The sequence below is a fragment of the Lissotriton vulgaris genome, unplaced genomic scaffold, assembly GCF_964263255.1.
Source record: "Lissotriton vulgaris unplaced genomic scaffold, aLisVul1.2 SCAFFOLD_1028, whole genome shotgun sequence".
NCBI lineage: Eukaryota > Metazoa > Chordata > Amphibia > Caudata > Salamandridae > Lissotriton > Lissotriton vulgaris.
The window spans coordinates 30,225-174,403 of NW_028245109.1; the positions used below are offsets into that span (position 1 = coordinate 30,225).

Sequence of the window (144,179 nt, forward strand, 5' to 3'; positions counted from 1 at the left end):
CCCTGACCTCTTGCGGACCCAGGAGCAAGACGGCTCCGTGGATGGGGTCCGACTCTCGGAGACCCTCACCCAGGAACAACGCCAAGAGTGCCAAGCCCTCCTATCACGATTTGCCAGCCTGTTCTCCCTCACCCCAGGTGTCACCTCCTGGTGTGTGCACGATGTGGACACCGGAGACAGCCCTCCTATCCGCCACCGGGCCTACCGCGTACCGCGTACCGGATCGGGTACGGGCCTGCATCCAGGCGGAAGTAGCTAAGATGCTCACGCTCGGGGTCATCGAGCCCTCCGACAGTCCATGGGCCAGCCCGGTCGTACTGGTCCCCAAAGCAGCCGCCCCCGGAACCACACCCGAACTCCGGTTCTGTGTCGACTACCGAGGCCTGAATGAAGTCACCAGAACGGACGCACACCCCATCCCCCGGGCAGATGAACTGGTCGACCGAATGGGCGCTGCCCGCTACCTCAGCATCTTCGACCTAACGGCAGGCTATTGGCAGATCGGCCTCACACCCCGAGCACAAGAACGTTCTGCCTTCTCCACCCCCGATGGCCACTATCATTTCACGGTCATGCCCTTCGGCATGAAAAATGCCCCAGCGACTTTCCAACGGCTCGTCAATCAGGTCCTGGCGGGGCTCGAAGAGTTCAGCGCCGCCTACCTGGACGACATCGCTGTGTACAGCCACCATTGGACCGAGCACCTCCACCACCTCCAAGCAGTGTTGCAAGCCCTTCAGCGAGCTGGCCTCACGATCAAGGCCAGCAAATGTCAAGTTGGACAAGGGTCAGTGACCTACCTCGGACACCAGGTGGGAAGCGGTCTAGTGGCCCCTCTACAACTGAAAATTGCCGCCATCCAGAACTGGCAGCCCCCTATCACACAAACCGAGGTGCGAGCCTTCCTGGGCCTCACGGGCTACTACCGAAGGTTCGTGAAGGACTATGGTACCATCGTGGGGCCTCTCACCGAGCTCACGTCAAAAAATCAGCCCAAGAAGGTGAACTGGACCCCAGAGTGCCAAGCGGCCTTCGAACAGCTAAAGGCCGCCATGTGTTCCGCTCCTGTGCTCCAGGCCCCAGACTACAGCCGGGAGTTCGTCGTCCAGACGGACGCCTCCGACCAGGGCATTGGGGCGGTCCTGTCCCAGGTGAACACCGAAGGCCTGGATCAACCGGTGGCCTTCATCAGCCGGAGACTCCTGCCACGGGAACAACGCTGGAGCACCATAGAGAGGGAAGCCTTCGCTGTGGTATGGGCCCTCAAGAAGCTCCGACCCTACCTTTTTGGCACCCACTTCCGGGTGCAGACTGACCACCGACCCCTGCAGTGGTTGATGCATATGCGGGGGGAAAACCCAAAACTGCTACGCTGGTCCATCTCCTTGCAAGGTATGGACTTTACCGTTGAACACCGGCCTGGGTCCGACCACGCCAACGCGGATGGCCTGTCCCGGTTTTTCCGCCTCGACGAAGAGAGTCCCCAAGAGGATGGGTAACTCTCCCCGCCTTCAGCTGGGGGGGACGCATGTTGGACAGGCCACATGACGGGCCGCTCTCCCCCCGGCTCGACCAGGCCCGAGCCAGTCACGCAAGCACCACACACCACCATTGCATGTCCTACGTCCCCTCAGGGACACCTGCCCTCGAGCATGATAACCTCGTGGGTCCGATCCACTGCCGGCCCATGCGCCCAACCGGGGCCGCCATCTTGGACACTTCGCCACGAGGCCGCCTGGCCCCCGATCGACCTCAACCCTGGGCCTAGCCCGGCCTCAGACATTCCGGCACCACCCTCCACCCAGGAGGTGAGCGAGCTACTTGGCCAGTCAATGGGAGAAAGAGGTGTCGATGGTTCTCCCCCGGCCAGTGCCGCTCGCCCATCGCCTCCCCGGGCGCTGGCTCCACCCCCCTGCTGGGTGTCTGGACTCCCTCATCCCGGACCTCCCGACCTCCAAGTGCGAGGGTCCGGACATCAAAGCACACCAGCCCTATAACTGGGGCAGCTCCAGAGCAGGAAGGCAGTTGTATCTTGGAGTCGAGAGACGAAAGAAGAACTCATCCTGGACGGACTACTGGCGCTGCCGTAGCTCTGTCCTGTGCACCATCATCCTGCCTGTTGGCGCTGCCTTAGCCGTCGTAACCTTCATCCTTCACCGTCGTCCGGATCTGCTGGCGAGGCCGCGGACCGTTGTAACCGTCATCTGCATCGGGACCTGCTTGGCTTCTCCACGGCCCGTCGACCATCCTTCATCCATCTCGGGACCTGCTTGGCTTCTCCACGGCCCGTCGACCATCCTTCATCCATCTCGGGACCGGCTTGGCTCCTCCACGGCCCGATCAGCAAACACGCCGAGCTCGAGGATTGAGAGCTATTGAACTCATTGGTAACTAAGACTGTCCCGCTACCCTTTTCCTCAACCAGAGATCAGAACCGAGGGGACCCCTGAGTCCAGACCTCCTTGTATTATATCAACGTAACCTGAGAATTGCATATAAAGTCTCGTTAACCTTCAATCTTGTGTGGTGTCCGTCTGTGGGGGGGAAGTTACTTATCTGTACAGTCGTTGGAGACTGCTCTCCCTGGAGACCTCTCCCCGTAAACTCGGCCGACCCTCCCGGTCCGTCTAACAATCACCCTTTGAAGCCCCCCCCCCCCCACCTCCAAAATAGAGTACAGTAATCTAGACTGGATACCAACAGGGCTTGGATTACTTTCTTCATGGTTGACTCCGTTAGGAGCCTCAGGATCTTTTGGAACATCTTTAGTACTCCAAAACCGGTGCAGATAGTGGCAGAAATCTGACTGTCCAAGGATAGAGAAGAGTCAAACGTGAAACCCAGATTTTTAACTTTAGGTTTGGGAACCTAAGTGGGACCCAGTGTGCTAGGCCACCAAGCAGAGTACCATTTCGAGGGCTGTTTCTCAATCACTGTTGGACAGGCCACATGACGGGCCGCTCTCCCCTGGCTCGACCAGGCCCGAGCCCAGTCACGCAAGCACCACACACCACCATTGCACGTTCTACGTCCCCTCAGGGACCCTTGCCCTCGAACATGATAACCTCGTGGGTCCGATCCACTGCCGGCCCATGCGCCCAGCCCGGGCCGCCATCTTGGACACTTCGCCACGAGGCCGCCTGGCCCCCGATCGACCTCAACCCTGGGCCTAGCCCGGCCTCAGACAGTCCGGCACCACCCTCCACCCAGGAGGTGAGCGGGCTACTTGGCAAGTCAATGGGAGAAAGAGGTGCCGATGGCTCTCCCCCGCCCAGGGCCGCTCGCCCATCGCCTCCCCGGGCGCTGGCTCCACCCCCCTGCTGGGTGTCTGGACTCCCTCATCCCGGACCTCCCGACCTCCAAGTGCGAGGGTCCGGACATCAAAGCACGACAGCCCTATAACTGGGGCAGCTCCAGAGCAGGAAGGCAGTTGTATCTTGGAGTCGAGAGACGTAAAGAAGAACTCATCCTGGACGGACTACTGGCGCTGCCGTAGCTCTGTCCTGTGCACCATCGTCCTGCCTGTTGGCGCTGCCACAGCCGTCGTAACCTTCATCCTTCATCGTCGTCGGGATCTGCTGGCGTGGCCGCGGACCGTTGTAACCGTCATCTTTCACCGGGACCTGCAGGCTCCGCCGCGGACCGTCGCCCTTCATCCATATCGGGACCTGCTTGGCTCCTCCACGGCCCGACCATCTAAGAACGCCGAGCTCGAGGATTGTGAGCTATTTTGACCTCATTGACAATTAAGACTGTCCCGCTACCCTTTTCCGCAACCAGAGATCAGAACCGAGGGGACCCCTGAGTCCAGACCTCCTTGTATCATACCATCGTAACCTAAGAATTGCATATAAAGTCTCGTTAACCTTCAACCTTGTGTGGTGTCCGTCTGTGGGGGGGAAGTTACTTATCTGTACAGTCGTTGGAGACGGCTCTCCCTGGAGACCTCTCCCCGTACTCTCGGCCGACCCTCCCGGTCCGTCTAACAATCACCAAAACTTCTGTTTATCCTGCATTTAGTCTCCGGCAGCTGGAGTCCATCCAAGCCTTGAGGTCCAATAAACGAGTTGTCAAATTTGCTGCGGCACTACCATCTTGCGCCAGTGTGATGATCAGCTGAGTATCATCTGCATAGGACACAATTCTCACACAGTGGAGTTCGATCACGTCCGCAGATACAGGTTAGGGGGAGGGGGCACCCTGCACAGGATCCTGCACATCTGCGATTGAACCTCTTGAGTAAGATTACCCTGTGCAAGATCTTGCCCCCTCCATCCCCTCACTGCGGACCACACTGGGACCAAGTTGGGTCATATCTGCGGTGGTCTGACATCTCACTGTAAGTGCCCCCTAAGATTAGCAAAAATGGGCACCCCAAATAACTACCCTTGCACTAGCCAGAGCACGTTTGCCTTTTTTTGAGACCTTCTTTTGGCCGTGGGGATGCCATTGTCCACGCACAAATCCCCCACTAGCTATCTCCACCCAGCCAAACTCTCTATAGATGGTCTCTAACTGTACACACACGCACACCTTTCAGCGTTACACCCACCCCCGTTACAAAATGTATGCTGCTTGTCCTTACTCTATCCTTGCTGTCCATGTAACAAGCCATAGTCCTGTACCGTCAGATACCATGTTTGAAAGTGCAGAATAAAAACCAGTGTAAATTGGATTAATAGAATTGGAAAGCCTGGAGAATGGGAAATAGCCTTTTAAAAGTCAAAGTTGACAAACCTGTGGCAATAGGTGCTCCCTTAGTCCCTGTAGGAGGTAACCATGATTTATACGGACCTCTGTAACGACAGGATAATGGTTCAAATGTGTGCATGTTAATAAATGCTCATGGGTAACCTAAAAATCCAAGCCCAGCATCGGGTGTCTTTTTTGTGCAAAACAAGACTTTGGCTTAGCTCTACAAGTTTTTTTCACATCCATGGGTGACAAAAGTGAACTTATTGAAAGTGAACTTACTTTCAATGCACCAATGCTGGAATGTGAAAGAGGTTATTGTAGCCCCGCAGAGCCACACTCAATACATAGTTGAAGTGACGTCAATGCTTTGGGTTACAAACCGTCCCTAACACAGGGATCCAGGGATGCCATGGGGATTTGAAACAAACCTTTGTTCTCCTTAAAACCACATACACAAACTGCACTAAGAAATACTCTTAACTAAAAATATTTTGTTTCAGCAGTCTCATTCTGTTGATTAGTACATCTAAAATAGCCATACAAAATATGAATGTTGCAAACAAGAAAAGGAATTTTTATTATAGTTAAAGTATCTAAAAAAACTAACACCTTAAAACCTCCTTATATACATAAGCTCTACTAGGAGAGCATGGAGTAGTAGAACTTGCACTTACTTTCTTAGGAAGAATCTGCATACCGGTTTATAGCACAGAGCTGTAATTATCAGAGGTTGAGAAGGCAGTGGTCTCAGTGAAAGGCAAACCTAGCGCAACAGCTTCTCTCCTCCCATGCTTGGCTCAGTATCCGCTTTCAGTAGAAAGTGCGATGCTGCAGTGTCTGTGCCAGTCAAGATATCTCTCAGTAACTTGTTCAAGAATCTGGGACAAAGGACTTCTCCTAACCAGTGGGAGTCTTTTTATACTAGATCTTATTTAACATGGGAATTTCCAACATTACTTTAGTAATGTCAGACATCGCCTATGTACATCAAGGTGATGACACTCCTGGGTTGGGACGGCCACCTGGAAGATCAGAGACCGCTGCTCTCCGGTAGAGTCACAACTCCACATAACCTATCTGGAGGTGAGGGTCATTTGCTTGGTGGGGAAAGTCTTCCTTCGTCCATTAAGGGGAAGCGGGTGCGGGTGCAGGTGCTTACAGACACCACCATGTTATAAAGCAACAAATATGGCTGGGTGGTGTCGTGGACACTGTTGCATGAGACCTTGTGCCTCTGGAAATGACTGGACCGTCATTACCTTTTCCTGGTGGCCAGCCTCCTGGCAGGATCCTTGAATGCCAGGGTAGATTAAGCCTTTGACGTCTAGCGAATCACAAATGGCAGTTGCATCCAGTGGTGGCGCAAGGTTTCTTCCGCGATTGAGGAGAGCGTTAGTTCAATCTATTTGTCAACACTGAGAATGTGCAATGTTTGCAGTTCTGTGCATTAGAGTTTCTAGGGGGCCGATCACGATGTTAGGAAAGCATTCCCACAGAATCTGTTTAGGAATACCTTCCGAGCAATTTGTATTCTGGGAGTTCTACTGATAGATTACGATGTGTTTGGATGCTTGCGGACTCTGTTCAGTCGGACTCCAATTGACTTCAATGGGAGCCTGTGTGCCGAATGGGTACTGTAGGTAGTTGATGTCATCTTGCTAGCCATGTGTCCCTAGACAAAAACTGCATACACTTATCGTTAGCACCCATTTCTCACTTGGTGTACACCACACAGAGGATGGACCCACTTGGCGCCAAGTTATCTAATATTTTGTTTAGTCCCTCCCCTGGCAGTGCTTTGGGCACAGTTAAAGGGTATCTTTCAGCTTTTTGGGGGTGCTAGATCAGCCCTCCAAATGTAAGTTGCCGGCTGTGGTGCATTTATTGAAAGGCCTACATTTGTTTCTTCCTCCTCCCTTTTTTCATGCCACAGTGGGACCATAACCTACTTGGTCCTCATATAATTGATCATGATTACTTTTCAGCTGCATCACAGCTGTCCCTTGCAGCTTTTTACTCTCAAGACCATGTTTCCTGTTGCCATAAAATCAGTGTATATGTGAGCTTCACACTGTGAACTTCATATACACCACCTTCGCAGACCACTTGGTTTTGAGGACATAAGCATCCTTCTTGCTGAAATTTGTGACGCCTGCCATCCCATGTCTGTCAAACCATCACCCTGCAGTAGTAGGCGGCGGCGAGACACCCCATTGCTTGGACCCCAAGAGCATTGAGCTTTTACATAGATACTACCTGAGAACACCAGGTGGATGATCAGCTATTTGTCAGATTCGCTGTAACGAGTGAAAGCAAGTCCATGCTTTAGTAGCCCATCTCCTGCTGAATCATGTTCTGCATTAACAACTGCTACACACTCTGGAAGGACTGCAGGCTCATTCCACCAGGGCCAAAGCTGCCACCATTGCGTTGGCATGTGGAGTTGTTGCCTGGGACATGTACCAGGCATCTTCATGAGCATCACTCATGTTCATGAAGTACTGCTTTCTAGACAGCCAGGCTCGCCAAGAGGGACACTTAGCCAACTCGGTCCTACAGGACTTTATGGTTAGAGTCAGTTAACGCACACCTTTAAATTTGTATGCTTTTGGTAAGTATTCAAAAGTTGGGAATCTGAGGGTAGAAGTCTTTATCGGAAGAATAATTTATTAACTTTGATAACTGTTCCTTGTAGAGACTATCTAACCGCAGATTCCTCCCTGACCCTCTCAACCTCCCCATTCTTTGAATAGGACTCTATCCATTAATTAGATCCCAGGGCTAGGAAGCTGCACACTGGTCACCACCACTTTGCTTTGGAACCTCTGTCTGTGTTGCACATCCTTAGCATTTACCTGAGGTTTTGTCTGCACTGTTGTCTGTCTAGATACCTTAAATGTGCAGTGTGGATGCATGAAGCAAATCTCGGATGGTTATATGTTGACTTCTTGTGTCTAGGCATCTGACCTAAAACCAGTAAAAAGCATTGTAAAACTGATTGCGACGTTCATGATGGATGGTCATGACTGGGCGTTTTTTTATTTTCTAATTTTTTTATTAGGGACATGCCAGTTTTCACACCTGGTGTTAAATAACATGGTAGCTCTCTGCGGACTTGGCTTTTTTCCATCTCGTTTGGCCTGGTTTGCAAAATATAAACTTCTTTGTACCCAAGAAGGTACTGAACTTTGTAGCCTATGCTGTACTTGATAATATTTCCACTTTGTATTTTTTTTTCTCTTGTACGATTTCTTGCCACAAAATGGTGGTCAGCCAAAGGTGGTCAGCCAAAGGTTGTCAAAGAGCTGGCTACAAATCCATATTTTATCCAAATGGCAAAAGCTACTTTTTCATGTTTGGCATAGAATGCTCCGAGTGGCATCTCAGCAGGGGAAGCGACCGGCCGATCTTGTGCTTAGCCTATGTCTAGATGTGAATATGTAAGTTTAAGAAAATAAGGGGGTTGGGGGCGGGGGGGGGGGGATCGAATTGCACTTGTCTAATCTACTTTATATTGCACTCCCTTAAAGAATCTGAAGAGTTTTTTCACTTTGCAAAAGCCATAACCTGATCTACTCTTACTACTTGTATTCGCTGAATTCAGTGCTTTGAAATTATTTAATGCATGATTTGGTTTAAGGAATGTTTAGCCTTTATTTGTAAAAAATGGCTCATTGTCTGCTTTAGCGTCACACTGAATCCATTCCCAAAGTACATCAAACCTATCATGTCAATGTAAGATGACTTGTAATGGGGGAAAGGGTTAGCTGTAAATCCAGATGCAATCTCGGTCCGTTTTTTAAAAATTTGTTGGCTTATTGTGCAAACTTTGGATAAAAAGGACCATGTGATTGTTGTAAACTCTTTTTTTTTTTTTTTCTTTTATTTCAGACTGCGGTAGATGTATTTGCCTTGGATCCCTTACAGGTGACCCACACTGGGAATTGTGCACCTTCACCAACTATTAGTCTTACTATGAAGCAAACTGTTCTTTCTTTGACATTTGAGAAGGTAGGTTTTTTAATTAAATGCCTAATGTTGCAAACCCATGTTTAGTATTAAACGGTAGTACTTGTGAATTCATGATGTTTGCTACCACTTAATTAACATCAGTTTTTTTCTGCTGTACAAAAGGGGGTGGTGATGGACGGAGCATCTGAACCAATTAAACACTCACACCCAGTCAACAGATCTAGGTTTAATCCATCACCGTTCTTTAGTCCACTCTGCCACCTCAGTTCAGACATGGCCATATGCAAATCAGTCTGACCCTGTGCCTCATGGGAATAGTACAGCCCGAACTGCAAAGCCAGGCCTTCCCTGGACCGGAAACAAGCTTCCGAGGACCGGTTTCTGGCATTCCAGCCATCTTCAGCCAGGCTTGCTTGAATCCCGTGGCAAATTGAGCAAGTTTTTTTCTGCTGGTCGTCTCAAGTTTATGTATAGTCCATCTGAAGGTTTTTTAGGATAGTTTGTTGAGGGAGATCCGAATGAGAAGTGTTTATTGTGCAATTGGGGAGGGCGGGCTGCAGTTATGCTCCAAATTGGGACAAATGCAGACCTTCAATGAATGCAGTATTTTCATTGACCGACAGACTACCTAACATTGTATATTGTTCAGACAACAGCAGGCAGACCATAGCTTGATAGTTGTTCGCATGTAAACCCTCATTTGTGGCCATTTAGTAGATATCCCCACCCAGAGCCTGCCTTTGCAGCACCCTGAGTGAATCCAATTTGGCACCCTTCTTGCTCATCCCGTTTTCACTCCTGTTTCCCCCAAAGTGTTCCCTTTACCCATTTCTAGGTGCTATATAAAATGAGAAGTTCGAGGCATATGGGCTGCTGAATTCATATCTGTGTATAGATCGCCGCCTAGTGTTGGGTCCGGATGATTGCACATTGTTGCCCTGGAAGAGTCTTCGAAGTATCACGAGATAGGTGGCTCCTCCCCTGGACTACAGTGCGCATGGGCATCCTCTCCCTCCTCAGATTGTTTTTTTCCGCCATTGGGTACGGGTGTAATTTCGTAACTCTGAGTTTGGAATCTATTTAAAACTTTCTAAAAGGCCAAAAGGCCTTCGGGGTCGTCGGTATTGTTATTCGATCGGTGCCGACAACTTTATTCCTGTTTTCTACTCAGGACGTCGAATCGGGCAACATGGCCTTTTCGACACCAAGGGACCGATCGTCAATGGAACGAAGTCCATTCAAAAGATGCCCCAACTGTAACTCGAAATATCCACATATAGATAAACACCCAGTGTGTAACAAGTGTTTATCTCCAGAACACAATGAAGCCGACTGCTTAGTTTGTGCACAATTTTGAATGAAGAAAACACTTCGGGTTCGATGAGCAGCGAGGCAGACTATGCAGAAGCCAGCGCCTGACCCGGAGAATATCTTTGAAGACGACTAAGAGGTAGTCTAAGCTGAAGACTGAGATCAGCAGTCAGAGCAGGGGTCAGAACATGACTTCAACTACTACGTCGACTAAGAAGATATCGTCGAGGTAGGGGACGACGATCCAGGTATAGGAGCCGTCGAGGACGACTCCGGCGAGGACACTGGGCCAACCGGGAGTACGGAGCCCAGTACATTTACTGATACACTTCCAGAGGCTCAGGTCGAGGCATCGCCGGAAGGCCTTAGCCAAGATCATGACATCGATTCTATAGCCCGGTAATTCAGCCCGGCTAAGAATATAAGAAAAGAGCCATCGGTGCAACATTACCATAGCTTAGTAAAATCGAAACTGAAAGTGATAGAACCAAAACAGAAACCGAAACTGATACTTTACAGTCTTTGGACCGAGAGGTGTGGATCCATCGGACCCGACCAAAAACAAAATGGTCGTCGATCCGGCTGGGTCGCATATAAAGGTTGTCGAGCCGAGAGCCAGTACACCCATGTCCATGCCTAAGCTAAAGGCCGTCGAACCGACGAGATCGATGTCGACACCAAGCAACACAAACAAGGGACTCGAAGAGAAGACGATTGTCGAACCGCAACAGAAAGTCGACAAACCAAGGCCAGTGCACACAAAGACACTCAAGTCGAAGGCAAGGATCGAACCGAAGGGGTCCGTCGAGCCGAGGAGGCAAAAACATCGCTCCAAAGCAGCAAGCTCCGAAGACGACACAAGGCCAAAAAGTGGTTATCGAACAGATGAGAACGGTCGGATCGATAACAATTACGGCTCCGAAGAAGTTCATACAGACTAAAAAGACTGTTGAAGCACAGAAGTCCCTCGGACCGATAAAATTCGGACTTCCAACACACGTGAAGCCGAGAGCAGCCGAACCAACATCCGGATTCGAACAGACTCAAACAAAAAAGGCGATAACGGGGAAAAGAGCTAAAGCACCTGAAGAGCAAGAGCCATCAACAGATGAACAGTCAAAACTGTATGTTGACCCCGATACTGGCAAACTTACCCTACTTAAGAGGAAATTCAGACCAGACACTTATGCTGAGACCTATAAAATACCACTCAAAAAGAAAAGAGACACTTATACATCTCCAGTTCTCTTTGAGCCTATCAGACCACATGTGCAAGAGACTTATACATATTCTCCCACACGCACAGAGGATGTGGACTATGAGGATAATGAACAGTACAATTATACGGTGGACAATGACCAGGACAACCAGAATCAACCATGGTCTGACCCTGTAGATCCTGGAGACTCTCAGCCCATTCCAGACAATACTGCATACCCTGTTAAGACTTCTCCTACAGAGGACACAGCCGCTTTCAATGCATTGATAGAAAGAGCAGCATACAATCACCACGTGGAGATGCATGCAGACCCCATTGAGGATGACTTCCTCTTTGACACTTCCAACACTTCTGAAAGATCAGTTAAAACATTGCCAATGTTAAAAGGGGTGCTTAAACACGCAGGGGACATATTTAAGGAAACAACCAGGGCACGGGTCATTAACCCCAGAAAAGAGAGGAAATATAGGCCAGCACCAGAGGACCCTACATACATTAAGGGGCAGCTGCCTTTAGACTCTTTGGTAGTATCCAATGCACGTAAACGTGCTAATTCGCAGACTGCTGGCGAGGCTCCACCTCCAGACAAGGAGTCTAAGATTCTGGAGGCTTCAGGCAAAAGGGTAGCTGCTCAAGCAGCTAACAAATGGAGAATTTCAAACACACAAGCCCTCTTAGCCAGGTATGACAGGGCACACTATGACACACTAGAGCAAATTCTCCAGCATCTACCTGATCTTTATAAGGAACAGGCAGAGTTCCTAATACAAGAGGGAAAGCTAATATCTAACGCCTCCATCAAATGTGCGCTAGATGCTGCAGACACAGCAGCCAGGGCTATCATTACCAGTGTCGTGCTCAGAAGACATGCGTGGCTCAGCATCTCTGGGTTTAAGAATGAGGTTCAAAGCACTTTACTCAATCAACCTGTAAACCCTGATTATTTATTTGGTCCTGATGTGGACACAATATTAGACAAGATGAAGAAGGATACCGAGACAGCCAAGTCTATGGGAGCCTTGCAGTCACAACAATACAGAGGCGGCTCCTTTCGTCGCTCAGACAACAGAGGAGCTGCAAGAGGAGGCTCAACACAGCAAACCTCATACAACAAAGGGAACACGCAAAACACCTACAACAAAAATAGTAGAGGTGGATACTGTGGCAATAACAAAGGTAGAGGACGAGGGAATAACACCACCAGATCCTCTACCAATACCAAACAGTGACTTGTCACTATACCCCAGACCATGTAACACCGGTCGGGGGAAGATTACAGCAGTTTCTGCCAGTCTGGGAAAACATAACTATAGACAGGTGGGTGAGGCAAATTATCCAGCATGGCTATTGCCTAGAATTAACCTCCACACCACCCAACATACCTCCAAGACACCGTCCTATGTCCGCAGAACACCTACACTTATTGCAGCAAGAAGTCATCAGCATGCTACAACAAGCATTTGCAATGCAATAGGTCTCGCATTAGGAAAGTTTGAGCTATTGGTATTGTCAATGGCAAAGTTTTTATTTATGTTTTTTTTTTTAAAATACCTAAATTAGTAGCTTTGTCATTTACAATGCCAATAGTTATAACTTTCGCAAATGTGATACCTATAGCATTTGCAATGCAATATGTTTTGTATTTACATGACTTAGATGTATTGATATTACAAATAACGATGGCATCCACGTCAGCTTTTCACATCATCATTATATAAATCTCGACACAACGATTGTAAATGGATCTCTTTTTACCTGGCCAAAGGTTACTCAAATTCTAACGCTTACAGCAGATCAGTAAAGCAGCAAGTTCTTGGGGATCGTTCTAATGAAAGTCAAGAAGAATCATGGAGTGATGGGAAAGTGATGGTGAGGGGTTAAAGGGGAGGGTTGAAGCATCGGCAGGGATTATGGAAAGTAAATTAGATTTTGTGAATCCTTAGTAATGAGTGGTTTTGTCCTGGGCCCATGGGATTACATTTTAGGTCTTTGGAGCTCCTAAGCAGGCCACAACGAGACATTTCCTCCCTCAGCAGAAATCAGCAGGCTCTGGAAATAATTAATTCCACTGACAGCTTTCAACAAACCTTAAAGTGTTGAGTCTATGCAATATTCCCAATAGTACATCACCTGCATCTTATCTAGGAAGAGATCGAAAAAAATTAGGCTAGTAATTATATGCAGATTAGACCAAGCAGTCGAGAGAGTACTGAGAAAATAAACAAGGGCTGGGGTCTAACGCGCCGGAAGGGGGTTTAGTTCAAATTTGAATATTGAACAATATAAGTTAACCGACCTCCACTAGGCGCTATTATAACATATTTTTGTCCCTTTTAAAAACAAGGCTGGGACTTACATACGGGGCAGAGGTCCAAGCTGCAGTTCTGGTTTGAAATTAAATTGTATATATTGAATAGCATTAGAAAACCAACCTCCTTCGGGCGCTGTAGGAAAATGTTTCCTGTGAGACTCTGACATACATACGGGGCTGCGGGGGATGTTGGGGGGGACGCTCCGGTTCTGGGATTTAACTATAAAACATATTCAATAATATAAGCACAGCAGCGTCTGTAAGGCGCTATACCAATATTTTGGGCTTTAGTAAACACAATCTTCGGACATACACACGGGGCGACGGGTCTAGCGCTGAAAGGCTGGAATATAATTACAATTAAAATATTCTGTAACACGTGCAGGCTAGCCTCGACCAGGCGCTATTAAATACAGTTTTTGTGCCTAATAAACGCGGAGCTGGGGTCTCACGCTGCAATTCTGCTATGACATTATTATGTATATATTTTCAGTAATATAACTACACCAATCGCCGAACGGTACTAGGAAAAAAAACGTAAACAGAAGGTTAGAACGCAAACACAAAAGGCCGGGATCTAACCTTTCTGTTTTGGGAAGTAATTATAACTTAAATATTCAATAATGTAAGAACACCGACCTTCAGAAGGCGCTAAAATATTACACGTTTTGGGGCTCTTGATAACTCAAGGCGCACAGAGACATACACACAGGGCTGTGGGTCAAAGCACTAGTTCTGATATTAAACAACAAATGAATAATCTAAGCACATCTGCCGCCTTAAGGCGCTATTAAAAACATGTTTTTGGACTCTTGTATATATCAGTTTCAAACATACACACCGGGAGGGGGCCCAGCCCTTCGGTTCGGAAATGAATGATAACTTAAATATGTAGTAATAGAAGCGCTCCAACACCCCTCGGGCGCTACAAAAACACAGCCCACAGACACAAATACAGTAATATAAGCACACACACAAGGCGCTATGAAAAACATTCATATTTCTGGCTTCTTGTGCACATGGGCGTTACATATAGATACAGAACTGGGGTGAATTTAGTAAACATTCAGTAATATAAGCACACCACTTTCATAAAGCGCTATAAAACATGTTTCTTCGCTCTGGTAACACAAGCATCGGAAGGATACAAACGGGCCCAGGGGTCCAGATTTTCGATTCTTAGATGAAGTTACAATTTAAATATTCAGTAATAGCGCTCCCTACAGCGCTATAAAACCATGTTTTTTGGGCTCTGGTAACCCAAGAATCAGACAGATACGCGGGCCCAGGGTCCAATGCTCCGGTTCTGGGATGAAATCCGAGGCCGGGAGGGTGCGGGGACGGAAGGATGCTCAGCTGGAGGAAGACGGACAGGCGGACGAGTGAAAAAGCAGAAAAAACAGAAAGCCAGAAGCGGTGAGAGAGTGAGCGTCATTGCTGAACAAAAGCTCACAGAACCAGTCGCACAACTAACATGGCAACCAACCCCAGATTCAAACGAGCGCAGGCGGGCCCATGTACCTTGTACTTCCATGGCCCTGGTCTGCCCGCTGTCCTCTGGCTCGGTCAGGCGCAGCTGATATTAGACCCGGGTCTCTCTTTCCGCAGCGGGCGCGCGCTCACTCAGTGCGTAGGAGCTTTCGCAGCTGTATAGGAGGCCGAGAGGGGGCACGCGCAGGCAGTCAGTCAGACAGACTGACGGACCGAGCGCCATGGAGCCGCCGCTGCTGCTCACCGCCTGCCTCCTGCTGCTCGGCGGGGCCCGCGCCGACCTCTCCGGTGAGTGTGAGGAAAGAGGGGGGGGGACGACATCTCACCCCTGGGCGGGTGGGGGTGGCGGCAGGCAGGCGGGCGGTATGTGTGCGTGTGTGTGTGTCTGCGTGCATGTGCGCTCGTGTGTCTCTGTGTGTGTGTGCTCGTGTGTGTGTGTGTGCGTGCTTGTGCGAAAAGCTGTGGCTGTGTGTGTATGCGAGAAGTGCATGAGGCACAAACTGTAGAGGGTCGCGTGTAAAACTGAAACTGTCACAGTTGACGCGCGCGACCTAATCCCAGTCAAGGAGCTGCGCGTTCACATTGCTTGTCCGCTGTCTGTTCCCCTTGAGCCCTTGAAAGATGAAATGATCACAATAAGTCTCGCAGCGACGGATCGCTTTCGCGATCCGGTTCGCAGTGCGAGACCTAAAAAGGGGCCATAGAACTAGTACCCTTAGAACACCAGGGTAAAGGGGTGTACTCGCTATACTTCCTAATCCCCCAAGGAGGACGGGTCTCTCAGACCAATTTTGGACCTCAGGCCCCTAAACCAATACATCATATCAGAGCATTTCCACATGCTCACTCTACAGCAGGTATTACCACTGTTGTGTCAAGGAGACTTCCTCGCAACACTAGACCTTAAAGACTCATATTTCCATATACCAATACACCCGGCACACAGGAAATATCTCCGGTTTACAATACAAAATCAGCACTACCAATTCAAAGTCCTTCCTTTTGGGGTGACAACAGCCCCGAGGGTGTTCACCAAGCTCGCGACAGTAGCTGCACATCTGAGAAGACAACATATTCATGTTTATCCATATCTGGACGACTGGCTAATACAAGCACAGTCAGCCCAGCAATGTGCCAGCCACTTGTCGCACACTATTCACCTCATGCACAGTTTAGGTTTCTTGCTTAGCTACCAAAAGTCCCATCTTCAACCTGCCCACGTACAACAGTACCTGGGAGCGACAATAAACACTCTGGCAGTAAAAGCACAGCCAAATTCTGCAAGAATAAGCAGCATTCAGACGCTGATCCAAAGGTTCAGGGCCCAACAATCGCTCCCAGCCCGAGTGTTTATGCAACTGATAGGCATGATGGCCTCATGCATTTTCATAGTCCCTCACGCGAGACTACACATGCGTCCGCTGCAGGAGTGCCTAGCACGTCAGTGGAACCAGGCTCCAGGACAATTGAACGACCTAGTGTTGGTGACCAGTCGTGCATACAACTCTCTGCATTGGTGGAATCCACAAAACCTTTGCAAGGGACGACTGTTCCAAGAGCCTGTACCACAAATAGTGTTGACAACGGACGCATCCCTGATAGGGTGGGGAGCCCATGTCCTCCACCACACAGTGCAGGGCTTATGGACCATGCAGCAAAAGAAAATGCACATCAACCTACTGGAGCTGATGGCAATTTTTATGGCAATGAAAGCGTTCAAAGTACATCTGTGCGACAAGACCGTGTTGATCCGGACGGACAACATGACTGCAATGTACTACCTGCAGAAACAGGGAGGAACAAACACACTCTCCACAGCTGTCACATCTAGCTCAGAGCGTGTGGAAGTGGGCCATTCAAAGAAACATTTTTCTCATGGCGGAACACCTCCCAGGCAAGGACAATCCAATAGCGGACCTGCTCAGCAGACACAGCCAACAGGTGCACGAGTGGGAGATTCATCCCACAGTGCTACAACCATACTTCCAACAGTGGGGACAACCAGAAATAGACCTGTTTGCCGCAAAACGCGAAATGCCAGTACTTCGCCGCAAGGTTCCCACACCCGCAGTCTCAGGGCAATGCGATATGGATGAATTGGTCAGGTAAATTTGCCTACGCTTTTCCACCAGCACCGTTAATACCGCTAGTGGCACGCGAACTGCGCCAGCATTCCATGACGCTAATCTTAATTGCTCCAACATGGACGAGGCAACCGTGTTACACCACTTCCTAGAACTTTCCGTGGTGATTATCAAAGACTACGACCAACACCCAGTCTCAACGCAGAGCCATGGAGACATTCAGCACCCAGATCCGCAGCAGCTGAACCTTGCAATCTGGCTCCTGAGTCCTAGAGTTTGGCTACCTAAACTTACCTCCTGACTGCATGAACATTATCAAGGAGGCAAGCAGACCTACAACAAGAGCATGCTATGCGGCAAAGTGGAAACGTTTTGTCATTTATTGTAACAATGACATAAACCCACTAGACGCATCAACTCAAAATATCATATGCTATCTTTTGCACCTGCACTGCTGCAATCTAGCCTATACATCCATAAGGATACACTTAGCTGCCATAGCAGCTTATCTTCAGAACAGGCAGCACCTTTCGCTATTCAGAGTGCCTGCAATTAAAGCATTCATGGAGGGGCTCAAACGAGTAATCCCCCCCCCCCCCCCCCCCCCAAGACACCCACCGTCACCTGTCTGGAACCTAAACGTTGTTTTAACCAGACTAATGGGACCACCGTTTGAACCTTTACACTCGTGTGAAATACAATGTTTTTTTTTTTTTGTTTTTTTTTAAACCTTTATTATGTAAAAAAGGAGACAGTTACAGACCTACAACCACGGAGGCTGGCCAGTCAAACACAACATCAACATCAAAATACACAGCTCTTCAGCCGACAACCCGGGGGTCCGGCAGCGATAGTTCGTGATCATGTAGAAGCAGGTGGTAGAACTAGGATCAGTGAAAGGTTTCACATTTGATCTTTTATATAAAGAAAATCACAAACAAAACACAAGAAAGAGCGAGGCATGACTGTGTAGAAACTGGCTGTCCCTCATGGCAGTGGGAGGCGGGTGAAAGACGTGTTACAGTATAAGAGAGGAGAGATATCGGGGAGGGTAGGGGGGGGGTTTCGGGGGCCGGGATGAAATACAATTTTTAACGTGGAAGGTTGCTTTTCTCGTAGCGATTACTTCTCTTAGAAGAGTTAGCGAGCTGCAAGCCCTAACTATTCAAGAACCGTTCATCCAAATTCACGCAAATAGGGTCGTGCTTAGGACAAACCCTAAATTCATGCCGGTAGTGGTATCCCACTTCCACATCAAACAATAGAACTGCCAGTGTTCTTCCCAAATCCACAGTCCGTACCTGAAAGAGCTCTACACACACTAGATTTTAAGAGGGCTCTCCTATATTACATAGACAGGACAGAAGATTTCAGGAAGACAAAACAGTTGTTTGTTGCCTTTTCACCACATCACAAAGGCAACCCCATTTCCAAAAATGGTTAGCTAGATGGATAGTTAAGTGCATCCAAATGTTACATTAAAGCTAAACGCACTTAAACAGTTCCCCCAAGAGCGCATTCCACACGCAAAATGGGGACATCCATGGCTTTCCTAGGAAACATTCCCCTAGAGGAGATATGTAGAGCAGCCACATGGTCTACCATACATACATTTACAAAACACTACTGTGTAGATATACACTCCAAGCAGCTGTAGGACAGGCTGTTCTCAAAACTCTTTTTCAGACTGCTGCAGCTGGCACAGGCAACCACTGCTAGGGGAGAGACTGCTATACATTCTATGCACAGATATGAATTCAGCAGCCCACATGCCTCGAACGGAATATGCTACTTACCAGTATGCATCTGTTCTTGGCATGTAGGGCTGCTGACATTCATATCGCCCACCCTCCTCCCCGGTGCCTGTCGCAGCTGTAGTATTCACTATTACTTTCTAGCATGGACATCACTTACTGTATCATACTCCATCTCTGCCACAATGGCGAAAAACAATCTGAGGATTGAGAGGATGCCCATGCGCACTGTAGTCAAGGGGAGGAGCCACCTATCTCGTGATACTTCGAAGACTCTTCCAGGACAACAATGTGCAATCATCCGGACCCAACACTAGGCGGTGATCTATGCACAGATGTGAATGTCAGCAGCCCTACATGCCAAGCACAGATGCATACTGGTAAGTAGCATATTCCTTACTATTGGGCCTGGTGTTGAATTTTGTTTTGAAAGGGGCAATTGCCCTTTTCTAAGGAGACCATGGCCCACTTTAATTACTGATGGGGCCCACTTGTGCTACTGGGGAATCATTGTAATTCCCACGGTCTTCAGTGCTACCACCAGCCCTGCTTGGAAGCAATAATAACTGGTAAACGTTCTACATAGTTTCTGGCAGAGGTTTAACCCTGCCCCCCGCCCCACCCCTCCAAAAAGGGAGGAGATTACTGTGGGAGAATGTTGCACACTGGAAAGTATGTTTGAAAGGGTAAAATGGTGCACATGGGTACAGTAGGGATTACTAAAGGGAGAAGGGAAAGACAGGACTGCAGTTCTTGAATGGGAATGAGGTACAGGAAAGTGTTGCAAGCTGGTTAGAATGGATCACAGATATGGCTTCTTGACCACATTTTATGGAAACTGGGCCAAATAATACTATCTTGTGCCATTTTTCAATGTATTCTTGGGGAAGGTGAAACCCCAAAACTACTACGGGTGAAGCTTGCCTGGCACACAACACATGTTTGTATGATTCATTGGCAACCTGTGCATTTTAAAGTTCACCAATCTCCCTGCCTCTTACCTTTTTGTGTGGATTCTACCCATCTTACATTGTTGTCTTTTGCATGCAATGCCCTTTACCTCATCTCCTCAGCTCTCTAACAGCCTGTTTGCATTGATTATGCTCATATCATCCATCACATCTTTTCCACTTCTCCATTTCCACCTCACAATTTCCACCAACCTAGGGCTTTAAGAGGGCTGAAAAAAATGGGTGGATCTCTAAAACAGGTGTGGTCTATGTAATTAAGGGCGTAGCTTAAACACACATTCTAAATTTCTGTGATTCCCATAGAGTTCCATCTGACTGGTACTTGGTTCATCTCTGTGCTTTCAGTGATTGAATCGAGAAAAATAACACAACTTACACACCTACAATCAGCCAGGAGTATTTGTTTTGTCAACTGTTAGCTATTTAAGATAAATGCGCAACAAGAATACATTATTTTACATTCACCTTGTCACTGTTTTGACCAGTGAGTAACTTCTTCCCACACATTTGCGCAGAATCACAACTGGAAACGGAATACGGGACCGTTGCTCTGTGTGCTCTGCAGAGAGGCCATGTATGGACTAATCCTGTATTCTGAACACCTTTTTGACTCCCAGACGAGCACATTGAGAAAGTTCCACTCTAAAGCATGTTATAAACACCTGGAGGCGACTCAGTACAAAGTGTGCATCATGCAAGAGTAATATGTTGTGAAATGAAATAGAGAAATGCACATCCTAGTGGGGGGACCTTTGTGATAATAGGTCGGGCCCCTCACCTGAATACCCTATTTGCATGCTAATTTATCATTTAGAGGCCCTAGGAAGGGGGAATTAAGGAGATAGTTGGTGAAAATGACGGAAACTTGGGGTGGTGAACAAGATAGTTTATTCAGTGCCCGAAGATAATGAATTGGCGCAGGCGGCTTCAGAATAAAATATCTGAAAGCAGGTATCTGCAAGAGAAAGTTATAGATTCCTTACCTTTAAATTACCCCCAGGCGTCAGACTGGATCTTGAGAATTTTTTTGTTAGCAGTACCTCAGAGTTGGTAGGGGGCGTCAGTCGACTCCATGTTAGTCATCGTGGTCGCCAGTTGTTCTAGGGCTTGGAGGTACTTTGTCTTTTGGAATGCGGACATTTTGATGTCCCTCACTACTGTGAAGTTTTATCACAACCTTTTCATTGAAATAAGAGGCTGGTTGGCAGCTCAGCAATCCGATCAGCAGCATATTCACAATGTCCATGTAATGCAAATGGGGCAGGTCACAGGCAACCTTACTGAAAGTGCAAGACTTTCTCCTCAGCACACGCTGAACTTTAAGATTTGTCCAGCAACAGAATCTGTATATTGAGGTTGACACACATTACTTGCATCCTTTTCCATGTCTTCTGTGATTTCCCAGTTTAGAAAGCCTTTGATATTCAAAACGTGTAGAGGCAGGATGACTTGGCAGCCACGACCTTCTGTGGCACAGGACATTGACAGTGGTTGATTATTTTGCAAGACTGTGCATATGTGAGGTTTCACATGCAATTTTAGTGCGAGTATGAGATGAAAAGCATTGCAATAAAATTTACATAATTAGGTGGTACTCTGATTCGTACAATGGCTTGAATAGCTGACCTTTTGCTGCACACTCTTTGCTTTTTAAATTGTTTTCAGAAAAACTGATATGTAACTGTTTTTTCCTCTTTCCAGAATTCGTCTTCCAATGTGTTTTACCTTGGGTCTGTTTCTGTGAACACATCTTTACCTGATGATGCACAAGGTAAACTTCACATTGTGAAAGTAGATACTGTAGCCAGGATTTAAAAATCATTGCACATTTTTACCTTTTACCTTTTTATACTGCTATAGCCATTTTTGTTAAACTGAAAATGCCCTAGGTCTAAATCTGCATCTATAGTTCTCAACCTGTTTCTTGTGCTTCTAATGTTCAGATTGGCAGCGTTTAAAGGCTGGCAGAATGTGTTTTGCAAATGCACAAGCTAGGTACTCTCCTATCTAATGTTGTCCTTACAATATTGCTCATTTTCTTTTCAAAGCGGTTTGATTTTGGTTTCAGGTGTGGGTTGGATGACTCGTGACCATGTTCCCCAAAATCCACAATGTACAGGACGAGATGCTTCTCCTGAGATCATTTTTTTTGTACTACTTGGTTTGGGGGTTTTCACAGGTGTTAAAAAAAGAAACTGTGCACCATTGGAAAAACGTTGTAGCTGAAAAGGACCTGTGTTGAAGAATGCTGGAGATGCGGAAAATATTGCTTTTGGCGCCTCATAGCTCTAAACAGACTCTTGAAAGTAAACCAGAGAATAGTTCTGGAAAGCGGACCAATCTCAGTAAGTGGGTCGGCTTCCAAAGGAAATTTTAACTCTGTAGTAGAATTAGGTTTTAAAACAGGCTGGAGCTCTGCACAAGTACATTGGAAAGGCTTAGGCTTCATATGAGGATCAACCTTAAAAAGATTGATCTCAAACACAGGTTACCTTTTGGACCAGTCAGTGGTTTTGACAGTGTCTCATTCCATCCTCATTAAACAGCTGGATGAAGGGGGAGCTATAGCTAGACAATTGCTGAAATCTTTTGTTTGACAGACAAAGAACTTTCTTCCTCCCTCCTTATTCCTCTTCCTATGGGGAGCTGACAGTGTCCCTTAGAGTTCTGCCTTGAGCCCGACCCTATTCAATATCTAATTGTTGCCCCAGTATTGGAACTTTCATAGATTCCCATGCTTTTTTATCATTCCCCGTCGTCGGAATGGGAGTCTCGGTAACAAAAATATCATAGCAGTAGGTACAAAAGAGAAAGAAAAATGCCTAGGCCTCATTCCCTTTTGTAGCATATCACCCTCTTTTTGTAAAAGAGACCAAACTCTAGGCCTCATACAATCAGACGTGCCTCACCCCTTAGAACCCTCCAGAAGGATTTTCTACCGCACGTTGTGCTAGGGAGTCTCCATTGAGCTCTGCTCTATTCAACTCTTTAAAAAGGATTTCTACAGTTTTTTCTCTTCAGAATTTCTTCAGGATCTCTTAATACCTTGGATGCTAAGGGGTTTTCCCGTCCGGTGCTGATTGATTGAGAATCCCATTATACATGACGAGTTGACCTTGTCATCAGCACAGCTCAGCCAGTGCATCATGACGAGTTCACCTTGTCATTAGCATTGAAGAGGTTAAATTTGACTTCAGGATGGCTGACAAGGAGAAGAAGCCCCTTTTCAAACCCTGTTCGACCTGTGGCAGGAAAAGGTTGTTTGTTAAAGACAAACACAAGGACTGCATCTACTGCTTATACCCAGATCATAGGGCAGAAGACTGCAAGATTTGCCGCACGTTTTCTACTCAGACCTTCCGGGATCGTGCTGGTAGGCGGTTGATCTGGCTGCAGAGGCAAAAGGAAAGGAAGCATGGAGTTTCCAGTGACAGTGAGGAGTCTTAATCAGCTGTTTCCTCCAAAAGGTCAGTTAAAAGGGGTAGAGGTTCTCCATCTTACTCTGTGGAACACCCCTCTAAGGCTTCTAAAAAGACCCCTATAGAGTCTAAGAGCTAAGTCCCGAAAAAACTCCTCACCTCGGTGTACAGGAGAAGGCAGGACTAACTACGGCTTTTAAGGGTGAGAAGACAGACCCAGCCTTCAAAAAACCCTCTTCACAATCTTCAGAGAAGAGTTCTAAATCCTCTACGACGAAGACGTCGTCGACGGGGGTCCCGTCGACGAAGAAAATGAAAACTGAATTGAAATTGGTCCCGTCGACTATGTCGTCAAAGAAAAAAGCGTTGACGGAACACTCTTCAGCGTCGACGGGAGGTATGCCGACGACATCGTCGACGAAGGCTTCGTCGACAGGTACATAAACATCGTCGACGAGGAAGACATCACCATCGACAATGGTGACGACGACTATTTCGACGACGGCAGGCTCGACGACTGTTTCATCGTTGTCGACATCAACCACACCAATCTCGTCGACGAGAGTATTACCAGCGTCGAAGGAGCCGTCGACTGTGATTGCTACGGAGAGAAGAGTGACAGTCTCACTTACAAGGATAACGCCAGAGATGACATCTCCGGGGAGAGTGACTTCTTTACCCTTAACTTTACTGTTCGAACAGGGGGAGTCAGATGAAGAGGGACAGGACTTTTTTGGATATGCCAATAGTCCATCCCAGCTTCTGGTCAAGTGTCAGGACACAGATTCAGAGGGGGCAAATGTCCAGGGCGAAGAAGAGTATCAAGGGTCCCACTCACAGAAGGTTACAGAGCAGGAGATGGTTTCAGTACCAACCTCATTCCTGCAGGACCTCCATAAAATGTTGCTGGACTACAAATCCAAGGCAGCTAAGCCAGTTCAGCGTCCATTGACACCTACGGATCCTTCCTCTGCGGCTATTCCGGCAATACCGGTTCAAGCATCCCCACAGCAGCAGCCTACAGTTTCACAAGCTCTTTCAAGACCGGCAAATAACCAGGATGATGAGGAATCCTCGGATGAGGATCAAGAGTCTGACCATAACACTGATGAATATAATGACTACGTCATTTCGGACCCAGCATCTTCAGTTGCGGGGCCGGTGGACTCCCCTCCTGCAGACATAGGGGGTTTTCACCAGCTGATGGAGAGGGCAGCAGGAAGATTCAAGTTGGCAATGCCTGTGGAAACAACAGAGTGTTTCCTTTATGATTTTAAAGAAACTCACCGGAAAACGACAAGGTCTATACCAATTGTTGACCATTTATGGGATGAAGGCGTTAAGACTATGAAGAATCCAGCGACGGTGGTCCCTGTGCTACCGCGTCTGCATAAAAAGTACAAAGCACCGGATGACGGACCAGCTGCCTTGACGGGCCACCCGAAACCAGATTCTGTCATTTCGCAGGCAGCACAGAGGAAATCACGAATTCCCTCTGCTCCATTGATGGCTCCTCTGGATAATGATTGACGGAGACTGGATAACGCTGGCGAATGGTTCTCGTCAATGGCTAGCCTTTTGGTGCGAGCTGCCAATGCTCTGGCAATATTAGGGAGATACGACCGCCAGCTCTGCTGTGATGTAGCCCCGTTCCTGGAACAGCTTCCTCCGGAATCCACTGCGGAGGCAAAGAATCTTGCAGGAAGGGAGGCAACTTCCATGGAAATAATAGACTGCGCCATGGACATCGTGACAACGGCTTTTCGTACTTCGGCTGGAGCGGCAGTCCTACGTCGCCAGGGGTGGTTGAAGGCTACCTGGTTTCGACCAGAAATACAGAACAAGGTCCTGGATCTTCCCTTCGATGGAGAGGCGTTGTTTGGTAAACTAATAGATGACACTCTCCAGGAGATTAAAAAGGACACTGAGACCGCCACGTCCTTGGGCACTCTCCAGTACCGCAAGTTCCCCTTTAAGGGTTCAAGAGGCAGAGGAAATAGTTACAGGGGAGCTTACCAGCAACAACGCTATTCCTCTAATGGATCAGGTTATCAGCAGAACCGCCAGTCTTACCAACAAAGACAAGGCCAGTCTTCAAATTATTCTAGACCCTACAACAAGGGCAAGCAGGCTCGCCGAGGACGGGATACGTCCAAACGCCAATAGCGGCCTCCTGGCTCTGCCTACTGTTCCCTCCTCCAGGAAATCATCAGTTGGAGGCAGGGTAACCAAATACCTTCGAAATTGGTCCAAAATTACATCGGACCGTTGGGTGATAAACATCATAAAACGAGGACATACTTTGGAGTTTACGGAAGTCCCACCACCCAGGCCCCCGGCAGCCATTCCGTCAAAAAAGCTGCGTCTCCTGAGGCTCAACAGATGCTACGGAAGGGAGCAATAGAGCCGTTCCCCGCCAATCAAAAGGGACAAGGATTTTATTCCAGGTTTTTCCTGGTAAAGAAGACGCTGGAAACATGGCGCCCCATTTTAGATCTCAGGGAGCGAAACTCCTATCTCATCTCCCTGTCCTTCCGGATGGTATCCCTTCAGGACATATTACGGATGATCAGTCCGGGGGATTTTATGGCCACGCTCGATCTGGAGGATGCGTACTTTCATGTCCCGATCCACCCAGTGCACAGAAGGTTTCTGCGATAAACAGTAGCCAAGAGCCACTTTCAATTCAGGGTGCTACCCTTCGGTCTTCACTCTGCGCCAAGAATTTTCACAAAGGTGCTGGCGCCGGTGGCAGCATTTCTGCGAAGAAACCATTACCAAGTTTTCCCCTACCTGGACGACTGGTTACTGAAGGCCCCGTCCAAAGGAACAGCGCAGGACGCTGTTCGGGCTTGCACCAATTTGTTTCAGAATCTGGGTCTCACTCTGAACAAAGAAAAGTCCTCTCTGGTTCCCTCCAGGAGGGCTCGGTTCCTAGGGGCTGTTTTGGATTCAAAGTTCTCAAAAGCTTTTCCTACCCGGGAAAGGAAGGAGAAACTGGAAAGACTAGCTCGGAACTTTCAAGGAAAAAGGTGTCTTTCTGTACCCCACTACAAATCTCTGCTGGGGGTAATGTCATTTTGTATTCCCCTGATTCCTCACTGCAGGCTCCGGATGCGTCCTCTGCAGGAACAGCTAGACCTCCAATGGAAGCAAGTTCACGGATCCTTCGAGGACAAGGTGACAGTCACTCCAAGGATGGAAGAAGCAGTATTATGGTGGACACATCAAAACAACTTGTCCCAAGATCTATCCTTCGCAAACGTTCCATCTCCTCAAATGGTAACGACGGATGCATCATTGGAGGGTTGGGGAGCAGTGATGCAAGATCTGCATGTCAGCGGCCATTGGTCTCCGCGCGAGCAGAAGTTCCATATCAACCTTTTGGAGCGAAGAGCGATCAGGCTAGCTCTGCAAGCCTTCCTTCCGCGACTTCAAGGTTCACAAGTGCTGATCAGGACGGACAACACCACGGCCATGCATTATGTGAACAAGGAAGGAGGAACCAGATCTCTTCTGTTATCGCAGGAAGCGCAGCAGGTCTTGGAATGGTCAATTCATCACAATCTCATTGAAAGCAGAGCACTTACCAGGAGTGCTGAACGAAGACGTAGACCAGCTGAGCAGGTCATCTTCAGTAAGCCACGAGTGGGAGTTGAACCAGCAGGTTCTGGAACAGCTCTTCAACAAATGGGGCAAACCGGAAGTAGATCTCTTTGCCACACCGACCAACAAGAAATGCCGGTCTTACGCCAGCAGATGTCACCACCAGGGGTCGTTAGGGAATGCCCTTTCGATAGCCTGGTCAGGGACATTTGTTTACGCTTTTCCTCCCATTCCCCTGATTCCGCGCTTCATCAGGAAAATGAAGATAGAGCCATGCAAAATGATCTTGGAAGCCCCGGCTTGGCCGAGACAATTCTTGTAAACAGAAATCCATCTGATGTCGCTAGTTCCTCCGTTGCCACTGGAGGATATTCCGGATCTTCTCACAATGTCCGAAGGACAGGTTTGGCATCCAGATCCACACTCGTTACACCTGACAGCATGGCTCCTGAGCAGCAAGAGTTCATGAATCTTCCTCTTTCCAGTGAGATCAGAGATGTTCTCTCCCAGGCAAGAGCCCCTTCGACAAACAAAACTTACAGATAGAAATGGAAAAGGTTTTGTGTTTGGTGTAGGAAGGAAAAGATAGACCCTTTTACTTCAAAGCCTCATCAAGTTCTGCCTTATCTGTTGTCACTGGCTAAATCAAATCTGGCCCATTCATCAATTAAAGTTCATTTAGCGGCCATTTCGAGGTACAGGAGGTCTGGATCTGGACCTTCATTATGGTTGTCCAGGATAATCAAGCAATTTCTTAAATGCTTGTTCAGAATCTACCCACCAGTGAGGCCTCCTCCACCGACTTGGCATTTAAATTTAGTCCTGTCTCAGCTCATGAAAGCTCCATTTGAGCCGATTCATCGTTCTGACTTGAAATATCTATCTTGGAAGTTGGCTCGCCTCTTGGCCCTCACATCAGCTAGGAGAGTTGGAGAGTTACAGGCCCTCACCACCCAGGAGCCGTTCCTACAATTCAAGAAAAATACTGAAATCTTTAGAATGAACCCGAAATTCATTCCCAAAGTACCATCGGACTTTCACTTAAACGAGCCGGTGATTCTGAAAACGTTTTTTCCTAACCCAGTTACTCCGGCGGAGAAAACACTTCACACTCGATGTGCAACGGTGCTCAAAATTCTACTTGGATCGCACTAAGGGATTTAGGAGGTCTTCAGTTGTTGGTTGCCTTTGGTGGTCCAGGCAAGGGTCTTCCACTGTCTAAACGGGGGATCGCAAGATGGATCACAAGTGCCATTCTTCATTGCCACACTGCAGCAGGGAAACCTCTGGCTGGCAGGATTCGTGCTCATTCAACAAGAACAGTGGCATCTTCAATGGTCCTCTTTGCAGGGCTGCTACCTGGAGCAGCGTGCACACCTTTACTAAGCATTACTGCTTGTAGTCTTTGCAACAAGACGATGCGGCTGTGGGCCAGGCTGTCCTAAGGAACCTCTTCCAGTGATGGGTGAGCTTTTCCTTCTATCCCACCTTCCGTTGATTGCACAGTTGTATTTCTTATGTCGTATTGACTGTTGCAGTGTATTATACAAAATGTATTTCTGGGTACTAACTGCTTGCTATTCCGATACAAAAGCATGGGAATCTATGAAAGTTCCAATACTGGGGCAAGAAAACAAGTTACTTACCTGTAACTTTGGTTCCCCAGTATTGGTAACTTTCATAGAGTCCCATACGCCCACCCACCTCCCCAAGGAAAGCTCAGCCTTTAGCAGATATGGTGTCGGATATACAACGGCTACGAAAATCTGAGGCTCTGAGGTTCCTTTTGGAGGGTTCTAAGGGGTGAGGCACGTCTGATTGGCTGAGGCCTAGAGTTTGGTCTCTTTTACAAAAAGAGGGTGATATGCTACAAAAGGGAATGAGGCCTAGGCCTTTTTCTTTCTCTCTTGTACCTACTGCTAAGATATTTTTGTTACCGAGACTCCCATTCCGACGACTGGGAATGATACAAAAGCATGGGAATCTATGAAAGTTACCAATACTGGGGAACCAAAGATACAGGTAAGTAACTTGTTTTCTTCGCGCTGACATAAGTGGTAGAACCTTTAGGATTCAACGGTGTCACTCAGATGACACTTAACGGCTGCTAGCATTCAATAAGTACACCAAACCATCACAGATAGATTCTAGTTTTGTTTGAGCATGGTTACTAAGTAGATGCAGAACATCTGCTTGAAGCTCAAAACTGAGATTCTGTTCTTTGTGAATTCCACTCCACTGGAAATACAGAATTAGGTAAACCATGATTCCTACCTTCCCGGATAGAAATCTGACCTTGAAACTGGATGAAGAGCTATGTTTCATGATTCAAAATTAAGCTGTCTCGGATACCAGCTTTCGACTTAGGAGAGTACTAAAAGTCTGAACAAAATAATTTGCAGTCCACACTTGGACGACAATTGTACATGCCCTGGTAACCTTCAGATTAGACTATGCAAACTCCCTTTAACTGGAAACCTGGGCTGGCCTCATTTGTTGGCTTCGGAAAGCAAAGAAAGCGGCTACTAGGTTGACTGCAAACCTACCCAAAAGACACTTTTCAGCCAGAATCCAAAATCTCTACACTGGTTGCCTGTGCAAAAAAGAATTCACCACAAAGCACCAATGACTACCTTCAGAACCGTAAACAAAAATGTCCTGCCTTACTCTGATAGATTTAGAGACTGTCTCTTGCTAGAACACTTTGTTCATAAAATCAGGGCTGGTTAAAAATCCCCAGAATAAGAAAAGCCAGGAGGGGAGGTTGCTCCTTTACTTATCAGGCAGAAAAAATGGGGAATGCTCTGCCAGCCAGCCTAAAACTCCAGCTCTGATACTCTTTTCAGGAAAGACTTAAAACCTTTATTTTTAGGGATTATAGCAGACGGTCTAGTTTGGTTGCTGTGATTTCACATGCTGATAGTGCTGATAAGCTCCCCTTGAAGCAACTATTCATGCTGTACAAATAGGAATTCTTCCATTCGTGTAATCAGGACTTCTCGGCACCACAGGGTTGTACCTTGAAAACCATAGGAAAATACAGGCCTAGGAGTGGAACCGCGTATGTGAACTCGACAAGTCACACACTTTTCCACATAGGCCAGTTGTTCATATCTAACCTAATGCTGATCACATTGTAGTAAATCTATTCAGCACAGGCTATTCTTCTCCTGTAAAGAAGGGTCAGGAACAAAATAAAAGTTCACATTTGCTGAAGCAATTGAAACTGTTTTGCACCTTTGCTCCAAATTGAAACCATTCCTGAAGAGTCCTTTCCTGCCCCCAGACCCAAATTCCTGCATTCCCCTATAGCCTCACATCACTGTGTAAGGCAGAGGATTTAGGGGAAGTAAGAGGGGTGCCTATCCCATTAAGGCGTAAACACACCAGGCTCTTTAGAGATACCAATACCTAGAGGGTTTGAAAAATACTCCAATTGACCACGTGGTGGTCAGAGGTGCTAGTGAACTAGCTGTGCCTGAGGTGGGGGGATAAGGAAGGGGGGGGGGGAAGCTCTCTAGTATACGGTTGTACCTAACCATGAATTTTGTGGAAAAAACTATTTTTGTTTTAATTACCCTCACACACCCTAGTGGTGTCATGCTTCATCATCGGGTCACCCTGATCCCTAAAAGTCGGGGTGGGCTCAACCAGTGTTGGGAGTTCTTTGAGTAATGAAATACAAGGGGGTTTAAAGATAAAATAGCTCAGGCAGATCCCAGATTTCCCTTTTTTCTTGGGTCTGTCTGGGTAATTTAAAAAAAAAAAAATAAAAATGGGTCTTTTATTGGAATATTATGGTCCTAAGACCCTAGTACCGACATGTTTCAGTCCGAAGCGGCCATGAAGGTCCTGGACTTTATTCAGGGCAAGGTTGACCTCCTATGTGAGGGAACTGAAAGGATGGGGAGCCCCTATCCTATCAGTAAGGTGAGGGCAGAGTAGCTGCTCCTTGTGGTATGTTAAAAGTTTGTGTATATCATCTGTAGAATCCTTCTACATGGAGCCATCATGACAGAATATCTCCGGGGGGGATGCAGCACCAACAGGCTTGTTGGTCACAAATGCTCCCAGGATATTCCTGGATGACCCCCAATTTAAAAAGGAATGGTCATTGATTGCATGGCACTGTTCAAGGGATTGGCTAATCCTCATAATCAATACGGCCAAGCGCCTTTCTGATGCAATACTAATAAAAATTAAAACCAGCGAAGACCATCTACTCACAGAAATCAAGCTGACACTCAATAAAAAAAACTTAAAGATGTAAACAAGGAGGCCACAGAACATAGACTACCTTATGCAAAACAAAATCTCCAAACTACAAAAATACCTCAAATTCAGCCATGAGAAAATATATCCCTATATAAAGGACGACTACAAAGGGCAAGAGAACTCTGATACAGGATCCCTGCGAAGTTGCCAGTCCGGATCATCAGACTCGGAGAAAGACTCCTGATCCAGAGATGGTTCTTACAGAAGTTGGCATAACAAACCAAGAAGACCACGACGTGGTGGCTTTAACCAGAGATATGGACAGCCACAAATGTACCCATGGCCAGGCCCATTTGGCCCGATCCCGTACAATCTGCCGGAGGTATTTTATCTTTAAACCCCGTTGTCTTTCATTACTCAAAGAACTCCCAACACTGTGGGTGAGCCCACCCCGACTTTTAGGGGTCTGGGTGACCCGATGATGAAGCAGGAAACCACTAGGGTGTGTGAGGGTAATTAAAACAAATTATTTCCCTACATTCATGGTTGAGTTGGGTATAACCTTTCACTAGAGAGCTTTTTTCCCCACCTTTCCTTATCGCCCCCACCTCGGGCACAGATAGTTCACTAGCACCTCTGACCACCACGTGGTCAATTGGAGTATTTTTTGTGATTTTATATCGCATTAAGGCTTCAACACATTTTGGAAAGGTGTGTGCTGGAAATGCTGTCTAAAATGCCTCAGTGCAGGTCATGGATAGGTCTTCCTTATAGTAACATATCTGAATGCAGTGTCTTATGGCCTATTTGCAGCTGACATCCCTGTAGGAAGATTAATAGAATTGTTCGAGGCATGTGAGCTGTAGATCACATGCTGTGCATAGCTCGCCATCTAGTGTTGGGTTCGGATGTTTGCACTGGTTTTTCTACCAAGAAGTCTTTCCAGTCACGAGGTAGGTGACTATGCCGTTCGATGATGATGCGCATGGGCATTGACTTCATGGTTAGTTTTTTTCCGCCATCTGTTTCGAATGTCTATCGCTGCACACCGGTTCGACACCGTTCCTTCGGTTTCCCTCAGTGCACAAGATACTCACACTCAACAGTATTGTTTTCAATCGGGTTTCCCTTTTTCCTTACTAAATCTAATCTTTCAATCAGAAAGCTTGTGGAAGGCCGTCAGGCCTACCAGTGTCGGGCCGAACTGCAGTCAATTGAACAAACTCCCTTTAAATGTTGCCCTCTGTCACGCAAAATAAACGTGTGCCAGGCTTTCTGCTCTTAATAAACACTTCGTGACCGTTTGGCTCGATGTCCCGACATGCAGAGCCAGCACACCAGCTCCATTCCGGACATCTTTGGACAACAATCGGACGGAAAGGCCATGGGAATGGAGGAACAGGAGTGGATCGCCATCCCAGAGCTCCACTCCGACCAAGAGGACGACATCCCACATGGACAACTTACTAGGAGTACAGCTCCCCCCTCGTTCAAAAACTCAACTTCACAAAAGAAGGCTCCGGTCTAACCCATGCCCTCTGGTTCCGGTCGGCACGGAGATCATGCTTCCGACACCCCGCCTTCGGGCTCAGCACCAAAGCTTACCAAAAAGCCTTCCGGTTCCGCCAAGACTCCCTCCAAATCAAGTTCGGAGCCGAAAACTTCAGGGTCGAAACAAGTTCAGCGCCAACCCCACCCGTTCAGCAGCAAAACCTTCTGCGCCGTAACAGTCAGATCTACCCAAATCACCCAAAAAGACTGTTTTGACGCACCAATCGACAAAGCAGATCCGAAACAAAAAACACTGTATATTCATCCTCAAACTGGACATATCGTCACTAAAGTGACTTTAAAAAGGACTGATCCAGAGCAAAAATACTACATTCCTTAAAAGAGAATGGTTGGAACTAACCCTTTCCCTCCTCATCCACTTTCTTCGCCTCCTTCACCTCCGTTTCAGCCTACTTCACCTGAACATTCACCTCCGCATACATCTGAAAACCAGGGATGATCATGGGGATGATGATCATCCAATGCAAGACCCCTGGGTTGATTACAATACCAATTCTCTCACGGGCAATGATCCTGTTTAGTGTAGGCTAGAATGAGTTACTGGGTAGAGCTGCCAACTACCATGGAGTGCAGCTACATAAGGAATCCCTAGAAGAGGATTTCCTCTTTGAAACCCTCAGTACCACACATAGGTCATCACATACACTACCTGTGCTTAAAGGGATGATCAGGCATGTAGATGACATTTTTAACGACCCGGTAAGAGCTTGTATTTTTACCCCCAGGGTAGGCCAAAAATACAAGCCAGCACTATCGGATCCAGTACATTTTAAAGGTCAGGTGCCAACTAGACTCCCTGGTTGTGTCCAATGCAAAGAAAAAGACCAACTCCCAGACAGCAGGAGATGCTCCACCCCAGATAAGGAATCCAAACTTACTGATGCTTCCAGGAAAAGTGTAACCTCAGGCGGCCAATTTCTGGCATGTCCAACACCCAAGCATTGCTAGCACAATATGACTGTGCCCACTGGGACGAGATGGAGCAATTAATACAATTTTATCCCCAGGAAAATAGATCTAAGACACAAGACCTGGTGTGTGAAGGGCAACTTATTTCCAATATTGCTATAAGATGTTCAGTGGGTGCTTCAGACACTGCTGCTAGAGCAATAAACACTAGTGTCCTTTTGAGAAGACCCGCTTGGCTTCGCATATCTGGCTTTAAACCAGAGGTGAAAACCTCCATTTTAAACACTCCCTTTGATCAAGAGCATCGATTTGGCCCATTGGTTGATTTGTCACTAGAGAAAATGAAAAAGGACACTGAAGTGTGAGCCCTTCAGTTGTAGTGCTAACACCAGCATCTTGCTGTGTCTGCATGCTTGGTTGTACATGTTGCTGCTCAAGCTAGAAGTACAACAGTACCTCCAACATCTTCCAAAGAGGAACATTTATTCTGTCCCTAGGTGGCTAACCTGGTGGAAAAGCTAAAGGAGGGCACAGCGATAGCAAATTTCTACTGGTGCGCCCAGCAATCTGCCACAACAAGGGAAACCTATTGCAAGCGTCTAGGCCGGGGCAGGAGAAAGATCACCACCCCCTCCCCTGCCCAGGCCACCTCTGCTTGCAGGCCTTTCATGAGGTGGGGGGTGGGGGAGTTGGACAACTGAGGAAGTAAGATTTCTACCCCTGCTGGGACGAAATAATCTTAGACGAATGGGTTTTAGCTGTAGTTAATCGGGGCAATTCCTTCGAATTCCCTTCACCCCCGCCCCCCCCCCCCCCCCCCCCCCTCCCCCTCACACTTTCCACTCCTCCACACCAATGACGCACCAAAAGTCTACTCTTTTTACTTACTCATCCCAAAGAACTACAGTTCCCTCCAGCCCATCCTAGACCTAAGGCCACTAAACCAGTACATCTTGTCGGAGCACTTTAATGCGAACACCTTGCAGGAGTGTTCGTGCTGCTGAGCCAAGGGGTCTTGATGACAGTGCTGTACTTAAAGTAAATCTACTTCCATATTCCCATCCACCCTCCCCTTCACCAGTACCTTCGGTCAGTGGTAAGTAAACAACACTCCCAATTCTAAGTTTTACTTGGCAGAATCCCTATGGCCCTCAGTGTTCAAGAAATGCTGGACCGTGGTGGTTGCACATCTGTACAAAGTTGGGTTCATGTCTTCCCATACCTTGACAATGGACTGATAAAGAGCAGCACCAGTCAGCAATGCTTTTCATGCTTTCAAACAGCTGTGACTCTACTTCACTGCCTAGGGTTCACTATAAACTTGAGCTCAGTGTTTTACACTGGCGCAGGTAAAGCATATCCCAACCAGCGGAGAGTCATAGCATTTTGCTATCTGCCTCTTTTTCAGTCTTTTCATCCCTGTACTGTAAGGAAGCTCCTGGCTCTGGTGGATTTTTGCATAGCTTTTGTGCCACACCAGATTACAGATGCACCTGCTGCAAAAGTGTCATGAGGCAGTGGCCACAGGCGGAGTGTCTTTGGGAAGATCTAGTGTTGATAATGGCCAGAACTCCATACTTTCTTCAGTGTTGAAATGGCAACAATCTGTTGCTTGGTAGGTGTTTTCAAGACCCACTTCCACAGATGGCCATCACCACTGACTCATTACTCACTGATTGTGGAGCATGTCTTTGCAACATGACTGTGCAAGGTACTTGGTACCCTCAGCAGGAAGGTAAACCAATCGGCCACCTAGTACAGCTGGCCATCCGCCTATCCCCCAAAGCAGTTTTCATGCTTGTCCAGGGCAAAGTGGTCCTCATAAAAATGGACAGCATGACCGCTTTGTATTGGATAAAGTATCGGGAAGTACTTACTTGCATCTGTCTGCATTAGCAGAGGAGGTAGGGCACTTGGCAGTCTGCAACATAATTCACTTGTTAGCAGAGCACCTACCACTTAAAAAAAACTCACTAACAAGTCCAATGGTGAGCACTCCGCCCGCAGTCCTACACATGAATTTTAAATGGAGAAAACAGTCTAAGCTTTTGTAATGATTAAATGTCCACAAGAGATTATGTAGTTTAGAGCTGCTTTATTCCAAGATGTATAGAGAGACCGCACCAGGAGCATCCAGCATGGTGCTCAGCCCAGCCAACTGTAACCTGTCAGGCATATCACCAATATTCTGATAGATGCATCACATGAACATTCCAATAGAGGTAGAGAAGGATAGCATAAAGAATACCAAGATACCACATTATCCTCTCTTCTTAAACAGAAAATAAAAAGCTAAAAACAGCAACGGAGAACAGGAGGAAATGAAAGCAAGTAAATTGAGCAACAGCGGAAAAAGGAACTACAAACAAACAAATGGGACTACAACCCATCGCAAATACATAGGAATTTGGCAAGTAGGACTAAAACCCACTGCAAGCAAATGGGACTATGACCCATCGCAAAGAACATTCTAATGACACAGGTGGGACTCAAACCCACTGTAAGCAAATGGGACTGACCCATTACAAATTAAAAAGGTAGGACTGAAACCCACAGCAAATGTAGCACGTGAAAAAGTGACAATGGGACTTAAAACCCAGAGGATCACATTATGCCAACTGGCATACTGGGGTGATGGGATATAAAACCAAACCCCCACAAAAACCTGTTTCTAAAGAAAATGGGACTTTAGACCCACCCCTATGCTAACCACAGCTAAAAAGATATAATGGAAATTTAGCATACTGTAAAAATACACAAAAAGCATCTACTCATAAACCAGTTAAATAAAACCTAATACTATGAAAAATTACATATGACCGTGAAGGAAAAACAATCTCTTAACCCCCATTTCTTTGTAAAAATTTGTAAAAACAGAATGACAGTGGTGTGCCTGTCACCGGAATGAGGTAGACAAGCAAGATTTATTTACCACAAAAGACTATATTTTTAATGTCACTGGTGTGCCGGTCACCGTGTAAAAGTGGAGGCAACGTGGAGGGAACACCGGAGCTCGATCCTTGCCCCTGAGAAAAAAAATATCCATATTGTAATGAAAAACGGAGTGCGATTTCGCTTCCGATTTTCCAGCATTAACATAAACAGTACCTTCGATTTAACACTGCGTTCAGTCTGCTGCATTACAAAGACTAAACGAGTGAAAGGGAAACTCTAAATGGCACTTGTCTCGCTGACTGATGAATCGTAAATAACGTTGAGTACACAGCGCCCGGAAAGGCTCCAAAAACAACCATGGCAGCACGCACAGTGACGCATAGCAGGGTGGCTCACAGCGCTACTGTACACAAATACATCAGGAGATCTGGGAGAGATGACTGCACGTCAGAGAAGCTCCGATGAAGACAGCAGGTGAGAGCGTGCACACACGCGCTGCATTTTTAAATCTCAAAGTAGCCGTTAAACTGACTATGGTTTTTGTCAGAAAATGAATGAAATGTCACACAAAGAAAACTGCGATATTGATATACCGCAGGCTGAGGTTTCTTGTAAAAGTCAAAGAACTCGACAAAAACTTGAACAGAGCGGGCATTGTTGGCTCCTCGCCTCAGCATAACGTGACACACAAGAAAACAAAACAAATGTACTTGTAGTAGGCTCCTCATAAGGTGCTCCATTTTAAAGAAAAGATACATGTCTTAAGTGATATTTCTTCCCCAAACAGCGAGATGAAAATCATGTGATGGCATAGCACAGGATGAGCAAGGAGCAGAACAGATTCTGGTTTAACCCATTAAGGGGCACAGCTTCAATAGAGGGCACAGCTCCAACACAGCATAAACTAGACTCTCCTTGTAAATAAGACAAAATGCAAAGTTGCCCAATAAAATGCTTACCCTCATGTGAGGATACAGCGTGAGTCCCAAAGTCAAAACAGACAGGCTTACCCAGCGTCGGGGCACAGCTCCAACTTAAAATTTGTAGACTCACTGGTAGACAGGACAACTGCCAGACTGCTGTGGGCGACCAATTATAGGTCACTGGTGGGGTCATGCTGGCAGTCGGGGTAGCTTTTCTTGTTGCAGGAGGTCCTTTCATAATTTGTAGTCTTCTTTCTTAATATCTTGTAGTTTGAAGTACTTCTAGACTTGACAGATGTAGGTTCTTCCTTAAGATCGTCGCCAATATGTAATGATGAAATGTCCACGAGAGATGTAGTTTAGAGATGCTTTATTCCAAGATGTATAGAGACCCCACCAGGAGCATCCAGCATGGTGCTCAGCCCAGCCAACTGTAACCTGTCAGGCAGATCACCAACATTCTGATAGATGCATCACATGAACATTCCAATAGAGGTAGGGAAGGATAGCATATAGATTACCAAGATACCACAGCTTTGTCTCAAAGTACCCACATCCACAGCCCATGGGTAATGCAGTATGGGTGAAGTGGTCAGAGATGTTTGCCTACACTGTGCCTGCTCTCCCACTCATTCGTATGTGGTGAGAAAGATTAGGCGAGTGTCCATGTTCGTAATCTTAGAGGCTAAGACTTGGTTACTTACTACGAGATTAGTTAACTGCTGCATCTTGAAGCAACTAGACCCCATCAAAGCCAAGGTCTAAGACTTTATCTGCTACTTTTTATGCCTTCAGAAGGCAGGTCTTGCTTATGCCACAATAAATCTTCATCTAGACGCTCTTGCGGCATACATGCAAAACCGGAAATACTAATTCTGCTTCAAAATACCTGTGGTTAAGCTGTTCATGGAGGGACTTAAAATGGTAATACCCACAAGAATACCTTTTTGCCCCTGTGTCGAACCTTCACATAGTTCTCACAAGGCTTATAGGTCAATCTTTTCAACCCATCCACTCTTGCAGCCTAAAGTTTCTATCCTAGAAAGTGACTTTTCCAGTAGCCGTAACATCGCTCAGACACATCAGCGAGTTACACGCACTCACCATTTGAGAACCATTAATTCAAGCGCACAAGAAAAGGATGATCCTTGGAAATACTACCTTGGGTAGGAGCATTGTATCCGCTTTCCACGTCAACCGGACTATTGGGCTGCAGATATGGAGATTATTCTACAACCAGATTCTGTAGTAAAAAGGCTGTTGAACACATTAAAAGTCAAGTGGGTGCTCACGTTCTGTATTGACCGAACATCATCCAAACATCTGCATCTTCTACCCACTACCAACTGTTAAATAAAGTGCCGTACAGTCTGTGGCAGAACATGTGTATCTACAGCCACACATGCTCTGAAAAGTGTTACTCTGTAAACATCTTTTCATTAAGTGTAACTCTGTAGATTCACTTCATTCCCAAGAAGCGCACAAGGATGACATACTTTTCTCATACTTTACTTTTCTACTAATTTACAGTGTGCATGCCACTTCAGAGAAGTATTATTCTGCATTCAGTTTTCACCCCTCACCCGCTGAATGGAAAACAGTCCACGGTGTAGTTGGTACACATGCACATTCTGGAATAAGGGTGGAATGTAATGTAATGTAATGTAATGTATAGGCATTTATATAGCGCACTACTTACCCGGAGGGTCCCAAGGCGCTTCGACCGCTGCGAAACCCTTCCTGGCTTCCCTGAGAGATGGTCCCTTAATGGGTATCTCCAGGGTGAGACCAGGCATCCCCGGCGGTCTGGTGGGGCCGTTAGTGAAGATGAGGCAAGCTAATGCCCAGAGTTGCCGAGTGTGATCGCTGATCAGAGTGGGCACCGAGGCGAGAGAATTATCGAGTCCGCTGACCCTGGTCCAGAAACCTGCCGCGCCGGGAATCGAACCCTGGTCCCGGGCCGTCCTCTGCTCTCGGGTCTGCCGCCTCTAACCAGCCACATCACCTCCGATAATTTTAATCGCCTTCAAAAAATAAAAAATTTCTAATGTCACAGAGCCCCATACTAAAGGGCAGGAGTATGCAAATCATCTGATTCTACACCACTACATGTTATGAACAGAAGCTTAGTTCATACAACCAGCGTTTTCTGCCAGAAAGTGATGCAGGACTGCACATTATTGCATTAAAAATGAACGTTGTTACCACACTTAAGGAAAAAATCTAACCTGTGATAATGGAGAAAACCTTTTACTGTGTGTTCATGGTATTCAGCTATTTGGGTGCGTTACCGATTGTCTAAAAAATGTCATTCACTCAAAATCTCGCCATCTGAGAGATTTAGATTGTTGACCCTTATTAAATGCATCCCACCTTTAGTACAGCTGGGCACTGTACAAAAAGAGTAACGGGTATGAGTATATAAATATCAAAGAGAAATATAAAGGAAACAAATTGCAACAATCAGTTGGCAGATTAATCGGCAGACCGTTTAAGAGAGCCAGTCTTGAAATCCCACCAAATGGCCACAAGATTCAGGGTGAGGCTAATATTTAGTGCACGAGAACGCCAATTGTGACCGCTCAAATGGATGATAGTTTTAAGTAAACTGTACCACAAAACCTAGGAACGGCGATTGATGCCACTTTGCTCATTTTCTAATGAGAGGCCCCTGAGAGTTCAACCTGTCAGCAATTTAGAGATGCCAACCCACACTAAGGCTTTTTAATACTGTAAAGCAAAGTGTGAAATCGCACTGGTTACCTTTTCACTTTACAATAGACTGAAAATACCAGGGATAGTGATCACGTTTTCTAGTGCCAGAAATCAAACGAGAAGTAGTGTGCAAAATTGAATTAAAGTGGGAGAGTTCAAGGGGCGTGGCTAGCGCAGAGCAAAATGGCTGCTGCTTAGAAAAGCTCCGGAGAAGCAGTAGCCTTCCGTGACAATCCGCTACATTATCTGTCGCAAAATTATGCCCCAAGGACTCTCGCTGGTGCCTGGGAGCAAGCAGCGTCTACAGGAACAACTCCGACCCGAGTCTGCAGCTGGAAACACGTGTCAACAAAGTTCGGACTATGGAGGCATATGGACCTCTCTGAAGCCGGGGAGTCAATTTGCAGAAACGCCAACTGGAGGAAGCAGAGGCGACAGGGGTGCGAGGGCTGGCGGTGAACGGCCCTGAGAGCGAAGATGCCGGAGAAGCTCCCCAGACCAAAGCGCTGGTAGTGATACTGGGTAATACCTCCGCTCCCCCCTGGTCGACCCCCCCCCCCCCCCCCCCCCCTCCCCCTGGAGGTTAAGCACCGACGCCTCCGGGTGCTGTGGATTTGTACGATGCCAAGAGGGCCCGATATAGGAGGTTCCTCTGCGGGTGACGGGACTGGGATGAGTAGTGGAACAGACGACCTGCAAGGAAAGGCAGCATAGTCGGGAGTCGGCGCACAGGTTTTGCGCCCCACGAAGAACGCACACAAGGTGATGCCTATCCACAGGGGCACAGCCGGGTCCTTAATCGTACTGAAGGCCTGATCACCGGACAGACCTAAAGGAGGGCCCTCACCATTAGAAAATCGCCAACCAGTGGAGAGAGCACAGAGAAGTGGCTACTGCAGTTGAAGGGCCCAGTACGGACACCCCCCCCCCCCCCCCCCCCCATAGCTGACTAGGATCTTAGCTGGAAGAAAGATGCGGTGACACCTAGCTCTACGCGCCCAGTTGCTGTGCACTGGCGCCGCCATATTGGCCTGCAGTAAGAATCAGTGATATACCGAGGACACCGAGCTGAGGTGGCGAGGGGCCACAAAGGCACTGGCAGTCTTTTGGGGGAAAGGGAAGGACTACGCCCGTCCTTGGACTTTTTACCCCCCTTCACGCAAGTACTTTTTTGGGGTTGGGATCGAGCACTCTGCTAAGTTGAGGAGGCTGGCAGTTATGAGGCGGGGAGGGGGGAATGGGTCGGTACGTATGGTTTTCTTGGTTTTAGTTTACAAAGGCAGTTACAGGTTAGCATCATTCCCACAACCTGAACTACATGCACAGTATGCGAACAAATTAATGTCTGCTTCACAAAGCTATCGCATATATGGCAACACAAGTCCTAGCTGAACACAATGCAGAGTTGCTCCCTAGAACTCTGGTTACCCCCTGACGTTACTCACATGGAATGTGCATGGGCTGGGGGATAAGATCAAGAGGGGCCTGGTACTGCAGGCTCTAAAGCGTTGCGCCCCAACGCTAGCTCTACTGCAGGAAACCCACCTCACTGGAACTGCATGTAAGGCACTGGACAGGTGGGGATATAAGATGGTGGTCCATTCGGAGTTTTCGTTGGGTTCCAGAGGCGTAGGCATACTGATGCGGAAGCAATCCACTTTCATAGTACATCAAACTAAAAAGGATGATCAGGGTAGATTTGCGGCCCTCCTTGATCAATGGGAAGGTAGGCCTGTTAATGTGGTACCCGTGTACATCCCCACCCCCCCGCCCCGCATGCAATAGCGCTCCCAGCGCTTAGTGAGTTTTCATTGACTCTGCCGGAGATGGAAATTCTGATAGGGGGGGATTTTAATGCCACTATAGATAATGTCCTAGACAGGTATCCAGTGAAGCCGCGGGTATCTGGCGTCTCTTGCCTGCAGAGTTTTATGGAGGCGCTTGGACTTGCTGACATCTGGAGGTACCGCCACCCCGTGGCACGACAATATACTTTCCACTCAGGAGCCCATAACAGTTTATCTAGAATAGACTACTTCCTGGCACCAGTGGATAGTCTGCAGAGAATTGATGAGGTAATATTAAAGCCCAGGGGCATTTCAGATCACTAACCGATATTGTTAACTTTCTCATATCGTCGCGAGACCCGCAGGCGGTTCTATCCTATCTACCTCGGGTACTTGCAGGTACCAAAAGTCAGGAAAGAGATCGTCTAAGCGATGAAACACTACTTTGCAGAAAATACACCATCAGTTGGCTCTCCATCTGTTTTGTGAGAGGGTTTCAAGACCGTCCTTAGAGGGCAAGCGATCGTTTCTATTGTTGGGCATAAGCAAGAGAAACCGAAAGAAATACATGACTTCGAGCTAGAATTACATGCAGCTGAGACACGACGCTCTACTGACCCCACGCCAACATCGCCTCATGCACTTCACCTTAAGCAACGACAATACAGAGAACACCTGAGGGAAGAGACTAAATCAAAGCTCGCTGCCACTAGGCATAGAATATGACCTGGGCGACAAAGCTGGAAAACTCCTGGCATGGCTAGACAAAAGGGAACAGAGCTCTAAGGGGATAGCACAGATACAGACGAGGAGGGACAGATGACAGCAGATCCACGGGTAATAGTCCGTACGTTGGCCGGACATTTTCAGAAGGTATACACCTCAGCATCTGCGATGACCGAGTAGGAGGCCCTGGCCTCCATTAAAGACATAGCAATGCCCAAGCTTACCCCGGAGAATGCCCTCGAGCTAGAGGCGGATCTTGCGGTAGAGGAACTGCAAACCGCAATCTGGTCATTACAATCAGGCAAGGCAATGGTGCCGAATGGGGTGCCGATTGAACTCTACAAGAAAACGGCAGGAATCATTAGCCCGCACTTACTACGAATGTACACTGACAGCCTGGAGAAAGGGGAATTGCCGCTTGACCAACGGTTGGCTACCATAGTAGCCATCCCTAAACCCGGGAAACCTACGACAGACTGCACCTCATACCGCCCAATATCATTGATCAATGTGGAAACCAAAATACTTGCGAATGTCCTGGCGATTCAGCTGGCACCAAACCTCAGGAATCTAATCCATCCAGATCAGTCTGGCTTTATGCCGGGCATAAACCCTGCACTAAATCTCAGTCGCTTACACTGGGTAATGGCTAGAATTCCATCCCTGCAGGAACCAGCAGTCGTGATCTCCATAGACGCGAGGATGGCATTTGACATGGTAGAGTGGAACTTCCTGTTCGCGGTCCTTGGGCACCTGGGTTTCGGCCCCAAGTTTGGTCCGTGGGTTCGCCTTCTGCACACCAAACCTCTGGCATATGTCACAGCTAACAGGCACATCTCTGACACTATCACATTGGCAAGGGGGACACGCCAGGGTTGTCCCATGTCACCTGTACTTTTCGCTCTGGCGTTGGAGCCTTTGGCAGCATGGATCAGATGGGAACCAATGATACGGGGCCTTCAGTGGACAGACTGGTGGGAGGAACGCATCTCCCTTTACGCGGACGATATATTAGTATACTTAACTGCCCCTAGATGCTCCCTGCTGGTCCTCCTTAATGTCTGTGAAAACTTTAAGATGTCCGGGTACACAATCAATTGGTCTAAATTGGTTATGTACATACTACATGGCCCCACACTGCAGCTCCCCGCTGGATGCCCACTCATAATCGCACATCACTCGTTTAAGTATTTGGTCATAAATGTCACAACTAGCCCAGATGCGTTCTTTTCTAAAAACCTGGCGCCCCCAATGGAGCATCGTAAGAGAGATGTGGCACACTGAGAATCGCTTCCTTTAACTTTGTTGGGGAAGGCGGCACTGTATAAAATGATGGCGCTGCCCAGGTTTCTATTTGCTCTGTAGAACACACTATTCCCTGTACCTCAAATATTTTAAGCAAATTGCGGCTCAGGTGTCCACACTACTATGGGGCTGCAAACCGGCATGTATAGCGCAGGTGAAGCTGAACAGAGGATGGTACGATGGTTGAATAGCACTCCCTAATATCCAACTGTATTATTGGGCAGCTCAACGAAGTCATTAATCAGTGGATACATGCCTCTCAGGCTGACCCAGCATACAAAGCGCACAGGTTTCTGCTGGGAACAGAAAATGTGCTGACTGCACTTTATAATAAAGGGCATATCTCAAAGCTAATAGGACCCACGAAACACAGTGACAATATGGCATACAGCACAGGCACGGTTGGGGTGGCAGGGAGTCATTACCCAGCTCACGCCACTCTGGGGCACTAAACAACTGGGAAACCTTAGAAATAGCAAGGGCTTTGAGCAATGGGATACTATAGGCATCTCCACAGTGGGGGATCTAGGGGACAAGGGGAAAGTGATCCCGTTTGGACAGCTTCGGCAACAGTACGAGCTTGCACCAACCGAAATTTTCCGATGCACACAGATTCAACACGCGCTGCTTGCAGTTTTGACAGAAGGCACGGAGGTGCCTGAGGCCGCCCCGCTGGAGGACCGGCTGCTAACGGACTATATGCAAAAGCGAGCCACACCGTTCACATATCATAAGTTAATTAATAATCTACCAGACCCCACAGTCTCTCTCGGGGATAAATGGGCGCACAATGTAGGGGACCTAGATGAAACTGAGTGGCAAGAGGCGTTGGCCTCACGGAAAGAGATGGGTATACCCTAGCGGTTCAGACTGGTACAGCTCAAAATACTGCACCGCACATACCACATTAGATACACTCTATGCAAGATTGGCAGAGCACAGTATCCATATTGCCTTAGAGGGTGTGGGGAAGAAGGGACATTCTATCATACAGTGTGGCAATGATCTAAGATAGCTGACTACATTTAAGATAATGAGAACGGTGTCACAGACGGAGGGAGTGTCACTAATTCCAGAACCGCGAAGGTGCCTGCTAAATGTTTGGGAACCGAATGACCTTACGCATAAGGCGCAGACATAGGCAACGATGGGACTAATGGTGGCTAAACAAAATATAGTGCAGACATGGGGGTGGCAGGGGTGCCGTCTTTGGCAGCATGGTGTACAGAACTGGACAAGGCCATGATGGCTGAAAGGACTGTATTTGTCAATCGGGGTTGCCCCCTAGAAATGGAGCGTGATATGGGGCGCGTGGAATAGGTTCCGGGGAGATATATGAGAGCCGCCCCCGGACCGTGACGAAGAGAGCTGAGGGGTAGCAATAAAGTATGTGTCAGGATAAACCTAAACGAACTATCTGGATTAGCACATGACATTAGGATATGTAAAGACGTCAGACATAGTTTATTACGGGAATGTATATTGATTGTGAAATGTGATTATGTGCAACCTGAATTTTATGCCGCAGTTTACTATGAAAACAAGACAGATTTTCAAAAAAAGTGGGAGAGTTCACAATTTGGTAACCTAACAAGCTGTTTCCACCATCCAGCCATAAAAGAACAACAATCTAGATGATGATTATGAAATCTGAAGGGGCTAAGAAGCATTTGATATTTTTTTTTAGCAAATCTAGTTGATAGAAACCTGAATTCGAGATATTACCAGTGTAGCTTAATAAAAGCCCTAGAAATGTCACAGTAGGAACAAATGTTGTGAAGTGCAGTATGCCAAATTTGAACAGGGTATTGGCCATCAAAGAGCAACAGTGTATTGAGTTCCCCAGCCAAGATGGTCCTGCAGACAGCAACCATCCTCCGCAGAAGGCATCCTACAAAAGCAGAAGGATATCCACAGCTACCTTCAGTTCAGGATAACTAACATTGTAAATTCTTCAATGCTGTTGCAGGTCTTGAGTAATTCTTTTAAAAAGTTAATTGTTTTGTGAAGCTCGCAATGGTTACCCTACATGCTTTTAGTAAGCAGTGATGTTTGTATGTTAATTGGTCGGGGGTTCATGGACGCTTTAGGCTCATGGTATTTTGTTTTATACCAGTGGTTCTTCACCTTTTGATTTCTGTGGGCCCTCACTTAATCATTACCGAAATCCGGTGACCCCATTCATTAATTTTTAGAATCTGGGAACCTCCACTGAGCTATTGGAACCTGAAAAATCTAGTCCATGCAATTTCGATGATTAGAAACACAAAAGAATGCACACAGAAAAGCAATACTCAATCGATTACACAAATTATGTAGTCTTTTTTTTAATGCTCAATTTTTTTAAAAAATCTAAATTGGTATTTTAATGGGAAAGTTGGAGCTTTCCTAAACAGTTTAGTACACACATCGTCCCTACTATAGTCTATCTAATGCACATCCGCTTCTCCCACAGATCAATCTAAGGATACCAACTTAAGTGTAGCCTCCTTTTTCAAATTCCGTCACATTTACAAAGCATTTTAACATCTTCAATGTTAAATATTGCTTATTTATTTAAATACCCTTTATTAATCTATTAATATTTCTTTTTCTAAGCAGTAGTGGACCCCCAGAGGTCCCTGGAATACAGCTTAAGAACTGCTGTTTCATACCACCCCACTACCACCCGATTGGTTTCCTGCTCCATTTTTACATGTTGGTAGGGATGTGTTGGCTTGGCAAAACTAATCTCTGCTTGTAATCCTTAACCTCTGAGATTCACAATGGTTCAGCTATAACTGTGATGCAGTCCCGGATATATTTTATTGATCAGCATTTTCAGAACTACTATGGGAGGTAAATAAGAGCACCATACCTGCTGATTTTATGTAACCATTCATATGTGTTTGTAGCTTTTCTTTCCTACACATCTGGCTAAGTTGACCGCCTTGAAATGATCTGTTGGCCAAGACCAAATAGCATTCTGTTGAGCTCTTTGCCACATATATCTTCTATTTTGAATACTGTAAGAGACTAAAATCTCTAGACTGCCTTCCTCACCTGTGCCGGGGTAAAAGTCTGTTTGCAGCTCCTTACATTCTGTTTGGACCTTTCTAGTTCTTTAATGCCAGTCACTAGACGGCATCCTTCTGCAGGCTGCTGTGATGGGTGACCTACTCGACAAACTGCCCCTGACCCGTATCTCAGATTAGCCTAAAGAATTTTCAGTTTTTTTATGTATTAAAAAAAACATGGCCATGACTAGTTTGCATTCTTTATGGAAAGTACTTTTAGGAGGGTTTAAGTTTTTATGATCAAGAGTAATGTTAATTTTTTTGTCGCTTGTATGGTGTACTTGTGCTTAACTGACAATAAGGTAGCAATAGCTGTTTCTATGACCGATCAAGTTAAAATGAAAAATGAATTGGCATAAAATATCTCCCACCCTACCAGGGATGAGTAATGGGCTGTGCTGTTGCAGAACCTCTGCCTCGGCATACATGACTTGAATGTGAAAAGGAAATCTGAGTAATTTATGTATCCCTATGTGAACACATCAATTTTCCTGGGATCGGATTGATACCAGCTTTACATGTGGATTTCTGTCTTGGTAATGCATCCTTTTCACACCAGAAATTGGTTGGGCAGCATTAGTCTTTTATTATGGATGACCTACCCGTTTCTCATTAAGGGGCCAAAAGTTAATCTTTTGCCCTTGTACAGTAGTATTCATCAACATTGCTAGAAACAGCATAAGTTTAGGAATGTACATTCAACAGAGTAACCATGTCGTACAGTGTAAAAATTCACTGGGTCACCGTAAGGCAAATTGTGCCACTATCTTTTCTTGTTCTAAGTACATTTATCGCTTGTTGAATAATCACAACATTTTAATTGTGGTCTTGCTTCATAAAGCAATGATAGTCATATTTTTAATTCACTCAATAACTCAAGTATACTTTATTTTAAAAACGTCTTATTTTGAAGGAGCTATTTTTTCTAAAAACATTAAAATACTGTTACTTTGGAATAACTGTGAAGCCCTAGAATGGGTTTGCTTCTCTGAGGTGGTTCATTGTGAGAGGAGTATTTGTTTTTCTGTTTTGATCTTTAAAATTGTCTATAGTTTGTACTGAGTGCAGCATAAGCCTGGTTCTAGACTCTATTTCTGCTCGGTTTTGTGGACAGGAGCAAGAATTGCGCTTGGATTAAATTTTTATAGTAATGTATGAAGCACTTTCTCAAAAAACACTGTTTGTACCTATGCTGTAGTTGAGCAGTCTGAATACTGTGCTGTAATTGGTGGGCTCATGCCAAAGGGGAAGGGTACCATAAAGGAGTGCACCAAGGAAAGTACTATTCCAACTACATCACACTCTAATGCTCATTATAATAAACTGATAGAGATCAACAAATCCAGATTTGCAGTTCTGTGGAAATATTAAAGGCTAGGACAAACCAAAATGAAAATGCTCCCACGCAACTTAAGACTGGGAAGTTCTGTCCTCGAAATCAACCTGATGCCTCTGTTGGTATAAGGTTTCAAGATTTAACTGAGTTTTCACAAGAGGAAAAACTGAACATCCTCATCGACATTAAAAGGTAAGTAAACTCTGGCCTCTCGGAAGCTCAAAAATGTTGCTGTTATATAAGCACATTCAGCTACTGGAAGTAATAGGTTCTGCGGACCTAAAGCTAATCTTTTTTTGGAAACTTTTTAAGTGATAGGAAAGTAGCTGAAGTCTCCTTTTATTTTGTTAAATTGCTGATTTGGAAAAAATTGAAATCCTTGTTGGATCTTGGACTAACAAGTCCACTAAGGCGAGGGTATTGTACACCAAGAATCAACCCATGACCTCATTCTCAGGATTATTATTAAAACTATGCACTTTCATTGTAGAACCCTAAATAGCTTAGTCAGTGAAAAATCTCCTTTAACCCCTTCTACATTCAATAAAAAGAGTAAACCTAGGGGTAACAATATCCATTATAGACTTGAAATGCTTTTCTATGTATGTGAATTTCTGTGCTGCCTGGTCTTATGGCTTCATAAATCCAACTGATGCAGCATTTTCAAGTTATGTTTCATGATATAGGGGGGGCACTGTGACCCAGGTCTCGCAGTTTCAATATTTATGGTTTAAACATGTTAGAGTGGGTTATTGGAAGACCTATTTCCAGAAATATATATATTCTAATTCTTAAAGGTACTTGGGTTAGAGTGCCTAGATATTAAAGGCTATGCATCTTTTTCAAACGTATTCTGCCTAAAAAATACAGTAAAAAGAGTGGAAAGTTTGACAACGGATTATGTTTGGATTTTGGCTTATCTATTGTATCTGCTCCCTCATGGATTGGTCTTATCCACTTTGGATTCTGATGAATGTTTTTGGCAGTATTGTGGTTCTCTTCCAGGGGATCCTCATCAATAGTCATAAGCATTAGAATATTCCCGCCCATGCGCGGGACCCCGGAAACAATATATTATATGTGCCCCACATATACATATACATATACATATATATATAAATATATATATATATAAAAATAAGCAATTGCAGCCAAATAAAACAGAGCTGGAATATGCTGTGAAGAATTTCCACCATACATTTGTATTAGCATTAGAAACATGAGAAACAACACCAATGCTTGTAAGCATATACAGCTCCCAGGCTGCATTGCAAATACCCAGTCTAAAAAGACTGAAAAGCTAACCTGTAGCTGCATGTACTAGAACTGACGCTGTGCCTTTAAGGCACCTCTGCCCCTAGCTTCCCATCATGCCTCAGGGGTTACAGTTAGGTCAGTTGTTCTTTTCGGAGACTGAAAACCAAACCATGGTAATAACAGGTTAAAACATCTCCTACTTAATAAACAAAGTCCTTTGCCCGAGGAGGCGGGAGGGTTGCTTATGACTTTGATGAGGATACCCCTGGAAGAGAACTAGGATTACAGGTAAGTAACTAATCCTTCTCTTCCAGGGGATCCTCATCAATAGTCATAAGCATTAGAATAGAGTAGCGAGCCTCACCTCATCCCTGCGGGCAAAGGAATCAACAGATAACATTCATAGTCATAGGCCCAAAAGTAGGCCATATTCTACCCAAATAGGTTTCTCAAGGAGGCTTGCCCTACTTGAGAATCCGCTCTGGAATCAGACTCTAGGCAATAATGCCTTGTAAAGGTATGGACTGGTTTCCATGTAGCAGCCTTGCATATTTCTGACATAGGAATGTCATGCAAAAACGCTATTGTGGCCGCTTTCCCTCTAGTGGAGTGAGCTTTTGGTGTATGTAACAAAGGTTTGCCAGCCAGCTGGTATGCTAGTTTGATACAGGAGACAATCCATCTGGAGATGGACCTTTTGGCTGCTGCAAACCCGGTCCTCATTGAACCATAATTGACAAAGAGTTGGTCTGTCTTTCTGGTGTCCTTCGTTCTTTCCAGGTAAAACTTTAGCACCCGTTTAAGATCCAACGAGTGCAACGACCTCTCAGCTGGGGTCGATGGGTTAGGAAAAAACGAAGGAAGGGTAATCGTTTGATTTATATGAAAATCCGATACCACTTTTGGAAGGAAAGATGGGTGAGCCCTCATTACCACTCTGTTGTGGTGAAACACAGTGTAAGGTTCCTTGGTGCAGGGTGCTTGTATCTCGCTAACCCTGTGTGCAGAGGTTATTGCCACCAAGAAGGCCGCCTTCCAAGTAAGATGCTGCAAGGAGGCCTTGTGTATAGGCTCAAACGGTGTAGACATCAGCCTGGAGAGAACCAGGTTCAACTCCCAGGGAGGAGAAGGATTTCTCACAGGGGGATAGACCTTCTTTAATCCCTGAAGGAAATCCTTAACCACTGGGACCTGAAAAAACGATGTTTGTGTAGGTGATTTTCTGTACGCTACTATGGCGGATAGGTGAACCCTAATAGAAGCGTATTTCAACCCTGATGTAGCTAAGTAAAGGAGGTATGGAAGGACTACCTCTTCTTGCCCTTTGGTGGGATCAAAGCCATGGTCCTTACACCAAATGAAAAATCTTTTCCACTTGAACGCATAAGACGCCCTTGTGGAAGGTCTCTTTGCCTCTCTTAAAATATTCATACATTCTGGAGGCAGATTTAAGTGTCCATATTGCAAGACCTCAGGAGCCATGCAGTCAGGTTCAGCGACGGGAGGTTGGGATGCAGGATCCTCCCGTTCATTTTGCTCAACAGGTCTGGCCTGCACGGCAGGCGTCTGTGTGGACACAGCGACAGATGTAACAGGTCTGGATACCACCATTGTCGCGGCCAATCCGGAGCAATTCGGATCATGTCCATGCTCGATCTGATGAGCTTGGCCACCACCTTCGGAATCAGTGCCAGAGGAGGAAACGCATACGCGAACATTCCTGTCCACTCCAGCAGGAGAGCGTTCCCTTGCGTCCCTGGCCGGTGGAACCTGGACGCGAAGGCGTGGCATTTGGCGTTTTCGTCGTCCGCAAATAAGTCTATGTCTGGACGACCCCAGCAACGGAAAAGTTCTTGGACTACTTCGTCGTTTAGCACCCAGTCTGGCTGATCTTCGAAGTGCCTGCTGAGTGCGTCCGCTTTTGTGTTTAGCTCGCCTGGAAGGTGTACTGCCACCACCGACAGTCCCCGAGCCAGAAGTCAGTGCCAGATTGTCTGGGCCTCCAGAGACAGGGGGCGAGATCGAGTTCCTCCCTGCTTGTTCAGATAGAACATAGTTGTAGTGTTGTCCGTCTGAACCAGGATTTTGTCCGTTGTTATTGCTGGAAGGAACGCTTTGAGCGCCAGCTGAACTGCTCGAAGTTCCAGCATGTTGATGTGGTATGTCTGAAGGTTGGTCGACCAGCGACCCTGAATCTGAAGATGACCCATGTGAGCACCCCAGCCTTCTAGAGATGCGTCCGTTACCACAGACAGCGAAGGAAGAGGTTGCTGAAAAGGGACTCCCTGCAAGACATTCCGAGGGCGAGTCCACCACTGTATTGAGGTCAGTGCTGCTTGAGATAGGATGATTCGATCCTCCCAATCTCCAGTCGCTTGGTCCCACTGATCTTCCACAGACTCTTGTAGAGGTCGCATTCTCAACCTGGCGTTCGGTATTAGGAAGATGCAGGACGCCATGGAGCCCAGTAGGGACCGGCGTCGATGAGGAAATCGTCGTCGAAAAGAAGTTCACCGACGTCAAAGAAAGCTCCGCCATCGTCAACTAGGCGACGATCGGCGTCGAGAAGCCACGAGATCGCCGTCGACGAGATCGGCGTCAAGACGTAAGTCAACTCCGCCGCCGTCAACCAGGCGACGGTCGGTGTCGAGACAGATCACACTCGCCGTCGTCTCAAGGTCGACAGGCTTCGAAGAGTGTGACGCCGACGTCTCCACGGAGGCGCTCGGCGTCGAGGAACAAGAGCCCCCTCGGACGATCGTCGTCGAGGAAGGGATCATCGTCGAAGGCGCGTCGGCGCTCGACGTCGAGGATGTCCGATCCTCCGCCGTCGCCACATGCCAGGTCGACATCGAGGGCATCGTCGACGACAGGACACCGTCGATTGCCATCTCCGTCGCCGACAGACCAACGTCTGTCGACGTCGAGAGCTCCGTCGACGGCAGGGCAACGCCGTTCGACGTCGAGACCCCCGTCGACGGCAGGGCAACGCCGTTCGACGTCGAGACCCCCGTCGACGGCAGGGCAACGCCGTTCGACGTCGAGACCTCCGTCGAAGGCGGGGGAACGCCGTTCGACGTCGAGACCCCCGTCGACGGCAGGGCAACGCCGTTCGACGTCGAGACCTCCGTCGAAGGCGGGGGAACGCCGTTCGACGTCGAGGGAGATGACTCCGTCATCGGCTCGACATCGCCGGTCGACGTCGAGAGACCACGGGTCATCGTCGAGGCGTTCGACGTCGAAGGTTATCACTCCGACTCCGCAGAGGCGTTCGACGCCGAGGGAAAGACTTTTGAGACGTCTTCCAACACCGGTGAGACAAAACTCCTTCAGTGCCTTCAACTATTCTAGTGACGCAATCGGCTTCTCACCATTCCTCCTCAAGTACCTCTAGCTCATCGAGGTCATCTTCCAGGAGTAGAAGTCCGTTGCCCCAGCGAAAGACAACACTCTCGCCAAGATGGAATGCTCCGTTGAGCAAGTGGAAGGATTCTGGAGCGACGGAGAGGCTGCGAAGATATGTAAGCCCACTCCACAGGTCACCTCTTCAGAGGCTGATAGAAGAGGCAGACAGACAGAGTCCTATCAGGCACCGATCACGCTCTCGGGAAAGGAGTGCGGAAAGGTCGCATACCCCCAGGGTCTCCCGATCACCACGGAGGGAGCAGCCCAGGTCTCGAACACCGAGAAGGGAGGTACGGACTGAGAGATCGAGATCTCCACGAAGGGAGCATCAGAGAGAATCACGTTCTCCTCGAAGGGAAGAACGACCGAGAAGATCGCCAGTGAGGAAGGAGAAATCTCACCACAGGAGAAGGAGAACGCCATCATCCTCCTCCTCATCTTCTTCTAGATCTTCTAAAGGGGATTACTCTCCAACGCTGGCAGACAGCCCTCGCTCCAGAGCTTCCCCGCTTGACGACGTCAACACATACCTGGACGTTTTACAAAGGGGGGCTCACAAACTTCATATAGAAATGGCTGTTCCAGAAGTTTCCACTACTGTGATTTTTGAGACCCTTCGTCACAAATCATATTCACGGCCTTTGCTCCCATTGGTTCCAGGGATAATGGACCCAATCAAAGAGGTTTTCCTCACGCCAGCAACGATCAGGGCGGTACCGGCACGTATCCAGAAAAAGTATAGGCCGGCCGACTCAGATCCAATCTTTGTTAAAGGAGAGCCTGCGGCGGACTCAGTTATAGTAGCCTCAGCTAAGAAGAATCACACAGTCGCTCCTTCTTCAGTTCCTCCTGACAAAGACAGCAAGACCCAAGATTCTTGGGGACGCAGGGTGTGCAGCACAGCAGCTTCATCCCTGAAAGTCTCTAGTGCATCAGCACTTCTCGGCAGGTACGATAGAGCTCTATGGGACTCCATGGAACGATTCAAAGAGAAATTGCCCAAGGAGGACCAGAAGGACTTTGAGGAAACCGTGACGGAGGGCTGTTTGGTGGCGAACCAAATGATTAGTTCATCTGCAGATAACGCCCTTCTAGCAGGACATGCCTACTCACATGGGGTATGTGCGAGGAGATCTTCTTGGCTGCGTTTAACTGGTCTCAAACCAGATGCCCAGCAACGCATCCTCAATCTGCCCTTTTCAGGATCTTCACTCTTCGGGGAGCATGCCGATCAGGAAATGACCCGCATGAAAACAGAATTGGACACAGTGAAGGCGGTTGGTCTGGAGAAAAAGAAAGCCGTTCAAGCGACGCTTCAAGACCAACAAGAACCGGGGAGGCCAACAGAGGGTTCAAACCCCTCAATGGTCTCAAAACAAGCCACAAGGGAAGGCGCAATACAGAGGAGGAAAATCGGGCAGAGGCGGACATCATCAGTCCTCTACCACGCCTAGAGGAGGCAAGGCCTGAGCAGTGGCTTCCTCTGGCGCCGTTACCCACTCCAGTGGGAGGAAGTGCTTCGCAACACCTGGCAGAGTGGGTCAGCATCACAAAAGATCAGTGGGTGCTGAATATACTGCGCAATGGATATGCGCTACGTTTCCGGAAGAGACCACAACCGATTCCTCCAAAAAAGACTCGCTCGCACCATCTAAAACTCCTCAAAAGGGAGGTGAGCGTCCTCTTAAAGAAAAACGCAATCGAAGAGGTACCCCCATCCCAAAGGGGGAGAGGAGTGTACTCAAGGTATTTTCTAGTCCCCAAAAGAGACCAAGAGGACGAGTTCAGACCGATTTTGGATCTTCGAACCCTCAACAAGGTGGTGGTCAAAGAGAAGTTTCGCATGCTGGCACTTCATCAGATATGTCCTCATCTACAAATTGGAGATTGGATGTGTTCGGTGGATTTACAGGACGCGTACTTCCACATTCCTATAACACCAAGTCATCGGAAGTACTTGAGATTTCTGGTAGCGAACAAGCATTACCAGTACAAAGTGCTTCCCTTCGGACTAAAATCCGCACCAAGGGTATTCACCAAGTGCATGGCGGTGGTAGCGGCATGTCTGCACAAAAAAGGTCTCTTTGTGTACCCATATCTAGACGACTGGCTCCTGAAGAGTCCGTCCCCTCGTCAAGCCACCAAAGACTGTTACCTGTGTCTTCAACAACTACACACGCTCGGCCTCCACGTGAACACAGAAAAGTCGGTCCTGCATCCCACGCAAACTATCCACTATCTGGGAGCAGTCCTAGACACAAATTTAGGAAGAGCGTTTCCTTTGCAGGAGATACTATCTTCCATGGGGCAGAAACGCAGAAAGTTACTTCAGTTTCCTCGTCCAAAGGTGCGAGAAGTAGCGTCTCTACTGGGCTCCATGGCGTCCTGCATCTTCCTAATACCGAACGCCAGGTTGAGAATGCGACCTCTACAAGAGTCTGTGGAAGATCAGTGGGACCAAGCGACTGGAGATTGGGAGGATCGAATCATCCTATCTCAAGCAGCACTGACCTCAATACAGTGGTGGACTCGCCCTCGGAATGTCTTGCAGGGAGTCCCTTTTCAGCAACCTCTTCCTTCGCTGTCTGTGGTAACGGACGCATCTCTAGAAGGCTGGGGTGCTCACATGGGTCATCTTCAGATTCAGGGTCGCTGGTCGACCAACCTTCAGACATACCACATCAACATGCTGGAACTTCGAGCAGTTCAGCTGGCGCTCAAAGCGTTCCTTCCAGCAATAACAACGGACAAAATCCTGGTTCAGACGGACAACACTACAACTATGTTCTATCTGAACAAGCAGGGAGGAACTCGATCTCGCCCCCTGTCTCTGGAGGCCCAGACAATCTGGCACTGACTTCTGGCTCGGGGACTGTCGGTGGTGGCAGTACACCTTCCAGGCGAGCTAAACACAAAAGCGGACGCACTCAGCAGGCACTTCGAAGATCAGCCAGACTGGGTGCTAAACGACGAAGTAGTCGAAGAACTTTTCCGTTGCTGGGGTCGTCCAGACATAGACTTATTTGCGGACGACGAAAACGCCAAATGCCACGCCTTCGCGTCCAGGTTCCACCGGCCAGGGACGCAAGGGAACGCTCTCCTGCTGGAGTGGACAGGAATGTTCGCGTATGCGTTTCCTCCTCTGGCACTGATTCCGAAGGTGGTGGCCAAGCTCATCAGATCGAGCATGGACATGATCCGAATTGCTCCGGATTGGCCGCGACAATGGTGGTATCCAGACCTGTTACATCTGTCGCTGTGTCCACACAGACGCCTGCCGTGCAGGCCAGACCTGTTGAGCAAAATGAACGGGAGGATCCTGCATCCCAACCTCCCGTCGCTGAACCTGACTGCATGGCTCCTGAGGTCTTGCAATATGGACACTTAAATCTGCCTCCAGAATGTATGAATATTTTAAGAGAGGCAAAGAGACCTTCCACAAGGGCGTCTTATGCGTTCAAGTGGAAAAGATTTTTCATTTGGTGTAAGGACCATGGCTTTGATCCCACCAAAGGGCAAGAAGAGGTAGTCCTTCCATACCTCCTTTACTTAGCTACATCAGGGTTGAAATACGCTTCTATTAGGGTTCACCTATCCGCCATAGTAGCGTACAGAAAATCACCTACACAAACATCGTTTTTTCAGGTCCCAGTGGTTAAGGATTTCCTTCAGGGATTAAAGAAGGTCTATCCCCCTGTGAGAAATCCTTCTCCTCCCTGGGAGTTAACCCTGGTTCTCTCCAGGCTGATGTCTACACCGTTTGAGCCTATACACAAGGCCTCCTTGCAGCATCTTACTTGGAAGGCGGCCTTCTTGGTGGCAATAACCTCTGCGCGCAGGGTTAGCGAGATACAAGCACCCTGCACCAAGGAACCTTACACTGTGTTTCACCACAACAGAGTGGTAATGAGGCCTCACCCATCTTTCCTTCCAAAAGTGGTATCGGATTTTCATATAAATCAAACGATTACCCTTCCTTCGTTTTTTCCTAACCCATCGACCCCAGCTGAGAGGTCGTTGCACTCGTTGGATCTTAAACGGGTGCTAAAGTTTTACCTGGAAAGAACGAAGGACACCAGAAAGACAGACCAACTCTTTGTCAATTATGGTTCAATGAGGACCGGGTTTGCAGCAGCCAAAAGGCCCATCTCCAGATGGATTGTCGCCTGTATCAAACTAGCATACCAGCTGGCTGGCAAACCTTTGTTACATACACCCAAAGCTCACTCCACTAGAGGGAAAGCGGCCACAATAGCGTTTTTGCATGACATTCCTATGTCAGAAATATGCAAGGCTGCTACATGGAAACCAGTCCATACCTTTACAAGGCATTATTGCCTAGAGTCTGATTCCATAGCGGATTCTCAAGTAGGGCAAGCCTCCTTGAGAAACCTATTTGGGTAGAATATGGCCTACTTTTGGGCCTATGACTATGAATGTTATCTGTTGATTCCTTTGCCCGCAGGGATGAGGTGAGGCTCGCTACTCTATTCTAATGCTTATGACTATTGATGAGGATCCCCTGGAAGAGAAGGATTAGTTACTTACCTGTATTCCTAGTTCTCTTCCAGGGGTATCCTCATCAAAGTCATAAGCAACCCTCCCGCCTCCCCGGGCAAAGGACTTTGTTTATTAAGTAGGAGATGTTTTAACCTGTTATTACCATGGTTTGGTTTTCAGTCTCCGAAAAGAACTGACCTAACTGTAACCCCTGAGGCATGATGGGAAGCTAGGGGCAGAGGTGCCTTAAAGGCACAGCGTCAGTTCTAGTACATGCAGCTACAGGTTAGCTTTTCAGTCTTTTTAGACTGGGTATTTGCAATGCAGCCTGGGAGCTGTATATGCTTACAGTGCGTTATAAGAATTTCTGCTGCTTTCTAAGCATTAAAACAGTTTCTAAACAAGCATTGGTGTTGTTTCTCATGTTTCTAATGCTAATACAAATGTATGGTGGAAATTCTTCACAGCATATTCCAGCTCTACTGTTTTATTTGGCTGCAATTGCTTATTTTTATATATATATATATGTATATGTGGGGCACATATAATATATTGTTTCCCGGGTCCCGCGCATGGGCGGGAATATTCTAATGCTTATGACTTTGATGAGGATACCCCTGGAAGAGAACTAGGATTACAGGTAAGTAACTAATCCATACTGTCCCTGCGACCCATGTTAAAGGGCACCTCCTCGACCCCATATTTTCTAATTTGGAGGATTTGACGGGGAAAGAACCCACTCCTCTCCACAGGTAGGATAATTTTTTGATCCCCTTCTTTTGGACCCCTATAAACTTTGCCCTACAAACTCTACAGACATGAGTTTTATCTCGTCTCTGGTCCAAACTCCCCTTAGATAAATGGGTCCTGGAACTTAAAAAGGCCAAGCCAACCCCTGACACCAATCCAGGTGTTGCTAATGAAAGATTCTACAACTGGATAGAGGGCTCACTTGACCAGGTTCTTCCGAAAAAAATGATCCAGAAGAAAGTAGGTCCCAGTAAGTATGCCTGGTTTTCCCCTAAACTCCGGGAATTAAAACCGACGTGCAAAACAATTGAAAGGGTTTGGAGAAAATATTTCTCCCCCAGCAAGAAACTGAATTATATGTAGGCCATTAGTACATATAAGGCAGACATCAAAAGGGCCCAGGCCTCCTACTATGATGAAAGGATCTCCCTAGCCACCAACTCCCCAAGAGAAACTTTTCACATCGAGAAGAAATTACTCGTAGCCTCCCCTTCTTCCAGATTTACCTGATATATCAGGTCGCCGCTGCAAAGAACATGCAGATTATTTCTTCAATAAAATCCCAAACATTTACCTATTTTTTTTTCCCCTCAGATGGCAGCGATATTAAACTCCAGCACAAGGATATTGGCCCGTTAAAAAGAGATTACTCCCTGAAGGCCTTCCCCCAGATGACCCAGGAATAGTTTCAAGCCATCTTGACACTTCTTGTAAGTGGGTTGCCAAAAGACCCAGCTCCACCCAATATTTTGAAGCTGGCAGCGGAGACCGTTGCCCCTACCATCATTGACTTGATCAATGCCTCTCTCTCAATGGGCACGGTTCCTCCCATGTGGAAAAGAGCAATGGTTAAATCCATGCTGAAAAAAACCTAACCGTGACCCGGCAGTCCTGGGCAACTCCCGCCCTATCTCGCTCCTCCCCAGGATCAGTAAGATCGCAGAGAAACCTATTAATTTTACACACTCTTCGTTCCTGAAATCTCATGACCTTCAACACCCCTCTCAAACTGGTTTTCGCCGTGGCCAAGGTACTGAAATTACGTTGTTAGCGGTTGTCGAAGATTCTAGAAAGATTCTTGAGGCAGTAGGGTTGTCCGCTTTAATCCACCTGGATCTTAGTGCAGCCTTTGATACGGTTAACCACCGAATTCTAGTCACCATCTTATCGCTGCAATCCTTTCTGGAGCAAATATTTTTCCAGGTGTTTGAGGGCCAGGCCATTTCAAAATCTGTCCCCTTATACTGTGGAGTTGAATGAATGTATAGAAGTCCTTGAGCCCCACTCTTTTTAATGATTATATGGCTCTGCTGGGAGATATTGTATCCCACTTTGGGGTTCACATAGTGACATACACAGATGATACTCAACTGGTCTTGGCACTAAATCACTCTGACCAGGCACCCAACGGCCTTCGTCCCTGCCTTGAGGAAGTGGCCAAGTGGATGAATCTGTTGTATTTAAAATTAAATTGAGACCAGACTGAGCTTATGGTTCTTGGCAATCCTCTGTGTTTTAAAGCAGACACAATGTGGCCAGCTTGCATGGGCCCTGCCCCCGCCCCTAAGACGGAGTTAAAAAGCCTGAGTATCTGGCTGGATCAGGACCTCAGCTTTAAAGTTCAGGCCAGGAAGGTTGCTGCCTCTGCGAAGCATCCTACGGATGCCATAACAAAAGTGCTCCCTCTTCTTCGCTTCAGGCCAAAAAGCTGATGATCCAGGCACTTATCCTATCTAGGATAGATTATGGCAATGCCCTATACCTAGGCGCGCCGATCTCCCCAATTGCCAAACTTCAGATTGTTCAAAATTGTGCAGCAAGGATGCTTATGGGGATCCCGAATAGACACCCTGCAAAGCCCGCTCTGCATTCCCTCCACTGGCTCCCTATTCAGGAGAGAGTCCATTTTAAGGCTTTATATCACCCAGAAGTCGCTGGAAGGGAATGTCTCACCATTCGATAATGCTATGATTCAGCCCTATCGGGCGAACAGGCAGCTGCACTCAGATGAGCTTCGCCTGGCAGTTGTACCCAGGATTAAGAAGGCCAAAAGTGGCAGCCGGCTGTTTTCGTATAAAGCTGCCAGACTTTGGAACTCCCTTCCACTGTATTTACGAAAGGAACCTAATCATCTGGCCTTCCAGAAACAGTTAGACGTGGATCTTCGCCTAGGTTTATGCTTCTGCCCCAGTTACTTGCTTCAGCGATGGATGCCTCTGGGTAGCCATGCGTTATAGAAGTGCTGTTTCATTCATTCATTCATAGATGGCAATGGGACTGTAGTAATTAATGCTTTAATCATTATTGCAGGTTATTTTAGGCTGAAGTTAATCCCCACATCAGCTGATTATTCGGTAAGTAAACTAATACAAAAGCATAATGTTCGAGGCATGTGGGCTGCTGAATTCATATCTGTACATAGATCGCCGCCTAGTGTTGGGTCCGGATGATTGCACATTGTTGTCCTGGAAGAGTCTTCGAAGTATCACGAGATAGGTGGCTCTTCCCTTGGACTACAGTGCGTATGGGCATCCTCTCCATGCTCAGATTGTTTTTTCCGCCATTGGGTTCGGATGTACTTTCCAGCACTCCAAGTTCGGAATAAAGAAACTTTTCAAAAGGCCGCAAGGCCTTCGGTTTTCGTCGGTATTGTTCGCAATCGGTACCGATAACCTTCTTCAACATTAGTTTGCACTCAGGTTGTTGAATCGGACCGCTAGGCCTTCTCAACGCCACGTGTACCGACGGTCGATTGAACGAAGCCCTTTCAAATACTGCCCGCAGTGCAACTCTAAGTTCCCGCACACAGATAAACATCCAGTGTGCAACAAATGCTTGTCTCCAGATCATAATGAAGACAATTGCCTAGCTTGTGCCCAGTTCCGGTCCAAAAAGACGATCCGGAATCGACGGGCGGCAAGGCAAGGAATGCAGAGGTCTTCACCGGAGCCTGAGAATTTCTTCGAAGAACTGGTCGACGCCGAAGACTCAGATCAAGAGGGAGATCAATTCTCCGAGCACGACTCTGAATATTATATCGACGACGAAAAACAGATTGATGTCTAATACGAACAAGATATCGTAGCTGTCGAAGACGACTCAGATGACGAGGGGCGAACCATGAGTACACCGCCCCATACAGACACTACACCAATATCCGAGACTCAGGTCGAGGCATCGCCAGCAGGCCTTAGCCAAGATCAAGATACTAGTTCTACAGCCCCGCCATACTGCCCGGCTAAGAACATACAAAAAGAGCCTTCTGATACACGTAATCCAAGGCCGGTTCCATAATCCAAGGCCGGTTCCATCGAAACCGAAACTCATTGACACAACAGTCTTCGGACCGAACGTAGTCGAACCGAAGGTGATCAAACCAAAGGGCACCGACCCCAAGGCCATCGTTCCCTTAACACCTTCGAAGCCAAAAGCCGTCGAATCGACCTCGAAGCCAAAGCCCGTCGACTCGAGCAAATCGGGTTCGAGTGGCAAAAAAGGAAAGAAGCCTGTCGACGAAGGCAAAAGGGCTACGCCCAAGGTGGTCGTCGAACCGAAGCCTAAAGTAGACCACACCAAATCGGTCGAGCCGAAGCCCATCGATCCAAACGGGGGCATCGAGCCAAAGACGCAGGCTCCTAAAACACCTCTACCACCTAAACAGGTTTCTGAGCCGACAAAACCGCTCGGTCCAAAAACAGTGGTGAAACCTGTAAAACACTTCGGACCGACAACCTGTCGCCAAGCCTCAAAAACCGATCCAGGCACCAAAAGCGGTCTAACCAAGTAAAGGCATCGAACCGAAAAAGTTCAAACTTAAAAACCACGGTGCCAAGGCAAAAGACTGTGGAAGAGGAGATCATCCATCCAGACCCATCCACAGAAGATCAGTCAAAACTATATATTGACCCAAATACTGGGAAAGTGACTGTTTATAAAAGGAAGAAAAGACCAGTACCTGGTGAAGACTTTTCTAAAATTCCACTCAAAAAGAGACTGTGCTACCTCTCCTATTCTTTTCCAACTCATCTCTCCAGCTATGCCTGCTACTCCATACACACCATACTCACCTGCACACTGACTATAACCAAGATCAAGATCAGGATGCATATGTGGGTTTTGGAGATATACAAAACCCATATGTAGACCCCAAAACACAACCATGGGCGGGATGGAGGTGAGCCAGACAATTAGGGGCCTCTACCCATTACAGACCCTAGTGTATACCCAGCTAAGCCATCACCCACAGAAGACACAGTGGCTTTTAACTCCTTAACAGACAGAGCTGCAAGCTACCATAATGTAGACATGTATTCTGATGCTATAGAAGAGGACTTTCTATTTGATACGCTGGCAGCATCAGAAAAGTGTCAAAACTCTCCCCATGTTAAAGGGTGTCCTAAAGCACGCAAATGACATCTTCAAAGACACTGCTAGGGTACGTGTCATCAACCCTAGAATAGAGAAGAAGTATAGGGCTGCACCAGTAGACCCTACATACATCAGGGGACAACTGCCTTTAGACTCATTGGTGGTATCCAACGCACGAAAGCGTGCGAATTCACAAACCACTGGAGAGGCTCCTCCTCTTGACAAGGAGTCTAAGATGTTAGAAACATCATACAAAAGATTAGCAGCTCAAGCAGCAAACTCATGAATAGCCAATACACAGGTCTTGCTGGCCAGATATGACAGAGCACACTATACTTTAGAAGGACTTCTCCAATACTTACCCGAGCCTTACAAAGAGCAGGCAGATGAACTTATACAAGAGGGAAAGCTCATCACCAATACCTCCATGAAGTGTGCTCTAGACGCGGCAGATACAGCTGCCAGATCTATTAACACAAGCGTACTGCTTAGAAGGCACGCATGGCTTCGCATATCTGGATTCAAAAATGAAGTACAGGCCACAATTCTTAACCAGCCTATAAATCCAGATTTCTTGTTTGGTCCAGCAGTTGACTTGATTCTGAACAAAATGAAAAAGGACACCGAAACGGCAAAGTCCATGGGAGCCCTTCAGTCCCAACAACACAGAGGCTCCTTTCGTCGCTTAAGTTTTAGAGGAGAAGCGCGAGGTAACACATCGCAGCAATCCTCCACTTTCAAAACTAATACGCAATCCACATACAATAAAAACACAAACAGGGGTGGATACAGAGGAAATGACACTAATGGCAGGGGTCGTGGAGGCAATGCCAATAGATCCTCCACTAACACCAGACAGTGACTTCTTGGCACTACCACCAGACCATATAACACCAGTCGGGGGAAGACTACAACAATTCCTGCCAGTCTGGTTAAACATCACTACAGACAGGTGGGTAAGGCAAATTATCCAACATAGCTATTGCCTAGAACTCACGTCAACACCACCCAACATACCACCCGTGCACAGTCTCATGTCGCAGGAACATATAACATTACTGCAGCAAGAGGTCATCAGTATGCTACAAAAGGGGGGCCATAGAACCAGTCCCACTACAACACCAAGGAACGGGAGTATACTCGCTATACTTCCTCATTCCGAAAAAGGACAGTTCACTCAGACCAATATAAGACCTCAGGCCCCTTAACCTGTACAATCTGTCGGAGCACTTTCATATGCTCACTCTCCAACAAGTCTTACCACTGCTTCGCCAGGGAGACTTCCTAGCAACTCTAGACCTCAGAAGCATACTTTCATATACCAATACACCCTGCTCACAGAAAGTATCTAAGGTTTACTATTCAAGAACAGCACTACCAGTTCAAAGCCCTACCATTCGGTGTAACCGCTCCACGGGTGTTCACCAAATGCCTATCAACGGTGGCGGCACATCTCAGGAGACAACATTCATGTGTACCCATATCTGGAAGATTGGCTGATGCAAGCGCCATCAGTCCATCTATGTGCCAGCCACATGTCAAAGACCATTCATCTCCTGCACAAACTAGGCTTCTCGCTAAACTACCCGAAGTCGCACCTGCAACCCTCCCACGTCCAACAGTACCTGGGAGCAACAATAGATACACTAGCAGCAAAGGCCTATCCAAACGCAGCACGGATAAACTGAATGCAAATGTTAATCCAAAGGTTCAGACCCCAACACTAGTTACCAGCTCGAGTGTTTATGCAACTCATAGGCATGATGGCCTCGTGCATATACATAGTCCCTCATGCCAATATGGAGTGGTGTGGCTCACTGGTTAGAGGCGGCAGACCCTGAAGCAGAGGATGGCCCGGGACCAGGGTTCAATTCCCGACGCGGCAGGGTCGTGGACCAGGGTCAGCGGACTCTATCATTCTCGCCTTGTTGCCTAATCTAACCCGGGATCACACTCTGCAACTCTGGGCATTAGCTTGCCTTATCTCCACAACAGCCCCCCACCTACGCTGGGGATGCCTGGTTTCACCTTGGAGATACCCAGTAGGGACCATCTCACAGGGAAAGCCAGGACGGGTTCCCCAGCGGTCTACAGCGCGGAGATACCCCATGTGGGGTGATTCATGCGCTTTACAAGACATCATTACATTACATTACTGTTCCCATGAGGCACAGGGTCAGACTGATTTGCGTATAGCCATGTCTGAACTGGGGTGGCAGAGTGGGCTAAAGAACGGTGGTGGATTAAACCCAGATCTTTTGACTGGGTGTGAGTGTTTGATTGGTTCAGATGCTCCGTCCATTACCACCCCCTTTTGTACTGCTTTTGGCCGCCATAAGTGTGGCAGGGTATGCTCAGATGTGAGTCCCTTGCTCACTTTGCCACTGGATTCAAGCAAGCCGGGCTTAGGACGGCTGGAATGCCAGAAACCAGTCCTCGGAAGCTTGTTTCCGGTCCAGGGAAGGCATGGCTTGGCAGTTCGGGCTGGACTGTTCCCATGAGGCACAGGGTCAGACTGATTTGCATATAGCCATGTCTTAACTGGGGGTGGCTGAGTGGGCTAAAGAACGGTGATGGATTAAACCCAGATCAGTTGACTGGGGGTGAGTGTTTGATTGGTTCAGATGCTCCGTCCATTACCACCCCCTTTTGTACCGCAGCAGGCACAGTCAGCAGATGCACAAATGGGAGATCCACCCCAATGTGCTCCAACCATTCTTCCGGCAGGGGGGACAACCAGAGATAGATCTGTGAAAGCTCAAAATGCCAGTACTTTGCCGCCATGTTCCCACATCCGCAGTCTCAAGGCAATGCGATATGGATGAACTGGTTCGGCAAATTTGCGCACGCTTTTCCCCAGCTCCATTAATACACGCAAAATGCGCCAACATTCGCTGACGCTAATCCTAGTTGCTCCCACATGGGGGAGGCAACCATGGTACACGACGTTCCTAGAACTGTCAGTGGTGCCTCATCAAAGACTGCGACTAACACCCAGTCTTGTAACTCAGAACCATGGCGAAATCCAACACCCAGACCCGCAACAGCTGAACCTGGCGATCTGGCTCCTGAAATCCTAGAGTTTGGATGCCTAAACTTGCCTCCAGACTGCATGAATATTATCAAAGAGGCAAGAAGACCCACTACCAGAGCATGTTATGCAGCTAAGTGGAAACGCTTTGTCTTTTACTGCAGTAACGACATAAACCCATTAGGCGCTTCAACACAAAACATCATTTGCTATCTCTTGCACCTACAACGTTGCAATTTAGCCTACTCATCCATCAGGATACATCTAGCTGCATTAGCAGCATATCTCCAAAACAGGCAACACCTTTCCCTATTTAGAGTGCCAGCAATTAAAGCATTTATAGAGGGACTTGAACGAGTAATTCCCCCAAGGCACCCACCTTCACCAGTCTGGAATCTAAACATCGTTTTAACCAGACTTATGGGACCACCTTTTGAACCACTACTCATGCGAACTACAATTTCTTACTTGGAAGGTGGCTTTCCTTATTGTCATTACTTCACTTAGAAGAGTTAGTGAGCTGCAAGCCCTAACTATTCAATAGCAATTCATTCAAGTACATGCAAATCGAGTAGTTCTCAGAACAAACCCTAAATTCATGCCAAAAGTGGTATCCCATTTTCATATAAATCAAACCATAGACCTGCCAGTGTTCTTTCAAAACCCAGACAGTTGCTGAAAGGGCCTTGCATACTCTAGATGTCAAAAGAGCTCTGCTTTACTATATAGATTGAACTAAGGCATTTCGAAAGACAAAACAGTTGTTTGTTGCTTTCTCACCACAACACAAAGGCATTCTACACGCAAACTAGGGGCATCCATGGCTTTCCTAGGAAATATTCCTTTACACGAAATTTGTAGAGCAGCCACATGGAGAACCATACATACATTTACAAAACACTACTGTGTAGATGTACATTCCAAACAGCAAGCTGCTGTAGGACAGGCTGTTCTCAAAACTCTTTTTCAGACTGCTGCAGCTGGCACACGCAGCCACCGCTAGGGGAGATACTGCTATACATTCTATGCACAGATATGAATTCAGCAGCCCACATGCCTCGAACGGAATATGCTACTTACCAGTATGAATCTGTTCTTGGCATGTAGGGCTGCTGACATTCATATCGTCCCACCCGCCTCCCCGGTGCCTGTCGCAGCTGTAGCATTCACTCTTTGCATGGACATCTTACTGTACTATACTCCATCTCTGCCACAATGGCAAAAAATCTGAGCATGGAGAGGATGTCCATGCGCACTGTAGTCCAAGGGAGGAGCCACCTATCTCGTGATACTTCGAAGACTCTTCCAGGACAACAATGTGCAATCATCCGGACTCCACACGGACTCCACACTAGGCGGCGATCTATGCACAGATATGAATGTCAGCAGCCCTACATGCCAAGAACAGATGCATACTGGTAAGTAGCATATGCCATTTGGTTTATAGGGTTTTCTAGATGCTGTAGCTCTAAACGGTTGTGTGATGTAGATTCCAAGGGCCAGTCATGGTACAATTTGTCTTATAGTTTTTACCATTCTGCAGTTTCACAATGCTTTAAAAAAGTTGACATTTTGGCCTATAAAGGTATTGATGATTGGCCACTATAGACAAAGTTTTAACTGTACAGTTGACTCCGGCTGACAGCTGGGTTTTCTCCATATGGGTAGAGTAACCATGAAACTCTTCCACCTCATTAGATGCAGATCACTTGGAACAGTTTGGCTAATTTTTGTGACTTGTTTGCTTGAGTAGACAATTTTTCTCAAATTAAGGATAAGCCTACTTGGTATCTATCAATGATCAAGCAAGTGGCTGCATGTGTAGAAGCAAATGTAATTAGTTGTAGATATGTTGACAGCTCAAGCTGCTTCTGATTGTCTATAGGTCTGTAATGGCTTAAGACAGTTGTGCTCTTGCCCCCTCTTTGTGGCCTACGTCTTAAAGACTTCACCTTGGAATGTAATGTGACCAATTCAATCTCCCTTAAAATAAGGGAGTTTCATGTGTCATACTATTAAATGCAAACAATCTGATGGCAATGGAATAAATCCAGATTGGTCTCTAAAAGAAATTAGAAATATTACGTAACTATACCTTACTAAAAGTTGACATGTTTTGTCAAAATGCTTGGTTTGTTCCTCTAGTTCTCTCCAACTCTATGGAAAGAGTAGACCAGTTCAGATGTTTAGTTCTAACTACATGTGCACAGAATTGAGGCATACATCTCTTCAAGGGTATTAGTGAAGTTTAATTTCAAATCTGGTATCATATCAATGTCGCCTCTTTTATGGTGCTTAACTGTTGGCTTGTTTCCTGGGAAAACCTCAAGAGATGCAGTCTGAAACATATATTAAATCCTGAAAATAATATATTACTTCCAGCTGTAAGGTGTGAATTAGGTTTGACGTTTTAGATGCATAAGGGAAAAAATACACCTCTTGAAGATATTTTGTCAACCTGTAGAGATCAAACAAATATGTTCGAGGCATGTGAGCTGTAGATCACATGTTTTTGCATACTCCTAACATCTAGTGTTCGGTCTGGATGTTTGCAATTTGTGTTGATTCACAAGGTAAGGTGACTCCTCCTTTCGGTGATAGTGCACATGATAGACTCCATAGTTAGATTGGTTTTTTTCCGCCATCTGGTTCGGACGTATGTGTTGCTGCACTCTGGTCCGAAACACTTGATGCGCAACCCTCTCTACCACAACAGTATTTTTCTTGTATGAGTTTCCCACTTCTCTGCCTATCATTTCAGTTACCGAAAACTAGTTTCGGAAAGCTTTGTGGACGGCCTTCGGGCCTAGCTGAATCAGATTAGCTCTGTCGATGGAACGGACACATTCAAATTTTGCCCTCCGTGCCACGCGACGTATCTGCGCACTGATTCACACAAAGTATGTGACTTGTGCTTGTCTCAGGCACACAAAGAGGAAGACTGTGACGCCTGCAAATCATTTAGATCGAAGAATACTCTTCGTGATCGTCTGGCCCGATGTTGAGAAATGCAGCGTCAAAGCATCGGAGATACACCAGACTCTTTGGTGAACATTCCGATCAAAAAGATGTGGGTGCATCTGCGGCGGAGGAAGACTATCTTCTCCGGCCAGGACTCCGCATCAGACTTAAGATAGACCTAGACGTCTAGCAGTTGCAGCAAGGAGGGGGTCACATGAGTACCGAAGACCCCCCTGCCAGCCAACTTCCCCAGAAAAAAGATAATGCTTCAGCACCACCTCTGCCATCTGGCCAAGGTCATATAACACAAATTGCCCGAACCACAAAATCTCCACAAGCTTATTAGGAGGGAAAAGATCAATTTATTGTGATCCCCCTCGACATCCTACTTAGTGTCAATGTTTATTATCTTTTTCAAGTTATGACAAGCTCTGACAGAAAACAACAATACATTAAATATTTACACACCTATATATACTTTGTACATACATGAAAAAGATTCTTTACACAGTACAAAAATAATTTCTTGCATCAAACATTACAAAAAACTAAGAATACATCACAAACAATTTTTAGAACAAACGTTACAATCAAAAAATGATAAAAATAGGAAAAATTAATCAAGGGGGAATTATAAGCAAATGTCTCTTAAACAAATCAATACTGGCCCAGCCGGCCCTAGTATTGTAGAGATGACATTTTATTCCACCCTATGAAAGTGCCGACTCGTTTCGAGATCTGGCACAGTGTAGCTGATCTCTCATCAGGGCTGTTTTATTTTTTGTATCAAACTTGGTTGTAAGTAGAGCAGGGCATTAAGGCGTAAAGGATTTCAAACCAAATATTTCTTAACGTGGCCAGGCAGGAAAACCTTGCTATTGTCGACTGCCGCCAACCGGCGTTCTTCTATATAATCCACCGCTGGTGTGATCAAAGTTTTCTCACTGTTTTGGTGAGAACTTTGATCACACCAGCGGCGTGCTGTTATTTTCGAGCAGGACGCCTGGCCACGTTTAGAAATATTTGGTTTGAAATCCTTTACGCCTTATAGGTGTGTAAATATTTAATGTATTGTTGTTTTCTGTCATAGAGCTTGTCATAACTTGAAAAAGATAATAAACATTGACATTAAGTAGGATGTCGAGGGGGATCACAGTAAATTGATCTTGTCCCTCCTAATAAGCTTGTAGAGATGTTGTGGTTCGGGCAATTTGTGTTATATATTCCATAAAGGGTCTAGCCCCCACCACGTGTTCATGGACCTATCCCCTTTTGTTCTTGGAATCTGGCCAAGGTCAGCACCGAGACCACGTTTCAGACGCCCAGCCTCCGGGCTCGGCTCCGAAACACATTGTCAAGCCTTCCGGTACGGTACCTATTCACCAAAAGCCCTCTTCGGATCCAAAACCATCCATATCGAAGCAAAAATCTGGGTTGTCGAAACTTTCCATACCGAAAGAGACTTCCTTCGGTACCGAAATCTTCCGCATCTAAAGAGCTTCACATGTCTGCACCGTAAACTCCAGCGCCAAAAAGCAAACATGCCTCGTCTGATCCAAATTTAGACATTCTCCCACCAAAAACGAATCTGAAATAAAAAAAACTCTATTAACCCTGATACAGGTCATATACAGACTAAACTACCTCAAACACACAAACCTCCAGATGAGGACACTCATTACAGATTTCCTTAAAAGAGCATCTGTGGCCACTAGTACTTTTCATATACCACCACCGCCATCCACTCCACCACCGCCACCCTCTCCTCCTTCTGATCCTTTACAGATTACACCACTGGATTCTGGATTCTCTGCAATCTCATCATGATAATGATTACATTGATGATGACAGTACCCATTTGCCAATAGACCCATGGTCTAACTACATCATTGATCCACCAACAGTTAACGACCCGGAGCTTTACCCTGCCAAGCCATCGCCTCCAGATGACAATGTAGCCACTAAGAATATATTGCCATGGCAGCACAGTATCATGGAGCGGTACTACATAGAGGCATTAGAGGAAGATTTTTTGTTTGAAACCTTAAGGGTCAACACACAGGTCATCGCAAACACTTCCAATGCAGATGACCTTTTTAAGGATCCTGTGTGTGCTTGTATATTAACTCCTAGAGTTGATAAATAAGGCCGCCTCCACTGATCCAGTATTTATAAAGGGGAAATTACAATTCGATTCACTAGTTGTAACTAATGCTTGCAAAATGGCTAATTCCCAAATATCTGGAGATGCTCCTCCACCGGATAAAGAGTCCAAATTTATTCATGCTTCTGGCAAACACGTAGCGGCACAAGCGGCCAATCACTGGCACATTGCAAATACGCAAGGCGTTTTCGCTAGATACTCCGGTGCCCACTGAGATGAAATGGAGCAGCTGCCTCAGTATCTTCCAGATAAGCATAAAACCAGAACCCCGGACTTGGTAAACGAAGGTGAACTAATTTCCAATTCGTCAATAAGGTGTGTTGAATGGGGCCAATACCGCACTAGAGTTCAACACCAGCATTCTTCTAATAAGACGTGCTTGGTTAAGGATCTCTGGTTTTAAGCTCGAGGTCCAACAATTTTAATCTGAACACACCCTTTGACAAAAAACATCATTTTGGATCTAATGTTGATCAGGCCTTTTAAAAAATGAAAAAGAAGACTGAGGTCGCCAAATCTATGGGAGCTCTACAGTTACCTCCCAATAGAGGTTCCTTTCGTCGGTCCTTACCGAGCAGGATCTAAGAACCTCCTCAGACCAAAATACATCCACCTATAAGGGTAGCAACCAGTCGTCCCCTTCAAGAGGATTCTTTAAGGGAGGTTGAAGAGGGAACAATTCTAAGGGTAGAGGAAAAGGCAGCACGCCCCACAATTCCCCTTCCCCAATAAACAGTGACTTCCCCTGAAGGAAGCATGAGAACTAACCCTATGATTATGCTGTCACGTCTCTAAGAGCCCGGTGGAGAATCCGGATGTTCGAGGCATGTGGGCTGCTAAATTCATATCTTTGCATTAGATCGCCACCTAGTGTTGGGTCCGGATGATCGCACATTGTTGTCCTGGAAGAGTCTTCGAAGTATCCTGAGATGGGTGGCTCCTCCCCTGGACTACAGTGCGCATGGGCATCGGCTCCATCCCCAGATTGTTTTTTTCCGCCATTGGGTTCGGATGCGGTCTCGACGTCTCTCCGTCGGAACCGAATAAACATCATTTTTTACGGCCAAAAGGCTTTGGGTTCTTCACGTCGGTATTGTTTGCGTACGGTCTCGAGTTTCTTCCGTCTCTCGGAGCCGGAATCACCGGAGTTTCTTACAACTCTTCGGACATCGAGGCCTTCTCATCGCGACTCGACACTAAGTTCCCAACATGGAGCGGAGTCCGTTTAAACTCTGTCCGCTCTGTGGGTCCAAATACCCACATATAGATGTACACCCGGTATGTAATAAGTGCCTTTCGCCAGACCATGACGAAGGAAGTTGCCGGGCCTGTGCGAAGTTCAGGTCGAAGAAAACTCTCACGATTCGGCGCGCGGTGCGCCTTGTGGCCAAGCAGGCGGCCCCGGATCCAGATAACATCTTCGGCGACCAAGAAGAAGAGGACCAGAGCCATCATCTTCAAATCTCCCCGCCTGAGACGGAGGTCGAGGCCGATCCGGAATATGACGACGACGGAGTCGTGGGTCAGGGCCTTGAATACGTCGACGAGGTAGGGGACGACGCGATGGTTTATGGGGCCGAGGAAGATAGCTCAGGGGACGAGCTATGCCCCGAAGTTGAAGAACATCAGGAGGGGGTCGCGGGATCGCCTGTCGGCCTTACCCAAGACCCTGTAGCGCAAGCCACGGCCCCGCCTGTCGGCCCGGCCACGGACATACTTGCTGCGCCTAGGGTTTCGAAACCGAAACTGAAAGCAACGGTCTCGACTGCACCTAAAATGGCCGACCCGAAACCGAAACCGAAAGTGAAGGACTCGAACGTCCCTAAGATGGCGGTCGCAACGGCAAAAACAAGTAAACCGGCGGCCTCATCGACTCCGTCGACCTCCGGTCCGCAGAAGTCGAAGAAACACGGCGATTCCACAGGGTCGAAATCGGCGCCAGAGGAGAGATCCTCTAAGAAGGGTGGCACGCACAAGACAAGCGCGCCGGCGCCGGCGAAGCCTGCTAAAGCAACCGACGCAGCACCGGCTCCAACGGGGACATCTGCGCATCGCTCCAGGGACTCGGGGTCGGCGCCGTCCATCCCTCTAAAAGACCTACGGAACGTCGCATCCGAAGGCAAGGCCACCCCGTCGGTGCCAAAGACATCGGTCACCGACGCATCTCTCGTGGCTGCTTCACTACAAAGAATTAAGGACAAGGTTTTTTCCTCGTCGACGCCAACGCCATCGACGCAGAAGGCGGCAGATGTCCCGGTCAAGCCGGCAAGCAAGCTCCTCTTCCTTCTACCGCCAAAAGTGGTGCCAAAGGCCTTTTCCTCGAAATCGACGCCAAAGAAGTCTGATTCTTCTACGGCGGGGACATCTTCAGGTCAAGTGCTCGACCCCGAACAGGATTCGGAGTGTTTTATAGACGCGGACACGGGGAAGTTAACCCTTTATAAAAGAAAGATCACTTCGCAGCCGGTGGAATCCTACGTCATTCCTCTAAAGAAGAAGAAGTTTCCACAGGACGCCTCTGTCCTCATGGAACCTATTCTGCCTCCTCTGGGAAGGAGCCCAACACCGTCTCCAGACCACTCTGACAGTGGAGACTATGGTGAAGATGAGCAATACACGTTCCCAGTAAATGAACCTGATGCACAGCCAGATTCTTATTATGGCATTGGGGACCAAGGCCAAGATGTGGGGCAAGACCCACAGTCCTTCAGTACACGTGCATCCCCTACGGAGGATTCTGCAGGTTTTCATGCACTAATTGAGAGGGCAGCTGCTAATCATGATGTGGACATGCATGCTGACCCAGTTGAGGAAGACTTTCTATTCGACACGTTTTCAGTTTCGGAAAGAAATGTAAAGACACTGCCTATGCTCAAAGGGGTCCTCAAGCATGCTGCGGACATCTTTAAAGAGCCTACCAGGGCGAGGGTGGTCAACCCACGTATTGAGAAAAAGTACAGACCAGCGCCTGCAGACCCTGCATACATTCGAGGACAGTTGCCGCTTGACTCCTTGGTGGTAGCAAACGCACGCAAGAGGGCCAACTCCCAAACAACGGGTGAAGCTCCTCCCCCGGATAAGGAGTCCAAAGTGCTAGAGGCAGGAGGCAAAAGAGTGGCTGCACAGGCTGCCAATTTCTGGCGTATTGCAAATACACAGGCACTACTGGCACGTTATGATCGATCACATTACGACACACTAGAGCAGATTGTAGAACACCTGCCTCCGCAGTTTCAAGAAGGCACCAAAATGATTATACAAGAGGGACAACTGATCTCCAACGCGGCCATAAAGTGCGCACTTGATGTCGCGGACACAGCCGCTAGGGCCGTTAACACCAGTGTCATGCTTAGAAGACAGGTTTGGCTCCGCATATCGGGGTTCAAACCTGACATTCAAACAACCATACTTAATCAACCAGTCAATCCGGATAGACTGTTTGGTCCAGATGTTGACACCACCCTGGAAAAGATTAAAAAGGACACTGAAACTGCTAAATCGATGGGGGCCCTACAATCTCAGCAGTTTCGGGGCAATAATTTTCGTCGCTCAGGTGCCCGTGGAGTCACCAGAGGACAGATGGGTCAACAGTCACAGTTCCCTAGAGGTGGAGCACAGTCCTCGTACCCCAAACAAAACAAGAGGGGCTACAGGGGAAACAGCAACAAAGGACGTGGCAAAGGAGGCAACAATTCACGCTCCTCTGCCCCAAGCAACCAGTGACTCTCTGTCACTGCCCCCCGACCATTTAACACCTGTCGGGGGGAGAATACAACAGTTCCTGCCCGTCTGGACCAACATCACCACAGACAGGTGGGTGCGACAGCTTATCCAGTACGGTTATTGTCTAGAGTTAAAGTCCACTCCACCCAACATTCCACCAAGGCAAAGGCCTATGTCCGCAGAGCACTTGCACTTATTGCAGCAGGAAGTGTTGGTGATGCTGCAAAAAGGGGCAATCGAGCTCGTGCCAGTGGGGGAGGAAGGCACAGGGGTTTATTCTCTGTACTTCCTCATTCCAAAAAAGGATGGATCTCTACGGCCAATTCTGGATCTCCGTCCCCTCAATCTGTACATACTGTCAGAGCATTTCCACATGCTCACACTGCAACAGATTCTTCCTATGTTAAACAAAGGAGACTTCTTAGCAACCTTGGATCTCAAGGATGCTTATTTCCACATTCCGTTACATCCGTCCCACAGAAAGTACCTCAGGTTCACTATCCAGGGCACGCATTATCAGTTCAAAGTCCTACCCTTCGGAGTCACAACTGCCCCAAGGGTCTTTACCAAGTGTCTGGCGACTGTAGCAGCGCACCTCAGGAGGCAGAACATCCATGTCTACCCCTACCTCGACGACTGGCTCGTTCAAGCCAGATCGGAACGGCAGTGCGCCGCGGACATGTCGACTACCATTCACCTCCTTCACGACCTGGGTTTCTCGTTGAATTACCCGAAGTCACACCTTCAGCCGGCACACGTCCGGCAGTTTCTGGGTGCGACAATCAACACCCTGACGGCCTCGGCACAACCAAACCAGGTCAGGATAGACGGCATGCAGTCCTTAATACAGAAGTTCAGACCGGGACACTCGCTTCCAGCAAGAGTGTTCATGCAGTTGATAGGCATGATGGCCTCCTGCATCTTCATAGTCCCTCACGCACGGTTGCATATGCGCCCGCTCCAGGAGTGCTTAGCAAATCAGTGGACACAGGCTCAGGGACAATTAACAGACCTAGTGTTGGTTACCAGTCGGGCATACAACTCTCTGCATTGGTGGACTCCACACAACCTTTGCAAGGGCCGACTGTTCCAGGAGCCAGTGCCACAGGTTATCCTGACAACGGACGCATCTCTCCAGGGATGGGGAGCACACCTGCTCACTTACACAGTGCAGGGACTATGGACGACGCAGCAACAGAAGATGCACATCAACTATCTAGAACTGATGGCGATCTTCATGGCACTCAAGTCCTTCATTGTACATCTGTGCAACAAAGTGGTGTTAGTCCGGACGGACAACATGACCGCGATGTACTACATCCAAAAACAGGGGGGCACCCACTCACCACAGCTGTCTCACCTGGCTCAGAGCATGTGGAAGTGGGCCATTCAGAGGAACATCTTCCTCATGGCAGAACACCTCCCGGGGAAGGACAATCAGATGGCGGATCTGCTCAGCAGACACAGTCATCAAATGCACGAGTGGGAGATACATCCATCGGTACTCCAGCCGTACTTCCAAAGGTGGGGGCGTCCAGACATAGACCTGTTCGCCACAAGGGAGAACGCAAAATGCCAAAGCTTCGCCGCCAGGTTCCCACACCCCCAATCGCAGGGCAATGCGATATGGATGAACTGGTCAGGCAAATTTGCTTACGCTTTTCCCCCGACACCCCTGATACCACTGGTGGCGAGGAAACTACGGCAACACTCCATGACACTCATCCTAGTTGCTCCAACGTGGGCGCGCCAAGCATGGTACACCACGTTCCTCGAGCTCTCAGTGGTCCCGCATCAAAGACTGCGCCTCACGCCCAGACTTCTGACGCAGAACCATGGAGAAATTCAGCATCCAGATCCGCAACAGCTCAACCTAGCGATCTGGCTCCTGAAGTCTTAGAGTTTGGATACCTGAACCTACCTCCTGAATGCATGAACATCATCAAGGAGGCGAGGAAGCCGTCAACCAGAGCATGCTATGCCGCGAAATGGAAGCGTTTTGTCATTTACTGTGCAAACAATGACATAAACCCGCTAGATGCGTCTATCCCTAACATCATTTGCTATCTGTTACACCTTTACAAGTGCAAACTAGCGTACACTTCTATTCGGATACATCTATCCGCCATCGCAGCTTACCTTCAGAATAGGCAGCATCTCTCAGTCTTCAGGGTGCCTGCCATTAAAGCGTTTCTTGAAGGCCTGAAACGAGTCATTCCCCCAAGAACACCGCCAGCTCCCTTGTGGAACCTCAATGTGGTCCTCACCAGGCTGATGGGACCACCGTTTGAGCCAATGCACTCGTGCGAACTGCAATTCCTAACGTGGAAAGTTGCTTTCCTAATTGCCATTACGTCACTAAGACGCGTAAGTGAGTTGCAAGCACTCACGATACAAGAGCCTTTCATCCAGATTCATCCAAATAGGGTGGTACTACGTACTAACCCCAAATTCCTTCCAAAGGTGGTGTCACACTTTCATCTCAACCAAACTATCGATTTGCCCGCATTCTTCCAAAATCCACAAACAGTGGCGGAGAGGATGCTCCATACCTTAGACGTACGGAGGGCATTGATGTACTACATAGACAGGACACAACACTTTAGGAAGACAAAACAACTCTTTGTTGCCTTCTCACCACAACACAAAGGCAACCCAATTTCCAAAGCAGGAATAGCCAGATGGATTGTTAAGTGCATCCAAATCTGTTATCATAAAGCCAAGCGCACTTTAACAATACCCCCAAAGGCACACTCCACACGCAAGTTGGGGGCATCCATGGCTTTCCTCGGAAACATTCCTCTAGAGGATATTTGCAGAGCAGCCACGTGGGTTACACCACATACCTTTACAAAACACTACTGTGTTGATGTACATTCCAAACAGCAAGCGGCTGTAGGACAGGCTGTTCTCAAGACACTTTTTCAGGTTTCTGCAGCTGGCACGGGCAACCGCCGCTGATGGAGGGACTGCTATGTATTCTATGCAAAGATATGAATTTAGCAGCCCACATGCCTCGAACTGAATATGCTACTTACCAGTATGCATCTGTTCTTGGCATGTAGGGCTGCTAACATTCATATCGCCCACCCTCCTCCCCGGTGCCTGTCGCAGCTGCAGATATACTATTGTATTCAATCATTAGCATGGACATCCTTTACACTTGCCACTCCATCCTCTGCCACAATGGCGAAAAACAATCTGGGGATGGAGCCGATGCCCATGCGCACTGTAGTCCAGGGGAGGAGCCACCCATCTCAGGATACTTCGAAGACTCTTCCAGGACAACAATGTGCGATCATCCGGACCCAACACTAGGTGGCGATCTAATGCAAAGATATGAATGTTAGCAGCCCTACATGCCAAGAACAGATGCATACTGGTAAGTAGCATATTCAATACCGCCAATTCCATCCTCTGTACGTGAATGAGGGGTTTTTATTGGTACACTGAACAAAAATTTAGAACCCTGGTTACGCAGGACAAGTGATCCGTGCCCCTCTTGATTTTTTGTAATACGACAAGGAAGCTGAATGGATCACTGCTTCTTTTTTCTCCCTCCTCCTTGATTGCATATACTTAGCAGCGCACAGCTGTGGGAGCACTTCTTGAAGATACCACGTTTATCTCCAACTACTGATACCCCATAAAATGGCCGAGAATCTAGCCCTAAGCTACTCGATGGAAGAAATAGATGCAGTTCTATCACGACCCCCACTGTTACTAGACAAAGATCTAACTCAGACCCTGGCCCACACCAACGACTGGGATGAGCGAACCGAGATGAAAAAGGAACTAGTAAGGATGGCAGTCCACGAAACCATTATGACCGAATTCCACTGTGCCAATGCGGCACCCAAAGGGTTGTGGGTGACCATCGCCCCACGGATCTTTCTCCAAGACATACTCTTTAGAAAAGATTGGTCAGCAAACTTGTGGAAGTGTACAAGGGACTACCTGGTGTTAATCATGAAGAGAGCTGCAAGACTGACAGATTAACTCACCATCAAGATAGAAGTGTGTGAAGCCAAACTCAAGAACATGGTGCATATTACAGTGTACAAAAAAAGACTTGAGGACCTCAACCGGGAAATGAACAAGACAAAAGAGTACCTTACACAGAACAAGATACAAAAATTTGGAAAAGATCTTAAATTCTCTCTGTAACGCATACACCCATACTGCTCAGAAGACTTCAAAGCCCAGGATAATGCATCAGATAACAACTTGAGTGCACTTTACCCAATTGGTGGTCTCTCTAGACCACTCTGAGGGATCGTCCCTCACCTTAGGCCCCTGTCTAGAGGCTGTTGCCAGATGGATGCAATCTTCCTGCTTAAAGCTTAATGGGGAGAAGACAGACATCATCTTACTGGGCAACCCTTCTCCCTCTGCCCTTGCATCCATCTGGCCTCCATGTTTAGGCTCCTTCCCCGTCCCCAAGTCCCAGATAAAGAGCCTTGGGATCTGGCTCGATAGAGCACTCGATTTTTCGGTCCAGGCTACCAAGACGGCCGCCACCTGTTTTGGGCTAATGAGGATGCTGCGGAAGGTGCTCCCTCTGCTCCCATTCCAGGCGAGGAGGGTTATGGTCCAGGCCCTGATACTCTCCCGCCTGGACTATGGGAATGCTCTTTATATGGGAGTCCCCATCTCCGTTACTCAGAAGCTCCAAATCACACAAAACAGTGCGGCGCGCCTACTCTACAACATCCCCCGCTGGCAGTCAGCTAAGAACGCCCTGAGGGAGCTCCATTGGCTCCCTGTGGCGGCAAGAGTGCAATTTAAAGCCATGTGTATTTTACACAAATCGTTCCATCGAACGGGCCCTGTAATTCTACATCCTATGGTCACGCCATATGTTCCGTCCCGTTCCCTTCGCTCTTGCACCCTCCAGCTGGCAACGTCCGTCAAAATCAAGAAAGCTCGCTGGGGAGGCCGCTCTTTCTCTCATACGGCGGCGAGACTTTGGAACTCTCTCCCGCTCTCTCTTCGGGAACACAACAATCACATGTCCTTCAGGAAGGCCCTGAAAACGCACCTGTTTGCTAACACCTGCTAATCTACCCCAAGCACGCACTAAGTAATCATTCACAAGCGCTGCGAGGCCTCCGGGTAGCTATGCGCTATACAAGTGCAATTTTCATTTCATTTCATTTCATTTCATTCATTTCATTTCATTTCATTTCATTTCATTCACTTTGATCACCGTTCAGTGTTCCCGGAACATACTGATCTTATAATAGAAAAGTGTACTCTATACCACTACCACTATAGATCACAAAGACTCCCTTCCACAAAACTTGGTCACAATTAATACGATGTGCACATAGTACCATCTGTCACGGCACCGCAAGACCATGGTTGCTATATAGTTATTAATTTGAAAAAAAACTGCCAATGTTCAACATAGAAACATCATAACGAACACCACAGATCGCATAGTCTTTCTTCCACCCAATTTGCTCGCATTTAATGCAACGTGCACATAGTACCATCTGTCACGGGAACGCAAGACCATGGCTGCTATGTAGTTATTAATTTTAAAAAACACGCCAATTTTTTAATATTGAAACTTCATAAGGAACACCACAGACCACATAGTCTTTCTTCAATCACCATTCTTGGCTTACATAAATATGTGACCCGGAAGCCACGCGCAACCGGGCCCCCAGAGGAAGAAGTAGCACAAGAAGTGCTGGAGCAGAGCCGCAAGTAGAAGCAAAAGGACGGATGCTACACAACACCGTAACGTTTAAAAAAAAAAAGTGCATGAATGACAAAGTGTGAATTATCTACCTATTACTTTTTCGCAGGAGAAAGACTCCCTGGCCGCCTGATGATGCCAGCAAATATAAATCTAAGGTATGCGAGTGATTTACATGAGTGACTTTACACGTTCACAAAAGAGGTTGACAAGGGGGCTTATTTGCACACGGTAACCAAGTCGAGCGCCCACATCTACACATCACTCCTTTCACGGGGCGGGCATGGCAGTAAGTTTTATGAGTTTTAAAGAGTTTGCCCACATGAACTAAACTGAGCCTCAATAACAGGGCATGTATGACAATGGGGCGCCAACATCCGCGTCCACAAGATATTTATCATGTCATTTACGATCAGCCCAGTGAGACATGACGGCGGCTCCACAAGCTTTTTCAATGTCTTCCGGACATTGAGGACTACCGAATTGGTTCAATCAGAGTAACCAAGAGCCTCGCTAGCAGTACAACCAAATACACGGCTAGGCATGTTTCTTGAACACCCCGAAAAAGCGTGCCACCCACGATTAGGAGATACACGCCTACAGCCCTAAGCACAATGTAAAAATACAGACCTCCACATACAACTCGCACAATGCGGAACACCGCATTTTGCGGTAAAATAATTTGCGCATTGACCTAGGCTACTTAGAATTGACCACCCACTATACCTGACTTAATTAGGATCTACCACCAAATAATACCTGATGCAAGGTTGGTTGTAGGAAAACCACACACTTCTAGCCCTCTAAGCATGAATCCCACACCTTTTTTACTACCTAATGAGAACTCTTAAAGATCTTTTGCCATAAGGTAATAGTGAACTGAGTTGTGAAGAATTGCCATTTTATTGTTACTTTCCCTGCCCCCCCCCCCCCCCCCTTATTTTATTGACTGGTACCGTTGGACCTCAACAGACAGATTAATACATCTAGTTTCCCACAACTCCTTAAAACTTTATGGTTTGTTTGCTCTGAGACCCTGCCAGCCTCACACCTCACTTTTCACTCTAGGTCCTGAAGAAAGCCCACATGACCCTTCGGGCGAAAAAAAGGGATGAAACATGTCTACCTTTTTATGGACACACAGTGCGGGAGATCCCTAAATCATCTCAGCACGCACTACACTCAATTTTTACAATTGTCTCGAATCCAGACTTATTAAATCATTCATCTGGCTGTATGAGCATTTTTAATCCACATATTCCAATTTTTCACTGACCCCTGTATCAATGATCACTACTGCACCAACCAGGGGTTCACCTCCGGGTGGAGGAAGCATGAGCACTAACCCAATGATTATATAGTCGCGTCTCTAAGAGCCCGGCGGAGAATCAAGATACACTGCCAATTCCATCCTCTGTACGAGAATGAGAGTTTTTTATTGGTACACTAAACAAAAATGTAGAACCCTGGTTACTCAGGACAAGTGATGCGTTCCCCTCTTGATTTTTTGTGTTGAATGGTGCCAATACCGCACTAGAGGTCAACACCAGCATTCTTCTTATAAGACCTGCTTGGTTAAGGATCTCTGGTTTTAAGCCAGAGGTCCAACCATTTTAATCTGAACACACCCTTCGACAAACATCATTTTGGATCTAATGTTGATCAGGCCTTCGAAAAAAGGAGACTGAGGTCGCCAAATCTATGGGAGCTCTACAGTAACCTCCCAATAAAGGTTCCTTTCGTCTGTCCTTTTACCGAGCAGGGTCTAAGACCACGCCCTCAGACCAAAATACATCCACCTATAAGGGTAACAACCAGTCGTCCCCTTCAAGAAGATTCTTTCAGGGAGGTTAAAGAGGGAACGATTCTAAGGGTAGAGGAAAAGTCTGCACACCCCGCAATTCCCCTTCCCCAAATAAACAATGACTTCTCCCGACTATACCACACCTGTCGGGGGAAGACTGCATCAATTTCTCCCATTTGGCGGTCTATAACTACAGACAAATGGGGGTTAGGAATTATCCTCCATGGTTATTGCCTGGAGCTTACCACCAACCCTCCAAACATTCCACCTCGTTCTTACAAAATGTCACCGGAACATTTGGACCTGCTCAAACAAGAAGCACAATCTTTTGCTAAAAGGAGCCTGTACCGTTACAGTATCAAGGGTCCGGAGTATACTCCTTGTATTTTTTAATTCCCTAAAGGACAGCTCTTTGAGACTTATTCCGGATCTCAGAGAACTAAACCTTTACATACTGTCAGAACATTTCCACATGGTGAAACTTCAACAAATGCTCCCACTCGTACAGCAGGACGACTTCATGTCTACTCCAGACTTGGACTCATATTTCCACATTCAATTCACCCTTCTCATCGCAAATACCTCAGATTTGTGATAGCAGGGCAACATTACCAATTCAAAGTACTACCGTTTGGAGTCACCACTGCGCCCAGAGTATTTACCACATGCCTGGCAGTATTCGCAGCCCATCTGAGAACAGTTCATCCATGTATTCCCATACTTGGACGACTGGCTCATTAAAGGCAGCGCTTACTAGAAGTGTCTCCCAACACACTCAAGCCACAATCCAGTTGCTACACCAACTAGGGTTTAGTGAATGCCCTGAAGTTCCATTTGCAGCCTTCCAGCATACAGACTTACCTGGGAGCCACCATAGACCCTTCAAGAGCTCTAGCCTCTCCCAATACAGCCAGAATTCTCAGTATTCAGTCTCGTCCTACTCCGTTTCAGTCCAACCAATCATTACCAGCAAGTGTTCATGCAATTGCTAGGAATGATGGCTTCTTGCATAGTATTTGTTCCCCATGCAAGACTTCACATGCGTCCCCTCCAAGAATGCTTAGCAAGTCGGTGGAACCAGTCGCAGGGCCAATTTACTGATCTAGTGTTGGTAGACAGCTGCACTCATCGCTCTCTGCAGTGGTGGAACCCACAAAATGTATCCAGAGGGCGGCTCTTCATCGACCCTGTTCCACAGACTGTGCTAACAGCCGATGCATCCTCATTTGTTGGGGTGCTCACTTGCCCAATCACACTATCCAAGGATTATGTAGTCTAAAGCACAAAAGGCTTCATATAAATCATCTAGAACATCTAGCAGTGTTTCTTGCGCTCTGACCTTTTCAAACTCTTCTCATAGCTTTCATGTTGTCCGTGCTGAGTAGGACTGTGTACTACATAGAAAAACAGGGGGGAGAAACTATCTCCAACTGTCACGCCTAGCACAAGCCATTTGGAAATGGGCTATGCACCACAAGATGTATCTCCTGGCAGAGCATTTCCCAGGAATAAACCATCACATTGCAGACCTTCTCAGCAGACAGAAAGCAAATACACGAGTGGGAACTTCACCCTCAGGTTCTCCATCCATACTTTCAGGAATTAGGTTTTTCTCACAGACCTGTTTGCCACAAAGCAAAATGCCCAAGCTTCACCTCCAGGTTCCCACACTGACTCTCCACAGGCAATGCCCTATGAATGAACTGGTCAGGGATATTTGCTAATGCTTTTTCTCCTCTCCCACTCATTCCGTTGGCAGTTCGGAAGCTCAGACAAATAACTCATACAGATTCTCATGGATTCCACATGGGTACGTCAACCATGGTTCACCACCTTGTTGGAGCGGTCAGCAGTTACACACCAAAAGATGCATCACTCCTCCAGTCTCCTCACTCAGAGCCATGGAGGAATCGGGCATCCAAATCCCAAGGAACTCAATTTAACGATCTGGCTCCTGAAGTCATAGTTTGGTTTTTACAATTACCACCACACTGTATGAATATCCTAAGAGGCTAGAAAGCCTACTACTAGGGCATGTTATGCAGCAAAATGGAAACATTTTGTTATCTATTGTAACAATAACAATCCTCTTGATGCTTCTGTACAGAACGTCATCTGTCACTTGTTACATTTACAGCAATCTGGACTAGCCTACACATCCATTCAATTGAATCTAGCAGCAGTAGCTGCATACTTACTAAACAGACCACACGTATCTCCATTCAGAGTACTAGTGAGTAAAGCCTTTATGGAAGGAATAAAAGACTTTTGGGTCCACTGTTTGAACCAATGCGCAGATGTTAGTTAAAATTCCTATCATGGAAAGTTGCTTTCCTCATAGCAATGACCTCACTGAGGAGAGTTGGTGAACTCCATGATTAACTATGCAAGAGCCCCTCTTTCAGTTGCATAAGGACAGAGTAGTTCTTTGAAACAATCCTCAATTTCCTCCTAAAGTAGTGTCTGCCATTCATATCAATCAGTTGAGTTACCTATGTTCTTTCCTCAACCTGATTCTGTAGACTTGATGTTAGAAGAACTTTACTATATTACGTTGAAAAAACACAAGAATTGTGTAAAACAAAGCAACATTTTGTTACTTTTTCACCACCACACAAAGCCAATCCCATTTTAAAGCCGACATAGCAAGATGGATTGTGAAATGTATCCAAACATGTTATATAAAAGCGAAAAGAACGTTGAAAATACTCCCTAGAGTGCATTTCACTTGCAAGATAGGGGCTATTATGGCTTTTTTGGGGAATATTCATTTAGTTGAAATTTGTAAGGCAGCAACATGATCTACACCGCACATATTCACCAAGTATTATTGTGTAGATGTGTTAGCGAGGCAGCAAGCTAATGTAGGCCAGGCAGTACTTAAAACACTGAGACAACTGCAACAGCTACAGGTTAGCCACTGCTTTGGGAGTATACTGCTGTATAGTCTATGCAAAGCATGTGATCTACAGCCCACGTGCCTCGAACGGATAATGTTACTTACCCAGGAAGCATCTGTTCTTGGCATGTAGAGCTGTAGATTCACATGTGCCCACCCGCCTCCCCAGAACCTGTAGTTGTTGCAGTTCTCTTTACATACATACATACGCATTGACATCTCTATTCATACACTTACTAACTCCATTCTCACCCTCTGCCGGAAAACAATCTAACAATTGAGTCTATGCCCATGCGCACTATCACTGAGAGTCCCCTTACCTCGTGACTGGAAATACTGTTTTGAAGAAAAACAACTTGCAAACATCCAGACCCAACACTAGATGGCAGGAGCATGCAAAGCATGTGCATTTACAGCTCTACATGCCAAGAATAAATGTTTACTGGGTAAGTAACATTATCCTTATGGAGGGGGAGGGGGGGGCAAGTAAGTGAGACATTAGGTCGAATTAAAAAATTTGAAAGAAAACCCTGTTAATATAGGCATGATCATGGAATGAGATCATTATCCTTCAAGATAGTCAATGAACATGTTCATCAAACAGAGTGCTTTAAGTATAGACCAGGATTACCCGGTTAGAAAACCCTATATTTCTGTTGTGATGAACTCCCTAGGAAGAGCTCTCCAGTATGTGAATCGGTTATCAGAGTACTGAGATCCTTAAGCTAATTTTAATCGGCTTATCATAAGTGATTGCTTAACCTGTGCTAAGTGCCTTAACATTTCATGGCTGTCATGTGTTAATTTAACTGCAAAGTTTGGTGATGTCAAACTGTTTTTTGACAATACATTCGCTATCCATAAAACAGGCTAAAAGAGAAGCTTTTGTTTTGGGATAAAATACGCATGGAAATGGAAAGATAGGAAATGGTAAAATACTCTGACTATGTTTAATCTCAAATTACTCTGGGAACTGAGCCCTCCCTGTTAAAGTGGTTGCCCATCGGGGTAGGGCTCAGTTTAGGTGTTATTTGCTTCCAGATTTGTTTACCCCTGGACAATATAGCAGTGCTAGTATTTGCACATGCCCCTGCGATGGCCATTCAGAACACACACTTCGGCATTTTATCTTTTTTTTCTTCAAGTCTTATTGTATTTCTTCTAAACTATTTTATGGCCTCTTCCAAAACGATTCTGTTTTACCAAATGTAAACCTGCCCTGTTTTTGCTGCAATTTTTAATTAAGCATAGGCAATTCGTGAGTCTTTACGTAATTATTTACAAATATGTATTTTTCCGAGCAGCAGCAATAACTGAGTGAAGTGCACTTTCTAGACGTGGCTGCTGGTATTTTTTTGGTCGGTTTAAAAAAACTTCTTTATGATGAATCTTTACATTAGTTAATGTGATTTATTGTTTAACTGACTTTATTAGTCTAAACTTAATCAGGCGAAACATAGCTTTGAGAGAGCAAAATCTAGGATATTTCTCTAAAAGAATTGCTATTTAATCCCTTTGTAATTTTTCAGTGTATATTGGAGATCACACCTCTAATTGTGCAGAAGTGTATGACTAATTACATATATGATCATTTTCTAAGAGTCCCATCTTAATGTTAACTCTTTTTGTACAGCTTCGAAATTTGCCACTACAAATGGATCAACTTTCTACCTAAAAGCTGCTCTTGGGCACTCCTACAAGTGTAAAGCTGAAGAGACCCTTAAGATCTCAAAAGAATTTTCAATTAATACTGTCAACCTTCAAGTCCAGGCATACAACGTTGATGGTGGGAAATTTGGAGCAGGTTAGTTAAGTTTCTGAAACCTGAAATATGTTTTACTTCTATTTTTTAATATATCTGTATTCTCAGATTTTAGTTTGGTTTAAATCTGTATTGTTATTTATAGGAAACTGCTTCTCGTTATTTCTTGTCTAAACAACCTTTAATATTCTTTCTTCTGTTGGTCGATAACACAATGGAATGAAGTTTTTCTCCTAGTAAACTCACCAACATGTCCTTGCTGTATGTGGCTGCCATTGTCCCCATCTACTACAGTTGTTTTACTTGGCATCTTTAACTCCTTTGGATTCTGCTGATGTTTGTTAAGAAGGAAACAAAGCAATGATTCACTGTTTTTATTCTAAATATGCTTATTTTTACAGTGCCAGTTTCCCATTGCTTGTATCAGTTTTGTTTGTTCATTTGGGAACTTGTTTTATTTTTGAAATGTCATTAGAGACAGTGCTGTTGCAGGTGAATAATCTCTTGTCGATGATATGTAGAGCAACTATCTTGAACATAGTCATGCACATCCTATAGGCTCTATCTTTATCTTTTGCTAGCGTGCTAGTGAGAGCATTTGTAAAACAAACAAAAAAGTGCCCATATACCCCCTTTTCTCATCTTCATTATTAACAAGACCTAGATATTCTACTTTTTAACAATTTGTTTCATTTGTATTTGTTCAAGTCTAGCTTGAGATTTGTGTGCACATGCCCGTTACAGTAAAGGTTTTAAAGGTCTCCATCTCCATCTGCTGATAGCATCGGTGGACCACTTGAATTCCTGCTTCTTGGTTATAGTTGAGGGATTAAGCTTTAACACAGTTGATGGGTTTGTTGATGCAAATTGACTCCAGTGTGCAGTTGTTGATAGTAAACCAAGTAAAATCCTCAAAGATCATCAATTTTGTGCCTATATTGGAAATACAAACTGAAGATCCAGGGGACTGATAAAAATGCCTTCAAGATATTGACTTCTAACAAACTGTGGATTGAGTTTTCTGATGTAACAGACTTCTTCTGTCTAGCTCTTGTTATCACATCTGGAATTGTGTAGTTACTGTTTTTGAACTTCTGTCATACAGTCTGTCACTCTCTGAAGAAAGAGGTTGAGTTATGCCAGGATTCAAACATCTGGCTTGGAGGCTAACCATAGTGCACAGCGGGAGTGCTCCCTTTAGAGCAGTCTTAACACTTTTAGCGAAGTGTTTGTAAGGGTATGTTGCCAAGTTGATGTCGGCTCTCAATCCTGTTGCGAAATTTTAGTACAAATACCCTTTGCATGTTGCTGGATATTACTTCTCCACCCCCCTTCCATCCTGCAAATATGAATAGCCTACAGTTCTACTGGAGGTGCCCTCTTATTGTGTCTTTTTGTCCTTGATAAGCATGTTTCTGATGTGCAGGGACACCCAACCCTTTTATGAGAGTGCTCACTGACTTGCATGCGTGTACATTGTTTGATAGTTTCAAAGCCTTTGTTTCCTGAACCCCTGTAAGTGTTGGACTGGTTACCATTGTAAAAGGTCAGTTAGACCCTTGTAACTGGTCCTTGGCCTTCCTGCCTAGCACATGCTTTAAGGGTGCCTATAACCTGTTGTATCTGTGGTTTTATATATGTAGCAGGTTGTATGCGAACAACCACTGGATTGCACATGTCCATGCACCACAACATGGTTGTCTCCTTTGTGCTGTGCTGACAGTGTCCATCTTAAACGTTTTTAGCTGCAGATAGACTCCTGCCTCTCTCCCTGAAACTATTTGTTCAAGGCATATGAGCTGTAGATCATATACTGTGCATAGATCGCCATCTGATGTTGGACTCCGATGTTTGCTGTTTGTTTTTGTTCGAAGAAGTCTTTGTAGTCACAAGATAGGTGACTCCTCCTTAAAGGATGGGCATCGACTCCATCCCCAGCTAATTATTTTCCGCCATCGAGTTCGGATGGGATTTCCTGCGCTCCGGGTCTGTATCGTCTTCGAACCCCCTTCGACGCAATCAAGTTCCACTTTCAAAGCGCATCCTCCAACTTCAAAAATCTTCGACCAAGAACTTCGACGCGGGCCGTTGGGCCTAGCCGCACCAACTGCAACGGCAGTTGATGGAACGGACTCCATTTAAAAGATGCCCCAGGTGTGGCGCTTAATTCCCACACACAGACTTACACGAAGTGTGTAACCTCTGCCTCTTCCCCCCCACCACAAGGAAAAACACTGCGAGGCCGGTAGAAGAAAACCATCTGTGATAATCTGGCTCGACGACATGAAATGTCCCGCAGCAGCAGCTCAATTCCAGACATCTTCGAAGCAGATTCCACAGTCCATCCAGGACTTTGAACCTCCAGAAGAGGATATCTCTGTCTCCGAAGCCGACGACTCAGAGTAAGACGAGCAGACCTTCACCCCAGCTCAGCGGTCAGGGAGTACTACTACCCAGCCTGCCACCAAACCCAAACCTAAGGCTCCAGTAATACCTTCGCCCTCTGGCTCAGGTCCACACCGTGTTCATACAGACTTCAGATGCCCCACGCTCTGGCCTGGCTATGAAACCGAAACACAAGCCTGCCCCATTCCAGCACCAAACATACACCTTCGGCACCAAAACTTAAAACCAAGCCGGTGCTCCACATTTCATTGTCGGCACCGAAGACACTTCGACGCCGAAAACCCCGGCTCCGAAGCCACCAAAAGACAAAGCTTCGGAGCTGAAACAGGGCAAACTGAAAGCTTCAGAGCCGAAGCAGGACAAATCAAAAGCTTTGGCACTGAAGAACATTTTGGATCCCAAAACTCCCTCACCAAAGATTTCGGAGCTGTAAACACCTACTAAACAGTCACAGCTTAAGCCTGTTAAAGAACACTACAGCCAACCTGCCGGCGCCGAAACAAGACACCACTCAAAGAACATTCTCTTCTAGAATCTTCGGATCCAAAGCAGAAAACACTGCATATTGTCCCCGAAACTGGCAAACTTCTCACCAAACCTCCTAAGAAACGGATCCTAGACCTTCCAGAGGATCCTCCCATACCTCTCAAATGCAAGGACATGGAAACTAACCCTTCTCCCCATTAGATACCTCCTTCTCCTCCTCCTCCTGATCCTAACTTATTCATCTCACTAGCTAACTCACCATCACCTACACACTCACCTGTGCCACAAGATGGTGGTGGTGGTAATGATACAGATACACTAGGGGATGATGATGATGACCATAACATACAACAGGACCCAGACCCATGGGATGACTATAATGAAGATCCAGATCTCGACAATGACCCTTATCTGTATCCCTCCAGGCCATCATCACCTGATAAGAACATTGGGTTTGCACAACTTATCAATAGGGCTGCTCACTACCATGGGGTGGAACTTCACACTGATCCCCTAGAAGAGGACTTCTTAGTAGAACCATTCGCACCCTCACAGAAATCCACCCACACCCTGCCTATGTTAAAACACACCACAGAAGTATTTAAAGACCCTGTTAGAGCCCGAATACTTACACCAAGGGTGAATAAAAAATATAAAGCAGCTCTTACAGGCCCAGTGTACATCAAAGGCCAGATACTTTTACTCTCTTGTTGTGTCTAATGCACACAAGTGCGAATTCCCAGGCTACAGGAGACGCCCCTCCTCCTGACAAGGAGTCAAAGCTTAGACGCTTCAGGGAAAATTGCGTCACAGGCTAACCATTGGCGCATCTCCAATGCCCAAGCTCTCCTAGCGCGCTATGACAGAGCGCACTATGACGAGCTGGAAAAACTGATGCAGATTTTACCAAACAAACACAAAAACCTGGCCAATTAACTCATTCAAGTAGGCAAACTGATTACTAACCCGTCCATAAAATGCGCCCTAGATGCAGCTGATACAGCATCCTGTGCTATTAACACCAGCATATTACTGAGTCGACACGCTTGGCTTCGAACCTCCGGATTCAAGCAAGAAGTTCAAACCACCATACAAACCACCATACTCAATCAGCCCTTTGATCAAGCGCATCTTTTTGGACCTACAGTTGATACTTCATTGGAAACAATGAAGAAAGATACAGAGATTGCGAAGTCCATGGGGACCTAGCAACTCCCTTCCAACAGGGGTTCCTTTCGCCACTCCTTTTACAGGGGTGGCTCCAAAACAATATCAGAAAATCCCCTATCTTACAAAATCAAGAGGGAACAATTATAGGGGAAGAGCCAGAGGTAACACCCGCAATTCCCCTACCACCAAGCAGTGACTTCCCTTCCCCCAACCATTCCACTCCTGTCGGGGGACGTATCTCACAGTTCCTACCTATCTAGAACTTCATCACAACAGACAAGTGGGTAAGACAAATTATCCAGTGTGGTTATTGCCTAGAACTCACCTCCGCTTCCCCAAATATTCCTCCCAAGCATCGTCCAATGTCATCAGAACGTCTGACCCTCCTAAAACAAGAGGTTCTCTCCCTGTTACAAAAACATGATATAGAGCAAGTCCCCTTGCCTTATCAGGGCACAGGGGTTCTATTCACTATATTTCCTGATTCCAAAAAAGTATGGCTCTCTAAGGCCAATACTGGACCTCAGAACACTAAATCTCTATATTCAGTCAGATCACTTTCACATGGTCACCCTCCAACAGGTGCTCCCATTGCTTCAACAAGGAGACTTTCTTTCCACTCTGAATTTAAAGGGCACCTACTTCCATATTCCCATTCATCCAGCTCACAGAAAATATCTCTGGTTCCTGGTTAACGGTCAACACTACCAGTTCAAAGTCCTCCCGTTCGAGGTGACCACAGCACCCAGTCTTCACCAAGTGCCACGCAGTAGTTGCAGCTCACTTAAGAAAACACATACATGTGTTCCCATACCTGGACGGCTGGCTCATAAAAGCCAAGTCACACAACAGCGGCGTTCACCACACCCGCAAAACAATTCAGTTGCTTCACGACTTTGGATTCACTGTAAACTTCACCAAGCCCCACCTCCAACCATCCAACACACACATGTATCTGAGCTACAATAGACCCTTCCAAAGCTCTAGCATACCCCAATCCAGTCAGAATACACCACATACAGGCTCCAATATCACAATTTCAGCCTCAACACTCAATGCCATCTCGAGTGTTCATGAAATTGAACAGGATGATTGTTTCTTGCATTCTAATCGTCCCTTATGCAAGACTCCATATGCGTCCTCTACAGGAATGCTTTGCACACCATTGGAACCAGGCTCAAGGTCAGCTAACAGATCTGGTGTTGGAGGACAGCCGCACAGATCGCTCTCTACACTAGTGGAACGCACAAAACCTTTTCAAGGGGTGGCTGTTCCTCGACCCGGTTCCACAGATTGTGCTACCAGACTCATTGGCTGGGGAGCTCATCTCCAAAACCTTACCATCCAAGGCATATGGACTAGAAAGCAAAAACAATTCCACATAAACCACCTGGAATTACTTGTAATATTTCTGGCATTGAAATCCTTTCAATTCAGTCTAGTACGCAAAGCTGTCTTAGTTCGTACCGACAACATGACAGCAATGTACTACATACAAATGCAGAGCGGAACAAATTCTCTACAACTTTCACACTTAACTCAACGCATTTGGAGATGGGCCATCCCACAAAACCTATATCTCCTAGCAGAACACCTCCCAGGAGTGCACAATCACATCGCAGATCTGCTCAGTCGTCAACAACAACAGGTCCACGAATGGGAACTTTATCCTCAAGTTCTTCTTGTATTCTTTAAAATATGGGGCTCCCCAGAAATAGATCTGTTCGCCACACACAAATGTAAAATGCCCAACCTGACGTCCAGGTATCCACACCCATTGTCCCAAGGCAATGAGATATGGATTAACTGGTCAGGGAAACTTGCTTACTCTTTTCCGCCTCTCCCTCTCATTCCATGAGTGGTTCGGAAGCTCAAACAGCATTCTCACACTAATCCTGGTTGCTCCCACATGGGCTCGACAACCCTGGTTCACAACACTATTGGAAATGTCAGTAGTTCTTCAGCAAAAACTACACCCCTCTCCCAAATTTCTCACTCCGAACCATGGAGAGATGAGGCATCCAGATCCCAATCAACTCTACCTGGCAATCTGGTACCTGAAGTCTTAAAGTTTGCCTACCTTCATCTCCTGCTAGACTGCATGAAGATCATTAAAAGGCAAGACTTCCTACTACCAGGGCATGCTACGCAGCAAAGTGAAAACTGTTTGTAATTTACTGTACAACCAATAAAATCAATCCATTAGATGCTTCCCCTCAAAACGTTATCTGCTATCTATTACACCTAAAACGCTGTAATGTAGCATACCCATCTATAAGACTACATCTAGCTGCATTAGCAGCTTATCTCCAAAACAGACTACACTTGTCTTTGTTTTGAGTACCCGCTATTAAAGCTTTTATGGAAGGCCTTAAAAGAATAAATCCCCCTAGAGTTCCACTCTCGCCAGTGTTATCTAAAAAATTGTCCTTACAAGGCTCATGGGCCCACCATTTGAACCTCTGCACAAATGTGAACTATAATTCCTCACTTGGAAAGTCTACTATAGTCTATAGTAGGCCTGTTTAAGTTCACAATAATTTGTTTATGTACTGTTTGTAAATTTTCAGGATTTTTGTATGCACTGTATACAAGGCTTTTATGTGTAGTAATTGCAGAAAAAGGCAGCAATTCTGAAAAAACTATCACAATGATTGTGTGACTCAAACGAGAAAAACGTAAACAAAAAAGAACGAAGTAAATATGCAATGTTAAAAAGACAATTTGCCTAAATTGTAGTGATTTTTGGGGAAAAGGACTCATTGTTGAAAATGAATTGAAGAATGTTATGGTACTATGTAAACCTATTCGGACGTATCCATAAGAAGCCTGCGAAGTGAAAATATTGGATAATCAATGGTCCGAGAGGTACTCAATGTACTGCATAACTGATTCCAGCCTCTCAGGTCCACAACAGAATCACTCCCCTTTTTTTTGGAAACCTACGTAAGATTTAAAATGGTCATATGATCAAGCTTCTAGAATAGTTACTACTTCGAAAAGAACCTCAATCTGACACCCAGGATCGCTGCTAGGATTATAAAAATTCCCCAGGAAAAGATAGACAATCAGCCGTAAGATCTGAATCCCATTGTGGCTCAAGGAAACTTGAATGGTACTTAATTGCTTGAAAAGACGAACCACAGTGGTTAGCGCATCATGCAGCCTATGCCCAGGGGAGGGGGTCGCTGCCACATTGAAGCTTTTATAGCAATCCCAGCAAACCGGCTCTTGGGCCCAGGTTTCCTGGACCATAATTACGTCAAACTGAATGACAAAATTGAGCCATTCAGGGTCCACCATCTTATCTTTTATGCCATCAATATTCCAGCTAAGGACCCTCCGCATGGTCCCAGCCCACTAAAGGGTGTAGTCTTGATGGATAATTTACTAGTACTCCGTTCAGCCAAGCTAAGGGGGCCCATAGTTAAGACAGCAGAGGGGAATGCCCTGGAGTCAGTCATTTTGGTCTTAGTCAGTCAAGGGGAGAAATCTATCTGCAGTAGATAGGCTGTTGTCTAGGAGATAATTTTGTTTGCTGCCCCCATTGAAAGATTGGGCTGTAGGCATATATTAGAAAAAAAGAGCAGAAAATATAAATACCTATATCCAGAATAGGCAATGAATTGGAGCTTTCAATTAATCGCTTAGCCAAAAGAGGAGACCTACAGTTGATTACAACACAATCCCCTATAGGGTTTTGGACATTGGTTCGATCCACCCAAACGTCCTAACAAATAACATTTCATCCTAGTGTTTGCCGTTGAAGTGAGCATTTTTAGATAACCAATGGCATACTTTTGTTTTATACTTGAACAGTAGATTCTATAGTATTAGCACTAATACACAGTACCCCTGTCAAAATTTGCTACATAGGGATAGCAGCCAGGAGGTAGAATTTGACAGGGAGACTCTTAGCGTTGCACCCCCCCTTCTGACCCTATCTCCATTCGATGTAAACCTCTACTAGGACTTTTCACCTCCAGTCATATTTCTTGGAGCTGGCAATACCTGAGGTACCAGAGGTTGGAAGAGCAGCTGGGGTGGCTTCGTAACACATATATCGAGTGCTTTGAGGACTGGATGTTGACATTCTCTCTACCAATTTGAGCGTTCACACCCGAAAAGTAGATCCCATAAGGTGAAAGAAGTTAATTGATTACTCGAAAGACTCAATCCTTTTCGTCAGCTCTAACAGCTGACTCAAGTGCAGACCATATTTCAATCAGGGAGGCAATACTTTGCAAAATGTCTTTAATTTTGCCAAGCACCGTTGTCCAATCCATATTTACAACACTCGTTAACTCTTGGTTAGCAGTGCTATCCTGATTTCATTATGGATAAGAGGGACCTTTAGGGCCCTTGGCTGTTCCAATGCGTTTTGCTTGCAGAATACTATTAGGAATTTATGAATTTCCAATGCAACTCTGTCTTGGGGGTATTCCAGTAGAGATGTTCGAGACGCTTTGATTTTTCTCCTCACCTGGCTGGACTTGAGGGGCAGTCTGTAGATCATACGTTAACACAGCCCCTAGTATAATGCCTGACCCCTCCCCACACACACACACACACACACACATCCAATCATAACCTGTGTTCAGCCAAGTCCATCTCAGTGGTGATGACTCCTACTGCTCCGGCCGAAAAAGATTCCAAAGTAGTACTATATTTGAATTTGATGGTAGTATCTTTGGATCCCGGAACCTTAAGCCCAGTAGTCAAAGGTCAAGCTCAGTAAAATAGCCAAAATATTCAGCAATCTTGAAGAAGAGGTACAAATTAATACACAGTTATGTTGGGACTTACCCACCGGATGTGCCCTGCTGGCTTCTCAATAAACTAGGTGGGGCTCAGCTCAGACTCCTCCAGGCAAAGACTGGCCTGCTCTTGGTCTAGTCTTCGCCCGGGCTTGCTCCTGCACACATCCCACACAGCAGGACTCCTCTCAGCTATTTATGGTACTCCGGCACCCGTGGATGACATTGGTAGCCTCCCTGCTCCGGTTCCCAGCGTAAGTCATCGAGAAAGCCATCAAGAGCCAACTCGCCACATTCATTGAAGAACACAACATCCTCGACTTCTCCCAATCCGGCTTCAGAAAAAAACACAGAACGGAAACCGCCCTCCTCGCCGCCACAGACGACATCTGCACCTTACTGGACAAAGGAGAAACAGTAGCCCTCATCCTCCTCGACCTATCAGCGGCGTTCGACAGTCTCCCACCGCACCCTAATACGCAGACTCTACGATGCAGGAATCCAGGACAAGGCCCTCGACTGGATCTGCTCCTTCCTCTCCGGCAGGACGCAGCGGGTCAGACTCCCCCCTTTCCTCTCGGACCCCACACCTACCACCTGCGTAGTCCCCCAGGGCTCCTCCCTCAGCCCGACGCTCTTCAACATCTACATGGCTCCACTTGCCCCCATCGTCAGAACCTACGGACTCAACATCGTGTCATACGCAGACGACACCCAGCTCATCCTCTCCCTATCCAATGAGCCCAACACCGCCAGACGCAACTTTCGAGAAGGCATGGAAGCCGTCGCCAAATGGATGAAAAACAGCTGCCTACAACTAAACACCAACAAAACAGAAGTACTCATCATGGGCCCAAACCCAGACGCCTGGAGCGACACCTGGTGGCCCACCGCCCTCGGAAACCCGCCAACCCCCACAGACCACGCACGCAACCTGGGAATCATCCTGGACTCAGAGCTCAAAATGGACCGCCAGATCAACTGTCTCATCTTCCTGCTTCCACACCCTCCGCCTCCTTCGTAAGACCTTCAAATAGATCCCCCTCGAACACCGAAAGACAGTCACTCACGCCCTAGTCACCAGCAGACTCGACTACGGCAACGCACTCTACGCCGGAATAAACAAAAACCTCATCCGCAAGCTACAGAACATCCAGAACGCCGCCGCAAGAGTGGTCTCAACCTGCCAAAACACTGCATATCTCCCAGCACCTGCGCACACTCCACTGGCTCCCCGTCGAGGCGAGAATCACCTTTAAGAAGCTCACCCACGCACACAAGGCCCTCCACGGCACCGGACCAGCATACCTGAACAGCCGACTCAAATTCCACGCACCCCAAAGGACCCTATGATCAGCCCAGCTTTCCTACGCTGTGGTCCCTTGCACCAGAAAGACCAGATCGGGAGGCCGCTCCTTCTCCTTCCTCGCGGCCTAAGCATGGAACGACCTTCCGCTCCACCTCAGACAACATCGCTCCCCATCTTCGCAAGAAACCTCAACCTGGCTCTTCGACAGACCCCCCTCCTTGATGGAATGGAACCTGCACCGCCCCCCCCACCCCACCCCTAGCGCCTTGAGACCCTCACGGGTGAGTAGTCGCGCTTTAACAAACTCCTGATTGATTGATTGTAGCCTCCGGGCCAATCAGCGGGTGCTGGGAGGTGTGGTTTTTCTTCCGCCCGGCAACAAAACGTCCATGAATCGAGGGTCTCCACAATACCTCCACAACAGAAGTGTAACAAACACCCCCACAGCCCCTGTCGCGAGGGTCCCCAGTCTTGAGTACATGAAGGGGGGGCCCCCTCAGCTCATCAGTAGAGAGCTGTGTGTCTTGCACTCTTGCTCTAAAGCACCTGCAGTCTGCAGCCTGCTCTGAGCTCCTCGCGGGACCCAGGACTGAAGAGAAACCAAGTATCAACTTAGATTGTTTCTCTTCAGTCAGAGCCACAGCAAGGCCCGAACAAGGATGGGGGTGGGGGCCCTCAGACAGCATGCTTTACAGGGCAGGGCACTGCTCAGAACCCTGACGAGGGTGGGGGCCCTCAGAGACCGCATTCTTCTCTGGGCAGGGTACTGCCCAGGACCCTGACAAGGGTGGGGGGGCCTCAGACCAAATTCTCCTCAGGGCAGGGTACTGCTCAGTACCCTGACAAAGGTTGGGGTGGGGCCCCAAAGAGCATTCTCTTCAGGGCGCCTCTCAGGACCCTGACAAGGGTGGGGCCCCAGAGAGAGCATTCTCCTCAGGGTACTGCTCAGGACCCAGATGGGTGGGGCCCCAGAGAGAGCATTCTCCTCAGGGCACTGCTCGGGACACTGACAAGGGTGGGGGACCCAGAGAGCGCATTCTCCTCCAGGCACTGCTCAGGACCCTGACAAGGGTGGGAGCGCTCAGAGCATTCTCCTCTGGGCAGGGCACTGCTCAGGACCCTGACCAGGGTGGGGGCCCCAGAGAGCGCATTCTCCACAGGGCACTGCTCAGGACCCTGACATGAGTGGGGTCGGTGGCCCTCAAAGAGCATTCTTTTCAGGGCACTGCCCCTCTGAGAAGGGACGAGGCAGCACAGCGCTGACATGGGCAGGTGAACGTTTGCAGCTCCAGGAACAGGACCTGCTGGGACGCATTTGAAGGTAAACCAGTATTTACAGTGCACTTGATCTCGCATTTGTTAGAGCTATTGACGTAAAGGACAATGTATTTTACCTATGCATTTTCTGTTTGGAGTGGAGTGAATGTGTATGGTGTCAAGTGGACATATGTGGTTTTGATGTGGAATTGTGTTGAGTGGATTGGATCTGTGTAGTGGAATAAGTGGCATGGTGTGCAGTGTAATTATGTGGATAGTATTTATGTGGTATTAAGTGTACTGGAATTATGTGGAGTGGGATTGTCTCATGGAGTGGGATTGTCTCATGGAGTGGGATTGTCTCATGGAGTGGGATTGTCTCATACGGAGTAGGATTGTCTCATACGGAGTGGGATTGTCTCATACGGAGTGGGATTGTCTCATACGGAGTGGGATTGTCTCATACGGAGTGGGATTGTCTCATACGGAGTGGGATTGTCTCATACGGAGTGGGATTGTCTCATACGGAGTGGGATTGTCTCATACGGAGTGGGATTGTCTCATACGGAGTGGGATTGTCTCATACGGAGTGGGATTGTCTCATACGGAGTGGGATTGTCTCATACGGAGTGGGATTGTCTCATACGGAGTGGGATTGTCTCATACGGAGTGGGATTGTCTCATACGGAGTGGGATTGTCTCATACGGAGTGGGATTGTCTCATACGCGGAGTGGGATTGTCTCATATGCGGAGTGGGATTGTCTCATATGCGGAGTGGGATTGTCTCATATGCGGAGTGGGATTGTCTCATATGCGGAGTGGGATTGTCTCATATGCGGAGTGGGATTGTCTCATATGCGGAGTGGGATTGTCTCATATGCGGAGTGGGATTGTCTCATATGCGGAGTGGGATTGTGTCTCATGCGGAGTGGGATTGTGTCTCATGCGGAGTGGGATTGTGTCTCATGCGGAGTGGGATTGTGTCTCATGCGGAGTGGGATTGTGTCTCATGCGGAGTGGGATTGTGTCTCATGCGGAGTGGGATTGTGTCTCATGCGGAGTGGGATTGTGTCTCATGCGGAGTGGGATTGTGGTATACGGAGTGGGATTCTCGCTCGTATACGGAGTGGGATTGATCTTAAATGGTATGTTCGAGGCATATGAGCTGCAGATCGTACACTTTTGCAATAGATCACCACCTAGTGTTGGGCTCGGATGATTGCAGGTTGTTGTCTTCTTGGAAGAAGTCTTTGTAGTCACGAGATGGGTGACTCCTCCCTTGGACAATACTGCGCATGGTCATCGACTCCATCCTCAGAATGGTTTTTTTCCGCCACTGGGTTCGGATGAAAGTTTTTCTCTCCGGCTAGAAAAGACTTTTTCAGCAATTTCGAAGCGTGAAACTTTAGATAAATATTTTCGACATCGAATAGACTTTTCGACATCACCAGCTACATTCCGGTGCGTCGACGCGGGCAGTTAAGCCTATCGGCGCCGTGCGGCCTACGCCTCATGGACAGAACTCCATTCAAGAGATGCCTGGTATGTTGAGCAAAATTCCCTCATAGCGACCATCACGAGGTTTGCAACCTCTGTCTATCGCCAGAACACGATGAGTCGACCTGCACAGCCTGTGCATCCTTCCGATCGAAGAAGACCATTCGGGATCGGAGGGCCCGTCGACATGAGATGAAGAGATCAGCGCCAGCACCGGAGGCCATCTTTGAGGAGATTTATTGGAGAGGACGTCTCCGAGGACGAGGCTCCACTCGTCGCCGAGGAAGACTCTCCTGATCACCAGATCATTTCGGGGGCAGAGGACTCAGACGACTCGATTCCATCTCGGCAGCCCGTGAGTACTCTTGCCCCTGCACAACATACACTACCCAAGCTAAAGGCAGCAGTCGGCACTCCACCCATGGGGCCCAGTCGAGACTGAGATCTACCCTCAAACGCCCCGCCTTCGGGCTCGGCTCTGAGGAAAGACTACGCCTTCCGGTGCCTCGGCACCGACGAAACCACATGTGCCAATTCCACCTCCTCCATTGGCACCGAAACATCCTTCGACACCGAAGGACTCTATGACACCAAAGCCAAAACGCCCTTCGGTGCCCAAACCAAAAGACACATTGGTGCAGAAGCCAAAAACTGTACCGGACCCGAAAGCTTAGACTCTGAAACCTTCTGGTTCCAAAAATAAAGATGGAAAACCAGAGTCCGGCGCCGCAGGGCCAACGAGACCTGTCTCCACGCCGAAATCTCCAACATCGGTACCAAAGACTCCAAGGCCTGATACAGACAAGCCTACCAAGCCGAAACAACCGTCTGCACCGAAAAATTTGCCACAGGACTCCAACTCCTCCTAAAGCAAAAAACACAAAACAACCCCTATCAGCACCGAAAAAAATCTACGCCGAAGAAGGCTGTAGAGGAGGAAGAACGGTTTAGACCACATCCTAAACAAAGAAAGTTCCATATTAACCCAAAAACTGGACATGTGGAAGCAATTCCTTACAAGAAGAGACCAGCAGAGACACCACTTTTACCTGTGGTTCCTGCCAAGAAAAAGGATTGTGCAACTTCTCCAATGCACCCTTACTCTCCTTCACCTTCTTCATCTCCTATCCCTCCTTATATTGAACCTGTAACTTCTCCTGTTCAATCTCCTGCATCATCACACCACACTGACGAGGAGTATGATCTAGGTGGGAGGAATGATGTACCAGAGCCACATGCATATCCCTTAGATGAGGATGGCAATCCAGAATATCCTAAGGATGACTACCTATATGGTTTTCCACCACACAATGTGCCAGATATTCCTGATCCTCAGTACTACCCAACAAAACCTTCCCCTCCAGAAGATAGTATTGGGTTTAATCATCTATTAAATAGAGCTGCCCTTTACCATGGGGTTCCAATGCACTCTGATGCTATTGATGAGGATATTTTACTGGATACATTTGAGCAGTCACAAAGGTCTACGCAAATACTACCCATGATCAAAGGAGTCATTAAACATGCTCCAGACATATTTAACGACCCGGTACGATGTAGGGTGCTAAATCCAAGAATAGAAAAAAAGTATAGACCAGTCTACATTAAGGGACATCTGCCACTAGACTTTGGTAGTGTCTATTGCACATAAAAGAGCCAATTACCAGACTTCTGGTGACACCCCCCCCCCCCCCCCCCACCTGACAAAGAATCTAAAGATATGGCGCATAGCAAACACACAAGCCCTACTCTCACGCTATGACAGAGCCCACTACGACCAATTAGAAAAACTAATGGAGCACCTCCCAGATCAATACTAAGATAAGGCAGCAGAGCTCTTACAATAAGGCAAATTAATATCCAATGCCTCAATTAAATGTGCACTAGATGTAGCTGACACCACATCCAGAGCAGTCAATACTAGTGTTCTACTCAGACGTCATGCGTGGCTACGCATTTCAGGTTTTAAACCAGAGGTACAGACTACCATCTTGAACCAACCCTTCAATCAGAACCAGTTGTTCGGGCCGGAAGTAGACATCACACTAGAAAAAATGAAGAAAGACACGGACACAGCTAAGTCTATGGGTGCATTACAATCCACACAGACTAGAGATTCTTTTCGCCGCTCCTTTTATAGAGGAGGCTCCAAGCAGACCGGCACAGATACATCATCATCTTTCAAGACACACACACAGACCTCCTCTAACAAAGGATACTTTAGAGGAGGATACAGAGGCAACAATAACAAGGGAAGAGGTAGAGGTAATAACCACCGCTCCTCTTCCAATCCCAAACAGTGACTTCCCTCTGCCTCCCTTACAGCATTTCACTCCTGTGGGGGGCAGATTATCACAGTTCCTACCTGTCTGGAATTCCATCACATCAGACAGGTGGGTAAGACAGATATCCAACTTGGCTACTGCCTAGAACTCACAGCAACCCCCCCCCCAACATACCACCCAGGCAGCGTCTAATTTCCACAGAACGTATAACTCTGCTTCAACAGGAAGTTATAGCACTTCTACAGAAGGATGTTATTAAAGTAGTTCCTTTAGGGGAACGGAGAACAGGAGTTTACTCCCTGTACTTCCTAATTACCAAGAAGGACGGGACACTAAGACCAATTCTCGACCTCAAGCCCCTCAACCATTACATACAATCTGATCATTTTCACATGATCACTTTACAACAAGTACTCCCACTACTACAGCAGGGAGACTTTCTTTCAACACTAGACCTAAAGGACACCTATTTTCATGTTCCTATACATCCTGCACACAGGAAGTATCTAAGGTTTGTCATACAAGGACAGCACTATCGGATCAAAGTCCTTCCATTCGGGGTCACAACAGCACCACAAGTGTTTACAAAGTGCTTAGCAGTAGTAGCAGCACATCTCCGAAGACAAGATACATGGCTTCCCTTACCTCGACGATTGGCTCATAAAAGCAAAATCGTTCAACCAGTATGTCCAACACACAAAACAAACAATTCAAACATTGCACGACTTGGGGTTTACAATAAACTACACCAAGTTGCACCTTGAGCCTTCGCACGTTCATCAATATCTAGGAGCTACCATAGACACATCTACAGCTCTAGCGCATCCCAGTCCAGCAAGGATACAGAGCATTCAGATCTTAGTCTCCCTTTTTCAACACCAGCAGTCTCTTCAAGCCAGAGTGTTCATGAGACTGATAGGCATGATGGTGTCTTGCATCTTCATAGTTCCTCACGCAACACTGCAAATGCGCCCATTACAAGAATGTCTAGCACAACAGTGCAATCAGGCTCAAGGTCAGCTCACAGACCTGGTGTTGGTAGACTGCCGTACATACCGCTCTCTGCAATGGTGAAATACCAAAATTTAGACAAAGGGATGGCCGTTCCTAGAACTGTTCCACAGATTGTGCTCACAACAGATGCATCCCTCACAGGGTGGGGAGCCCATCTCTTGCATTATACCATACAAGGTCAATGGAACAACCAACAAAAACAGTTCCATATCAACCATTTAGAGCTGCCAACTGAATTTGGCGATCTGGCTTCTGAAGTCTTAGTTTGGTTACTTAAACCTACCTCTGTATGAAAATAATTAAAGAAGCTAGAAGACCCACTACCAGAGCATGTTATGCCGCTAAGTGGAAACGATTTGCAATATATTGTAACAATCACATTGATCCACTGTATGTTTATATCCAAAATATTATTTTCTACCTTCTATACCTTCAAAGGTCCAATCTAGCTTATTCTTCCATACGCCTGCATCTGGCAGCAATTGCAGCCTATTTACAGAATAGACAACCTCTATCTCTTTAGAGTACCTGCGATCAAAGCATTTATGGAAGGATTAAAATGAATAATCCCACCTAGGTTACCACCTGCTCCAGTATTCCTAACATGGAAAACTGCTTTCCTTGTTGCCATCACCTCTCTCAGAAGAATTAGTGAAATACAAGCATTCACAATACAAGAACCATTTTTTCAGATACATCCTAACAAAGTGGTTCTTAGGCCAAATCCTACATTCCTGCCAAAAGTTATCACTCCTCTTCACCTTAACCAATCAGTAGAGCTACCAGTGTTTTTCCAAAAACCGGACTCTGTTGCAGAAAGGGCTTTACACACCTTAGATGTTAGAAGAGGTTATAATACACAGACCGGACTAAATCCTTCAGAAAGACAAAACAACTATTTGTATCTTTCTCTCCCCCACACAAAGGCAATCCCATCTCTAAAGGAGGAATTGCAAGGTGGATTGTAAAGTGTATACAAATATGCTATCAAAAAGCAAAAACGTACACTAACGGTTCCTCCTAGAGCGCACTCCACTTGCAAACTAGAAGCCTCTATGGCTTTCTTAGTAAATATACCACTAGAGGACATATGCAAGGCAGCAACATGGTCTACAATACGCTATTCACTGAACACTATTGTGTTGATGTGCAAGCCAAGCAGCAAGCTGCGGTAGGCCAAGCTGTCCTTAAAACACTATTTCAGTATGCTGCAACGGATACAAGCGACCACCGCTAGGGGGGACACTGCGGCACAATCGTTGCAAAAGTGTACGATCTGCAGTTCATATGCCTCGAACGGAAAATGTTACTTACCAGTATGCATCTGTTCTTGGCATGTAGAGCTGCAGTCGTACACGCCCTCCCACCTCCCCGGGACTTGTATCCGTTCCAGCACTCATCTTACTTAGATGCACAAGCATGGACTTCCTTTCTCTTTACTTCTACTAACTCAATCATTTCCCATCATGGCGAAAAACAATCTGAGGATGGAGTCGATGGCCATGCGCAGTATTGTCCAAGGGAGGAGTCTCCTATCTCGTGACTACAAAGACTTTTTCCAAGAAGACGACAACCTGCAATCATCCGAGCCCAACACCAGGTGGCGATCTATTGCAAACGTGTACGACTGCTGCTCTACATGCCAAGAACAGATGCATACTGGTAAGTAGCATTTTCCTTTGTGTTTTGGAGTGGGATGTAGTGGAGTTTACTTATGTGGTGTGCTGTTTAATATTGTAGCATGATGTGGAATGTTGTGGTGTAGATTGGATGTATGTGGTGTGTTGTGTAATCGTGTTGGTTTGAATTATGTAGTTTGTTGAATTATATGGGGTGGAATGGAAATGTGCAGAGTTGAATTGTGTGGCGTGGAAGTGCACTATTGCATGAAAATTATGTTGAGTGGTATGAAGTGTAATTATGTGGAATGTTGCTATGTGGCATAGACTGGATTTATCTAGAGTGTATTTATGCAATATGGAGTCGAGCATTATTATGTGTAGGTTAATTAAGTGGTGCTGAGTGGTAAAATTGTGGAGTGTAATTATGTTGTGTGATGAATTGTGGAATTATGTGGCATGGTGTGGTGTAGAATTGTGCAGAGTGGAATTATGCAGCATGTTGCAAAGTTGTATTTTGTGGAGAGTAATTGTGTGTTTTGGAGCGGAGTGTAAATGGTGTGTGAAGTATAATTATATAGGTTGAAGTGGAATTATGGGAGGTTGAATTGTGCTGTGTGGAGTGGAATTGTGATTTGGAGTGGTATTAACTTGTGTGGAATGTTATTATATGATGTGGAATTATGTGGTATGGGGTGATGTGGAAAAGTGTTTATTAATTTTTAGGATTGTAATTGTGATATGCAATGTTGTAGGGTTAAATTATTTTAATTCTGTGGCATGGAATTGAGATGTTCAAATGTGGTGTGTGCGGTAGAATTAGGTGGCATGGATTTGAACAAGCTGTGCACGCTAAGGCTTTTATGTCATGGGGTATAAAGTTGATGATGGTCTATTTACGACAGTTAGTAAAACAAGTAAGTGCTTTGCCAGCCTGTATAAGTAACAAAGGTTTTGAAGGGACTTGTTTTTGTGCAAGGTATTGCTTTTCCTAGTTCATGGAAGGGATAAAAAACATCTCCAGATAATAATAGGGTTGACAGAATGGTGCAATAGCAGAATATTGATGTGTGGATCAGGTGAGGACCGGGGAAGCAAGGGCTTAATACACTATTTGTAAAGAAAATACGATATACTTTTTTCGTTATCCTCCATTAGTTATTAGTAAGGAAGGGGGAAGAGAAGCATTCAGACAGCATTTGGTTATTCTTAGGGAGACAAAGAATGCTGTGGTAGATGCCGCCCAGAAGTCCTAGGTATTTGTATCAGGAGCTGCCAATGAAGAAGTAGAAATGCGCTTTAGAAGTTGCAGTATTCATGGCCACTGTGCAGTTGCAGAGTTCGCTGGGCTGGCAGTGGGTGGGGAAATACTACATTGTCACTGTAGGTTTAATTACATGAATCTCGCATTCTCCCTGGTGTTTGTCCTTGGGGTACTTGCTGACTGGTGCTACATATGGGATCAGGTTTGCCTTTGACAGGAGTTATGCTTTAGTGGGGTACATAGTGTAAATTAATGTTGGCGTGAGCAAACAAAAATCTGACCCTGTGTGCATCATGCAGGGGATGAAAAGTAGCAGAAACTGCTTTGATGCCATAGAGGCTAGCAGGAAGAACTGTTTTGGGGTAGTCAGTTGAAGAGATTGTTTAACATGTTTTAAACTACCACAGTGGCATGGTGGAGGGCAGCAGCTGAAAGGCTCTGTGTTTACTGGTAGGCAGTGGTTAGATGGGGACCGGCCATCAGTCTTTTTATTGGTGGTGGACAGGTGAGCAGTGGGCAGCGTTTACGCGTTCACATTGACATCCGATAGGTGGTTTTAAAGGCTGGCGAAAAAACAGAACTGCAGGTTTCGTAGGGGTGAGATTAGAGCGTAATGGATGCGTCAGTAGCAGGCACGAAGGCAGTGGTCTGTGTTTGGAGGTGGTTAACTGAGCGGGCTTCACTTGGAGGTGGGTCATGAAGTAGGAGGATGTGTTTGGTGAGCCAGCTGTAGGCAGTGTTATGTAACTTTGCTGGAGGGTACAGCAGCAGTATTTACTGATGTATGTAAATCGCCAGATAAAAGGGCGGTTGTGACGAATGGAGGAACCGGAATCCTTTTATTATGGCTGGGGTGAGCCCCTGCAGTATGGCAGGTCGCAGGCCTGAGAGCTCTTCACTGGCGTGGAGAATGGGGGGCCCGCTCCATGTACTTTGCCACTGCTCCACAAAGCTGGCATTTCGCTGAACTCTTTGCTGGATGTGCCAACAATAAGTATTTAACATTGTTCATATTCTTTTGACCTATACTGACCGTTTTAGAAGAATAAAGTGAGCGGAAAATAACTTGTGGTGCTTTCTTTTCATTGCTACACAACATGTCTGAAATACAAGCTCTCAACAACCAGAAGGGACGATGGTTATGCACATAAAGAAAAGCTGTAAAAATGTGTTCGAGGCATGTGGGCTGCTGAATTCATATCTGTGCATAGATCGCCGCCTAGTGTTGGGTCCGGATGATTGCACATTGTTGTCCTGGAAGAGTCTTCGAAGTATCACGAGATAGGTGGCTCCTTCCCTGGACTACAGTGCGCATGGGCATCCTCTCCTTTCCCAGATTTGTTTTTTTCCGCCATTGGGTTCGGATGTATATTTGTTAACTCAAGTTCGGAATCAATAGAAAACTTTATATTTGGCCAAAAGGCCTTTAGGTATCGTCGGTATTGTCTTTGCGATCGGTGCCGAGTACTCGTTCCAGCACAATTCTCGAGCCGGACGTCAAAAAGAGCCGTGTGGCTATTCAGCACTAAAGGCCCGGTCGACGCCAGAGCCTTATCGACGATCGATGGAACGGAGCCCATTCAAGAGATGTCCCGTTTGCTACTCCAAGTATCCTCACATTGATGTCCACCCGGTGTGCAACAAGTGCCTGTCTCCGGATCACGATGAAGCCAGCTGTATGGCTTGTTCTCGGTTCCGATCCAAGAAAACACTTCGCCTTCGCGCGGCGCGGAAGGAAGCCCAGCAGACAGCGCCTGACCCGGTGAACATCTTCGATGAGGGGGTCGAGCAGGAGGTTCAAAAGAACCAGTCAGATCCTGCATCAGAGCTGGACTCCAGTTATGACGCAGAGGATGAGGAGATGGTCGAAGATAAAGACATCATCGACGAGGTAGGAGAAGACTATGAGGCCTTTGGGGCTGTAGAAGATAGCTCGAGCGAGGAGCTAGGCCCAACCGTTGGTATGGGGGCCGAGACAAACACTCAATAAGGCTCAGGTCGAGGGATCGCCACAAGGCCTTACCCAAGATCAAGCGCATAGTTCTACAGCCTCGCTTCCAGACCCGGCTACGGACAATTCAAAAGAGCCATTGGTTGATCGAAACAAAAAACATCAGTAACCACAAAACCGAAAGCATCGGAATCGAAACCGAAAGTACAACTTACTTTGATCTGATCGAAGGCTTCTGAACCATCGGCTCCGACTAAACAAGAGTGCTATCGACCCGGAGAGGTCGCTAAAGGGTGTCGAGCCAAAGGCCGGGGCACCGAAGAAAAAGGTCAAGGACATCGACCCGAAGAAGTCGGCGCCGAAGACCGTTGACCCAAACAAGGGACTCTAAACACAGAACGTTATCGATCCTAAGCGTCGACTCGACAAAGCAAAGGTAAGCAAAGACCTCGAGCCCAAAACAAACACTGGCTCTAAGGACCCCGTCGGATCGACGCAACCATCCACCTATTTTTCAAAGCAGGTGTCTGACTCGCTGCAGCGCATTAAGAAGAAAGCTATAGCTGTCAGACCGAAGGCCCCTCCACCCCCAAAGACAGTCAGCAAGACTCCGAAGGCGTCGACACCGATTAAGTTTATACTGCCGCCGCCAGTGACACCCAAGGCGTTCGCCCCAAAGACGGGCATTGAAGCGGCCAAGAAGGTGTCCATGGGGCAAAAGCCTACAACCACTGAAGAAGCCACAAAGCATTGACAGCCTCTGCAGGAAGATCAGTTGAGGCAATTCATCGACGCGGAGACAGGTAGACTTTCCATTTACAAGCGAAAGATCGTCCCAGAAAAGCCTATGGAGTCGTATAAAATTCCATTAAAGAAAAAAAGGGATTCTGCAACATCCTCTTCTTTTTGAACCTCTACAACAATATGGACAAGAACCTGCTCCTTTTTCACCCACACATTCAGATGTGGATGTAGGGGATAATGACAATGAGGATTACAATTATCCTGTAGACACTGATCCAGAAGACCACACACTGAACCCTGGGCAGACACTGTTGAGACAGGGGAGCCACAAAATGCCCCTGACAGTCATACCTATGCTGTTAAAACCTCACCTACAGAAGACACGGCTGCGTTTAACGCACTTATTGAGAGGGCAGCAAAAAATCACGATGTCCAACTCCATGCTGACCCTATTGAAGAGGATTTTTTTATTTGACACCTTCTCAACCTCAGAGAGAACTGTCCAGACTCTACCCATGCGAAAAGGTGTCCTGAAACACGCTGGAGACATCTTTAAGGAGACCACAAGGGCAAGAGTGGTAAACCCCAGGATTGAAAAAAAATACAAACCAGCACCTGTGGACCCTACATATATCGGGGGACAGTTGCCATTGGACTCTAGTTGTTTCAAATGCTCATAAGAGAGCGAACTCGCAGACCACGGGTGATGCTCCTCCCCCTGACAAGGAATCTAAAGTGCTAGAAGCCTCGGGGAAAAGGGTGGCAGCTCAAGCGGCCAATGTCTGGCGAATCTCCAACACACAGGCACTCTTAGCCAGATACGACGGGCTCATTATGATACACTTGAGACCCTGTTACAACACTTACCAGATGAGTACAAGGAGGCAGCAGAAATGCTTATACAAGAAGGGAAACTTATATCCAACGCATCTATTAAGTGTGCGCTGGACGCAGCAGACACTGCAGCCAGGGCGATTAATACAAGCGTTATGTTACGAAGACACGCCTGGCTGAGAATCTCCGGCTTCAAGCCTGAGATACAAACCACCATACTCAATCAGCCAGTGAACCCTGATTACTTATTTGGCCCAGAAGTGGACACCACCTTAGAAAAAATTAAAAAGGACACAGACTGAAAAGTCTATGGGGACTCTACAGTCGCAGCAGTTTAGGGGTGGTTCTTTTCGTCGCGCCAACAATAGAGGAGCTTCCAGAGGCCAGGTGTCCCAGCAGACACAATACAGTAAAGGAGGCACGCAGACTACTTACAACAAGAACAATCGGGGTGGCTATCGTGGAAACAGCACCAAGGGCAGAGCTCGTGGAAACAACCACTCCTGATCCTCCGCCACTAACCAACAGTGACGTCTTGTCACTACCCCCCGACCATATAACACCGGTCCGGGGGAGACTACAACAGTTCCTGCCGGTCTGGAAATCCATCACCACAGACAGGTGGGTGAGGCAGCTTATCCAGTACGGTTATTGTCTGGAGTTAACATCCACTCCACCCAACATACCCCCAAGACACCGTCCTATGTCCTCAGAGCATATACAGTTATTGCAGCAAGAGGTAGTCCGCATGCTGCAAAAAGGAGTCATAGAGCTCGTGCCTGTAGAGGGACAGGGGTGTACTCGCTGTACTTCTTGATCCCAAAAAAGGACGGGTCCCTCAGACCCATACTGGACCTCAGGCCCCTAAACTAATACATCTTGTCAGAACATTTTCACATGCTCACATTACAGCAGGTTCTACCGTTACTCAGTCAGGGAGATTTCCTCGCAACACTAGATCTAAAAGATGCATATTTCCATATACCGGTACACCAGTTGCACAGAAAATATCTCCGATTTACCATTCAGGATCAGCATTATCAGTTCAAAGTCCTCCCTTTCCGAGTAACAACAGCACCCAGGGTGTTTACCAAGTGCCTAGCGACAGTGGCTGCACACCTACGGAGACAGAACGTTCACGTCTACCCTTATCTGGACGACTGGCTTATCCAAGCAGTCGGCCCAGCAATGTGCCACCCACATGTCCCACACCATTCACAGTCTGGGGTTTTCACTGAATTATCCAAAGTCCCACCTTCAGCCCGCCCAGGTACGGCAGTACTTGGGCGCGACAATAGACACTCTGGCAGCCAAAGCACAGCCAAATTCAGTGAGGCTCAACAGTATGCAATTGCTGATACAGAAATTCAAACCACAACACTCTCTTCCAGCACGAGTGTTTGTGCAGTTGATAGGCATGATGGCCTCCTGCATCTTCATAGTTCCGCACGCGAGACTACACATGCGTCCGCTTCAGGAGTGCTTAGCACGTCCGTGGAATCAGGCTCACTGACAATTAAAACACCTTGTGTTGGTGACCGGTCGCGCATACAGTTCTCTGCATTGGTGGAACCCACCAAACCTTTGCAGGGGCCGACCGTTCCAAGAGCCTGTACCACAGATAATACTCACGACGGACGCATCTCTCCAGGGATGGGGAGCTCATGTACTCCACTACACAGTGCAGGGACTATGGACAACACAGCAGAAAAAGATGCACATCAACCTTCTGTAAATGATGGCAATCTTCATGGCAATAAAAGCATTCAAAGTACATTTGTGCTACAAAGTAGTGTTCATCCGGACAGACATGACTGCCATGTACTACATACAGAAGCAGGGAGGTACACACTCTCCACAGTTGTCTCATCTGGCTCAGAGCATGTGGAAGTGGGCCATTCAGAGAAACATCTTCCTCATGGCAAAACACCTCCCAGGCAAGGACAATCAGATGGCTGACCTGCTCAGCAGGCACAGCCACCAGATGCACGAGTGGGAGATACATCCATCAGTACTCCAACCGTACTTCCAGCAGTGGGGTCATCCAGAGATGGACCTATTCGCCACAAGGGAAAACGCAAAATGCCAAAGCTTTGCCGCCAGGTTCCCACAGTCGCAGGGAAATGCGATATGGATGAACTGGTCTGGCATATTTGCGTACGCTTTTCCCCCAGCACCACTATTACCGCTAGTGGCACGCAAACTGAGGCAACACTCGATGACTCTCATCCTGGTTGCTCCAACGTGGGCACGCCAACCATGGTACACCACGTTTCTAGAACTTTCCGTGGTACCTCATCAAAGGCTACAACTCACACCCAGACTTTTGACGCAGAACCATGGCGACATTCAGCATCCAGATCCGCAACAGCTCAACCTGGCGATCTGGCTTCTGAGGTCTTAGAATTTGGCTACCTCAACCTGCCTCCTGACTGTATGGATATCATAAAGGAGGCCCACAACTAGAGCATGTTATGCGGCGAAATGGAAGTGATTTGTCATTTATTGTACCAATAACGACATTAATCCGCTAGATGCATCTATTCACAACAGCATCTGTTATCTATTACATCTATACAGATGCAATCTGGCCTACGCTTCCATACCTATACATTTATCCTCAATAGCAGCTTATCTCCAAAACAGGCAGCATCTCTCACTTTTCAGAGTGCCTGCCATCAAAGCTTTTCTGGAAGGACTCAAACAAGTTATTCCTCCCAGACACCCACCAGCACCTGTATGGAACCTGAATGTGGTCCTTACCAGACTGAGTCCACCTTTTGAGCCTCTACACTCATGCAAGATACAATTCTTAACGTGGAAAGTGGCTTTCCTAATAGCAATCACATCGCTACGACGAGTTAGTGAACTTCAAGCACTAACTATCCAAGAGCCATTCATACAGATTCACTCCAACAGGGTGGTACTACGCACTAACCCTAAGTTTCTGCCTAAGGTGGTTTCACAGTTCCATATGAATCAAACTATAGACCTGCCAGTGTTCTTCCAGATTCAGTGGCAGAGAGAATGCTCCACACACTAGATGTCAAGAGCTCTCATGTACTACATAGATAGGACAAAAGATTTCAGGAAGACAAAACAACTGTTTGTTGCCTTTTCACTACAACACAAAGGCAACCCCATTTCAAAAGCAGGTATAGCCAGATGGATCGTTAAGTGCATACAGATTTGCTATCAAAAGGCTAAGCGCACATTAACAATTCCCCCAAGAGCCCACTCAACACGAAAGTTAGGGGCATCCATGGCTTTCCTGGGAAACATTCCTTTAGAGGAAATCTGTAGAGCAGCCACATGGTCTACCATACACACATTTACCAAACACTACTGCGTAGATGTGCACTCCAAACAGCAGGCAGCTGCTAAAAACACTTTTTCAGACTGCTGCAGCTGGCACAGGCAGCTGCCGCTAATAGAGGGACTGCTATATATTCTATGCACAGATATGAATTCAGCAGCCCACATGCCTCGAACCGAATATGCTACTTACCAGTATGCATCTGTTCTTGGCATGTAGGGCTGCTGACATTTTTATCGCCCGCCCTCCTCCCCGGCGCCTGTAGCGGCTGCAGCATTCAGAATTACTCTTAGCATGGTCATCACTTACTGTATCTACTCCATCTCTGCCACAATGGCAAAACCAATCTGGGAATGGAGAGTATGCCCATGTGCACTGTAGTCCAGGGGAGGAGCCACCTATCTTGTGATACTTCGAAGACTCTTCCAGGACAACAATGTGCAATCATCCGGACCCAACACTAGGCGGCGATCTATGCACAGATATGAATGTCAGCAGCCCTACATGCCAAGAACAGATGCATACTGGTAAGTAGCATATTCGATTCCCTGCGACAAAGTCCCCTGTCTCTCTAACCTTTGCGTAATGAAGCCTTGAAAAAAATGGTTGCCACCGATGAGAAAATGGTATACAGACTCTGTGATAAGTTAAAGTTTGGGGTTTTGTATACATACCACTGAAGGACCAGGGTTAACCCCTTCCGTGCGGCCGCGATTTTTCCCGTGTGCGGCCGCCGGACGAACACGGGCGGGCCATGACGAACCCCAGCCGTCATCAGCACACGAGCACCGTAGTGCATGACGGCTGGGGTTCGTCACCAGCATGGAAGGGGTTAATACTTTGCATTTGGGGGTAGTATATTTTTTCTTTATTATTGTTGACAGTTCTATATTCCTGTTTCAGTTTGTTACTGGTAGTTTGTTGAATGACTTTTACGGTTCTCTCTCTAATGCGCTCTTGTTTGCGCTCTCTCCCTCGTGCCTCTCTCCACAGTCCTTAACCCCAGAACCCATAGAAGGTACCTCAGTTTATCATTCGTCAGTGTCTTGAATAACAAGGCGAGGGACCTGTTTGGGAAGCAATCAAAGGGGAATAACAATGTTGGGCTACATCCAGTTCAGGAAAAATATTAAATCTTTACTTGACCCTCTGTTCTCAAAACTTCCTAAATTTCCTCTACTGTTCATCTTATGTAAGATGTTTTTCCCCCTCCACTCTCGATCCATGGATATTTCATTTTGTGGAGCCTATTGTGAAATAATCCCACAGTTGAAGGCTCGCCTTTTGTACAACCACCACAACTTTACCTTGGATTACCTGCTCCTTATTGTTATTCCTTGTACAGTAAATTCACCATACTGCGAGAGATTCCTAATGTTGCGCATTCCATGAGGGCAATAGTTTCAAGTTGACTCTACCTTGTAGGCTTGTAACTAAGGGCATAGCATGGCAACACTAAAGTCACAACAGTCCGGATTACCCTTCTTATGATTTTATATTCTCCTTTAATCAAACTAGTTAAAGTAAGCAAGAGAATAGATCTAATTGTTAACCTTGAACTGAGTAATGCCTTAAACTGTATGTTATGACCCAGTTGTTACACAGAAGTTGCTTTGTACAACATACAGTTTGTGTTGGTCTTTGGGAAGGATGTAGTGGTGGAGACTAAAGAATGTTCCTATTTGTCTAATTCCAAGCTTTGCTGCATATGTTGTACTTCAGATGTTGGACTCTCCATACTTCTGTCAGTTAGTGGTTGGGGTCGGAATTACTTGTTCCTACAGTTTCAAGGCTGTGAAAGTAGACCTTAAAAATAACAGGGTTCGCATCTCCTAGAGATGCCAGACATACCTCAGTGAGGAAAAGTGTAGTCACTCACCTGCTTCTGTCAATATAAGAATCCTGCCAATATTAAGGATGCGCTGTGCCTACAAGCCTGGTTCCTGACACTTATCCAGTAGTGTTTTTTGAGTCCTTGTTGATGTCCGCACACATCAACAACGACTAAAAAAAACATATACTAGTTCTGATTGTATGGCCTCCTGGAGACCCATAATCTGCATTCTGGATTCAGTTTCCAAGAGGATCCGGATACCTATTAAGAAGCCTCTGTGGCAGGTCTTTTACATGTGTGCATCTATAGAGGATAGACAACTAGGTTTTGGGGTCATTTACCAATAAAGTCTGTATATTGCAAAACCGGTTTGGATGGGTTTTTTTTGTTGGCATATATACACCCAATTAGCTTTGCAGCCTTATCCAGTTCTTTGGGATTGCCATTACAGGAGCCAGTTTGTGAGATCAGTGACCATTATTTCAAGGGTTGCTCTTAAATTTCACATGGCTGCTCTATGAAGTTAAATATCAAACGCAGTCTTAATCACACTCATCTTTAAATTCGGGCCTGTATGTTTGTGCAGTTCTCCATACCTACTGGCCATGGTCTCCCAAGATTTCTTTAATTTGCCAGAGGACAATTAAGTCAGTAAAGAGCACAGCACCAAATAGGCTGGTTAGTGTAGGAGCTCCACTAGTTTAACGGAATATAGAGAATGACTGCACTAGTGACCCCCCCTACTGACTGCAGTCATTAAGCAGGCCCTCAAAATGATTTTTATAAGTCTGTTATGACTCGTATGACGATTATGGAACTCGACTGCTGGCCTTTCAAACTGTGACTGCATCATTTTGCCATCTTGTGGCTTGGAGTCGCACGTGTTTTTAGCCAGTGGACTTGTGATTGAATTGTTCTGTCCTCCATAATAGCCACAGAATCATTTGGGATTACAGACGAGCATTGGATTTCATCATTCACCACCAAATACTTTTGATTTTTTCAAGTTTTCGTACTGTTGATTATTAACTGCTTGCTGATCTGCAGCGTTGCGTATGCATTGTATGTATTCACCTTCCTGCAGCATTATCTGATGCAATGCCTTAATCAGTTAAATACAGCTACTTGACTGTTACGATTGTCATGAAACACACATTACTTCACCTCTTGCGTCTCTGTGCTATGACTAAGGGGGCTTCAAGATACTCTCAAGGAGGCTGGGTTCTCCATCTCTGTTCAGAGTTGATCCTCCCATACTGACCTATATATCTGCTTGAATTCTCCTTCGCTGCTGTAAATAAGATCCTAATTTTTTACAGTATGAGCATGTGTGGGAGGTGCGTTTTGTCTGCATAGGTGCTCCGGAATAAGCTACCATTGCCACGTACTCTCGAGGATTTCAAATTCTGGATCATTCTGAGAACAGATCTCCTCTCATTCTGATTAGTCAGCCTTCCGTGCCAGTGATAGTTCGGTGTGTACAACATAACTTCTGGCAAATACTTCGAACATTACTGATCAGTCATACTTGGTTATTGGCCACTTTGAGTCTGAAGTTAGACCCTTTGGTAGGAGACATTTTTTGCTTGTTTGTCTTTTTAACAATCTCTGACCGAATTAATATAGCTGAAAACAAAAGCTTCAGTTTGCCTTATTGTATGTAAAAGCACTTTTGTTTGCCATTGCCAATCATGGATGTTCAGCTTTAAAATATAGCGTACTATTGAAAGTTTTTCTGTGAAGATGTTGTGCAGAGTGATGTTTGTAACAATATGTAGGACTTCAGTCTGCCTGCTCAAGTGTGTTTTGTTTGTTGCTGTCTTTCATGAGAACCTAATCCACATATTAAGCTTCTAGTGCTTTGAGAAAATCAGCTTGCGTTGTGATCTGTATGGTTACCTCTCGGTATTCCACTCATTTGATTGAGTAGTCCTAAAATGTACAAATTATTGCTTCACCTGGATGTGCTGTTGGACCAATCACCTTCCTGTTGTAACTGTATCACTGCCACGTGCCAAGGCTTTGGCACGCGACAGTGAATGACGTGACTGACTGCCACTATGGCACAAGACCAAGTCCTTATCTATTGGCCCCTCAACATTCTACTGACTGTTTTTACCGTTATTCTAATTGGTAAACCGTTATGTACTTGGGCACAGTCAGTGAGGAGAGCGCTACGGAGCTGTGCACTGTGTAGGGGCTGTTATTAAAGAGTTCTACTTCGTAGCTTGTAAGCGTGTGACCTTCATTTCAAGAAATGGTGACGAGGGTGGGATTACTCAGTTGTTTTGAACATAAAATTGAATTAAAAGACAACTCTTCTCCATGCATTCACAAGGTAAGACACCTACCGTTCTCCATCAGAGATGAGGTACAAACTGAACTTAATAATTTGGTCACCATAGGTGAAAGTGGAATCTGCAGAGTGGATTTCTCCCTTCGTGGTTGTCAAACTCCCTAATGGTAAGATCTGACTCTGCATTGACCTGAGGGATCTCAACAAAAACATTCTTGTGGACAAATTCCCACTTCCACGTATTAATGAACTATTCACTGCGACCAAACACATGAAAGTGTTTTCGATTTTTAATTTAAAATCAGCTTATCACCAGATTCCTTTACATATTGATTCAAGGAAATTCACTATTTTTATCACTCCATTTGGTTGTTATTGATTCACTCTGGTACCGTTTGGTTTTGTTTGGTTTCAGCTGCAGCACTCTTTCAAAGAGTAATGTCAATAATCTTTGAGGATGCTGTCTGCATTAAGTTTTTCCAAGACCATATCTTGGTTATGGGCAGTAACCAAATGGAGCATGATGCTCTTTTAAAACATGTTTGTGAGATTCTAAAATGGTTTAACTATTGAACTAGATGTAAATTTTCTCAATCCTATGTCAATTATGTGGGTCATTGTACAAGTCATGAAGGTATCAAACCCCAAAAAATGTCTAGTGGAAGCTATTCTTCAAGCACCTAGCTCCACCAGCAAAGATGATGTTAGAGCATTCCTTGGACTAACCGAATTTTATTCAAAATGAATCCAAGATTTTTCTGAAAAAACTTACCATATTAGACCACTTCTTAAGAACAAAATGAAATTATCTTGGTCCGGTCCATGCCAGTTGGCTTTTGACAACATCAAAAAAGAAATCCGTAATGCACCCTTTCTTAATGGTTTTGATCCCTTGGCTCAAATTAGTGTAACTACTGACGCCAGGATTAAAGGACTTGGTGCTGTCCTTTCACAGAAAGACCCAAGAAATAACAGCTAATGGGTGGTAGCATTTGCATCTCGTTCTCGAACCCCAGCTGAAGAAAAATATTCAGTAATTGAACACGAAATGCTCGCTTACTCTTGGGCACTCCACTACTTCAGAGTTTGTCCGGGGTTACAACGTAAACTTGCATACTGATCAGAAACCCCTCATCAAAATTCTTTCGGCTGCGGGGTTACAAAATGCCTCCCCCCACCTTACATCTGTTAGCATAACCCAATATGCCATGGGAAAGATTAAGATTGGATATTGCAGGACCGATTGAAGGCCATGATGGAGAACTGAAGTACATTCTAGTTGTCATGGATCATTTTTCCAAATGGCCAGAAATTAAAATTGTACCCCGTGTTGACAGTGCGTGTCATTTCATTTCTGGACAAACTGTTCATGTGTGAAGATTTACCTAAAAGCATTGTTACGGACAATGGGCACCTGTTCTCTTCTGATGCATTTTTGTCCTTCCTCAAGAGAAATGGCAAAACTCACAACACAATTTCATTGTATCATCCTGAAGGAAATGGCCTTGTGGAACGCTTTAACAGGGTTTTAAAAGGAAGCATACAACTTTCCAGAAATCGTAATCTCAACTGGGAAGAAGAAATCTTTAAGCTTATTTGGGCTTACAGAATCACACCCAACTTCATAACTAAAGAATCCCCTTTTGTCCTCATGAGAAGCAGAAAACTCAGCAATGACTTGGGTTGGATGGAATCGTCAAAACGAATAGAATGGTCACCAGAAACTGTTAGAAATAATATTGAAAGGTGATCAACAATGTTACAAAGAATGGTATGACAATCGGCATGGGGTCCAGAATCACTCATTCAATGTGGGCGATTTTGTCAAAGTTCGCTTTGAAAAGACGGTAAAGAAGGGGGAAAGTAGATATTCATTACCCTTTCGTATAAGTAAAGTTTACAAATGTTCAGTCCGACTCGGTGATGGAAAGGTATGGCGCATGAACAGACTAGCAAAATGTAGCTTTGATGGCAAACAGATGATTCTGCCTTGCACAAGAAATGCCAATGATGACTTATGGGTTGATTACGATGAACCTGGTAATGTTAACAGGCCATCCTATTTGCAAGACTAATTGCTGGCAAGAAACAGTGGTTATGTTGAAGATGTCCAACCCAGTTTCTCTGCACAGACTGATCACCACACATCTGCTCCGTGTGATAGTACAGATCCACACTCCGAACCCGATGTTGGGGTTGACAAGTCAAATATTTTGCGTAATTAACTATTTGCAAGTAACTGTGGTTCTGATGATGGTGATATCCTTACTTCCAGGATTGTTACCGTTATTCTAGTTGGTAAAGCGTTATGTACTCTGGCACAGTTAGTGAGGAGACCGCTACGGAGCTGTGCACTGTTTAGGGGCTGTTATTAAAGAGCTCTACTTCGTAACTTTTGAGCATGTGACCTTCATTTCAACACTTCCTTAGCCAGCTCAATCAAGATCCCAATTAGCTTAGAAGGACCCACTCTGATGCTAAAGGGCCATCCAATATAGATCAAAAACACTTCTCTCTACGCAGACCTGTAGCTCAGACAATGACCAGCAATAGGCATTCTAGAATGCTGCCTGTTTGATGGCAGCTGGAGTTTCGAGATGCGCTGTGACATCATTCACCGTATGGCCCTTTTAAGGACTTGTGATTCTCTGTGATTTTGGCAAGCGTTGATTGATGGCTTAAATGCAAAGTGCTGAATGATAGTCCTCATCCGATTGTGTATGACTGGAACGGCCGGTTAAAGCTGGAGAGTAAATAGGATCATTGGTGGAACAGTTGATGTAGAATATGCAGACTCAGCTGTTCTGGTAGCAATGGTCTGCCATTTACCTGTTGTCATTTTACTTTGTCTCTTCAATCCACTGAACTGAGTAAAGGGTGCAGTTTCTGACCATGTCACTGTTTCAGATTTCTAATGTCGATTTACATTCAGTATTCAAACCTGTACCTCCCAACCCAGTGTATCTCCAAGATGCTGCAATGCCCACCAAAGTCAAGTGAGTGGAAGGTCAAGGGACGTGGAGAGAATGGAAGTCTCACCATTGTTCAAAGATGAAGGTAGCTGCTAGTATGCAGATCTTCAGGATCACTTACCCGGATGCATACTGTAATCTTAAATCTTATTTATTATTAGGAGGGGGTGGCAGTGTTCATTTGTGGAGGCGTGAGTTGTCAATGTGATGTTTAGAGATGATGGGGTGGGGCTAGAAGGAAAAAGTGGCATTTGTTTTTGGAACAGGCTTTTCAAACCGCAGTTAACAGTTCTCAGGTATGAGCATAATCTAGGAGATTTCCTGCTGTAACAATGTAAGAGTCTACAACTCTGTTCTCTTAGCATCCAATGTTGTAATTGTTTTCATTTTTTGTTTACCTGCAGTGGAAGAATGCCAGTTGGATGAAAACAGCATGTTGGTACCCATCATTGTTGGCGCTGCTCTAGCAGGACTCGTTTTGATCGTGCTAATTGCATATTTGATTGGCAGAAAGAGAAGCCATGCCGGATATCAAACAATTTAATTATTCCAATGCCTCTGATCCTCAGTCACAACTGAACATCTTCAAAGCAAGAATCCAATAACGTTTGCCTGTTGAATTCCGCTTGAGTGTTTTAAGGAAGCAGTGTTTTTCAGGTTTTTTGCTTCTTGTGAAACCATCTCAAAACATAGTTGGTTATGCACAGGCCCACAATTCCCAATATAGAATAAATTCTTTTACTGAGTGGGTATCATGAAAAGTCAGAAACCCTGCTAATATTAAATAGTGCTTTAAAAACAATTAGTTGAATTTGGTGTTGGATAAATCCCTTTTTTAATGGCTGGTGTAGTACTTCTTTCAATAGTTATTCCTCTGCAAAAAGTAATATTGATTTCCATAACTGGGCCGGGGGACTTTAATTTTGCATTCTGTTGTCTGACTAAATTTTGCCGATAATTGCACTAACTATGGGCTTTTTTAATGTTATATTACAGTAATCTCCGAAAATTATTGCATTAAACTCCGAACAGCAAATTATCTTTGTTCGGTGTGTGACTTGTTTTTTAAATTCAGCTAAAAGCACCAGAGATTACCTGGTACTTATAAGTTACTAATGCAATACTGCAATCCTATAGGAAATTTTACTTAACTTTGGAAGTCCATAATTGATTTTTTTTGTGATCACTTGGATTTGTTTAATGCTGATCTATTTTTTTTTGTATTTTTTTCCACATCGCCAGCTTTAAACAGAGTGTTCTTTAACTGTGGATTTGTTTTATGTACATATGTAATGTGTGTAAATGTATGTATATATATTCCATATGTGCACATATATTTACATACTACAATTTGTGTTCAAACTTCAAGGACTGTATTTCTCAAATTCTGTACAGTAGAGATCAAATTAAATTACTTTTGCCTTGAAGTTTTTTGGGTGGGTGCGCGGGATGCGGGGCACTTTAATACTGAGTTCAGATGTATGCATTGCCTTAACAGTGCTAATAAAGACTTCTTTTTTTTTTTCTTCGTGTTTTGTTGCTTCACTTTTTAGGTCTCTTATCCTAAAAAGACCTTTAAGCAGTTTGTCTGTCGTTGTTTGGGACCATACCAAAACCTTACCATGGGCTTTGCGCCAGCCCAATGCTTACCATTTGGTTGACTTTGTCACTCATTGGTTTGCTTCTTCAATGGTTTTCATCCTCTTCTAATGTTTATCCCTCCTCTGGTGCATAGGTTTTTTACTATCCTTTTGGTTGGATGATTTATATCAGTCCACCGCTCACATTTAGGGAACTACGTTTTTATATCAAGCCTGCAACAGTGCATGCGCTCAGTGTGAGGCGCATTGAGGTTTACCAAGAACATAAAGGCACCTGAAGTCTGCCCAATGCTTACCAGTGGTTGGCTTTCCATGTCTCGCATTTGCCTACTTCTTATTCGTCCCCCAGCTCATGTATCTGTTTGTCCCCCCCATGGAGTATTTTCCTCTTTACCGTCACTTTGATTGGCTGATATCTGCTTGCTTTTCAAACAATACTTTTTTCTTTTGTGTTAAGAACTCCATGATGGTCCATGTGTTTTTCGAGCAGTCTACCTCCTACTTCTCACGCCCTCTGTTGCTGACTGTTGCCCACCCCCTCCATGTTGCACTCGACTATGTGCTTGTTGCCATTTTTTCCCCTCACCTGCACTCTTCGTGTTGATTCCTGAGCCCACCTTTTCTGTGTTGCTTTCATGTCAGTCGCTTTCCCACCAGTTTTGTTTTTGCCCAGTCCCTGACACCCTCTTCTGTGGTTCTTTTGCATTCGCCTCCTCACTTTTCCCCTCGTTTCTGTGTTGCTTTGGAACACTCATTGCTTCCGTTCAGCTCCCCACCTACCTGGTTTCATTTTCTCCCCAAGTCCCCTTCAGCTCACTTTAATCACTTTGCCCTGCAAAAAAACATTTTTGCAGGTTTTTCATTTCCATAAATCCAACTAAGAATGGTCACTAAAAGGAAAAAAAACTCCCACTTATAAAATTACGGTGGCAGCTGCGTCAAAGGCTTAATTTCTTTTTATTTTTTTTCTTTGCCACACAGTGTATGCTGTGCAGCATGGCTAAAGAATCATTGACAAAGCCAATAGGTCACAATTACAGAGCCTATTGGATTTGCCAGTGCTTGTTTTTCTTTAACCACTAGAAGAGTGCATATGTTTTCTCCCTCCAGTGCTGCTTTCCCCCTCATAACCTGCCTCAGCATATTGTGTTGCTCCCACCTCGTTCACTTATCCTTTGTTTCCTCCCCACCTTAAACTCCTCCAATGCTCTGACACTCACTTCCTGTTGTGTAGCCCTGCATTGACCTCTCCTCAGCACACCCAAGCTGGACTCGGAGGGAAGCAAGAGGGAATAGTATAGGTTTACTTTAAAAGCTTGTGGGGGGGGGGAGGGGGTTAAAAACTCAGATACACTCTGTAATTGACGTAAATATCCACTTTGTGGTATTGCTACATAGAAAGAGTACTGCTTTTCCAGACCAATAGAAAGAGCATTTGAAAATAAGAAACCCTTCTTCTGAGGCACATCACGAATTTCTCGCTGTAGAGTTCAGCACTATATCTAATAATTGCCTAATATTTAGTATTCTAATACAGCTGCTTATTGGACCTTTGGGGTTGGAGGGTTGTTTGGAACTGGGCATGTTTGTATCCGGTGCAAACTCGGATCACGCAAGGAATACATATTTCTCCTAGGGATACAAGCAGTTTTTCTGACTAAGTCCTTAGTGATCCATTGCCAAGAACGAGCCTGGACAAGTCAGAGCTTGGAAAACAACTGTTTGATGTGTTCTATGTCAGAGTGTTCTAAAGGATGTCAGTTGCCCTTTAAGCCAACACTTTAAGGGCCAGAGCATTCTGCGTATCTAGTTACTGGTGAGGTACAATTAGAGTTTACTTACTGACATGTCATAAGAAACTGCCAACTTGTGTTCATCATTGTGGAATACAGTGTCCTTAATGTTACAATAGCTGTGCTGGCAGGCTCCAAAAGCAACATTATTTTAGTTTTCCCTCTTTTCATAGCACCAACAAGATCACTACATAAGAGCAAGTGGATGTACTATAAGAAAATTGATGAACTGGTGTACAGTTAAGTGGAAGTTGGGTTACACAGTAAGTAAGTACGTTTTGCAGTAGGTGTGTGGCTAAGGAAGAACAAATTCAAATCTGACGAAGAAAGATAATCAAGTTGCTAATCTGTAAAATAGATTTAAATAGCTGAGGGATAAAGAGCAGCAATCCAACAAAGGTTCAGCTCATGTCAACACATGTCTGCATAGGTGAACAAAGGCCCCTGAAAACCTAAATAAGTAAATAGTACTGGCATCAATAAGATCGTATTTTATTCCACTTTTGTGACCAAGGCAGGAAACAAGAACCAACAAACTGCTGCTTTTTTCCAACATTAATAAACTTCTCTAATCAAGTAATACATATTCCCTTTTAGGTCTTGCCTGGCGTTGCAGGGCCAAAGTGCTCATGCCAGCGAGACCTATTGTTGTTGGTTTCCCTCCCAAGTGGCACAGACTGGTGCACGATCCGATTAGGGTCTGTGGACGCGCTGACGCAGGCCGGCCGAAGGCACGCACCCACGCGCATACACACACATACACACACACAGATACACACACACAGATACACACAGACACACACCGCGCCCCCCATGCGCGCGCAGACACACACACGCTGCCCCCCAAGCCCCTCCCCCCACAACTAAGCCCCACTTAATGCATCAGCGGCCTCAGCCACCACTCCTGCCTTCTGCTGACACCTCAGGGCTGGCCCTCAGGCATGAGCGCCCCGCGTCACCACTGATCCTCTGGGCCATCCTCTTCGTGGGCTTCTTGCAGAAGACTGAAGTCCCGCCCCACGACAGGCGTGATGCTCCCGAACTTCCGATTTCGGGATGTGCACGCTCACGGCTTGTCTATAAATCAAACTTAAGGCAGGCTCCCTCACTAGTGTCGGAAAGTATATTGAATATTTGTGCAGTGAATGTCAGCACTGGTGTCGTACAAATAAACAAAAATAAGTTGTAACTGGAAAATAAACAAAGTACGGTAGTCAGTCTAGAAATCTGAAAATGTTTTTCATTAGGTAGGTGTGGATAATGTACTGCAATAAATGGAATACGAGATCCGCTTTTTGTACTGTCCCGTACACGCATTCGTGTTAACCGATGTCACACAGGAGGACGAAGCCGCGCCCCTTATTGCAGATACCGGCCCAACCGGAGAACAAAAACGTGGGCAGCAGCCAGCTTGCTCTGCCCATTCAGCCAGCAATGGGCCGGCTCAGTCATCCGACTGGTTGCCGGGGACGAACCGTGACCAGGTCAACCCGTCTATAACTCTGAACACCCTGAGGAAGCAATACTCCAGGACGAGTACTCCTTACTCGCACTTCCCCCTAAGAAGCACGGGCAACGACTACCAGGCCTGCTCGGGCGGAGGTACGTTCCTCATACGCGACTCCCAGTTAATACACACGCCACGGGCTCCAAAATGAGCAATGTGCACCGAAGCATCCGCGGGCGTATTAGACAAAGGCGCGTGCGGAAAGCTGGCCCAATCAGTACTTCTGAATCATGTGCGGTGCCTGGATTGGCTAAAATGACTCCAATCCTAGATCGTGTATTATCAAAGAAGACTAGCTAAATATGACCATTAGTGTCAAGACTCTGATTAGTTTTGTCATGTGCACCTTGTTGGTGTGTTCATGAAGCCCTGACCCACCAACCTAGTTGGTGGCATGCTTCACCATCGGGCCCACCCAGTAACACCTAATGTGTCCCGGGTGTGCTACGACGCCGGATTACAGCGGAGCTGGTATGTTACTGAGAGTGCAGTGTGAGGTGTTTAGTGAAATGTCAGTTAAAACGGATTGGCGAGGGTCCCAGTACCCGAGGGTAAATTAAATTTTAATAACTGGGCCGCCGTCAGCGGTTAAAATAAGGCTTGGGGATGTTAGGACGGCGAGTTACTACCCCCTACATCCATCAGTTGGTCGACATGTTTCAGCCAGTGCCTTAGAATTAATCTGGCTTTCCTCAGGACCTATTAAAAAATAGTGTTCGTGCAAGTTAAAAAGGGAGTGTAATCCAGACTGTGTTACACTCACTAAAGTGTTTCTCTAAGTGTGAGAGGGGGGATTCCCTTCTCATGTATATGCTGAGATTTAGCAGCCAATGCTTCCTGGAGTGAAGCGGTAAGGGAGTGACCAGCCTTTCTGGTCAGAGCCTGCCTTGTACCTGTTGCGCTGTCCTTGTACTCCTAGATCACCTTACACAGTAGCAGATCCCCCACCCCCTCTAGTACTCCCAGACGACTCACAGTATGTTTAGTTGTAGGATTGGTGGTATGCGACCCGGAAGTGCTGAAATTACGTTAAAAGATCAATAACGGACATTAGGCTCCATTCACGGACCGACCGTGTAAGTACCGTACAGGTGGACAGTTGACACGTGGTAGCAGTAAAGGCTGTGGCTGGTGAGTAGAATTGACACTTGGGCATGGCTGACATCCCTCCCCAACCAACGTAACCCGCAAACAGCATGAATGTGTCCTTATGTTTTGGAGGCTTCTCGGGGATTCCTTCCTGTTAGCACCAAAATGTGCTGTTAATGAAATTGACAGTAGCCTAATTTCCCTAGAATGTAACTGGCCCGGTTCTTAACATTTGCACGTGTTCTGTATTATACACACCACAATCCTGCTTTCAGTACTTGGGGTCAAGGTGCGGTCGATACGTTGTTCAGACTCGCCGAGGCACATATCCAGCCCTGGGGTTTCATTTGACAAAGTAATGTGTTTTGGATGTTGTAATCGTGGATTGTTACTATTGAGCCAGATGCCATACGATCCTAATGATGTATATCGGGACTGAAGCTCGGGTCTAGAAACGGCAGTGGCGCTGAAGGAGTCTGAAGCGGTAATGGCAGAGTATCCGGTGATACTGCAAACGTTTGAGGTGTATCTTGTCGGTGTTTTTATTGAGCCAAGAATATTCTGATGGCATGAACATGATTTGGTTTTTGCAGAATGGTGTTGGTGTATATCATGTGTTTACCTGTCACTGCACCCCCCCCCCCACCCCCCACCCCCCTCACCCATCCACTCCGAACAGGTTAAACTTACTGGTGAGTGCCCATTTGGAAATCTTGAAACTGGGCTGTCATGGGTGGCTTGTGGTGGCGTCGGAGAAGGCACTTACGGAATATCATTTTGCAGTATAAGTGACAGTCAGTCTCAGATGGCTACCTATGTTCTAGTATTTATTTGAAGAGTTTTATATAGGGCTGGCGAGATCCGGAGGTATCAGAGCGCTTTACATGAGTATATGGTTACAACAGAACAGTGTTACATAGTTACATTAGTTTCTAGAGCATAACATAGCATAGAGAAAGACAATGTTACATAAATACATCCGTTGCTAGAGCATAAGATAACATAAAAGCAAGTCCTAAGAAGCAAAGATAGTAGGGGGGGGGGGGGGAGTAAAGGGTTAGGAATACATATCAAGTCAGGTAGACCGGTCATGAAGAAGAGTACTTCAGTGGATACCAGTCCCATGGATAGTTGTGTAACTGCTAGCCCTGACCTCTCGATTTGTGACCTAATGTAGCCACAGGGGCAGTCTCAAGTCAAGGACTGGGATTTCCAACGATGCAAATACTTCTGTTATTAAATTATATTTCCATTGATGTCACCGTAAAGATGACCACCCGAGACAGTGTGCACAGGTGCTCGGCCAGTGTAATTCAAGAAGGAACGTCCCTTAGTGCACATTCCTAAAGCTCCTGTGTGTGCCTGTGTAAACACACCCAGCAGCAAGGGTAGATAGCAAGCAGTCTTATGGTGCCACTGATCTTCCCAAGGACTAGATGTTCTGATGAGTGCATGTTGTGGTCCAGCAGTGGCACCCAGTGGGCGCTCAGCTGTTCCTTCATGATTTCTAATGGGTGTCTGGGTAAGATATGCCGTGCACCAGTGTACTTGGATGTCCGCTCCCTATTGACACAAGAGACCTTCGCAACAAGGTAGATCATGTAATACACAGATACTTTAGATTGTATACCTATATACTGCAATCCTTCTCTTTTGTCTTCAGTCTTACTAGCAGAGGAACGTCTTTACTAAAGACTGCTTCCAGCTCATCACGCTTGAGATGGCGCCTTGCCAATGACACATCAGGAGCTAGCAGGGAACTTGGACACGTGCTCTTCACTCCCGGCTACTTTACAACAATGACATTTCATAGAGGAAGTGAATGCACGTGTATTTAAACTCTGTTCTGTATTCCTTAAAAGTAATAGTCCCAAAGCCTTTGTATAGGAGGCTTTAATATATATATTGTGGCATTAAGCTCAATAACACTTTTAGCTAGTAATGCAAATTTTAGTGAGACAGCAGTAATACGCTATTGTTTAGTTTTCCTTACAGACTTTTTTTTTTTAAACATCGTTTTGATGCCTCCGTTTCTGTCACCTCGATATCACTGGAAAACAATGCGAAACATTGTCCAGCTCGACAACTATAGTTTTGCAGCGTGAATCTTTCTGGATTCACTATGCTGTGCATATTCCGCAATCTGGTGGTTGGGTCCAGAATCAGTCTTTTTTTTCTTTCTTTCTTTTTTTTTTTTTGTAGCCCAGGTGGGCGTCGACGTCCCACCTTCGGTGACGTCGGCATGCTTCCGGCGGAAGCTACCACCCTTGGGCGCCATCTTCAGATTCTTTTTTCCGCCGTTGGGTCTGGATCGTCGTGTGAAGCTCCAGAAGTTTTGGAGGAAAAAAGGAGAAAATACAACTACTATTCGACGGGAAAGACCGGAAAAGTTGAGAAGACCATCAGAGGAGACGACTAAGAAAGAGAAGAACTTTGAGATCTTCGACGTTCTTGGAGGAATGCGCATACAGGGGGCCCCCTGAGCGCAGGGATGTACAAGACTCCATTTAAATTCTGCCAAAACTGCCACCACAAGTTCGCGCAGAAGGACCAACACCCGGTCTGCAACCTCTGCCTGCCTGTCGACCACGAGAGCAGAGACTGCAACGCCTGCTCAGTCTCCAAGCCGAAGACACTCCGATTTCGAGAGAAGCAGAGGATAGCTCATCGCACGATGCAGGGCAAGGGCCAGGCCCCGACGCTTTACGAACTGGGCCTCTCCACCGACGACTAGGACAACATCGCCGAAGGTCGAGATGACTTCACGGTCGCAGAGACCGATAAGAAAACACCTGATAAGGTAGGAGAGTCTACGACCCCGAAAACTCCCTCAGGGCCTCGAAAGCCAGAGGCGGACCCTTGAAAGGCAGAGTCCAAAGCCTCGAAAGGAGCACCGGCGCCGAAAAGTTTGACGGCCGAAGCTGCATCCTCTGAAAAAGAGCCCAGCGGATCCTTCGACAAGGACTCCCGGAGGCAGAAGACTGGCGAAAAGCAAAGGTCGTCAAAGCAAGCCCCCGAAAAAGGGTCTTCGACTTCGAAGGAAAAGGAGCTGAAGAAAGCTTCGACGCCCCGAAGAGAGTGGCCCAACCGCTCGACGACGACCAGGCCGCAGAGATGCTGAGAAAGAAAAGAAGGCTCGAGGCCGAAATGGAGAACATCCTCCAGAGGAAGAAAGACTTCGACAAAATTAGAAGTTACAAGATCCCCTCGAGGCCGGCAACATCAGTCGTGGAGGTGGTACAACAGGAGGAGTTGGACGTCGAAGAACCGCTGAAAACTCCAGAGCTCTCGGAGCACGAAGAGGAAGAGGACCTCTATTATAATGAAGAGGATTACGGGGACCAGCAGTCAAGCTACGGCTCGGGTTCCTCGACAGCCCAAGACCAGGAATGGCAAGACATCGAGGCCGAAAACCCGGAGGAGGCGGTGGAGACATATCCCTCGAGGCCTTCGCCACCGGATGACATCGGGGCATACAACGAGGTAGTCAGGAAGGCAGCAGCAGCTTATGGGGTGAAGCTAGAGGAGGAAAAACCAAAAGCAGATTTCCTGCTAGAAACATTGCTCCCCACACAGACAAGAAGCCAATTCCTTCCCATGCTGAAAAGCATCACAGACCAGGGGAAGGAAGCCTTCAAGGACCCGGCTACATGCAGATCAGTAACGCCGAGGACAGAAAAGAAATACAAATTCTCCTCACAGGACCCGGCTTATATCAAGGGGTCCGTCACAGCAGATTCTATTATCGCTGCGACGGCCAGAAGGGCCAACGTCCCAACATCTGGCCCTCCACCTGACAAGGAAAGCAGGAGGATGGACCTAACTGGGAGGAAAATAGAGAGAAACGCTGCAACGCACTGGCGGATGACGAACTCAAATGCCCTCCTAAACAGACATCAATACCAACATTGGGATGAGATGGGGCAATTGCTCAAACACCTCCCGGAACAATACCATGAGAGGGCATCACACTTTGTGGAAGAAGGGAAAAGCATTGCAAACTTGTGCCTGAAGACGGCCTTGGATGGGGCTGAAACATCCAGCAGATTGATGGCTATAGGCATCACAGAGAGAAGGCAAGCCTGGCTCAGGATCTCAGGTTTAAAAACTGAGGTGCAGAACAACATCCTGAACACACCCTTCAATGGTGAAACACTGTTCGGAACCCCAGTTGATGAGAAGCTCACACAACTGAAGGACAACGAGACCGCAAGGTCCATGGGGGCCCTGCAATTCAGGGGGATGAGAAGGGGCACTCCTACGCGGAGGCCAAACGGCAGAGGTGGAAACCAGCGAGGAGATTCTCACCATGCGTTCCACCAGGGACAACAGTGACAACCAAGGTCACCAGGGCCAACAGAGACGAAACTGGAACTACTAGAACAGGGGCCAGTTCTTTCGTTCAAGAGGAAACGGACGAGGACAAAGAAGAGGTGGTGAACAATCCCCCTCTAAGTGACTGCTCACGAGAAAAGGTGCTCACCCACCCGAACCCTCCGGGGGAAGAGCACGTAGAAACAAAGAGGAGAGGGATACACACGGACAGGACACAAAAGATCATATAACTCCAGTAGGAGGCAGGCTAAGATTTTTTCTCCAGGAGTGGAGAAAAATCACCACAGACTAGTGGATACTGAACATCATGCAGTTCGGATACTGCATAGAGCTGCTAAAGAATCCACCAAACAGAAAGCCGAAGAGAGCACTCGGGAACAGAGCTACAACTGCTCCAAAAGGAAGCTCAAGAACTACTCAAAGAGGCCATCGAAACAGTCCCATTCAAAGAACGGAACAAAGGAGTCTACTCCAACTACTTCCTGGTACCGAAAGTGGACAAAAGCCTAAGACCCATCCTGGACTTACGGTTCCTAAACAAATCCGTAAAGACTCAAAAATTCAAGATGACGTCCCTGCAAGAAGTCATCCCACAGATAAAGGCCGGGGACTTCTTGTGCACCATAGACCTCAAGGACACGTACCTGCACATCCCCTTGAACAGGCAGCACAAGCACATGCTAAGGTTCGCAGTGAACAACGATCACTACCAGTTTACAACCCTGGCCTTCGGTCTAAAATCAGCACCAAGGGTGTTCACCAAATGCCTCGCGGCAGTAGCCGCGCATCTGCGAAGGGAGGGGATACACGTGTACCCCTACCTAGACGACTGGCTTGTAAAGGCAAGCGCGTACAGGACATGCAAGGATCACGCACAGCAAGTCACAAGAACGCTAACAGGCCTGGGTTTCTCCATACACTGGGGAAAATGCTCAATGGAACCGGAGCAGGTGAAGATCTTCTTGGGTGCTCAAATCGACACCGTCCAATGCAGGGTGTCACCCAGTGAAAAGAGAACACTCAGCCTACTGAGGGAGAAACGTCACTACCTGAAGGGGCGAGCTCTGACAGTGAGGACAGTGAGCAAGATCTTAGGGATGATGGCGTCGTGCATACACCTGGTCCCCAATGTACGCCTACAGATGAGACCGCTCCAAGAGTGGCTACAACAGCAATGGTCACAAGCTACAGGAAGTTGGGAGGATCTAGTGGTTGTAACGCACAGGGTGCAGGAAGAAATAAGGTGGTGGACCAAAGAACGGATAACAGTAGGGAAACCTCTAACACCACCGGACCCAACCGTGACCATTACCACAGACGCATCCCAGAAGGGGTGGGGCGCACACATGAACAAGCTCAGAGTGAGAGGCCTGTGGAGCCCTACAGATGCGGTCAGACACATCAATTACCTAGAGCTGAAAACAGTGTTGCTAGCACACAAGGCCTTCCAGAGACACCTGTACAGCCAGAAGGTGCTGATACAAACAGACAACACCACAACGATGTTTTACATAAACAAACAAGGGGGAACTCAATCATTTCCCCTGTCAAACTTGGCACAGGAAATCTGGAGATGGGCAATACCATTCAAAATAGACCTGCTAGCCATACACCTGCCAGGGAAGGACAATGTAGAAGCGGACTGGCTCAGCAGGCAGACTTCAGCATCCCACGAGTGGGAACTCAATATACAGGAGACAGAGAAACTATTCAGGAGGTGGGGCACTCCGACAATAGACCTATTTGCAACACGCCGGAATGCAAAATGCCAATACTTTGCATCCAGGCAACCAGAAGCACAATCACAGGGGAATGCCCTATGGATAAGCTGATCAAAGACATTTGCCTACGCTTTTCCCCCCTGATACCGCTGATCCCCAGGGTTCTGAACAAATGCATGACAAGCAACATGACTGATCCTGGTGGCACCACAATGGGCCAGGCAGACCTGGTACTCTCAGATAATGGAGATGGCGCAGGGGCCTCCCCACAAGTTCTCAAAAAGAAGAGACCTACTGTCCATGGAAAACGGAGAAGTGCTACACCCAGAGCCGGAGAGCCTCAACCTCTCAGCCTGGCTCCTGAGGACTTAGAGTTCGCACATATAAAACTACCAGAGAGCACCCTGAGAGTGCTGCGAGAGGCAAGAAGGCCCAGCACACGCAAATGCTATGGGGCAAAATGGCAAAGATTCACTCAATGGTGTCGCAAGAAAAAACTACACAGAAAAATGACAAGGGAATCTACGGTGCGGAGGTACCTCACGCACCTAATAAAGGCTAAACTAAGCATCTTCGCTAAGGGTACACCTGGCAGCGATTGTGGCATACACAAGAGGAGAGAGGGAGAAGCTTCTTCACATCTCAGGTCGTGAAAAGATTCTTGGAAGGGGCTAAAAGAATAGCGCCACCAAAAATAATGCCACCACCAGCTTGGAACCTGAATGTAGTACTGACAGAACTCATGAAAGCACCTTTCGAACCGATCCACAAAGCATCACTGCAAATGCTGACTATGAAAACTGCCTTTCTGGTAGCAATCACATCGCTACGGAGAGTGAGCGAACTGCAGGCTCTAACACTACAGGAATCCTACATTCAGATACACAGTGACGGGGTCGTAATGAGAACGGACCCACACTTCATGCCGAAGGTGGTGTCAGGGTTTCACATGAATCAAAGTATTCAGATCCCTAGCTTCTTCCAAAACCCCACTACAAGCGCTGAGAGCACTCCACACAAGCAAGAAGGGCAGTGATGCACTACATGGAAAGGACGAAAGGACACAGGAAGACAAAACAGTTCTTCGTATCCTTTGCAAACAGTTACATGGGTAAACCAGTGACAAAAAACACCATAGCTCGATGGATCGCACAGACTATTCAATTCTGCCACAAGCAAGCGGGCCAGGAGCTAACTGGAGGGGCACAGGCCCACTCAACCAGGAAGAAAGAAGAAACAATTGCCTTTCTGGCCAACACACCAATTCAGGACATATGCCTGGCGGCAACATGGGCTTCAGTGCACACGTTCACACGTTCACTAAGCACTATTGCGTGGATGTTCAAATGAACAAGGAAGCACAAGTAGGACAAAAGGTGCTTCAACATATTTTCAACAACCAACGCTCATCTTCCACCCAGCCGCCACAAAAGTAACAAAAACCGCTACAAAATCTATGCACAGCATAGTGAATCCAGAAAGATTCACGCTGCAAAACGAATAGTTTCTTACCTGTCGGTGTAGTTTTGCAGCTTGAAGATCTTTCTGGATTCACTAGCGAACCCACCCGCCTCCGCCAGATAGATGAGGCTGGAAAAGAAGGTGGAAATGCATAGAAAAGGAAAGAAAGTTAAGGCATGCAAGATACGTGGAAAGAATCACGTAAAAAAAAGAGGATTAACATACATAGCCATGGATTCACTACAAGCAGAAAAGACAAAGACAGAAAAAAGAATCCGAAGATGGCGCCCAAGGGTGGTAGCTTCCGCCGGAAGCATGCCGATGTCACCGAAGGTACACCAGAAGGTGGGACGTAGACTCCCACCTGGGCTACAAAAAAAAAAGAGGAAAAAAACTACGATTCCGGACCCAACCACAAGATTGCGGAATATGCCCAGCATAGTGAATCCAGAAAGATCTTCAAGCTGCAAAACTACACCGACAGGTAAGAAACTATTCGTTGCCCGTCTCCTGGGAATCTGAGACAGGGGTCGGGCACGCGCGGCGATTCGTGTGTGGACGCGCACGTCCAGGCCGGCGCCGTGCCAATCTCCTGCCTCAGATTCCCATGCGCAAACACACACAGCCACACGCATGCACACACACACACACACACACACCCCCCCCTTAAACAGACACACGTGCACCCAGACACACTCTAACACACACCCAGACACACGCGCGTACACCCCTCCCTCACCGGGGTCTTTCCGAGTGTCCCTCGGCAGCCAGCATTCAGCGTGCAGGGTTCCAGGACGTTCTCCCAGCAGTTCCTTCCTGTTTCTTTGCAGGCCCCGCCCACGTCCCAACGAAGGCTGCCTGACTTCCGCTAGCACTCCGTGGCATCTCAGACGCATAGCGGGTAGCATTAGCACCTCTTGTTTTAAAATGCGTTTGTATATCTAGGACGGACAAGTTTACTGGTTGCTTGTTTGTACTCGCATCCCAATATAAGCTGTTTTTAAGCATTCAAACTTCCAGTAGTTTGTGCACGTCCTGCTCGTGTAGCTTTCTCATAATTTTATCTCTTGAGGAATCTGGATACACTGCGCACACATGCATTGTTAAAACGTTGTGACTTGTATAGTTGCAGCCTGTCTTTTTAATTAAACATGCAGGCTTAAATTCACATTTGTGTCCTTCGTCCAGCCGCAATTTATTCTGACTAATGGCACATACAGCAGGTGCTGATTAAATAACCATTGTCCAACACTTTACAAATGTCTGACCTGTCTGCAGGCATGCCTTCAGTGGCGATGGTTCTGGCAGTAATTTAATCCAACCATCCAAATGCCACTAATAATGCTTAGCAGCTTTTGGGCGGGGGCCTTCGTGGTGAATGTGACGGGCACATGAGAAATTTGAAACCAAAATTAGGAGCAAAAAAGTGGGTGAGCTCAGGAGAAACTACTTAGCATCATTTGCTATCCCAAACAAAACAAATGTGTTTTAGGTGCCAGCTTAATTACTGCCGTAGATTCATCACGCTCGGTGGTTGCTGAAATGACATCTGGGAGGGTTGAGTAAGCTGACTCCCCAGAGTGGCCAAGTTGGAAATGTAGCCACAGTCTGAGTCCATATCACAAAGGCTTATTAAGCTTTAATAAAGATTTTAGATGATGAAAGGTTTTTTGATGATAGGTGCTGGCAGAAATCTCATCCGCAGTGTGTCCCAAAATCTGCAAAATTATCACTGAAATATCCATTTTCAATACTTTGAAGTCTCAAATAATTTTCTCAATTATTTGAGACTCCAAATTGGAGTTTGTCATGCTCTTAGAGTGCTCACATCGGGTACACATCAACACCTACCGCCCTTGTATTGCAATTACAGGCCTTGAATACCCATCACCTGCCAGAGTAGCCATCCGATGTCAGGAAATACCTTTGTGCCAGAGATTGGCCACAATATTCGAAATTATGCCCATGAAACACCAAGTAATGGAAACTTATGCCAATTCCGTATTATGTTTGAAAGGCCAACAATGATACCAAGGATGCCTACAGAATGTCTGTCACCATTTCACCAGGGATTTTCACATTCAGGCATGGCAAGAAGTGCCATATTATGCTATTGCTACCATTATGGAGGTAAGGGTCTAAAATATTCATAGGATGGCTTTTTTATGTAACGGATCCCTCCTCACGACAGATATCTCCCATTATGCGTTGAACCGGCACATTTGTGAGGTCACACAATGGGGCAGAAAATCCTAGTTCGAAATTTTTAGAACACCCTTGACTTATGAAGGCCAAAGTGTGGGTTGGACATGCCGACTGTAGTGCATGCACATATAGAAACGCATACCTATTGCCAAAGATACACGTTACACCACACATGTATTTGTACATGCATACACACTGACCAGCTGCACAGGAGAATGACCGTCACACCCCCTCATCCTCACACCCACCCCGCTTACACCTCCGCTCACCCTCACACCTCACCCTCACACCCGCTCACCCTCACACCCCCTCACACACCCCTTCATGCCCCTCGCCCTCACACACACTCACTCACAGCCCATCTCACCCCCCGCCCTCACACACCCTCACACCCCCTCACCCACCCTCACATCCTGACCAGCATAGCATAACAAAAGATAGCATAGCAAAACATAGCATAACAAAACAGCATAGCATAGCAAAGCATAGCATAATAAAACACAACAAAACATAGCATAGCATAACAAAGCATAGGATAGCAAAACAAAACTTAGCATAACAAAACAAAACGGCATAGCATAACAAAAGATAGCATAGCATAATAAAACATAGCATAATACAACACAACAAAACATAGCATAGTAAGTAAGTTCTTTATTGTTTAGGTTAATTAAAACCATTACAAAAAAAGCATTAAACAAGTCTCCACAAGAAAATTAAAAGAAGAATATAAAATAACAGTACTTAAAACCAATCTAAAACGAGGGGGGCATATTCATAGCGGCTGGTTAAAGCCCGTGAATTCCTCTTAGCCAGCTACCTGGCATGTTTGTTTCCGCTAGTTTCAGGAATTTCACCAGCTTTCCATTTAACGGCGGAAGACCAGGATCGAAACAAGCAAGGACTGCTTGTCTGCGTGAGCGGATGCTCAGTTCGTTAAAGGCTGTTTTAACAGAGCTACTCTCTCCTCATTCAGCTTCGAGCAAGTACATAATAGGTGCTCTAAATCTTCGACCCCTGTTCCGCACAGCCGGCATCTGATCCCATAGTTGGTTCTCAGCCACGGTGGTAAGTGTGGAATGGCAGGTAGGATCCCTAGCCTATATTTAAAAAATAGTTCTTTTGTTTTCCAGCCATATCCCAGACCAAGATATGTTTGGAGCCTGGGAGTTTTGTATGTGCACAGTCATCCAGCCTGTGAGAAAAGGTGACTTTATCCACCACATGCAAATGTCTTTTTAAGCTCTTGTTCACTGCGTGCTTAAATTGTGCATGCGATAGGGGATCTCCCATAGTTCTTTCAGACCTGTGATGATCAGGGACTCCTCTAAATACTTTTTCGCCGGTGTTCTCGAGGAGCTAATCAGGTATTGCCAGAGCTGTTGATTCAAGGTATTTTCTGGAGAATTCCTTATTTTTGTGCCAGCACTTTATATATGACCCTCTTTGTGCACGCGTTTGGCTCATCAGACCAAATTCCAAACGAATCTGTGCTTGTGACGTGTAGGATTAATATACATTGCCATTGATACCATTGCTCCTTTACACCCTATTACCTCCACAAGATCCAGACCGTCTGCTCCGTGGTTTTCCCCTGCTCTCCGGGAGGAAAAGAGCCGCTGTAAACAGCTAGAACGCAAATGGCGTCTAGCTTATGACTCTGAGTCTAAAATTACGTACAAGACTGCTCTCAAAAACTTTCAAAAATTAAAAAGGTCTACCATGAAAGACTTCTATGCCTTACAAATTAAGAATGCAGACAACTCTCCCAAAACTCTTTTTAGTATTGTAAAGGATTTTGTGAATCCCCCCTCTTATTCCTCAGAGTACCGCGAGCCAGGCCTTATGCAATGGACTATCGGACTACTTCCTAGAAAAAATTAGTAATATCACGACCTCTTTCTCTCCTGTCGTGCCCCCTCCGGTGTTCAGTGACAGGGACCCCGATAAGATATAACTGGTATCCTTCAAGGAGCTTACCTCTGAGTCTGCAATGAGCTTGTTTTTCCAGTGCAAATCTGGTTCCCCTTTAGACCCGGTCCCAGCCAAAGTGATGGGCAATCTGGCACCCTTATTGATTAATCCACTTCTTTCAATCTGGAATACCTCGCTAGGCACTGGCCATTTTCCATCTGTGTGGAAGGAGGCTATGCTAGTGCCCATCTTGAAGAAAGCTGACGCGGACCCGGCGTTATTTAGTAACTACCGCCCCATCTCTCTCCTCCCTAAACTGGCTAAAATCTTGGAAAAGGCCGTTCAGAAACAACTGGCGGAACACTTAGAAACCAATTCACTGCTTCACGACTCGCAGTCTGGATTTAGAAAGGGTTTCAGTACCGAAACTGCGTTATTAGAGGTATCAGACGATCCGGGAGTGTGTGGATAGGGGCGAGGAGGCCATGTTGGTCCTCCTCGACCTATCCGCCGCTTTCGATACTGTATCTCACGAGATACTATTGATCGTCTAAGTCAGTCTGGAATGGGTGGCACGGTTCTGACCTGTATCAGCTCCTACCTCAAAGGACGGACCCAGAAGGTCTTCCTGAGACCCTTTGAATCAAAGGCTAAACCCCTTCTCTGCGGTGTAGCTCAGGGCTCAGCCCTGAGCCCCTTGTTTTTCAATGTTTATCTCGCTCCTCTGGCCAAGATGGTGGAGTCGTGGGGGGTCAGAGTGATCTCTTATGCTGATGACACTCAGCTTGTGTTTTCTTTTAGAGATCATTATGACTCCAACTTTGCCAGCTTTCGCCACTGTCTTGAAGGTATATGTTCTTGGATGACCGATAATCATCTCAGACTTAATACTGACAAGACGGAGGATTTGTTTTTCAATTTGAAAACCATGCTTACTGCCAGTTTGTGGTGGCCGTCGATACTGAATCCTCCCCCTACCCCGGTCCAAACAGCCCGCAACTTAGGATTCCAATTTGATAACACCTTGTCCTGCAAAGTCCATATTAAGGTCACGACTGCATGCTTCGGGAAACTTCATATGATCAGGAAGCTTTTTCCTCATCTCCCGCTGGATGCCCGCAGAACCGTCATCCATGCGCTGATCACGTCACACTTGGATTATGCCAACAGCCTCTTCGCCGGTGCTCCCTTGTACCAAATTGAACGCCTGCAGATCGTTCAAAACGCGGCGGCCAGACTGATTGGCAATATACCGTATCGACATTCTGTCGCTTCCTATCGCAGGAAGCTACATTGGCTTCCTATTGCCCGTCGTATTCAGTTTAAGGTTCTGACTCTTGCCTTTCGGGCCCTTAATGACTTGGGCCCGGGATACTTGAGAAAGAGACTTATCCTCTCCCAGTCAGAGCTTTGAGGTCTAACAACTTGCGCCTCCTGGTTGTCCCGCATTTTCGCCGCGCCAGAATGGGTGGCAGAGCGTTTGGAGTCATCACAGCTAAACTCTGGAACAGCCTTCCACTAGATCTCAGGTTTATCTCATCTGAATCACAGTTTCGGACTAAATTGAAAACTTGGCTGTTTACCCTCCCTTAAAAGCACTTCTTCCTCTCGAAGTCTGTTGGTTTTTAGCGCCGGGACACCCCCGTTGGGGGTAGCCGCGCGCTTTATAAGCTTCTAAATAAATAAATAAATAAAAAATACAGAACAAGGGAACCCAAAGGAAATTGAGACAGGGACCTTGGGCAATTTCATGTTATAGAGAACAGGGGTCCCTATTCAGGGAGAATACAGTGTGATAGATAACCATACACTAGAATAGAATGTATGTCTTTTGTCCAGCCAGACAAGAATTTATTTTCATAATATTTTTCAACAAAAGTAGTATCAAATAAAACATTCAGATGACAAGTGGGCACAGCCGTGACCCACAGAACACAAGACAGAACAACGAACACAGAATTGGCCAAAAGGCAAGCCAAAATGGGTCTGTACACTTGTACTCAGTATAGACAGACACAAATTATTCATTTAACACCGTTGCACAATGTGTTATAGCTTGAGTCTGGTGCATAGGGTGTTTGGGTGTCGACGACGTTTCGATGCCAACATTAAATATAGGGCATCATTTTCAGGACAAACAAATAATGCATTGCTGTCTTGATGATAATGTAGCACCGCCACCTTCCCTGAGAGCTGGAAGCACGCCAAACTCAGCGCTCTACTCAAGAAACCCACAGCGGACCCCACCGAACTCAAGAACTACCGCCCCATCTCGCTCCTCCCGTTTCCAGCCAAAGTCATCGAGAAGACCGTCAACAAGCAGATGGCCGCCTTCCTCGAGACGAACGGATCCCTCGACCCCTCACAGTCCGGCTTCCGAGCCAACCACAGCACCGAGACCGCCCTCATCGCCGCCACCGATGACATCCGAGCCCTGATGGACAAGGGAGAAACAGCGGCCCTCATCCTCCTAGACCTCTCCGCGGCATTCGACACGGTCTGCCACCGCACCCTAGTACGGCGCCTCAGCAACATCGGCATCCAGGACAAGGCGCTGGAATGGATCATCTCCTTCCTCGACGGAAGAACACAGAGAGTCCGCCTACCACCGTACAAGTCAGAGGCCTCCGAAGTCATCTGCGGCGTCCCCCAAGGATCATCTGAGCCCCACCCTCTTCAACGTCTACATGAGCCCCCTCGCGGCCATCGTACGCAAACACAACCTCAGCATAATATCCTACGCCGACGACACCCAGCTGATCCTCTCCCTGACCAACGACCCCGCCGCCGCCAGAGCCAACCTGCACGAAGGGATGAAAGAGGTAGCCGAGTGGATGACAACCAGCCGCCTGAAACTGAACTCGGACAAGACGGAGGTCCTCATCCTGGGCTCCTCACCCTCCGCCTGGGACGACTCCTGGTGGCCTCCCGCCCTGGGCACCGCACCCAAACCGACAGTCCATGCACGAAACCTGGGCTTCATCCTGGACTCCTCCCTCTCCATGACCAGGCAAGTCAACAACGTCTCCTCGGCGTGCTTCAACATCCTACGCATGCTACGGAAGATCTTCTGGTGGATCCCCACAGAGACCAGGAAGACCGACACCCAGGCCCTCGTCACCAGCCGACTGGACTACGGCAACGCCCTCTACGCCGGTACCACCGCCAAGCTCCAGAAGAGACTCCAGCGGATCCAGAACGCCTCAGCCAGACTCATCCTCGACATCCCACGAACCAGCCACATCTCCGGACATCTGAGAGACCTTCACTGGCTCCCCGTCAACAAAAGAATCACCTTCCGCCTCCTCACCCACGCACACAAGGCCCTACACGATCAAGGCCCGAGCTACCTCAACAGCCGAGTCAACTTCTACGCTCCCAAACGCCACCTCCGATCAGCCAACCACGCCCTCGCCGCCGTCCCCCGCATCCGAAGAGCGACTACAGGAGGAAGGTCCTTCTACCTGGCCGCCAAGACCTGGAACTCCCTCCCTCCCGACCTGCGCCTGACCCAAGACCACCTCTCCTTCAGGAAGAAGCTGAAGACCTGGCTGTTCGAGCAGTAGCGGCAAGCCCCCCCCCCCCCCCCCCCCCCAGCGCCTTGAGACCCTACGGGTATGTAGCGCGCTTTACAAGTGACACTGATTGATTGATAGCACACCTTTTTTTTTTACAATTCTTTACATACAAAAAAGGAAGAAGGGGGAGAAAAAAATGGAAAGGAAGAATTTTAACCACATATGACAACAATATACTAGGCATGTTTTCAGCATAACGTTTGTGACTTAGGTGCTTGGATTTGCGTGATCAGTGTGGACTGAATTTCATGCAGAAGTGGTGACATTTCTCTGGTTTATACTGAGTGAGGATTGAAATTTGTGTCGCAGTGACGACGTTAAAAAGGAGTTGGTTGAAGTGATGCTGATTTATGGTGCTTAGTCCAGCTTTGTCATGACATTGTGAATTATTGCAGTGATTCAACAGAGAAAAGACAAGTGAGTATGATAAAAACCAGTCGGCATATTAAAAAACAACGAAACGGCGCAGTGCCTGATCATGAGCAAGGTGTTCCCAGTGAGTCAGGAGGAACAGAAACGGCGCGGTGCGAGAGTGAAACAAATATTCTCGTGGGTGAACCCAGAGGGCAATGGGGAAATTACCTAAGGTGGCAGAGAATCAACGGTTCACTATAGGCGCAAGGGAGCTCAGCATCTGGACTTTGGGGGTTGCTGGCACCAGCAGGATCTAAATGAACAAGAAGCAGAAGTGGAGGTTTCTAAGTTTAAGAAGGGGTGGAGTTGACACGGGAATTGAGTGTAAAACAGAAAAAATTAATTACCAATTCTGTTTGCTTAATGGCAGAAAGGCCTGTTGGGTGCTGTGTGTCAGCTGTAGGAAAATGCACGATCGCATTACCTGGAAGCAGAGAGGGGTAAACATGGGTTAGGCATGAACCCGCCACGTTAACCCCTTGCATGCTGATGACAGAACGGTTCCGTCTTCAGCGACGGCTGAGCTGTGCTGATGACGGAACCGTTCCGTCATGACTCCGCCCGTGCAAGGCGGAGTCAGCATGGGCGGGGAATTCCCGCCGCACGCAAGGGGTTAAAGAGGTGGTGTCCAAGGAATCTGGCAATGCTACTTACTTCAGTGAGTGTGGGCAGTATCGCCGCATCTGCTTCGGTGTTTCAATGGAGACTGCCGGTTTGCTGAGGCAGAGCTGGTTAAGGCATACTATCGGTAGAAAGCGATGAGGGACTGGTTAGGGCACACTATTGGCAGAAAGCGAAGAGGGACTATGGGGTGACAAGGGAGCTGAAAGGATGGGAAGGAGGCGGCCATTTTAAGGTGGTGTGGGTTGCCCAGGAAAGGTGCAGAGTAAGTGACTTAAAATGTGATTACACGAGCACGTACATGCAGAGTAGCACAGTTTGTGACTTGAATACATGTTACAAGAGACATCTTTATAAAAGGGAGGTCCAGTCTTCAAGGCGATTGAGGCCACTGTGGATGCTATTGGTTCTCAGAATCCAATGGAGCGCTTCCTTGTTGAGTAATTGTGAAGTGTCTGCCCCTCTCGGGGGTGGTTTGATCACTGTGATAATTGTCCATTTGAGATCATTCTCAGTATGTCCATTGTCCGTAAAGTGCTCCACTAGGGATGCATTCGCCGTTTTACACCGGATTCTGCTGCCATGCTGTCCGATCCTAAGCTTGATTTTCTGGCATGTCTGGCCTACGTAGATCATTTTGCAGGGACAGAAAATTGCATACACAACATTTGCTGAATTGCAGTTAGAGAAATATTTTCTCTCAAATTGAATTGCTCCGTGCTCAAAGGTTTTGCCTTAAACAGTGTAATCGCAACATTTGCAGCTACCACATTTCACATGACCTGTAAGAGTCGGTAACCCCCATGCATCGTTGATAGTTTTTTTTGGGGGGGTTTGGGGCAGGGCTGCCCGGACTAGATCTTTAATGTTTTTTGCCCGTTTAAAGGCGAACAGTGGGCGTTCAAGATTCAGTTGGCCAGCATTTAGCACATGCCAGTGTTTGACTATACTGTTTTTGATTGCATGTGATGCTGGTGAAAATGTGGTGACACAAATTAGGCGTTCCTGCATTTTCTTAGGTTTGGGTTCTAGGAGGGTTTCCCTAGGGCAATACCAAGCGCGTTTGAGGGAATGGCGCACCAATTTCCGTGGATAACCTCTGGCTCTGAGCTTATGGCTTAGTGTCTTGGCCTCACTGAAATAGTCTCCTTAAAATAGCAATTCCGCCTTAAGCGCAGGAACTGGGAGAAGGGGAGTGAATCTTTGAGTGCACGAGGGTGATGGCTGCTGTAGTTCAATAAGGTGTTCCGCTCAGTGGGTTTGCGATGGAGACTCGTGGTCAAGCGGCCTTCTGTGTGTTTTATCACTAAGTCCAAGAAGGGAAGTGATTCTTTACTAGTACTGAGTGTAGTTCAGGCCTCCGCTGTTATTATTTAGCCAATGATGGAATTGTGTGAGGCTCTCTAGGGAGTCACTCCACAATAAAAAAATGTTGTCTATATACCGTTTCCATAAGGTGATTCCTGTGTGGAAAGGGTTAGACGTGTCTAGGATACATAATGTCTCAAGGTGGTCCATATAGAGTATGGCCAGGTTAGGGGGCGAAAATCGCTCCCATTGAAGTGCCACGCACTTAGCCGTTGAACTGTCCTTCAAAGACAAAAACGTTTTTAGTTAAGCAAATCTCGAGCAGTTGGAGAATAAACACGGTAGGAACATTGTGTGGGCGTGGACGTGTTTCTAGCACTTTTTCGATGACACAAAGGGACTCATTCTGGGGAATATTAGAATACAGTGATTCCACATCCAGCGTACACATGGTGCTGGATGTGGGGTCAAATGGTAGCTCCTCAATGAGATTAATCATGTCCATACTGTCTTTTATGTAACAGATAGTACCCAGGACAAACTGTTTTATGAAGTAATCTATATAATGTCCGAGGGGTTCCAGAACTGAACCACAGCCCGAGACGATGGGACGGCCGGGTGGGGACTCTGCGTTCTTATGAATCTTAGGAAGACAATAGATCGCTGGTGTGCGTGGGGACTTTGTGTTGAGGAATTCGTGCTCCTTTTTTGATAGAAAGCCTGTTTCCAAGGCTTCTGAGGTGACTTGAGAAATTAATTTCTGGATTTCATTGGTAGGGTTGCGAGGTAATTTACAATAATGTTCAGTGTGATTGAGTTGTCGCAAGATTTCTTTTTTGTAGGAGTCTATTTCTTGAATGACAATCCCTCCACCCTTGTCTGCCGGTTTTATCACGAGGGACTGGTTATTTATTAGAGTGGATAAGGCATTTTTTTCTTGAATGGTAATGTTGTAAGGTACAAAAGATCTTTTAGTTTCAAGGTCTGCAAGGTCTTTCAGAACAAGTTTTTCGAATG

General features: G+C 46.7%; 1 protein-coding gene and 1 long non-coding RNA gene across 2 annotated transcripts; both read left to right on the top strand.

The window, feature by feature from the left end:
* Positions 1-7,182: 7,182 nt before the first annotated feature.
* Positions 7,183-121,136, top strand: LOC147666535 (lysosome-associated membrane glycoprotein 1-like). Its single transcript, XM_086949005.1, has 5 exons — positions 7,183-7,263; positions 8,587-8,706; positions 21,510-21,579; positions 86,475-86,645; positions 120,020-121,136. The coding sequence occupies exons 1-5, from the start codon at positions 7,183-7,185 to the stop codon at positions 120,157-120,159; spliced, it is 582 nt and encodes a 193-aa protein (XP_086805131.1). The 3' UTR covers positions 120,160-121,136.
* Positions 34,732-39,777, top strand: LOC147666536 (uncharacterized). The gene is made up of 3 exons (XR_015304755.1): positions 34,732-35,579; positions 37,882-38,996; positions 39,344-39,777. It is a non-coding gene; the product is annotated as an uncharacterized LOC147666536 (long non-coding RNA).
* Positions 121,137-144,179: the final 23,043 nt, after the last annotated feature.

What these genes read in the sequence shown, in the direction of transcription:
- LOC147666535 (XM_086949005.1), top strand. Translation starts at nt 7,183, where the DNA reads ATGTTCATGAAGTACTGCTTTCTAGACAGCCAGGCTCGCCAAGAGGGA. An exon ending in CGGTCCTACAGGACTTTATG is followed by an intron (nt 7,264 to 8,586) that starts GTTAGAGTCAGT and finishes CTTTTATTTCAG; the next exon opens with ACTGCGGTAGATGTATTTGC. An exon ending in TTTACCTGATGATGCACAAG is followed by an intron (nt 21,580 to 86,474) that starts GTAAACTTCACA and finishes CTTTTTGTACAG; the next exon opens with CTTCGAAATTTGCCACTACA.